General features: G+C 36.1%; 4 protein-coding genes across 13 annotated transcripts in view; 2 read left to right on the forward strand and 2 right to left on the reverse strand.

The window, feature by feature from the left end:
• Nucleotides 1-1931: 1931 nt before the first annotated feature.
• On the reverse strand, nucleotides 1932-21405 carry LOC148308605 (facilitated trehalose transporter Tret1-like). The gene is given in 11 exon segments (XM_088261464.1): nucleotides 1932-2196; nucleotides 2885-2971; nucleotides 4557-4769; nucleotides 6583-6800; nucleotides 7916-8036; nucleotides 8613-8661; nucleotides 8663-8777; nucleotides 11063-11210; nucleotides 17206-17321; nucleotides 17777-17887; nucleotides 21368-21405. Coding segments are annotated over 10 exon segments (1293 nt in total). The 5' UTR covers nucleotides 17871-17887; nucleotides 21368-21405; the 3' UTR covers nucleotides 1932-2064.
• A 1294-nt stretch (nucleotides 21406-22699) lies between these two features.
• On the forward strand, nucleotides 22700-41594 carry LOC148308606 (facilitated trehalose transporter Tret1-like). Of its 2 annotated transcripts, none has more exons than XM_088261446.1 (11): nucleotides 22700-22729; nucleotides 24796-24982; nucleotides 27350-27460; nucleotides 28446-28561; nucleotides 31350-31497; nucleotides 34414-34589; nucleotides 36579-36699; nucleotides 37966-38183; nucleotides 38324-38536; nucleotides 40074-40160; nucleotides 41319-41594. In XM_088261446.1, the coding sequence occupies exons 2-11, from the start codon at nucleotides 24883-24885 to the stop codon at nucleotides 41457-41459; spliced, it is 1431 nt and encodes a 476-aa protein (XP_088117572.1). In that variant the 5' UTR covers nucleotides 22700-22729; nucleotides 24796-24882; the 3' UTR covers nucleotides 41460-41594. The 2 variants fall into 2 exon arrangements, with proteins under 2 accessions (XP_088117572.1, XP_088117571.1); XM_088261445.1 differs by lacking the exon at nucleotides 22700-22729 and adding an exon at nucleotides 22736-22871.
• Nucleotides 41595-50847: 9253 nt separating this feature from the next.
• LOC148308607 (oxysterol-binding protein-related protein 6-like) lies at nucleotides 50848-116575 on the reverse strand. Of its 9 annotated transcripts, none has more exons than XM_088261455.1 (24): nucleotides 116273-116556; nucleotides 102357-102451; nucleotides 93505-93664; nucleotides 92584-92722; nucleotides 91831-92051; nucleotides 90535-90632; nucleotides 85242-85340; nucleotides 83481-83599; nucleotides 82430-82585; nucleotides 82128-82218; nucleotides 77371-77490; nucleotides 75616-75786; nucleotides 72366-72445; nucleotides 70255-70386; nucleotides 67636-67744; nucleotides 66132-66301; nucleotides 64027-64239; nucleotides 62908-63078; nucleotides 61702-61809; nucleotides 59940-60084; nucleotides 58400-58514; nucleotides 55925-56059; nucleotides 54406-54533; nucleotides 50848-52290 (listed from the first exon to the last, which is right to left on the reverse strand). In XM_088261455.1, the coding sequence occupies exons 2-23, from the start codon at nucleotides 102406-102408 to the stop codon at nucleotides 54425-54427; spliced, it is 2913 nt and encodes a 970-aa protein (XP_088117581.1). In that variant the 5' UTR covers nucleotides 102409-102451; nucleotides 116273-116556; the 3' UTR covers nucleotides 50848-52290; nucleotides 54406-54424. The 9 variants fall into 9 exon arrangements, with proteins under 9 accessions (XP_088117581.1, XP_088117578.1, XP_088117579.1 ...); XM_088261452.1 differs by having other exon boundaries at nucleotides 51480-52290; nucleotides 72366-72469; nucleotides 92584-92710; nucleotides 102357-102448; nucleotides 116273-116575; XM_088261453.1 differs by having other exon boundaries at nucleotides 51480-52290; nucleotides 72366-72469; nucleotides 92584-92710; nucleotides 116273-116561.
• A 2287-nt stretch (nucleotides 116576-118862) lies between these two features.
• MED25 (Mediator complex subunit 25) overlaps nucleotides 118863-143546 on the forward strand; it is a 42743-nt gene continuing 18059 nt past the window's right edge. The window contains exons 1-19 of the mRNA XM_088261458.1: nucleotides 118863-118912; nucleotides 122119-122444; nucleotides 124224-124366; nucleotides 124933-125094; nucleotides 125371-125602; nucleotides 126307-126452; nucleotides 127517-127631; nucleotides 128777-129107; nucleotides 130124-130233; nucleotides 133535-133703; nucleotides 134508-134816; nucleotides 135414-135606; nucleotides 136333-136495; nucleotides 137697-137879; nucleotides 138660-138728; nucleotides 139340-139687; nucleotides 141112-141231; nucleotides 141830-141976; nucleotides 143204-143546. The exon at nucleotides 143204-143546 is cut by the window's right edge and continues 9 nt beyond it. Of these exons, the coding sequence (XP_088117584.1) occupies nucleotides 124248-124366; nucleotides 124933-125094; nucleotides 125371-125602; nucleotides 126307-126452; nucleotides 127517-127631; nucleotides 128777-129107; nucleotides 130124-130233; nucleotides 133535-133703; nucleotides 134508-134816; nucleotides 135414-135606; nucleotides 136333-136495; nucleotides 137697-137879; nucleotides 138660-138728; nucleotides 139340-139687; nucleotides 141112-141231; nucleotides 141830-141976; nucleotides 143204-143546 (3259 nt within the window). The 5' untranslated portion in view covers nucleotides 118863-118912; nucleotides 122119-122444; nucleotides 124224-124247. The remainder of the gene's footprint in view (nucleotides 118913-122118; nucleotides 122445-124223; nucleotides 124367-124932; nucleotides 125095-125370; nucleotides 125603-126306; nucleotides 126453-127516; nucleotides 127632-128776; nucleotides 129108-130123; nucleotides 130234-133534; nucleotides 133704-134507; nucleotides 134817-135413; nucleotides 135607-136332; nucleotides 136496-137696; nucleotides 137880-138659; nucleotides 138729-139339; nucleotides 139688-141111; nucleotides 141232-141829; nucleotides 141977-143203) is intronic.

Here is a 143546-nt window from a genome sequence, read left to right on the forward strand (position 1 = left end):
ACTCAAAATAGGTGTGCAAGAACATATGAAATAAAAAAAATTAAAATTTTAGATATGTTATGTCGATATGATGATTTGATTTAAATTTGAAAGTACATCTGTCGTTTAACATAATTTTCAATAAAAAAAACCATTAAAAAGTGCTTCAGGTTGAGAACAAAAGGACGTTTGTTTACTTATCGTAAAAATGTGATACAATTTGTAAAATGTGCAAATTCGATTCAAGTTTGAACAAGACAGAGTGTTGCCTAGTTAAAGATAATTGAAGCGTAGCATCTCTTGACTTACAAAGATTATAGATTATATATATATATATATATATATATATATATATATATATATATATATATATATATATATATATATATATATATATATATATATATATATATATATATATATATATATATATATATATATATATATATATATATATATATATATATATATATATATATATATATATATATATATATATATATATATATATATATATATATATATATATATATATATATATTTATATATATATATATATATATATATATATATATATATATATATATATATATATATATATATATATATATATATATATATATATATATATATATATATATATATATGTATATATATATATATATATATATATATATATATATACAGAGTGTCCCATAATCTTATGTATTTATTTTAAGGGGTGTTAGGCCAGCTTATTACTTACCAAAAAATTAAAGTATGACCTCAGTAAAAGTGCCTTAGTTTTCCAGATATTTCCACTTTTATGTATTTTCCTAAAATCTACGCCTTAGATCAGTTTTTTGAATACCACTTTTTCAATTTTTCATATTTAAAACTTATAATTTTTGTTTCATAATACTAAACAGGTATTCTAATGATCACAGTCCAAAATATTACCAATACTGGCTTGCCTTGGTGGAAAAAAATATAAATGCCCCGTCAAAAATTTTAAAATAAATCTTTATGTGACTTTAACTCTTCACCCTTAAAATGGCTTTGGGATGGGCTGTGTTAGGTTGATTATGAAATGCCCTAAAATGCCCAAATATTCTCATCCATCTGAAGAGGAAAACCACATGTGTGCCCCCAGTCCACATATGGATTCGAGACATTTACCCTAACAAAATGAATCATATGTAAACTTAAGGTAACACAAAAAACAACGGAGAGAAGGATGCTAAACGGTTATGTTTAGCATCTAAGGGTTATCTTAGGGATCGAAAAACGAATTGGGGAAAAGCCCAAGGTAATAGACGTGCCTCAAAGAATCGCGGAACAAATGTGGAACTGGGCGGGTCATGTGGCACGTATGTCTGAGGATAGATGGGTGAAAAATTGCTTGACTGGAAGACTAAAAGCGTGGGTAGGCCCCAGACAAGATGGTCCGATGACATTAAGAAAGTGGCGGGCCTGCACTGGAAGAGAGCCGCGTCCAACAGACAACTGTGGAAGTCCAAGAGGGAGGCCTTTGTTCAATACTGGACACAAGAAGAAGGCTGAAGTAAGGATGTAAGAAATAAGCGGAATTACAAAAAATCATTACAATATTTATTTATTTAATTCCGTGTTAATGTTTATAGTTTTACAGGGAGTTACTTCATATAAAGCAAGTGTCAGACGCAAAAAATACGATCCTTAAGTTGAGATATCACTCATTCCTTTCAACAACGTCGTGTATCAAAAAACTTGATTTTTCAGGAGATCGTTTCTAAAGTTTAAAAATATAATGAAATGTATTAAAAATAAATATCAACTCACTTATTGAACTTTTTACTGTGCAACAGATTTTTTTAGGTAAAATTTGAATGTTTTGTTTTCCATTTGAAAAATATTTAGTATATTTAAAAAAAAAATAATTAAACAATACCTTTTCCTCAAAATGCAAAAACAACAATTTATGCCCTGTAGCGGGTACATATTAAGTTAAAAATATGCTTCTTTTGCTGGAATATAGTACATTTTCTGGGCGTTCCGAAAACAACTGAAAGTTGACGATTTTTGATATATGTTGTTGTTGTAAGGAGTGGGCGTTATGTGAGGTTATCATTTTCTCAAAATGGCGCCAATTTCTTCGACGCTTTTCCCGCGAGTTTCGGGAACGAAAATGCATATGAACATCAATCCAAAGATACACACGGCCGAGAAAAAGAAGAATACTGTGTGATCTCCAAGTGCCTGAAAATAAAATAAATTAATATTTTATTATATATATTAACAGACACGAATATTTATTTGGGTAGATATAGTGAATTGAGGCGTTTGCAGGGCCTACGTTAATTTATAGGGCTGCTTTATGCGTAGTACAACATTCTAGCTCTACCCACAATTGAACATATCGTAGTCATACATGAGAAAGTGACCAAGTGCATTTTTTACAAAAACGTGATCATTGACTATTAGATGTCTAACTAGCTTAATATTGCCCTGAAAAAATCCCAAAATGATTTTAACTTGGAAGTATAATATATTGACTTATTAAAAATACTGAATGCATTGATGTTTATTTTCTTTCCAAGCAAAAGTGACTTAAATGGCCCTCCTGAACATTTTACGTTTTGTTAGTTGGTCACTTTCTCCTGTACGACTACGATATTAAAAATCTTTGTAGTTATTTACTGTTTTGTTTTGTTTTTACGATTAAAAATAGAAACATTTAATTAGGAAAAAAACAATATAATCGATTTTTTTAGTGAATAATTGAACAATTATCACATTGCACTGTAGACAACTCCCGGGCAGACCACCAAAGAGATGGATTGACAGCTGATATCGACATCGCAGGATACTAATCCTCTTAAAAACAGGTCACAAGGTCTACACCAAAAAGAAGAAGAAGAAAAAAGGTATTAATAGTTATAATTACCTCTACAGCGATTCCAAAAAACTGTAGCAAAATGAAAGCTGTGCTCCAAATTGTTATAGCACATAATGCTCCACCAACACCACGTGTCTAAAAATAGAAGAAGAAGAAAAAACACTTTTAAAATAAATTTTAAACCATTCTATCATCACGTCACTTCCCCGCAGAGGCAGGGCGTTTGTCCACTACACGGGATTTCACCGTCCGGCAGTCCGGTTTTGAAAAATTAAAACGACTACGACAGTTTAGCGTGATCGAATTTACGCGCAACGTGTTCACGCACCGATCAAGAGCTCCGATCCGAAGAAGGATGGACAAAAGCACAAGCCAATCCAAGCCAATCGCCGTTTTAAAGCGCTAACTGACGTGCCGGACGGTAAAATTACACGTAATTACACGGAATTTCAGGTAGTGGACAAGCGCCCGTAGGGTTAGTATACACAAACCATTACAGATAATGAAAAGTGATGCATGGAGTTGCCAAAAGAAAAAGGGAAGTAGACTGATTGCAGTCAAAATGCGATCTCTCAGTGCGGAAAAACCATGCAAAATATAATAATTCTTCTTTTAACCTTTATTCGCACCCAATGGTGCATAGGGCACTGCATCGTATTGGCGAAGTGTTATCTTGATCGTTACTTACATGAAGGCTAGGTGATCACTCCTGCACTTCAGGGAGTGGTCCAGAGTAATATTAAATAAATATTAGATTGTAAAACCACTAAGATTTATTTTCACCCCCCTGGGAATCGAAACCGGGACTTCCAGAACGGTAGCTAAATACGCTAGCCATTATACCACGGAGGCGGACAATATAATATAATAGAAATTTCAATGGAGATAAAAGGAAATAACACAAAGCTGAGATAAGAATTATCGATAAAATTGAAGAAGGTATGTTGAATTGGTTTGGATACGTGGAACGAATGAGTGAGAATAGAACAGTTCATCAAATTCGCGAGAATAATGTACTTGGAATTAGGAGTAAAGGAAGACCGAAAAAAGCTTGGCATGATCAAATATTTAAAATACTTGGACGTGCTCAGGCTGGAATCGGAATAATCGGCGGGTATGTATGTATGTGGAAGAGGCTAAGAATGTTTGCGAAGACAGAGTGTATGGCATTCTATTCTCTCTGCCTACCCTTGCGGGAAAGAGGCTAGTTAGTTAAGTTAGTTTTTATAACGTGAACAAGGATTTGGACACACTCAAAATGATATATTTAATCAACAACATTTTGAGTGTGTTTATTGTAACTGCAGACAGTTGGTAGAATTCCATATTGAATTGTTGGGTAATATATCCAAAATTAAACAAGGCTTTTGTTGGATTGAATTCTACATTTAATTATGTATATCTTAATACGTGACGCGTTTAGTCTTCTTAGGACACTATCAAACACCGTGTTTGATAATGTCCTGTTCCTGACAAAAACCTTGTTTATTTTGGATATGTTACCCAACAATTTTGAGTGTGTCCAAATACTTGTTCACAAAATCTTGATTATCTCCAGTTACAGGAGTTATTTAAATAACTACTCTAATTGGAGATAATCTATATTTAAAAAAAATTAAATAAATGCTCAGACTTCCATATTCTTCGTCATCTTTGATGAGATGTCAAAAAATCATTGTGTTTAATCATTATTTCTCACGAGAATTTCGCAACTGCTTACCTCGTCTGTGAAGAACTCCATTATGGTGACGTATATGACTGACCCGAGTCCAATGTAGAAGAAGAAGACGCCAGTGCAAAGAGCAAGGGCTGGTATCAGACCAATGATGGATCCTGGCTCAGAGAAGTCCATACCCAGGGTCTGAAGATATTGAAATGTTCCCAAGATTGCCAAGGCAACTCCCAAAACTCCACAGGACGAGCATAGAAGCACCTAGAAGAAGAGAAAATTGTTGAAATAATGAGTTAGAAACAAAAATCCACTAAAAGATCTAAAAATTTTGACAGAAAATGTGCCATTCTATTCTCTCTGCCTAGCCCTGTGGGGAGACGGTGTGATGGCTAATTAGTTAAGTTAGTATTTTATAACGTGAACAAGGATTTGGACACACTTAAAATTATATATTTAATACATTGTTTTATGTGTAATGTATTAATAGTGCGGTCATAAAACATAAAAAAAATATGGAAAAAAACGTGTAACCTCAAGTAAAATCATTTAAAAAAATGTTTAAGCAAAATCACAAGTATGGCATTTGTTACTGCTAACGGTACTGGAACATTTGTGACGAGGAAGACGGAAATGCGCAAATGAAGACAATCTTTTATTTATTAAAAATTACAATGTTATAAATGTGAAAATAACAAAATTACACCAATATATCGAAAATTACAAAACACAGGGGGCGAGAAGAACAAAGCGACACCAATATAAAAACAGAGCGAGCGCGTATACGCGTTTTGAATATTATTTAATCTGAGCACACAGAAATTAGTCCGCCACCCCTTATATATGATTTTGAAGGAGTTACATGTGGTGGAGACAATATTATCAACAAAATAAAAGTCGATGAACTTCGTCTCTTTGTTCTTCTCGCGTACATTTATGAATATTATTTTAATACTTCTGAAAAATACACAGATTTTGGCCGAAACACTCCCCACAAATTTTGGCCGAAACAGCATTTATCACTCAATTTTGGGTGCTATGCCAATAAATAAATAAAAAATAAAAATTTAAAAACCTTGTAATAATTAGTATGGTAAATAATAAATGCAACTCCCATCTAAAAACAAATTCTGAGTGACGAAACCCAGATTTGAGAATAAGGATTTATTTCAAGACCGCCCAAGAAACACCGATATCCGGACCATGTGTAAGACGGAGGATATCGTGAGGTGGGGACGACAAGGAAGGCGATACTGGAATGAGCATGTTAACAGAATGTCAGAAGACAGACTTCCACGTATCGCCCTCCAAGGTAACCCTGAAGGACACAGATCCCCAGGCAGACCTCCGAAAAGATGGAAAGACAGCTGGGAGTCAACATCCCAAGAGCGACATGCGGAGGCACAAACAGATCCTTCAGATCTATCAAAAGAAGAAGAAGAAGAAGAAGAAAGTTGTCCCAACGCATGCCCAGATCTGATACAGAAGCATCTAGGCTTCCTGACAGATCTGCTCTTGCAAAGCATTTTTTTTAACTAAGTTACGAAATTTATTGAAAATGTGAAACAATATAAAATTGTATCCCGATTTTGCGGTGAATTTACATTTAAAAGCTTTCAATATACCTGTCATTGCCAATCTATCAAGTTAGGATTTTTACGGAGTGTGTGGAAGTTTTCGGTGAGAGTATTTTAATATTTTTAATGTTTTTGAATGATGATTGAAAATAAACCCTGATGATGACAAGGTTCTTGTTTAAACCGGTTGGTTAAATTGTATTAATAAAAAAGAGTGGTGAAAACAAAGTTAATTTATTTTATAAAATTTATAAAATGTGCCATCTGCGGAAAACATTCAAGAAATATAAGTTTGTAAATCTGTCACCAAATTTTCTTAAAAAAAGTACCCCGGTGCAGGTAATGAACGGGATTAGTATTTAGTTCAATTAGTCAGCTATATCCGATTCCGACCCGACGTTGGCCGGCACACAGACGTCCACATCCCCGACCAGCACAGCAGAAGAAGAATAAAAGAAGATTTATTAGTACACACCGAAAATGTTGTCAGTAAAATTTACCTTTCTTCCCATTCTATCAGCAATTAATGGGGGAGCCATTCCACCAGCTACCATCATACTCCCATAGAGCAGTGTTCCAGTGGTCGGTGATAGTCCCCCACCAGTCCTGGCAAATATGACTCCAGCATAAGCGTGGATGGCGAAGACCCCACACAACGATTGGACCATCAGCATGACCATAGCGTAGAACATTCCTTTCCTTGCTGCGGGGTTCTGGACTAGAATGATAAAAAAAGTTGTCTATTTTTGTTGATATTGAAGATTTTTCATGTGACATTTTCATGTGACATGTGACATTTTTTGACATCTCATCAAAGATTGCCTTGTTATGATTTTAACATTTAATATATAAATTAAAAGGGAGTTCTACAAATCTCGCAATGTATAAATATTACAACATTTTGAGTGTGTCCAAATACTTGTTCACAACATCTGGATTATCTCCAATTACAGGAGTTATTTTCATATTATTTTTGGACACCTCATCAAAGATGAAGAAGAATATGGAAGTCTGGGCATTTGCGGGGCTGACGACCGTCACAGGCTGGTTTAAGTCATCACTTTACACACGTGTAACATTCATCAATTCTACCCATTATAGACAACCACACTACTCAAATTCTTGAAAGTTCTATATATATGAACCAATTTTGAAATATTGTTCTTAAATTGCTAGAACTTCACTAGAGACATCTATTGGTGAGTTGCAAAGAAGCTTTTATTGAGCAGAAACTCTTTTTATTAGTATGTAAGGTCCAAATCCTGGATTATAATCACATACATGAGAAACGCTAGAAAATATCATTTTCATTTTTATTATTTAAACTTATAATTCGATCAGATAATTTATTTACAACATTTTGTGAACAAGTATTTGGACACACTCAAAGTGGTAAATTTTGTTTTTGTTTAAGATTTTCGTGTCAATGAATGAAAGGTTCCATGACAATTTTTTTTTTTAATATTTTTTATGCTCTTTTACAAGGCATCAGGTTCGCGCCGCCCAGGACGACCGCTGCTGACAATTCGTCGGCAGTTCTCGTCAGAACTTCGGGACGAGGATCTGACTTGGGAGGATGCAAGGAAGCTGGCACCCGACAGAAAAGCCTGGAGACAGTTTGTGGACTCCATATGCTCTACCTAGGGAGCGGATATGGTTTAATTGATATTTTTTATACTTAAAATTGTTCATTAAATTGAAAAGTCTTTTCTTCCAAACCCTAGAATTCGGCGCCCTGCAAGACCGTTGACGACCAGCGGACTTCGGGACACTGGACTAACCTGGGAGGAAGCCAAGAGATGGCGCATGACAAGGTGACATGTTCAAACCTACAAAACTCTTTGACGGACGCAGCTTTGACGGCTCCCGCTTGTTCCATCTTGAGTCGTTCGAAAGCTTTTTGAGCGTTTCCATCTTCGTTTCCTAGAAGCCACTTTAGAACTGTGAAAGCTTCCTGAAAGTTTAAATTGTTTCATTATCAGACTCAATCAGCTTCAAATTATTAAATATATCATTTACTTACTAGCTAACTCATATACATATTTATTTTTATTTTATGTATATAACAATTTACGTCAAATATTAGATAAAATATATATATATATATATATATATATATATATATATATATATATATATATATATATATATATATATATATATATATATATATTATAAGTTGTTACTTACACGGATACACGCATACACATACATACACACTTATGTATACATACATGCCTGTGTATGGACAGGTAGATAAAATTATAATATCCACCACGCTTCTTCCCCGCAGGGGTAAACAGAAAGAACAATCTGCCGTTGCAAACACTCTTTATCTCTTCCACACACTCATCTTGCGACTCCTACATACCCACCGATTATTCCGATTATTCTGATTATCTGTATCATAAAACCTGTACTTTAGCTTCGACCCTGTAAATAACCTGGACAGAATTCTTTGGACAGACTCAAAATGTGTTATGTTGAGTTAAAAAATATCTGAAAATGCTGAAGCTCTTCACAAACCAACCTTGTCTCTTCCATTTAAAACCAGATAGGCAGGAGACTCCGGCATAAAGCAGGAATGCGACAGAGATGCACAGGTATATGAGAGTGACACCAGTGAATGACATCCAAGCTCCCAGCATATAGGCGCACAAGATGCCAGCTGCGTACAGCATGGCCATCATTCCTCCTGAAACGGACCAGAAAATCACTTTCAAAATCTTCTTCTTCTCCATCTTTCTATAGACCTGGAGATCTGTGTGTGTTCTTCTTGGGATATCGACTGCTAGCTATCTCTTCACCTTTTTGGAAGTCTGCCTAGAGGTCTACGTCCTTTGAAGCTTCATTGAAGGACGATAAGGCGAAGTCTGTCTTCTGGCAAGGAGTTTTACGTGGTTTCTTCCGAACAAATGAACAAATGTTTAGAAGTTCCTGATTGGTCCATACTAGATTATCCCTCCTTTTCCCAACACAGATTAATATATATATATATATATATATATATATATATATATATATATATATATATATTATATATATATATATATATATATATATATATATATATATATATATATATATATATATATATATATATATATATATATATATATATATATATGTATATATATATATATATATATATATATATATATATATATATATATATATATATATATATATATATATATATATATATTAAGCCCTTATCCGCACCCCAGTGGTGCATAGGGCACTGCTTCATATTAACGCAGTGTTATCTTGATCACACACGAAGGAAAGGTGAACAGCCCTCCGCTTCAGGTACCAATCCAGGGTAAAATTGAATAAATATTACAGTGAAAAAACCACTTATATTTATTTGATCCCCCTGGGAATCGAACCCGGGACCTCCAGAACGGTAGCCGAGCGTGCTGATTATTACACTACGGAGGCGGAGGATTAAAATAAAACATATTTTTTTTAGCTAGATGAAACTAAAATATAATTAATGTTCTATAAACCTTGTACATAATAAGCAAGGTACATAAATTCAACCCCCATCTAGAAAAAAGAGTCGCCTTTTCTTGGTGACAAATATTTAGTTTTTTCCCATTTAGCTCTTAATTTTTTTCCCTCTACCTCTTTCCCCAAACTTCCTTTTTCCTTTGCCTGCCTCATTATCATCAATTTGTAATTTTCATACATATTTAATACAATATAAAGAAGTTTCTTCATTAACTACTACTACTACTACTACCATCACGCCGTTTCCCCGCAGGGGTAGGCAGAGTGGATGGAACGCCACACTCTTCTATCCTCACATACACTCCTCGCCTCCTTCACATCCATACATCTAGTCATACATGCCCTCCGATTACGCAGACTTTTGACACCGCCAGATTTTAGGTTCTGATTGATCTTTTTCGGTCGTCCACGTTCTGTTTTCCCTCTCACATTCGCCACATATATTTTCTTGGTCATTCTCTCGTTATCCATTCGCTCCACATGTCCATACCACCGCAAAGAACTCTTCCTAATCTTTTCAATTATTCCTCGTTCAGCCTTACATTCCTTTCTTATATCGTCGTTTTTAATTCTGTCATACAATGATTTTTCACACATTCGTCTGCGGGAGCGCATTTCAACAGCGTTCACTCTGCTTTCATACTTCCTTTGCCAGTTCCATGTTTCACTTCCATACATTAGTGTCGGTACTAGCACGCCGTTGTGAACGGCTAGCTTGACTTCCATGGACACATTCTTATTCCCAATCACACCATTTATTATATTCCCTGCATTCACTCTTCTCTCAATATCCTTATCCACTTATTCTTAATTAATACTGCTGTAATTTGTAAGATATGTTTTTTTTTTTAATGTTCAAGCACTATCTACCCTCTGATTGCAAACAGCTATACCTATAAGGTGTCAAACGTATTGACCAATATCAGTAGTTTTTGTTTAGTTGAAATATATTGCTTTTTAGCAATAAGTACATAAATGAACATATCGCTCACTCCTTTCAAAAACGTCATTTATCAAAAAACTTAATATTTCAGGAGATCGTTTTTAAAGTTTAAAAATATAATGAAATGTATTAAAAATAAATATATAAAGCCACTTATTGAACTTTTTACTGTGCAACACATCTTTTTAGGTAAAACCTGAATGTTTTTTCTCCATTTGAAAAATATTTAGTATATTTAAAAAAATATATCAATACCTTTTCTTGAAAATGCAAAAACAACACTTTCTGCCCTGTATCGGGTAAATATTAAGTTAAAAATATGCCGCTTTTGCTGGGATATAGTACATTTTCTGGGCATTTCGAAAACATGCAAACTGAAAATTGACGATTTTTGATATATGACATTGTTGAAAGGAGTCAGCGATATGTATGATTCCTGTACATGAAGTTTAAGAAAATAAATAAAATTTGTGACCATAGTTCAAAAATGATTAAATAATAAAGAAAATGTGGATTTTGTTAACCTAGTGTAGACTTCAGTCGTGGTTCCGCCACTTCGTTATTGTAAATGGATACAACCGTTATGGATCCAGCAGCTCCAATCCCAGCAATGAACCTCCCAACCAAAACGGACCAAAAACTTCGGGCAGAGTAGATGAATGCCCAATTTATCTGTGACCAAAAATAATATTTCTCAACATTTTGAGTGTGTCCAAATACTTGTTCACAAAATCTGGATTATCTTCGATTACAGGAGTTATTTTCATATTATTTTTTGACATCTCATCAAAGATGAAGAAGAATATGGAAGTCTGGGCATGACGACCGTCATCGGCTGGTTTAAGTGATCACTTTACACACGTGTAACATTCACCAATTCTACCCATTATTGACAACCACACTACTCAAATTCTCGGAAGTTCTAGTGTGGTTGTCAATAATGGGTAGAATTGGTGAATGTTACACGTGTGTAAAGTGATCACTTAAACCAGCCGATGACGGTCGTCAGCCCCGTAAATGCCCAGACTTCCATATTCTTCTTCATCTTTGATGAGATGTCAAAAAATAATATGAATATTTCTCAATATGAAAAAGAAAAAAAGAAAGATGCAACAGGATTTAAGGTCGACGTACATGACGAATGTCTGTAACAAGTGCAAAAATTGTCGGGTTGTGGTCCCGTGATTAGAGTCGCAGACTCTTGAGTCAGAGTTACTCGGTTCGAACCCACTCTACCATGATTTGAAATCTATTTGTAATAATGAGCTGCTTAGGCTTACAGAAATAGTATGAAATTTAAGTATTTTTGTAAATAATACAAAATACAAATACATCTCTTGAAATATACTTTGTCCGCCTCCGTAGTGTAATGGTCAGCATGCTCGCCTACCGTTCTGGAGGTCCCGGGTTCGATTCCCAGGGGGGTTTAATAAATATAAGTGATTTTTTCACTCTATTATTTATTCAATATTACACTGGACTGGTACCTGAAGTGGAGGGCTGGTCACCTTTCCTTCACATGTAATCGATCGAGATAACACTGCGTTTATATGAAGCAGTGCCCTATGCACCATTGGGGTGCGGTAAGGGATTTATTATTTATTAAATATTCTTCGATTTCATACTATTTCTGTGAGCCTAAGGAGTGAGCGATATATATATATATATATATATATATATATATATATATATATATATATATATATATATATATATATATATATATATATATATATATATATATATATATATATATATATATATATATATATATATATATATATATATATATATATATATATATATATATATATATATATATATATATATATATATATATATATATACATATATATATACATATATATATATATATATATATATATATATATATATATATATATATATATATATATATATATATATATATATATATATATATATATATATATATATATAAAAATTTATATATATATATATATATATATATATATATATATATATATATATATATATATATATATATATATATACAGTGGGTGGCCATATTATTAGGGACACTTCGAGTTTCCTGTAATTTTCATTATTAAATGAATTTAATGAGCAAATAAATCATTTTTTTGAATATTTTTTTATTGATTGGGGTGCTTTAATTAGAATTAAGAAACTGTATTATCATGGATTTAATAATACCAATTTATTTTTATCATAAAAAGTGATTATTCTACAATTTCAAAAAAATCTTAATTTTTAGTAATAACACCCTTTGCTGCGATTACAACCTCCAAACGTCAGGGCATACTTTTTAATGCAGATTTTTGCATTGTGCCAAAGATTAGGGTTATTATGCCATACTCTGATAAGAGTTTCTATCATTTGCCGCTTGGTGGTGATGACTTCTTTAGCAATCTCACGTTTCGTTAGTTCCTAAAGGTTTTCAATGGGGTTCATATCCAGCTAATTCCCCGGGTAAGGCAAAACACAGAGATTTTTTTCAGCCAGGAATGTAATAACACTCCTGACTTTATGACACGATACCAAATCATGCATTAACACATACTCTTCATCGCCAGGGGACCATTCTTGAGCCTCGGCTGGAGTCGACTTTTTAGTACTCGCTGGTACTGGTCTTGCCTTATGGTCCCTTCCATGATAAAGAGGCATCCCATACCCTTAAATGAGATCACGGACCACAACATTATGTTAACAGGGTGTTTTTAACCCTCTCCACAAGGCAGTCTGGGTGGAATTTTTCTCCTGGGCCACGTCGGACAAATGAAGTTTTTCCCACCAAAATTTTAAATGTTGACTCGTCCAAGAAGCTGACCTATAATGTATTACCATAATTGTAAAAATACATATATTTTTATCTTCTTAATTTTTTATATGAATACAAGTCATAAATACTCGATTCCAGTCCAAAACAGTCATATTCCGGTGTTCTTTGGCCCATAGGAGTAGTTTTTTCTTCATGCCTCAGTCAGGCGTAGTTTTTTGGTTGGACGTCGACCCATTAGATTTACTTCAACTAACCGTCTCTCAACTATCCTTTTGGATAGGTTGATTCCTTCATCGTTTATCAACAAAAATCAACAACAATTAGACAATCAACAGACTTTTTACGATTTTGGAAATAGATGTCCCTGATTTTATGGGCACAACGCGGAATTGTGATGCTTTTTCTGCCTTTTTTTCTGACGCGGGCTAATTCTAGACTCAGGTTTTTATCAATTTTTATTTGTACCCGATGGACTCCTGACTTCAAAACATCTGCAAGTGCTGTTATTTCTCTCTGGAAATATGTGGAATGAAGTAGTAAGGTTATAACTTTCCTACATTTTCTTGGAGATATGTTTGAAGACTTGCCCATACTTAAATTGAGAATATTATGGTTCAGTTCAAACTAAATTGAATTTTATTTAAAAATTAATTGAAATTAACTTATTGAATTAGCAAAACTAATAAATTATTAAACAACACTTACGTTTTTATGGTCTTGAACTCAAAAAACTTACACAAAAATGGTTTAAAAAAATATTAACTGAGCTCACACTAATATCATTTTTCACTAATCAACATTCAAATGAAAAAAAACTTACTTATTTGATATTTCACAGTATTGATACATCTTCTTAACAATAATTATGATACAAGCAACAAAGATACAAAAGAAAAAATAATTGTAATTAATTAATTTGACCAAAAAATTCATTTAAACTTGAAAATTACAAAAAAGTACAAGTGTCCCTAATAATTTGGCCACCCACTGTATATATATATATATATATATATATATACAAATATTAAATTCATTTATTTTCAGGCGCTTGGAAATCACACAGTATTCTTCTTTTTCTCAGCTGTGTGCATCTTCGGATTGATGTTCATATGCCATTTCGTTCCTGAAAAGCGCGGGAAGAGCGTCGAAGAAATCAGCGCCATTTTGAGAAAATGATAAATTGAAACCTCACATATAGCTCACTCCTTTCAACAACGTCATATAAAAAAATCTTGATTTTTCAGGAGATCGTTTTTAAAGTTTAAGAATATAATGAAATGTATTAAAAATAATGACTTGTGTACGTAATATGTTTTGAACAATAAACGAATACAAATGACTTAATTCTGAGGGGTTCCTCAGGCTTAAACCAAGCATGGATCTTTCCATGGATGGCTGCGTGCATTTGGGCTTCTCTGCGATTCTTTTTGTGAGAGCCATATTGCATTAATTTTGTGGTAATGAACTTTTATAAGATTATTTTAGTTTCGTAATAGGCATGTGTTTGATCTACATACATACACACATATCGCTCACTCCTTTCAAGAACGTCATAAATCAAAAAAACTTGATTTTTCAGGAGAGCGTTTTTAAGTTTTAAAATATAATACAATGTATTAAAAATAAATGTCAAGCCACTTATTGAACTTTTTACTGTGCAGCAGATCTTTTTAAGTAAAACCTGAAAGTTTTTTCTCCATTTGAAAAATATTAAGTTTATTTAAAAAAAATAATTAAACAATACTTTTTCTTCAAAATGCAAAAACAACACTTTCTGCCCTGTAGCGGGTAAATATTAAGTTAAAAATATGCCGCTTTTGCTGGGATATAGTACATTTCTGGGCATTACGAAAACACGCACAACTGAAAATTGACGGTTTTTTATTTATGACGTTCTTGAAAGGAGTGAGCGATATGTTACTCGACGATTAAGATATAATACAATTGTTCATCATTATTCCTGCTTACATCAACGATGTCTGTCTACTTGACACATTGACGGTTTGTGTAAATACTGCCAATCTACCATCTGGTTTAACACTGTTTGCTTTGTCCACACATGTTTCTAAGCATACTAACACGCGTCATTAAGCAAATAAACTAAAATAATTTAAAAATAATACAGATGAAAATTTGCAATATGCGAAGACAATTTCCTTGATATGTATTTAAATAATTTATCGATTTTTAATTTTAGTTTTACTTGGTAAATACCACTGTTCTTGAAATCTATTGTGACACGTATTTCGATGCATTCCGCATCATTTTCAAAAACCGTAAAATAAATATGTGGGAACTTGTTTAAACACATACTTCTTCATATGGGAGTTCTCGGTACCATCTATAGTTGAGATAAGAAAGCTTTTTATTTCATGGAGACCTTTATGAAATGTGCGCCTCCGTAGTGTAATGGTCAGCACGCTCGGCTACCGTTCTGGAGGTTCTGGAGGTCCCGGATTCGATTCCCAGGGGGGGGGTCAAATAAATATAAGTGATTTTTTCACTGCAATTTTAATTCAATATTACCCTGGACTGCTACCTGAAGCGGAGGGCTGATCACCTTTCCTTCATGTGTAAACGATCAAGATAACACTGCGTTTATATGAAGCAGTACCCTATGCACCATTGGGGTGCGGATAAGGGTTTTATCATTATTTATTATGAAATGTATGTAAGATTATTACCGAATTATTTTACGTACCGTAGAACAGGGCTATTTGAACTTTTATGTGTTACTTGAGCCCAGTACATTTTTTTTTATTTAAATCTGTATTTGGTCTACAATAGTGAACGCGTCGTAGCAAAAAGTGTCACCTGTCAGGAAAACAATGAATCATATCGATACGTTTATTATTGTAGACCAAATACAGATATAAATATTTTTTTGTACTGGGCTCAAGTAACACATCAAAGTTCAAGTAACCCCGTTCTACGGTACTAGGAGGCGCCTCAAAAAATATGCTTCAGTTTTATTTAACCTATAATTTTATCAGTTATTTTATTTAAATATTTTTGATTTTAGGTTTTGAACATAACTTAAAATTATACGTTTTTTTTTATTTCAATAGCATTATTGATAAAATTGATAGTGGTTATTGAGATGGTTTGGGCGCGTGAATCGAATGAATGAAGAAAAAACAGTTTTAAAAATTGACAAATTTGGTTGGAATAGGAACAGAGAAAGACCGAGGAAAAAGTGGCATTATTAAGTATTTTAAATACTTGCATGATATGGTTAGAAATTGAAATAATCGGCGAGTATGTTAGAGGAGAAGAATGTTTGTCGAAGAGCCGAAGATTATGTGCAAATACAGATTGATGTTGCGTTATATTGTCTCTGCCTATCCCTGTGGGGAAGCGTTATGATGGTTGGTACGTAGTATAAAGATACTAACAATAAGTGTCACCTGTCAGGGAAACAATGAATCATGTTGATACGTTTATTATTGTAGACCAAATACAGATCTAAATATTTTTTTTGTACTGGGCTCAAGTAACACATCTAAGTCTCTGTCTACCCTTGCGGGGCAGCGGTATGATGGTTAGTACGTAGCAGTGGCGGTACTTCCATAGAAGCCCATAAACCTGGCTTGCCTAACAACTCCGAATAAAAATTACCAAATCTGCATCAAAGGATGAAAAATACATAATTGCGTATGGTTGTTTTTTAAATTATCGAGAGCTTGTTCGTAGTACTGGAATCATCTAGCCGAGAAAAGCCGAGATCACAATACATTGTTTTTCTTTATAATGTTTTTTTGGGGGCTTACTCTACTGGGAATGGTAAGCAATGAAGAAATTATATGTATGTCATGTATTCACGAAAATGACAAAAATAAGGGCTTTCCTTACTGGTAAACTCTAGGTATGTAGTATAAAGATACTTACAAGGAAAGATGCTGCAACGACATAAGCGCCAAATTTGCGTCCTCTCATATCTGCCAAAAGTCCATGGAACGGTGAGGAAAATAATGCACCCAGACAAAGCGCTCCACCAACCCATCCTAGAAGCGAGTCATTCTACTATTGCAGGATCAATTTGCCTAATATAAAATATTTTCAAAAATTCTTAACAATTTTTTGGACAGCCCTGATCTTCTAAATCAAATAAAGGTTAGCGTGCGTCGAAGAGGTACTAGGCAAAAATCCATATTCGCAGTATTTATACATAATGCAAACTATGCCATGTTCTCTCCAATGCTTTTGAAAGTATGGATATATTTAATATATTGTTATCCACCTTGAAGTCTGTAATTTCTTAGCATTTCTTCTTTATGTTATATTGGATAAATTTAAACGTTGTGTTTCACTCTCTCTCGCTGCTCGCTGATAGTGTGTGAAGAAGACGCATATTTACCAGTGCTTACTGTTTGTTATTTTTTATTTACTTACTATTTGTTATTTGTTATTTAAATTAGATGAACAGTTCAAACTGCGGTTAAAAGAAATGCTGGTAAACCTGAGTCGGCCTGAGACACTCCACCTTCGGGCAGGACTCCTTCCAGGAGTTGTGGAACTGCTGAGGAACTCCATCCAATGGTGTGTCCGTACATAAATGCCAAAATACTACCTGCATAACGCAAATCAAAATTGTCAGTTTAGAGCAGGGCTATCAAAAATAGATATGATCAAAAACTAAATACGTTGGAAGGCCGCAGAAACCAATATGGAGGTCCTCACCAAAAAGTTACATTTAGACAAAAAAAAATCCTTTGAATGCAAATCTGTTCTGTTTACTGTATTCTATCGAAATCTTAATTAAAGTTGCGACAAAACGTGACCAATCCTGTGTTAAGTCAATATGAAATCATTAAATCACACCAAAACGTAACAATTTTACAAGCTAGAACTCCTGATTACTTAAAATCATTTATTATAGAAATGTTACGTTTTGGTGAGGACCTCCAAAAATACTTTTACTTTTTTAAGAGAAATATATACCACCCATGAATTTCCATGAAAAAACTAACTAACCATCTAACTAACCATCACGCCACTTCCCCACAAGGGTGAGCAGAGATAATTGTACGAGGAGATGCATGAATGTGGACGTGGCGAGGAATGCTTTCAAAGACAGGTTGGTGTGGCGTTCTTTTCTCTCTACCTACCCCTGCGGGGAAGCGGTGTAACAGTTAGTTAGTTAGTTAGGTTAGGTTATAAGTATATGCAGATATTTTTACGGAGGAAGAAAAAAAAAACTTTCCAAGATTACTTTCAACGTTATATTACTTTTAATAACAGGAAATGGAATCTGAGTGGTACATAGGGTACTGAACCAGAACTAAACGACTGTTTTTTTTATTTATTTATTATATGATGACAGATTTGTTTTAAATGTAGGACTAGAAGATTTTTGATCGTATGAAAAGATGACTTAAAAGTAATGTTTTAAGTGAGAGACATTAGTTTATACTGGAAAGGAAATGGAGGAGAAATAGCAGGCGAGAAAATTTAAATAGAATCTTGAATGTTTTTCGCAGATACTTTGTGGCACATTTTATAAACTTTATAAAATAAAACAACTTTGTCTTAACCACATTTTATTGGTAGACTTTATCCAACCGGTTGGATAAAGTGTACCAATAAAAAGTGGTCAAAACAAAGTTGTTTTATTTTATAAAGTGTAAATATAATCAATAACTAGGCACTCAGGGTTGCATACTTAATAGGAATACTCACATGTGATTGCAGCTACATATTGATGGAAAACATTTCCGCTTTTTTTTACGTGGATTACTTGATCAGAACTTTCAGAATCGGTCATATTTTTTACAATAGATAAATTGGAAAAAATTACGTTAAAAATTTGTAGATTAAGATTAAAAATTGGGCTGAGAAGCATTCAATTTTAATAGTGTTATAAACCACTGTATTTTTTATGCTTTCAAACAAAATTTCATAGCATTTTTTTTCAATCTATGATATTTTTGTCAACAATATTGTATCTAGCAAAGAGGGCAGTCAACTAAGGCTGTACATGATCGCTAAAACGATAAATTATACTGTTACTAGCGTCTGTGGACGTTATCTTCTCAGCAAATGTTTACGCAACAAAAATCTTTCCAAATAATAGACGAAGATAGTGTTTTTAGCAGATGTTGTCAAACAAGAACAAATAAATAAAAAAGAAACTAAAAATATATGTCCGCCTCCGTAGTGTTATAGTAATCACGCTCGGCTACCGTTCTGGAGGTTCCCAGAGGGGGGTGATTTTTTCACTCTAATATTTATTCAATATTACCCTGGACTGGTGCCTGACGCAAAGGGCTGATCACCTTTCCGTATGTATGAATCGATCTATATAAAACTACGTTTATATGATGCAGTGCCCTATACACCATGTTCGTAGTAGCCTAGATGACTTCATTTGCCCTGTATAGGCCTTCCTGGCAATTTTTTTCATGAATGTGAAAATCCAAACTGCTGAAATTGAGTGAAAACCGGGTTTTGATTTGCCTGCCACGAAAATTTATCACTTTGATATACGGCCATATAATCCGATAAGTAAATTAACAACCGTTTTCGCTTTCGTACGAGTATTTGCACAGCAATCATAATTTGACATATACAAATGTATCTGAATTGGAGATAACAGAAGGTCATATTGTCTCTTTGATGAAATCGAAACAAAGACTTTAAAGAATTAGACCGAGATAAAGAAACCCTTTTCTTCTTTTCATTGTGTCAATCCAGTGACAATTCGGTGAAGTTTGGCAATAAACATTATATAAACATATGACACAGTGCCCTATGCACCATTTGGGTGCGGATAAGGGTTTTATATAAATAAATATATATATATATATATATATATATATATATATATATATATATATATATATATATATATATATATATATATATATATATATATATATATATATATATATATATATATATATATATGTATAAATATATAAATATATATATATATATATATATATATATATATATATATATATATATATATATATATATATATATATATATATATATATATATATATATATATATATATATATATATATATATATATATATATATATATATATATATATATATATATATATATATATATATATATATATATATATATATATATCGGTAGTGTAAAGGCAAAGGGGTATATCTGTCTCTGACCAAATTTTACAGGAGATCAAAAACACACTTTGTGAAATTAAATACTTTGTTCGAATGGCATATGTACATATCTTAAAAAAAACTAAATAAGTATTGTAACTACAGCTATATCCTTTTGCTAGATTATGGAATACACTATTTTAGACATTTTGTGGAACAAACTTAAAAACGAACAATTTAACAGATATACCCGTTTGCCATTACACTACCGATATATACATATATCCATATATATATATATATATATATATATATATATATATATATATATATATATATATATATATATATATATATATATATATATATATATATATATATATATATATATATATATATATATATATATATATATATATATATATATATATATATATATATATATATATATATATATATATATATGTATATATATATATATATATATATATATATATATCGCTCACTCCTCAAAATATAACAAAATGTTCTAAAAATAAATATCAAGCCACTTATTGAACTTTTTACTGTACAACATAACTTTTTAGGTAAAACCTGAAGGTTTTTTCTCCATTTCAAAAATATTTATTTTATTTAAAAAAATAATTAAACAATACGTTTTCTTCAAAATGCGAAAATAACACTTTCTGCCCTGTAGCGGGTGAATATTAAGTTTTAAATATGCCGCTTTTGCTGGGATATAGTACATTTTCTGGGCATTCCGTAAACATGCACGTTGACGTTGTTGAAAGGAGTGAGCAAAGTGTTTGGACACTCTCAAAATGTTGTACAAAAAAATTCAACTGCGAAGTTCACATTTGTACATATGGATCTGCGTCAGTCGTTAATATTTTTAAATGTCAGTACGAGGAGAATCAATTGTCTTACGACCTTCTTTAATTGTGACTAATAAACAGTGGAAATATATTACTGGGATTCAAATTGTACAATATTGACGCAAACAGTATTAAGGAGGACACTCACTCGCCGGACGAGACACTAACTAACTGGCTAACCATCACACCGCTCCCCCGCAGTGGGGTAGGCAGAGAGGAAGAACGCCACACCAATCGGTGTTTGCAAACAATCTTGCACCTCTTCTTCCCTCATATCGCTCACTCTTTTCAAGAACGTCATCAATAAAAAAACTTGATTTTTCAGGATAACATTTTTTTAAGTTTAAAAATAAAATACAATGTATTAAAAATAAATATGAAGCCACTTACTGAACTTTTTACTATGCAACAGATCTTTTTAGGTAAAACCTGACCGTTTTTTCTCTATTTGAAAAATATTAAGACATTTTGTGGAACAAACTTAAAAACGAACAATTTGATAGATATACCCGTTTGCCATTACACTACCCATATATAAACATGTATATCGCTCACTCCTTTCAACAAAGTCACATTTCAAAAAACTTGATTTTTCAGGAGATGGTTTTTAATATTTAAAAATATAATAAAATTTTCTAAAAATAAATATCAAGCCACTTATTGAACTTTCTACTGTACAACAGAACTTTTTAGGTAAAACCTGAAGGTTTTTTCTCCATTTCAAAAATATTTATTTTATTTAGAAAAATAATTAAACAATACGTTTTCTTCAAAATGCGAAAATAACACTTTTTGCCCTGTAGTGGGTAAATATTAAGTTTAAAATATGCCGCTTTTGCTGGGATACAGTACATTTTCTGGGCATTCTGAAAACATGCAAAACTGAAATTTACGATTTTTGATTTATGACGTTCTTGAAAGGAACGAGCGATATTTGTATAACACAAATGGTAGTGTAGTGGTATACAAACAATCCATACTACTACTATTACAGCTCTATAAATCATAGACAATAAACCATATGACATCATAAAACGTGTGATGACGGAAATTCGATGACGTATGCGAACGCACGTTTTTCGTTTTATTAAAATATCTAAAGTTTAAACTGTAATATCTCCCTTAGTTCTCTACAGATTTCAATAAGAATGTTATCGATCGTCTTGTGATTTTTCATATTAATTTATTTGCCAATAATCCAACATCGTGACAAAAGCCTATTGTCTTTTCTAACTTGTCGCGTGGATAGGGCCCTTTTTTCAGTACAAGCACTGTTTTCTTGAAATCAATCCTACGTCACAATACTATGTGCTTCCTCGTATCTTTTATCTCTATCATCATTGTTACTTTGTGAGATGGAAACTAGTGTCAAAATATCTTTGCAAATACACACTCAGTCAAATTGGTCCATTTACTTATAAAATATCAGTAAAGAAAGATAGTGACTAGATTTTTTGGTAGTGAAAATATCAAAACACCTCGCAATATTAGTTATTGGTTCATTCGCTTATAAAGTATCGGTAAAGAAAGATAGTGACTAGTTTTTTTGGAAGTAAAAATATCAAAACATCTCGCAATAGTGGTTCATTCACTCACAATGTACGTGTATTAGCAGATAAAGATAGTGATTGGTTTTTTGGTAGTGAAAATTTCAAAACATCTCGCAATAGTAGTTATTGGTTCATTCGCTTATAAAGTATCGGTAAAGAAAGATAGTGACTTTTTTTTTTTGGTAGTAAAAATATCAAAACATCTCGCAAAAGTAGTTCATTCACTCACAATGTACGTGTATTAGCAAATAAAGATAGTGATTGGTTTATTGGTAGTGAAAATTTCAAAACGCCTCGCAATAGTAGTTATTAGTTCATTCGCTTTTAAAGTATCGGTAAAGAAAGATAGTGACTAGTTTTTTCGGTAGTGAAAGTTTCAAAACATCTCGCAATAGTAGTTATTGGTTCATTCGCTTATAAAGTATCGGTAAAGAAAGATAGTGACTAGTTTTTTCGGTAGTGAAAGTTTCAAAACATCTCGCAATAGTAGTTATTGGTTCATTCGCTTATAAAGTATCGGTAAAGAAAGATAGTGACTAGTTTTTTTGATAGTGAAAATTTCAAAAAACCTCGCAATAGTGGTTCTTGGTTCATTCGCTTATAAAGTATCGGTAAAGAAAGATAGTGATTGGTTTTTTGGTAGTAAAAATTTCAAAACATCTCGCAAAAGTGGTTCATTCACTCACAATGTACGTGTATTAGCAAATAAAGATAGTGATTGTTTTTTTAGTAGTGAAAATTTCAAAACATCTCGCAATAGTAGTTCAAAATGAAGGTTTAAAAACGTTGTTCATGAGCGTTTTTATTTATTCACGACATTTTTGGGTTTTTCTAGAGTAATTTTTACTTTTTGACTTCTTAACATAGGAACTTCTTAACATATGGAAGTCTAGGCATAAGATATAGGCTGGTCAAAGTGATCTTTTGTTACATTCACCATTCTACCCATGATTGACAACCACACTTCTAAAATTTTTGGAACTCTTAGATATCGCTCACTCCTTTCAACAACGTCATATATCAAAAGTCGTCAAATTCCAGTTATGCATGTTTTCGGAATGTCCAGGAAAAGTACTATATCCCAGCAAAAGCGGCATATTTTTAACTTAATATTTACCCGCTACAGGGCAGAAAGTGTTGTTTTTGCACTTTGAAGAAAAGGTGTTGTTTAATTATTTAAAAAAAAAAATACTAAATATTTTTCAAATGGAGGAAAACCATTCCGGTCTTACCTAAAAAGATCTGTTGCACGATAAAAAGTTCAATAAGTGGCTTGATATTTATTTTAAATACATTTGATTATATTTTTAAACTTTTAACGATCTCCCGAAAAATCAAGTTTTTTGATATTTGACGTTGTTGAAAGGAATGAGCGATATGTGATCAATCTCATGACAAAATAGAATCTCTGTTTGGATAATCCTTGTTAATTAAAGCTTTTACCCTGAATAAAATACCAGCTATTAAACTTAAAGTTAAATTTACTTTTAGAAGTCAATTTATGGAGTCAAAATGCGATCTCTCAGAAGAATGTGCAACAAAACAATGTATGATAGATGTGCGAATAGTGAAATAAGGAAGGAATGCAAAGCTGACATAAGCATTATCGAAAAAATTAAGAAAGGTGTGTTGAGATGGTTTGAACATGTAGAACGAATGAGTGAGGAAAGAACGGTTAAACAAATGAGGCGAATGTGAGTGGAAAAAAGAGCAGAGGAAGACCGAGAAAAACATGGCGCGATCAGGTATGCCAAATACTTGAAAGTGGTCAGGTTAGGAGCGTAACGATCGGCGGGTATGTATGAGGAGATGCATGAACGTGGAAGAGGCGAAGAATGTTTGCAAGGACAGAGTGGTGTGGCGTTCTATTCTCTCTGCCTAACCCTGCGGAGAAGCGGCGTGATGGTTAGTTAGTTATTATTTAGAATTATGAGTAATTAAGATAAGTTTTTGAATATTTTGAATGTTTGCAGTTTTTCTGGACTTCATTACTTAGGACCACTTGGGAGGTATTGATATCAAGGTTTTCATCGATAACTCAACATAGATGAAGAAATCTAATGGCAGAATGTGACGTAGTGATGTCTAAAGAGAGTGAAGATGACATCCCTGACAAGGGAAAATCTAACATATTTAACCAATATTTGGCGGCCTTCATATGTAAGTTCTTCATATGTGTCTGCCTCCGTAGTGTAATGGTCAGCACGCTCGGCTACCGTTCTGTAGGTCCCGGGTTCGATTCCAAGGGGGGTTTAAATAAATATAAGTGATTTTCCACTGTAATATTTATTCAATACTCCCCTGGACTAGTACCTGAAGCGGAGGGCTGATCACCTTTCCTTCATGTGTAAAAACGATCAAGAGCGTTATATGACCCAGTGCCCTATGCACCATTTGGGTGCGGATAAGGGTTTTATTTTATTTTTATTTATATGTAAGTACTAGGCTTTAATTTGATAGTAATTTAGTATAAGTTATAAGTCTGAGTATTTCAGTCTAATATTTATTTTAATTTTTTGACATCTCATCAAAGATGAAAAAGAATATGGAAGTCTGGGCATTTACCAATAGATGTCTCTAGTGAAGTTCTAGTGATTCAAGAGCAATGTTTCAAAATTGGTTCATAAATATAGAACTTCCAAGAATTTGAGTAGTGTGGTTGTCAGTAATGGGTAGAATTGGTGAATGTTACACGTGTGTAAAGTGATCACTTTAACCAGCCTATGATGGTCGTCAGTCCCGTACCCAGACTTACATATACTTCTTCATCTTTGATGAGATGTCAACAAAATAATATGAAAATAACTCCTGTAATTGGAGATAATCCAGATTTTGTGAACAAGTATTTGGACACACTCAAAATGATGTAATATTTATTTTTTATACATTGGGAGATTTGCAGAACTCCGTTTCAATTTATATATTAAATGTCAAAACTATAACAAGGCGAAACAACTGTCACAAATTTATTTTTGTGTTTTTCAACAATGAAACACATTTTAGTAGACTTTATTTTAACATTTCTTCTACTAAATCTTATCCGCACCCAATGGTGCATAGGGCACTGCATCTTTTATAAACAGTGTTATCTTGATCGTTAAATAAACGAAGGAAAGGTGATCAGCCTTCTGCTCGAGATACCAGTCCAGGGTCAAATTAAATAAATATTTGACTGAAAAATGACTATTATTTATTTTGACGCTCTTGGTAATTGAACCCGGGACCTCCAGCATGGTAGCCTAGCGAGTTAACCGCTTCACTATGGAGGTGGACATTTAGTATAAATTAGTATAATTTAGTATAAAGTGATCACTTAAATAAGTCGTAAACCCATTTTGAGTTATTATTTTTGAAGATTTTAAACCATTTTTCAGGTAGTATTTTATATGTGTCGCCTACTTTAAAAATCCGCCAGATCCATGTAAGTCGATTTTACGTTAAATGCAAAATTCTCCATGTAACATTTATGTTTCAAAGATTTGTCTATTTTGAGATAAAATATTATGAAATTTTCAAATAATTTTCGCATTTTTTGCATTTTTTTTCAGTATTTAAAAAAAACACGAGACACAAACCGTTGATGACGTTATCTTAATTTTTGACCTATCCCCGCTCTCTGATTGGCCGATATGGGTCAGAATGCACGATCCATGAATAAAGCGGAATTTGAAATAAAAGGCTGTTTTTATGTATTGTTTAGCAAGGTTTTCAAGTATTTAAATATTTTAAACAATAAAACCAATTAAACAATAAACTTGGCATTCAGATAGAATGTTTATTTTAAAATCTTATATAATTGGATTTGGCGGATTTTGAGAGTAGGCGACACATTTAATGTTATATCAATATTACCGTTATTGTACGGAAAAAAATTATATGTGGTTATGAAAAGAAAACGGTTATTGAAAGTGATTGAGCTAAAATATCGTATTCTTAAAAAATCTAATTCCAATATATCTGTGGTGAAACATAAGATGGGTACAAGTCTTTACCATATCGCTCACTCCTTTCAAGAACGTCATATATCAAAATTCGTCAATTTTCATTTGTGTATGTTTGCGAAATGCCCAGAAAATGTACTATATCTCAGCTAAAGCGATATATTTTTTAACTTAATATTTACCCGCCACAGGGCAGAAAGTGTTGTTTTTGCATTTTGAAGAAAAGGTATTTTTTGATTATTTTTTTTAAATATACTAAATATTTTTCAAATGGAGAAAAAACATTCAGGTTTTACCTAAAAAGATCTGTTGCACAGTAAACAGTTCAATTAGTGGCTTGATATTTATTTTTTATACATTGTTTCATATTTTCAAACTTTAAAAACGATTTCCTGAAAAATCAAGCTTTTTGATTGATGACGTTGTTGAAAGGAGTGAGCGATATACCGCAGACTTGCGCCCCTCTTCTGTATCACCACATTCATTCTTTTTTTAAAAATATAAGTGACAGTACGTGTGGTTTCTCGCGCAGCTGGTCGCGTAGTGAATTGTATATTTGAGAGTACACCCTTAAACCGTTTTTCAGGCAGTTTGTTGGCCTTTTTATATGGAAACACAGCTGGTTGGACTTCTTCTGCTGTTCCTCAACTCCTGGAAGGGATTCTGCCATCAGGTCCTGTTTCTCAAGAAGATATAGGTTGGAAAATGATCATGTTATTAGATACATAGTTAGTCAATGTTCGCTCTCTAGGTGGAGCATATGGCCACTACAACTTTTCTACAAGGCCCCCTATCACTAGCCATGTCCTTGGCTTCCTCCCAGGTCAGTCGAGCATTCTGCTAGACTTTAGAACTAACAGAGGTGTTTGAGATGTGGATGATTTGACCAGTTATTTTTCTACAATATTTTTAGTATCTCTAAATACTTACAACATTTTGAGTGTGTCCAAATACTTGTTCACAAAATCTGGATTATCTCCAATTACAGGAGTTATTTTCATATTATTTTTGACATCTCATCAAAGATGAAGAAGAATATGGAAGTCTAACCAGCCTATGACGGTCGTAAGCCCCGTAAATGCCCAGACTTCCATATTCTTCTTCATCTTTGATGAGATGTCAAAAAATAATACTCTAAATACTTGTTCACAGATTTCAAATGACGTCTGACAACATGTGTCAGACGTCATTTTGACATTTTAACATGTTTTCTCATCTCAACATGTTTTCAGGGGTTATTTTGTCACCACAATATATTTTAAGGCGTCATTTTACCATCTTAACACGTTTTCAGGTGTGTATTTGACCTAACAACATGTTTTCAGGTGTCATTTTGTCATCTCAACATGTTTTCAATGGTCATTTTGACATCTTTACATGTTTTCAGGCGTCATTTTACTCCTCAACTTATTTTCAGGCGTAATTTTGACCTTTCAGGATGTTTTCAGGCGTTATTTTGTCACCAAAACATATTTTCATGCGTCATTTTGCACATCTCAACACGTTTTCTGGCGTGATTTTGACCTTACAACATGTTTTTATGCGTCATTTTGACATTGCAACATGTTTTCAGGCGCCTTTTTGACTCATTAATACTCAATCGATTTTTTTAAGCTAAAGTACTCAAGCAAAATCAGTAGATCAGTAAATCTGTTCTCATATCGCGATCTTGACTGTTTTAGGATGGGTCGGTGGTGCTTACTGCATAGGTGCCCTGGTGAGCTCTGCATTCCACGGCCTTCTAGCTGATGCCAAGGGTCGCAAGGCTGCTGCGTACGGAGTGGGAACGGCTTTCCTTGTAAGTAAGCCATCTTTCTGCTTCTAGTTCTGGAAAGCTCAGACTTGGTACAAAAACATCTCCAAGACTTCAATCTTCCCTCCGTACAAAAACAACGCTAGGACATAAGCTCTAGAATACCTCAGTATTCTAGAAGTCTCACTTCAATCTTCCCTTTGTATAAGAAAAATAGATTCATCTCAGTTACAACACCTTTTATTTATTTATTTATTTTCAAAACATATTACATACATAAATCATTTATACATATAATATTCCCGATGAGTAATTTCTATTTCTCATTTTGGGACATGGGATTAAGGTTAACAAGACTGGAACACAAATAACAAGTAACAAAAAAAAAAAATTTTATAACCAAAACTAATACTAACTAACTAACTAACCATCACGCCGCTTCCCCGCAGGGGTAGGCAGAGAGAATAGAGCGCCACACCACTCTGTCCTTGCAAACATTCTTCGCCTCTTCCACGTTCATGCATCTCCTCATACATACCCGCCGATTGTTACGACTCCTAACCTGACCACTTTCAAGTATTTGGCATACCTGATCGTGCCATGTTTTTCTCGGTCTTCCTCTGCTTCTTTTCCCGCTAACATTCGCCTCATAAATTTGTTTTACCGTTCTTTCCTCACTCATTCGTTCTACATGTCCAAACCATCTCAACACACCTTTCTTAATTTTATCGATAATGCTTATCTCAGCTTTGCATTCCTTCCTTATTTCACTATTCGCACATCTATCATACATCGTTTTGTTACACATTCTTCTGAGAGATCGCATTTCGACTGCATTCAGTCTACTTTCATCCTTCTTTTGCCAACTCCATGTTTCACTTCCATACATTAGAGTTGGAACCAGGACTCCGTTGTAAAACTAATACAATAATTTAAAATATAAAAACAATAAATAGGTATAATAAATAGGCATAAGAAGCATATTCAAAAGAAATAAATGAGAAAACATAAGGCAAGAAGCATATTTAAAACAAACAAATGAGAAAAAAACACAAGTTAAAAACAAAATAAGAAAATAGGACTTATCACTACATATATCGCCCGCTCCTTTCAAGAACGTCATAAATCAAAAAACTTGATTTTTCAGGACAACGTTTTTAAAGTTCAAAAATATAATGCAATGTATTAAAAATAAATATCAAGACACTTATTGAACTTTTTACTGTGCAACAGATCTTTTTAAGTATAACCTGAAGGTTTTCCTCCATTTTAAAAATATTTAGTATATTTAAAAAAATAACTAAACTATACATTTTCTTCAAAATGCAAAAACAACACTTTCTTCCCTTTAGCGGGTAAATATTAAGTTAAAAATATGCCTCTTTTGCTGGGATATAGTACATTTTCTGGGCATTCCGAAAACATGCACAACTGAAAATTGACCAATTTTGATTTATGACGTTCTTGAAAGGAGTGAGCGATATATTTCAATAAAGTACCTTCTCAGATCATTTATTTTGGATCGCCGAATGGGTTTTATTTTATTTATGTCAGGCAGCTGGTTAATTTTGGTATTGGCAGTATAATTTGAGGACCTTACTCCAAATTTTGTAGTGTCTATCGGCTCCACATGTATTTTGTTATGTCCTCGTTATCAAGATAAACTTTATCCAGCTTATTCTGATATCTTTACATAAATGGAGAAGACTGTGGAAGTCTGGCCTTTTACAAAGCTTACAACCTGCTGTAGGCTGATTTATGTGATCACTGTACAATAAATTAAATTTAATTTTAATCTAATCGCTCTTAATAAACTTTTGCCAGATATGCTTCTTATATATATATATAAAACCCTTATCCGCACCCCAATGGTGCATAGGGCACTGCGTCATATAAACGGAGTGTTATCTTGATCGCTTACACATGAAGGAAAGGTGATCAGCCCTCCGCTTCAGGTACCAGTCCAGGGTAATATTGAATAAATATGACAGTGAAAAAATCACTAATATTTATTTTACCCCCCTTGGGAAATGAACCCGGGACCTCCAGAACGGTAGCCGAGCGTGCTGACCATTATGATATGCTTCTTAGAGTCTTATTATTCTTTCTTGAAAAAGAAAAATTTAATAGACCTGTAAAACAAATTTATGAGGCGAATGTAATTGGAAAACGGAGCAAAGGAAGACCGAGAAAACTTGGCACAATCAGGTATGCCAAATACTTGAAAGCGGTCAGGTTAGGAGTCGAAACAATCGGCAGGTGTGTATGAGGAGATGCATGAACGTGGAAGAGGCGAAGAATGTTTGCAAAGACAGAGTGGTGTGACATTCTATTCTCTCTGCCTACTCCTGCGGGGAAGCGGCATGATAGTTAGTTAGTAATGAGCATGATAGCAATTTCAGAAAAACTTCAAATATTTGTCAATTAAACACTTCAATAAACTTCCTAAAGAAATTAATAAAATAGATGATATAAAAATACTTAAGAAAAAAATTAAAGCTAAATTAAATTTTGTAAAAATATACAAAAAAAGACTATTATACCATTTATTATATAACATTAAACCACGAGTGTAAGTCTCTCTCCAAGCGCAAGAGCTCAGTCTCTTTTTTGGAGAGAAATATAAAAGTTTTCTAACTAACTAACTAACTAACCATCACGCCGCTTCTCCGCAGGGGTAGGCAGAGAGAATCGAACGCCACACCACTCTGTCCTTGCAAACATTCTTTGCCTCTGTTTTCCATATGTTTAAATGTTTCAAATGTATTATTTTATAAATAAAAATATATTAAATTAAAAAATTTAAAATAAAATAAAATTGAGTTCTTCACAGATTAGCTGGGTCCTGATTATTTCGGCTAAAAATTTCTGCTACATACTTGCTGGGAGATTTTTTGCTGGGATAGGTGCTGCCGGATCTATTACAGTTGTGGCCATATACAATAACGAATTAGCTGAACCACGTCTCAAAGCTTCATTAGGTAAATATTCTTCTTCTTCATCGTTTGTTAGGATTGTGACAGGCGTGTATCAAGAAAAAAATATATGTGTGTATATGTCCGCCTCCGTGGTGTAATGGTCAGCGTGTTAAGCTACCGTGCTGGAGGTCCCGGGTTCGATTCCCAGAGGGGGGTGAAAATAAATATTAGTGATTTTACACTGTATTATTTATTTAATATTACCCTGGATTGGTTCCTGAAGCACAAGAGTGATCACCTTGCCTTCATGTAAGTAATGATCAAGATAACACTGCGTCAATTCGATGCAGTGCCCTATGCACTATTGGGTGCGGATAAGGGTTATAAGTAAAGTAAGTAAGTATGTGTGTATATGTATATACAGTGAAACCTCTATCTATCGTTTTTAAAGGGACCTATTGAATTAACTATGAATCCGGGAAAACAATGAAAGCGGGATTAAGAAGTTTATACACAAGGAGATGCTATCGAGTGAAGATACCGTCCTCCCAATCTGAATAACCATTGGTGGGTTCAAATTTTAAGAGGAATACAACGTTTAGATGTAAATTAAACCTTTATCCGCAACCCAATGGTGCATAGGGCACTGCGTCATATAAACGCGGCATTATCTTGATCGTTTACACATGAAGGAAAGGTGATCAGCCCTCCGCTTCAGGTACCAGTCTAGGGTAATAATATTGAATAAATATTACAGTGAAAAAATCACTTATATTTATTTTACCCCCCTTGGGAATCGAACCCGGGACCTCCAGAACGGTAGCCGAGCGTGCTGACCATTACACTACGGAGGCGGACAAAGATGTAAATAAACGTATTTATTTTTTTTTAAATACAAAGTTGAACAGAACCAAGAAATATTAAAGTTTATTGATCATTTTAAATAATCTGTGATCGACATTTGTTTTTTTTACTGTTTTATTTCCGTAAGTCAACAGTATATTTTCATCTTTGCAAATATTTTTATTTTGCCATTGAATGTGCATAGAAGAAAGTTTTCAAACTTTCAAGGAGTGTGCATGCTTCTGAAAATAAAGCTACAGGCAGCAGCTCCTCTTCATCAATATTGACCTCTCCTGCTGTATCACCAGGATACAGGATCAGGATACAGGATCACCAGGATACCTCCTGCTGTACAGCAGGATAGCTTTCGATAGTTTCTATCCCACACGTTGGCATATTGTTATTGAATGTAACAACATTGAGGAGAATGTCAAAAAAAACAGCCAAAATATGTCAAATAAACAGCGTAATTCTAACGATGAATGCGGTAAAATGGTGATAGAGAAACGATCAATGCGATCTATTTTTGGATGAAATACATTGCATTGGGGTAGAAGAAATAAACGACACATCCGGGAAAACGATTATTTGAGGAACGATAGATAGAGGTTTCACTGTACATATATATATATATATATATATATATATATATATATATATATATATATATATATATATATATATATATATATATATATATACATATATGTGTATCGTTACTTGTGAAAGGGATCAGAATTAGTGTCGATGAATAATGGTTGAGTGGAAATGTGATGACTGACCACTCTCTGTAAATGTCTTTGCACTGTTCCGTATCTGCCTGCTGTGCTGGTCGGGGTTGTGGGCGTCTGTGTACCGGCCAACGTCGAGTCGGAATCGGATCTAGCTGACTAATTGAACTAAACACTAATCCCTTTACTGCCTACACTGGGGTACTTCTAGAAAATTTGGTGATGGACAATTTAGTATTTATTTAGATTGGCAGTGACAGGTATATTGAAAGCTTTTAAATGTAAATTCACAGTAAAATCGGGATACAATTTTATATTGTTTCTCATTTTCAATAAATTTCGCAAATTAGTTAAAAAAAAAATTGCTTAGCAAAAGCAGATCTGTCAGGAAGCCTAGATGCTTCTGTATCAGATCTGGACATGCAGTGGGACAGCTTTCAATTCTCTATCTTATTTCTCATTACTGAGGGTTGTGACCCTTGTGGAAGCAATGACTCTTCTCCAGTTATCCCCTGGCTGCGTTGCATGCAGCGCTCCAACCACCGAGGTGCCTGCTGCTGCCTTAACTTGATTGGTCCATCGTGTGGGGATCATCATCTCCCTTCCTTTCCCTCTGGGCTACCAATCACAAATAAACACATGCGTTGAAATGCGATCTCTCAGTGTGGCAAAACTATGTTTCATAGATGTTTGAATGGTGATATAAAGAAAGAATGCAAGGCTGAGATAAGCATTATCGATAAAATTAAAAAAGGTGTGTTGAGATGGTTTGGGCATGTGAATCGAATGTAAAAAAATAATAGTAAAGCAAATTTATGAGGCGAATATGGTTGAATGAAGAGGAAGAAGAAGGCCGGAGAAATCTTAATATAATCAAGTATTTAAAATTTGGTCTTGATCATGTATGTATGATAATTTGAGTTGTGAGGTTATCAATCATGGGTAGAATGTCGTAAGTCGTAAGCCCTGTAAACACCCAGACTTACATATTCTTCATCATCTATGTTTAGATGTCAAAATGTTAAACTAACTCCAAGCGGAGAAACCTATATTTGTGAACAAGGATTTCAACACACCCAAAATATTGTTATATGAAGTAAAATGCAATGCTGTGAATTGCATTCACTATATTTTGTATGTATATTAAGAGCGTTGTTAACTTTGTGGTATGCTAATATAACACTCTCCTTATCATTCAACGTTCACTTTGTTTTTAAAGTGGTGTTACACAAAGTGAACTGTGAATGATAAGGAGAGTGTTATTTCAGTCACTATCCACCTCTGTTCACGGCCCTCAGCAATGAGTACAACAACACAGAAGAAGAAGAAGAAAAACTTTATCCTTTGATTGTATTTTACAATTTTTGATTTGGCTTCATTTGAAGGTTACCGTTTTCATTTTTAGCTGGCCTTATGGTGATGACAAACGCCGTTGGCATCTTGGTCTCATATGTCATCGGAGCCTGGCTGACGTTCACCAACGTGGTGATCACCTATCTCTGCATTTCCGTTCTCTTCTTCCCGCTGTTTTGGTTCATGCCGGAAACGCCGGGATACCTTGTTCTGCGTGGGAATGACCAGGTAATGAATCTTCCTATTTGATCAGCTTTTTTTTCACCTGACCACAGGGTTTTATTTATTCATTTATTTAAAAACATATTATCTACATACATATTAAAGGGCATGTGTAAGACGGAAGATATCGTGAGGAGGGGACGACAACGAAGGCGATACTAGAAGGAACATATAAACAGAATGTCAAAAGACAGACTTCCACGTATCGCCCTCCAAGGCAACCTAAAGGACGAAGATCCCCAGGCAGACTTCCGAAAAGATGGAAAGACAGCTGGGAGTCAACATCCCAAGAGCGACATGCGGAGGCACAAACAGATCTCTAGGATCTACGAAAAGAAGAAGAAGAAGAAGAATAAAAGGGCAAGAATCTGCTGAGAAGAATATGACTGAGTTGGGCAGCTTTTGGCAAACTCAAACAGATTGTGCAAAATAAGGAGATTCCGACCTGTCTAAAAAAAAGTGTTCAAATCCTGCATACTGCCAGTGAACACATATGCACTGGAGACTATGGCTCTGACAAAGAGAATGTAGAGAAGATCAAGTACACACAGCGATCCATGGAAAGATCCATGCTTAGTTAAAGCCTGATGGATAAAATTAAAAGTGAAGATACCAGGAAGAGAACCAAAGCAGAGGTGTCCGAACACCCAAAAGAGATGGTCCGATGACATAGTCGCTGTGAGAGTAGAAATTGGCTGCAAGCAGCAACCGACCGGAGGAAATAGATAGAAGGGAAGAGGCCTATATCCAGCAGTGAAGGACAGAGGACTCATGAAGAAGAAGAAGATTTTTTTATGAAAAAGAGAAATATTTGTGTTTTTATTATTTACACAAATATTTCAATTTCATAATATTTCTGTGAGCCTAAGCGGCTCATTATTCGAAACAGGTATCAAATTGTGGTAGAGTAGGTTCGAACCGAGAAACTCTGACTTAAGAGTCTGCGACACTAACGACGGGACACTAACCACGGGACCACAAGCCGACACTACATACGAGTCACATATAAGTAATAAGTAATAAGCACTACATATGCCGATGAGTAATTTCCATTACTCATTTTGGGACATGGGATTAAGGTTAACAAGACTGAAAAAGTTTTAAAAAATGACAGAAAATTAAATGCAACTAACACAGAGCAAAATAAAAAAAATAATAAACGACTACAGTAAATAGGGATATTAAAAAATTGGGTAAGCAGCATGTTTAAAGGAGACTACTACTACTGCTATCATTACGCTGTTTCCCCGCAGGGGTAGACAGAAAAGATGGAATGCCACACTCTTCTGTCCTGACATACACTCGCCTCCTTTACATCTATACATCTAATCATACATGCCCTCCGATTACGCAGACTTTTGACACCGCCAGATTTTAGGTTCTGATTGATCTGATTGTGCCAAGTCTTTTTCGGTCATCCTCGTCCTGTTTCCCTGCTTACATTTGCTACATATCGCTCACTCCTTTCAAGAACGTCATAAATCAAATATTGTCAATTTTGTGTTGTCCATGTTTTCGGAATGCCCAGAAAATGTACTATATATCCCAGCAAAAGCGGCATATTTTTAACTTAATATTTACCCACTAATGGGCAGAAAGTGTTGTTTTTGCATTTTGAAGAAAAGGTATTGTTTAATTATTTTTTTAAATGTACTAAATATTTCTCAAATGGAGAAAAAAACGTTCAGGTTTCACCTAAAAAGATCTGTTCCACAGCAAAAAGTTCAATAAATGGCTTCATATTTATTTTTAATACATTGTATTATATTTTTAAATTTTAAAAACGTTCTGCTAAAAAATCAAGTTTTTTGATTTATGACGTTCTTGAAAGGAGTAAGTGATATATTTTCTTAGTCGTTCTCTCGTTATCCATTCGCTCCACATGTCCATCCACTGTAAATAACTCTTCCTTATCTTTTCAATTATTCCTTGTCCAGCCTGTTGTTAAAGAAAACAAATGGGAAATATAACTAATCAATTATCCTGGAATTCCAGGAAGCATTTAGAGTCCTGAAGTGGCTACTGGGGACCAAAGGACAGTTTGCACAGGAAGGATTAGAACGACTGAAGAAGGACCAAGCGGGAGCTGTGGAGCCAGCTTCGTTGAAGCAATTCTGTAAGACTTTTCAATTTCAACATCTCAACATAGATGAAGAAGAATATGGAATATGGCTCAAATTTTGGAAGTCAAAGATATATCGCTCACTTCTTTCAACGTCATATATCAAAAAACTTTATTTTTCAGGAGTTCGTTTTTAAAGTTTAAAAATATAATCAAATGCATTAAAAATAAATATCAAGCCACTTATTGCACTTTTTATTATGCAACAGATCTTTTTAGGTAAAACCTGAATGTTTTTTCTCCATTTGAAAAATATTTAGTATATTTAAAAAAATAATTAAACAATACCTTTTCTTCAAAATGCAAAAACAACACTTTCCGCCCTGTAGCGGGTAAATATTAAGTTGAAAATATGCCGCTTTTGTTGGAATATAGTACATTTTCTGGGCATTCTGAAACTGAACTGAAAATTGTCAATTTTTGAGATATGACGTTGTTGAAAGGAGTGAGCGATATGTATTATTCTAACCCTTATGTATTGGAAGCGAAGCATGGAGTTAGCAAAAGAAGGATGGCAGCAGACTGAATGCAGTAGAAATACGATCCCTCAGACGAATGTGCCGCAAAACGATGTGTATGATAGATGTTTGAATGGTGAAATAAGGAAAGAATGCAAGGCTGAGATAAGCATTTTCGATAAAATTAAGAAAGGTGTGTTGAGACGGTTAGGACATGTGGTACGTATAAGCGAGGAAAGAACGGTTAAACAAATTTATGAGAAAAATGCAGTTGGTAATAGCAGCAGAGGAAGACCGAGGAAAACTTGGAACAATCAAGTAATTCAAGTACTTGAAATTAGTCAGGTCTGGAGTCAGGAGTAGCATGAATGTGAATTGGGTGAAGAATGTTTGCAAAGAAAGGGCGGTATGGCGTTCTATTCTCTCTGCCTACCTCTGCCGGAGAAGCGTCGTGAAGCTTAGTTAGTTAGTTAGTTAGACATATCCTAGTCATATAGGAGAAAGTGACCAAGTACATTGTTTTACAAAAACGTGATCATTGACTATTTGATATCTTACTAGCTTAATATTGTTCTGAAAAAAAATCCCAAAGGATTTTAAACTTAGACGTATAATATATTGACTTGTTAAAAATGACTAACTGCATTGATGTTTATTTTCTTGCCAATCAAAAGTGACTTAAATGGCCCTCCTGAACATTTTACGTTTTGGTAGTTGGTCACTTTCTCCTGTACGACTACGATATGATCCATCTCAGGACGTTCTGTGATTGAGTTCACAACAGTCATCTATGATTTTTCAGTCTGCGATCCAGCCGCAAGAAAGGCATTCTTTCTGGCGGTGGTGATGATGTCGGTGCAGACATTCTGCGGAGTGTTCGCTGTCCTTTCATACGCCAACACCGTCATCAGTAGGTCTGGTGGAGGAATTTCCACAACTACGGGGTCCATCATTTATGGGAGCGTCATGGTGGTTGGGAGCATGCTGCCTCCCATCATCGCTGACAGTATGCCGAGAAAGGTGAGTGGAAATTTGGAATAATTGCATCCAGACTTTCTTCACGATCAAAACCGAGAAAGTTACATGAAAATCGGTAAACCCTACGGCTTTCAATACCCGTAACTTAGTCATGATTCACGGCAAATATGCCATGATTTCAGGCACTACTTGGAATATCCTGCTCCGTTTTGGCAGTCAGCATGGCTACGTTAGGGACTCTCCAGTTGCTCCAGTCCCGAGGATTGGACATATCAGATCCTGGATCCATACTGAGCTACCTACCAATAGTGGTCCTCTGCATCACGGTCTTCGCTCATTTCGGCGGACTGGGATCTGTCAACTACATGTCGATCATGGAGCTCTTTTCTGACCAAGTAAGTCTGTCAACTTTGCATTTTGACATCTCAGGATAGATGAAGAAGAATATGGAGGTCTGGGTGTTCACAAGGCTGACCTATCTTTTTTTTTTTAAGAAATATTTGTGCTTTTTATTATTCGCACAAATATTTTAATTTCATACTATTTCTGTGAGCCTAAGCGGCTCATTATTAGAAATAGGTATCAAATTGTGGTAGAGTGGGTTCGAACCGAGAAACTCTGACTTGAGAGTCCGCCACACTAACCACGGGACCACAGCCCGACACATTTTTTTCTTCTTCATGTCCTCCACTGCTGGATATATGCCTCTTCCCCTTCTTTCCATTTCATTCATTTCCAAATTTTCCGACAAGATGAATTTAAAGTTAACGAGTTTAAGTATTGTATTATAATAATATTTGTCCGCCTCCGTAGTGTAATGGTCAGCACGCTTGGCTACCGTTCTGGAGGGCCCAGGTTCGATTCCCAAGGGGGGTAAAATAAATATAAGTGATTTTTTCACTGTCATATTTATTCAATATTACCCTGGACTGGTACCTGAAGCGGAGGGCTGATCACCTTTCCTTCATGTGTAAACGATCAAGATAACACTGCGTTTATATGACGCAGTGCCCTATGCACCATTGGGGTGCGGATAAGGGTTTTATTATTATTATATATATTATTATAATAATAACTACAAATAAGTTATGGTAAATGTTTAGGCATGATTACATATAATTTTATGTTAGAAATGGATTTTGCATGTGAATAAATAAATCTGGAAACAATGATTAAAGAAAACACTTCCTTTTTTACCACTTGAGTTTTATTATAGACTACATGTTTCAGAAGTTAAACTTCCATCATTCAGGTCTGTATAATAACTGAATGATGGAAGTTTAACTTCTGAAACATGTAGTCTATAATAAAACTCAAGTGGTAAAAAACGAAGTGTTATCTTTAATCATTGTAACATGCCTTACCACAAAGTTAATGCCGAAACAATAAATAAAAAATCTGGGTTGAGGACTTCTTTACTGCTCATTAGTATGGGGAAGTCCTGTAATCTCTGAAACGCATCTATTTTTTGTGTCTTAATGGGTATAGTAATATTTACTTTACACATTCACTATCATTTTTAGGATATATAAACTATGATGCTATAATTTTCTTAGGTAACTAATAAATATATATAACGTGGTAATATTTTTCTTTGTAAATTGGGTGTAAATAATATGTAAAGTGGGTGTATAATAATAAAATAAACAATGTGTTGCTTTGTAATTAAAGAAACGACAGTAAAAGTTTATTCTTAATTAATCTTTACAATAATTTTCTCTCTATCTGATTCTGACAGTTAACAATATTATATTTTTTCTATCGGATGTCTTTTGTTTTATTCTGTGCGACGCATGCGACATCTGGTGGTAGAATTGTTTTATGTAGGTACTATTTGTAAGTAATTAATAAAATGTATAGGTAGGTACCTGGGTATTTTATTACATATATTTTTTTTAAATATCTCCATGTAAATATGTTCCCTCATTTTAGACCCGAGGTGTAGCCGGGGCATTGTTGGCAGTGGTCATCTGGAGTACAGGTTTCATTTTGCTGCAATTTTTTGGAGTCGCTGTGGAGGTAAGAAGCAATTATCTGTGCTCTCTTACTTTTGATGTTTTGAATAAAAAATATGATATAAAAACAGTCAAACAACTATACGCTAAAACATATTATATATGGGCAACCACCTGCTACTTGAAGTCCACGATGACCAAACGAAGGCCATAATTGGTACCGATGCATTTGAAACCACCTAAAACAAATTATTTTTTGACATCTTATCAAAGATGAAGAAGAATATGGAAGTCTAGGCATTAACGGGGCTAACGACTATCATATGCTGCTCAAAGTGATCACTTTACACATCGCTCACTCCTTTCAAGAACGTCATAAATCAAAATACTTGATTTTTCAGGAGAGCGTTTTTAATGTTAAATATTATAATACAATATATTCAAAATAAATATGAAGCCACTTTTTGAACATTTTACTGTGCAACAGATCTTTTTAGGTAAAACCTGAAGGTTTTTTCTCCATTTGAAAAATATTAAGTATATTTAAAAAAATAATTAAACAATACCTTTTCTTCAAAATGCAAAAACAAAACTTTCTGCCCTGTAGCGGGTAAATATTAAGTTAAAAATATGCCGCTTTTGCTGGGATATAGTACATTTTCTGGGCATTCCGAAAACATGCGCAACTGAAAATTGTCGATTTTTGATTTATGACGTTCTTGAAAGGAGTGAGCGACATGTGTAACATACGCCAATTCTACCCATTATTGAGTTTCTGCTCAATAAAAAGATTCTTTTCATCTCACCAATAGATGTCTCTAGTGAAGTTCTAGTGATTCAAGGACAATGTTTCGAGATAATCCAGATTTGTGAACAAGTATTTGGACACACTCAAAATATTGTATACAATTTATGTTAATAAAAAAAAATAATAAAAAAATAGGGGGGTTTACATACACATGTATGATCAATCTCATGATGTTCCATGATTGAGTTAACAACAGCCATCCATGATTGGATTTTGAAAGCTTTTTTATTTAGCCGAGATGTCAAAAATGTAAAAAAACTCCTATGTGGAAAAACCCAAACTTGTGAACAAGTATTTGGACACACTCAATATGCTGTGAATGGCATTTGAGTGTGTCCAAATACTTTTGTTTTAGGACACACTCAAATACAAATACTGTTGTTTAATTTTGTTTTTATTTATTTTAATTTTCAGAATTATGGCGATCACTCCGTGTTCTACTTCTTCTCGGCATATAGTGCCTTTGGACTTCTCTTCAACTTTTTCCTGTTCCCAGAAACGCGCGGGAAAACTCCCAGCGAGATAGCCGCCATATTGACAAAGCGAGGGAAATGACGTGACCTTGGATGACAAATATAGTATTATTACTAGCACTATAATTGTATGAGAGAATGACTAAGAAAATATATGTGGCAAATGTGAGAGGGAAAACAGAACGAGGACGACCGAAAAAGACTTGGCACGATCAGATCAATCAGAACCTAAAATCTGGCGGTGTCAAAAGTCTGCGTAATCGGAGGGCATGTATGACTAGATGTATGGATGTGAAGGAGGCGAGGAGTGTATGTCAGGACAGAAGAGTGTGGCGTTCCATCCTCTCTGCCTACCCCTGCGGGGAAACGGCGTGATGGTAGTAGTAGTAAAATTGTATTCATTAATTTAAATACACTTGGGTCTGTTTTTGTGCTGATCTTTTTTATGCGATTTTGAAGTTATGTGATTTTCAAATGTAATGGAACCTAGCCCTTATTTTTGTATGTGGTTCAAGTCTTTTATTATGCGAATTCGCATAGAAAAATCTAAAATTTAGACTAGTGCAGGTTACAACCGTTAAAGTGTGACTGTGTCACTGGCACAACGTTAAGCTTTTAAGCTTATCTTACATCGTATTCAAGAGATACATAATTGGAAAAAAAAGAAAAAGCACTTGTAATTTGGACTGAAGATGTATCTCAGTTAATTTAGCTTTTCCCTCAATTACATTTAATTAAGGGAAAAGCTCTTCTGTTTTTATTTTTATGATTTTTTTATAAACTTTTTTAAAAAAAGGGACCCAAGTGTAACTACGAATTAATATTGAAATAATTTGGTTCACTATATCAGATAATAATAAGTGTTTGTGTGTGTGTGTCATATCGCTCACTCCTTTCAAGAACGTCATAAATAAAAAATTGACAATTTTCAGTTGTGCATGCTTTCGGAATGCCCAGAAAATGTACTATATCCCAGCAAAAGCGGCATATTTTTAACTTAATATTTACCCGCTACAGGGTAGAAAGTGTTGTTTTTGCATTTGGAAGAAAAGGTATTGTTTAATTATTTTTTTAAATAAACTAAATATTTTTCAAATGGAGAAAAAATCTTCAGGTTTTACCTAAAAAGATTTGTTGCACAGTAAAAAGTTCAAAAAGTGGCATGATTTTATTTTTAATACATTGTATTATATTTTTAAACTTTAAAAACGTTCTCCTGAAAAATCAAGTTTTTTGATTTATGACGTTCTTGAAAGGAGTGAGCGATATATGTTGTAAGATGAACTGTAATTAGTGGGATTACATTTTATGTAATTATTATCCATGTATAGCGAGGAGCATATCTGGAAAGAGTCTACGAGATAGAATAAGGAACACCAGGATAAGGGTAATATGCGAGATGGAAGATGTCGTTAGGTGGGGAAGGCAACGAAGGAGACAATGGTATGCGCATGTGAGGAGAATGGAACCATCCAGACTCTCCCACATTGCATTGCACGGCCAATTTCAAGGTAGATAACTCCCGGGCAGACCACCAAAGTGAAGGATCGACAGCTGGAAATCGACATCGCAGGAGGCTTATCCCTCTTAAAAATAGGCCACAAGGCCTTCACCAAACAGAAGATTCTTCTTCTTCTTCTAACCCTAGTCTGCACCCCAATGGTGCATAGGGCACTGCATCGTATAGAAGCAGTATAATCTTGATCGTTAAATACACGAAGGAAAGGTGATCAGCCTTCCGCTTCAGGTACCAGTCCAGGGTCATATTAAATAAATATTATACTGAAAAAATCACTAATATTTATTTTGACCCTCTTGGGAATCGAACCCAGGACCTCCAGCATGGTAGCCTAGCGCGCTAACCACTACACTATGGAGGCGGACAGAAGAATATCCAGAACAGAAGATTATCCACATTATATTAGGGCGGTGCTTTGGACAGCCCTGATTTAAAAAATAGATAAAATTAGTGATTTTTGTTTATTATAATCTGTGTAGGAAAGAGGAGGGATAATCTAGTGTTGGCCAATCAGGAACTTGTCAGCATTTGCTCATTATTGGGAGGAAACCACGTTGCACTCTGCTGACTGTCATCAGCAGACCTTCCGTTCCACTAGAAGAGGGTTGGGGATTTTGTGTACTGGCTTGGTTAATGGTAGCAATGTCCTTGGCTAGTTTTATCATGTATGATACCACTTCTCGTGAGAGTTGGTTGTGAACTATCAGGGATCCGATGTTCGATAGTTCCTCACGCAGGCTCTTGCAACGTGTCTCCAGCTTTTGTCTTTGATTCAGAAGGTTATGTTAAGTGGTCTGGACATATTGAGCGAATGGCAATATATATAGTGTCAGCTGTACCATGTAGGTACTGATAAAGCTTCATTTTATTTCTTTTTCTTTTTATGGTTCCATTGAAGAAAAAGTTTGGGCCACAGAGAAGGATGAGGTATAAAAATAAAACATTCATTTAACAGAACATATATTTTCTGAATAATATAATATATACAAGAACCAGCAAACTATATTACATATCATTGCTTCTTAGTTGACATTTTTATCACTATACAATATTATAATATAAGGTTTCATCACAACCAAGCTATCCTTTATAAGTAAATGTCAAATCTACATGATTTTAAATTAAATTTATGTATTTTATACACTTTAAACAGAATAGGGCCCTTAGGGTGTTTGTCCACTACACGGAATTACACAGAATTTTACCGTCCGGCACGTCAGTTAGCGTTTTAAAACAATGATTGGCTTGTGTTTTTGTACATCTTTCTTCGGATCGGAGCTCTTGATCGGTGCGTGAACACGTTGCGTGTGAATTCGATCACGCTAAACTGTCGTACTCGCTTTCATTTTTCAAAACCGGACTGCCGGACGGTAAAATTCCGGCAGTGGACAAAACTTCCACGCGCTCCGGTGAAATTTTGTACACCATATGAAAATGTGGTTTATAAACGGAAAAAATGTCAATATTCCTATATGTTGCCGTTACTGACCATAGTTGAAGTAAAATGTAACAATTTTATAATGTTAATAATAATAATAAAACCCTTATCCGCACCCCAATGGTGCATAGGGCACTGCTTCATATAAATGCAGTGTTATCTGGATCGTTTACACATGAAGGAAAGGTGATCAGCCCTCCGCTTCAGGTACCAGTCCAGTGTAATATTGAATAAATATTAGAGTGAAAAAATCACTTATATTTATTAAACCCCTGGGAATCGAACCCGGGACCTCCAGAACGGTAGCCGAGCGTGCTGACCGTGCTGAGTGTGCACTACGGAGGCGGGCGGAATTAAATTAAACAAAACATAATTTTTACCCTAAGAACGCTCTGGTTTTAAACTAATAAATGTTTTTAAATGAAACTGGACATTAAATTCAATTTTAAACAAAATTAGTACCTAACTGATTATAATTGTATTAAAAATTTATTTTTAGATATTTCAAATAACTAGGCATTATTTTAGATTGTACATAATATTCAGTTTATAACTGTATATTGTAAAAGGTTACCATACTATATATATTATACTAGATGTTACCTTGCAATACTGTGTATATTATACTAGGTGTTACCTTGTTTAACTATACAATACTGAGTATCATACAGCAAAACATTGTTTATGTTATACTAAATGTAACCTTATATAATATAATACTGTGTATATTATACAAGATGTATCTGCAAAATACTGTCAATATTGTATCTTATACAACTATACAATACTGTGTTCATTATATTAGATGTAAATTTATATAACTACACAATATTAATTATGTTTATAGTAGGTGTAATCTTGTATAACTATACACTGTATACATGATACTAGATGTAACCTCATATAACTACACAATACAGTTATAGTTTATACGAAGTGTGACCGTATATAACTATACATTGTGTATATTATACTAGATTTAACCTCATATAACTACACCATACAGTTATAGTTTATACGAAGTGTGACCGTATATAACTATACACTGTGTATATTACATATACTAGATGTAACCTCATATAACTACACAATACAGTCATAGTTTATACGAAGTGTGACCATATATAACTATACACTGTGTATATTATACTAGATGTAACCTGATATAACTACACAATACAGTTATAGTTTATACGAAGTGTGACCGTATATAACTATACACTGTGTATATTATACGAGATGTAATATCAATTAAATAAACAATACTGTTTATATTTATACTAGGTGAAACCTTATATAACCTTACAATACAGCGCGTATATATTTCAATATATTGTATACAATAATTTAACATTCTTATTGTACAAATGGTGTTTCAGTTTATCAAGAAATTAGATACAATTTACATACAATTTTTTTTACTATTTCAAAAAATGCATACATAGTTACTTCATGAAAAAATCATAAAATTTTTTTTTTTGAAATTATTAATAATTATTTTCATATCATGCTTGCCATCAACGCAAAAAATTAGAATTTCAACAAATTAGTTGTAAACAAATTAGAATTTCGTTGTTTTTTTTTGGAACTTTAAAATGAGAACACTACAAATTGATAATTGAATATAGTATAACTGTCCATAAATTATATGAAAAATTAAAGCAGTTCTACATCTTGGAAATGGAGAAATTTAGACACATATCGCTCACTCCTTTCAAGAACGTCATAAATCAAAAATCGTCAATTTTCAGTTGTGCATGTTTTCGGAATGCCCAGAAAATGTACTATATCCCAGCAAAAAAGGCATATTTTTAACTTAATATTTACCCGCTACAGGGCAGAAAGTGTTCTTTTTGCATTTTGAAGAAAAGGTATTGTTTAATTCTTTTTTTAAACATACTAAATATTTTTCAAATGGAGAAAAAACCTTCAGGTTTTACATAAAAAGATCTGTTGCACGGTGAAAAGTTCAATAAGTGGCTTGATATTTATTTTTAATACATTATATTATATTTTTAAACTTTAAAAACGTTCTCCTGAAAAATCAAGTTTTTTTATTTATGACGTTCTTAAAAGGAGTGAGCGATATTTATGGATACTTATATACAGTATCAAACAGATTAATTGAAAAATACTTTTTTTGTTGTATTTTCGTAAACAGGTTAGTTCGTAGCATTAGGGTAAGTAGCTCATTTTCATCCTTGTTTGATATAAAAGAAACTCTAAACAGGGATGTGTAATGTCACTGTGGCTGTTCAATCTAAACATGGATATATATGTAATTTTGTAAAGTCAAAATCCTTCGTTTTTATTTATATCTTTGGTGAGTTTAGATTTAAATTTAAAAGTAGGTTCAGGGAATATATATGTTTTTTTTCTGTATAAGCAAGATATTTTTGGGCGACAATATTTTTGAGCAAGCGAAAACCGCTGAAGTTCAATTGGAACAGTCAAAGTCAAGTGGAAACAGCCAAAATCAAGTGGAAACAGCCAAAGTCAAACGGAAACAGCCAAATTCAAGTAGAAACAGCCGGAGTCAAACGGAAACAGCCAAAGTCAAGTGTAGAAACAGCCAAATTCAAGTGGAAACAGCCGGAGCCAAATGGAAACAGCCAAAGTCAAGTAGAAAAAGCCATAGTCAAGCGGAAACAACTAAAGTCGTATAAACAAACCGAAAAATGAATTTATATATTTAGTGACTAACTCAACTGACTAAGTTTATGTTTTTATTTCATTAATTTTTTTTAAATTACAAATAGAAAGCAATCGTCTATGTCAGGAATTTGGTAAAAATTAAATAAATAAAATAAATTTAACAAGTGTATATTTTTTTCAGAGTGTAAAACAATGTTTAATCAACATACTAAATTATTTTCTAAACCTTGTTTTGAAAATTAAATAACTGGGGTTCTATGAATTTTAATTTCATTGCTTCACAAGACAGATTCTTCAGTTCTTTGGACATGTTTTGCGTGGCAATGGGGATAGCCTTGAACGGCTGGTTGTGATGGGTAGCCTGGAGGGGAAGAGAGGGAGAGGAAGATCCCCACACGATGGACCGATCAAGTTAAGCCAGCAGCTGGCACCTCGGTGGTTGTAGCGCTACGTGCAGCGCTCCAAGGGATAACTGGAGAAGAGTCTTTGCCTCCACAGGGGCCACAACCCTCAGTAATGAGGAATAAGACGGAGAAGAAGCTTCACAAGCATTTTGAAGTTAAACATTAAAATGTGTGCTTTTTACTCGCTTTCTTTTCCATTTGACCAAGCCAAAGGAAGCACTTACTATAATACTATGATAATACCAACTTAACAAAAACACAAACATTGGTCAAGTCAAAATTTAAAAAAAAATTCGAGGATATTATGTATTGATTTGGCATTAACTTTGTAGGATAAGATGATGATTTAAATATAAAAATAAAACACTTGAAAAAGACCACTTATAATTTAATTTTTAAAAAATTATTGAAAAGAGAAATATTTGTGTTTTTATTATTTACAAAAATACTTCAATTTCACACTTTTTCTGTGAGCCTAAGAGGCTCACTATTAGAAATAGGTATCAAATTGTGATAGAGTGGATTTGAGCCCAGAAACTCTGACTCAAGATTCCGCGACATTGACCACGGGACCACAACACGACACAAACAGTTTGTATTTTTACCTGTCAATGAGAACATCTGTAGTTCTCAAAACTAGTCGTGTTTACATTAACAAACTCTAAAGTGGTCCGCCTCCGTAGTGTAATGGTCAGCACGCTCGGCTACCGTTCTGGAGGTCCCGGGTTCGATTCCCAAGGGGGGTAAAATAAATATAAGTGATTTTTTCACAGTCATATTTATTCAATATTACCCTGGACTGGTACCTGAAGCGGAGGGCTGATCACCTTTCCTTCGTGTGTAAACCATCAAGATAACACTGCGTTTATATGACGCAGTGCCCTATGCACCATTGGGGTGCGGATAAGGGTTTTATTATTATTATTAAAGTGGTCTTATACAAGTGTTATATATATAATACAGTGGAACCTCTCATAACAAACATAATTTGTTCCAGAATCTTATTTGTTAAGCGAAACATTCGTTAACAGAAAATAAAATTGTTTTGATTGGCGCGTCCCGGCTCACAAGAGAATGTCCTTAAAAAAGGACTTGCCTTTTCTCTGTAACTCGTTGTACGAATTTTCACTCGTTAAAGGAGTAACTTTAAAAAAATTCTTCTCATTAGCGAATTACTAATTATGAGAGGTTCCACAGTACTGAAATACAGGGATTCGAAAAGAACAAACACAATACCTATTGAATAAAAATACCGTAAAAATTATATGTTACAATTTATTATCATCTGACAAACATTTGTGACAGTATAAAGCCATATCGCTCACTCCATTCAAGAAAGTCATAAATAAAAAATCATCAATTTTCAGTTGTGCATGTTTTCGGATTACCCAGAAAATGTACTATATCCCAGCAAAAGCGGCATATTTTTAACTTAATATTTACCCGCTACAGGGCAGAAAGTGTTGTTTTTGCATTTTGAAGAAAAGGTATTGTTTAAACTATTTTTTTAAATATACTAAATATTTTTCAAATGGAGAAAAAACATTCAGGTTTTAGCTAAAAAGATCTGTTGCACAGTAAAAAGTTCAATAAGTGGCTTGATAGTTATTTTTAATACATTGTATTATATTTTAAAACTCTAAAAACGTTCTCCTGAAAAATTAAGATTTTTGATTTATGACGTTCTTGAAAGAAGTGAGCGATATGTAACACAAATAAAATGTGAGTTTACGAATCTTTCGTAAAATTCATATTTATTTTATAGCCTTCCGTACAAATACGTGTCAATAACACATATCTTAATAACTCAGTTAATAACAAATTTTATACACTATTTATTAATGTCTTAATTTAAAAACATGGATTTCAAATTTATTAGTCAAAACGGGAATATACTGTAAACCCCCCTGTAACGTTGATGTAAGTACCGCGTTATCGGAGGGAACGTAATAGGGGGTAAATGTTTTTCAATTGTATTTTAATTTAATTATGACTTATTTCAGTTATTTCCGCTGGTTAAAATGAAAAATACAATTAAAAACGTTATTTTCCAAAAAAAAAAATCCAAAATATTTGTAACATTTTGAGTGTGTTCAAATACTTGTTCACATAATCTGGATTATCTCCAATTACAGGAGTTATTTTCATATTACTTTTTTTGACATCTCATCAAAGATGATGAAGAATATAGTTTCATCACCTTCAATGAGATAATATAATAATATAAATATTTGCGTTTTTTATTCTTTACACAAATATTTCAATTCCATACTATTTCTGTGAGCCTATGCAGCTCATTATTAGAAATAGGTATGAAATTGCGGTAGAGTGGATTCGAACCGAGAAACTCTGACTCAAGAGTCCGCGACACTAACCACAGGACTACAAACCGTTACTAGTTCCTTCCGATAACGCAGTACCTCTCTTTATAGGGGAGATTACATTTCACATATTTATACATATATGTGTATATATATATATATATATATATATATATATATATATATATATATATATATATATATATATATATAATAATAATAATAATAATAAAATAATAAAACCCTTATCCGCACCCCAATGGTGCATAGGGCACTGCGTCATATAAACGCAGTGTTATTTTGATGGTTTACACATGAAGGAAAGGTGATCAGCCCTCCGCTTCAGGTACCAGTCCAGGGTAATATTGAATAAATATGACAGTGAAAAAATCACTTATATTTATTTTACCCCTCTTGGGAATCGAACCCGGGACCTCCAGAACGGTAGCCGAGCGTGCTGACCATTACACTACGGAGGCGGATATATATATATATATATATATACATATATAATTAAAACGTTAAAATTAGGTTACATTGTCGTATAATCCTATTATAAGCTTGAAGCCATCAACATATCACAATATTCTTATTTCTAGTAATACATCTCTTCAAACAATTATCAACTAGTCTTTACACACTATCCACTGTCTTTCTTATTGGGACACTAATCATCTAGTCATAACAATGTATTAAGGCAGAATTTATTTAGTTGACGAAGCGCTCTCAGAGGCCTAGCTACAAATTTATAGATTTGTTAGAAATATTAATGCTAGGTGCTTTTTTTTTGTCCAAAATAAGTAAAACAAAATACTACAAAGTAAAGAAAAGTTACAAAATGAAGCGATAATTTCTCGGGAGTTTGAATGTAAAGTAGGCAGGCTTATTACAAAATAAAACACTAATTTCTTGGGAGTTTAAATATAAAGTAGGTAGGCTTATCACAAAATGAAACATTTATTTTGTTGGGAGTTTAAATGTAAAGTAGGTAGGCTTATCACAAAATGAAACATTTATTTTTTGGGAGTTTAAATGTAAAGTAGGTAGGCTTATCACAAAATAAAACACTAATTTCTTGGGAGTTTAAATATAAAGTAGGTAGGCTTGTCATAAAATGAAACATTTATTTTTTGGGAGTTCAAATGTAAAGTAGGTAGGCTTATCACAAAATGAAACATTTATTTTTTGGGAGTTTAAATGTAAAGTAGGTAGGCCTATCACAAAATGAAGCATTTATTTCTTGGGAGTTTGAATGTAAAGTAGGCAGGTTTATCATAAAAAATGTAAGTTTTAATTCATATTTAAAAATTAGTATAAAAAAATAAAGCAATAATTTCTTGGGAGTTTAAATAATAAGAGCGCGTGTGCACTACACGGAATTTACTGTCTGGCAGTCTGGTTAGCATGATAATCGGATGATTGGCTTGTGCTTTTGTCAGTCTTTCTTCTGATCAGTGCGCTCGATCGGTGCATGATCACGGCGTGTGTGAACTCGATCACACTCAACTGTCGTAGTCGCTTTTGTTTGAAAAAAACGGAATGGCGGACAGTAAAATCCCATGTAGTGCACAAGCGCCCTAAGTTGGCAGGCTTGTCATAAAACAGTGATAGTTTTTTTTTGGTAGTTTAAATATGAAGTAGGGAGGCTTATCATAAAAAAATGGAAGTTTTAATATGAAGTAGACAGGCTTATCATAAGAAAAAGCAAAAAATTCTTGGGAGTTTAAACAATAAGTAGGTAGGGCAGACTCATCATACAATAAAGTGTTTTTTTTAGGCTTTAATATAAAGTAGGAAGGCTTATCACAAAATAAATCTTGGAAGTTTTAAAATTAAGTCGGCAGGCTTATCACAAAATGAAGCCATAATTTCTTAAAAGTTAAAATGATGCGATGGTTTTTTTTAATGAAATATTAATATGAAGTAGGGAGGTTTAACACAAAATTAAGCGATTTTTTTAACTTGAGTTTATATATAAAATAAATATAAAAATAAACAAGCTCATCAAAAAATAAAACTTGGGTGGCTTAAATATGAAGTGGGCTTAAATATATTCACATAATACAGTAATAATTTATTGGGAGTTTAAATAAAAAGTAGGCAGGCTTATCACAAAATAAAGCTATCATTTTTTTTTTGGGAGTTTTAGAAATATAAAGTGGGAAGGCTTATCACAAGATAAAGCGATAAATTCTTGGGAGTTTAAATATAAAGTAGGCAGGCTTACTAGAAGATGAAGCAACAAATTCTTGGGAGTTACAATATAAAGTAAACAGGCTTATCACAAAATGAAGCAATCATTTTTTTTAGTTGAAATATGAAGCAGGCAGGCTAACATATTGACAAATTGAGTATCTAGGGCGCGGTAACACATATCTGTCAAGCGTTATAATATTTATAATTGTTTGCTAATATAAACGTGTAGTATTTTGAATACATAAGTTGACTCGTATATATCTAGGATAATAACATCTAGCCGTTCTACTATTACGAGGGTGGTACCACTGTACGGAAGCGTCCCGAGTAATCCGCGGACAAATTGACAAGAAGGTATATATAGGCGTTGCATTCCACACCTGAAAAATAAAAATAAATATTAAAAATAATCATACAAGGCAATCATGACATATCGCTCACTCCTTTCAAGAACATCATAAATAAAAAATTGTCAATTTTCAGTTATGCATGCTTTCGGAATGCCCAGAAAATGTACTATATCTCAGCAAAAGAGACATATTTTTAACTTAATATTTACCCGCTACAGGGCAGAAAGTGTTGTTTTTGCATTATGAAGAAAAAATATTGTTTAATTATTTTTTAAATAAACTAAATATTTTTCAAGTGGAGAAAAAAACCTTCAGGTTTTACCTAAAAAGATCTGTTGCACAGTAAAAAGTTCAATAAGTGGCTTAGTATTTATTTTTCATACATTGTATTATATTTTTAAACTTTAAAAACGTTGTCCTGAAAAATCAAGTTTTTTTATTTATGACGTTCTTGAAAGGAGTGAGCGATATGGGATCGAATGCAGAGCGGACACTGCAGTAACAAAAAACGCAATAAGAGTGTCAGAAATGAAGACTCTAAGGAGCATATGTGGCAAGAGTCTATGAGATAGAATAAGGAACACCAGGATAAGAGAAATATGCCAGATCGGAGATGTTGTTAGTTGGGAAGACAACGAAGACAATGGTATGTGCGTGTGAGGAGAATAGAATCATCCAGACTCCCCCACACTGCACTGTAGACCACTCCGGGGCAGACCACCAAAGAGATGGATTGACAGCTGGGAATCGACATCGCAGGAGGTAAATTACTCTTAAAAACAGACCACAAGGCCAATACCAAGCAGAAGAGGAAAAAGATAAAATAGAGGGTCGAAGAGGTTTGGGCAGTAGGCAGATCTCCTGGCTCCGAAATATATGAGATTGGATGGGGATCAGGACCGTCGAGGTGCTGTTTAGAGCTGCCCGAGCCAAGGACAATTACTGTTTAGGAAAACCTACCGCGTACTATACCCACCTCCAAAACCAAAGGTTAGTTACATACTATGTTTGGTCAGTGCGTTTATACAGATTTGAATCATGGACCCTCAAGATCAGCATTATGAACCAGTTAGAGGCATTCGAAATATGGCTACATCGTAGAATGCTACGCATTTCATGGACCGATATGGTCAGCAACGCAAATGTACTCCAAACAGCAAGAGCAGGGAGACAGTTGCAGACTGATATCAAGGTGCGGAAGGTGTCCTATCTGGGGCATGTGCTGAGAGGAGACAAGTACGAGCTATTGCACCTAATGGAGGGTCCACGAGGTGTGGGCAGAAGGCAGATCTCCTGGCTCCGGAATATTTGAGATTGGACTCATATATTCCGGATATATGATCTTGGGGATCAGGACCGTCTTCAGGAGATGCCAAGAAACATTGCACAGATGGGAATTGGGTGTTGCGATTACTTGCGATTAGTATACTGAGAGTCGGGCGGCAGACCTTCAGAGTATAATTATGGTCAGGATTGATGAACAAAACCGCCCGACAACAATGTGTTAGTATCAATGCTAGTAATGTGTTAGTATCAATAGTATCAAATTATCCGGAACATTGGTCTGTATGTTCCCGATAGTTACCTAAGACAGCGTTTCACATTCCTATACACAGGACCAACCTGCCGATGGTTATGCCTGTAGGAAGAGCTACCGCTATGCTGAACAATATCTCATTGGATATTGATCTGTTCCATGTGTCTGAAGGAGTTTTCCGAAGCGGGATTCTTCTACACCTTTAGCAATAGTTCTTGCATATATTTTATTTTAATGTATACAATTTAAATTTTTTATAGTTTGCAATGTATCATATAAAAATAAAAAAATATAAAACTTACTAACCATCACGCCGCTTCCCCGCAGGGGTGGGCAGAGAGAATTGAACGCCTCACCACTCTGTCTTTGCAAACATTCTTTGCCTCTTCTACATTCATGCATCTCCTCATACATACCCGACGACTATTACGACTCCTGACCCGGCCGCTTTCAAGTATTTGACATACCTGATTGTGCCTGTTTTCCTCGGTCTTCCTCTGCTTCTTTTTCCAACTACATTCGCCTCATAAATTTGTTTAATCATTCTTTCTATATATAATATTAATTTAAATAAATAAATTGAATCGAATTTAATCAATGGTGCTTACCTTGCCAGGAAGCAGGTGGTCACCACAACTTCTCCATGGGGATATTGGCAAATCCGGGATTGCGTCTCGTCTCCCAGTACCGGCCGGTGTACTGCCAGTACTCCTCACCGTTCGGAGCGACACTCTTGCTGGAAAAAGCAAACCCGGATAGATCACAAATTCTTCCAACAGACCATCAGTATGACTCCCATACTTTAGGCAGCAGTCCACGGTGATATCCAACCTGTTAACCGGGCAATCCGCTGTCCAATTACGCAACTTGTAACGGGCGCGAATACTGATTCACTCCGTGTCTTAAATTCATGTGGAGACATGTATGGATGACTAATACCTTTGTTGTTCCATAAATTTACGTCCATATATATAATATAATAAACATATATTTCAAGGACGTATTCATATGTCTTTCCCGTACCCGATATTGTTTCCGTTGGACGTATTTATGCGTCCCGCCCGGTTAACAGGTTAATGAATATTAGAACATTTTGAGAGTGTCCAAATACTGGTTCACAAAATCTGGATTATCTCCAATTACAGGAGTTATTTTCATATTATTTTTTGACATCTCATCAAAGATGAAGAAGAATATGGAAGTCTGGGCATTTACGGGCATTTTTATAAAAAGCTTCTTTACATCTCACCAATAGATGTCTCTAGTGAAGTTCTAGTGATTCAAGAACAAGGTTTCTAAATTGGTTCATATATATATAGAATTTCCAAGAATTTGAGTAGTGTGGTTGTCAATGATGGGTAGAATTGGTGAATGTTACACGTGTGTAAAGTGATCACTTAAACCAGCCTATGACGGTCGTCAGCCCCGTAAATGCCCAGACTTCCATATTCTTCTTCATCTTTGATGAGATGTCAAAAATAATAATAAATATTAGAATGAAAAATCAGTAAAATGTGTTTTAGACGTCCCTGGGAATCAAATCCGAGACAGCCAGTATACCAGCCAAACGCACGGTATCAGAGAGCGCATAAACAGCTATTACACATAACTAATTGTAAGATATAAATGATCATATGATCGTAAATATCGATGTATAACTTATTGAAGAAAAAAACACCAAATATAAGTTGAAAAATTTTGCACAATCATAAAGGAATCCCTTATAAACTGTCCAAAATGTATGTAATACTTTTATAAAGCACGACGTCAGATCCAACAGATCCGGTATTTTGCCAGCCAAAGCTCGAGTATTTGAACTGCGTATGTAATTCATTCAAACCCTTATCCGCACCCCGATGGTGCATAGGGCACTGCATCATATAAATGCAGTGTTATCTTGATCATTAACATGAAGGAAAGGTGATCAGCCCTCCGCTTCAGATACCAGTCCAGGGTAATATTGAATAAATATTAGAGTGAAAAAATCACTTATATTTATTTGACCCTCCCTGGGAATCGAACCCGGGACCTCCAGTACGGTAGCCGAGCGTGCTGGCCATTACACTACGGAGGCGGACAAAGGTATTCAAAATTATGTAATTGCGTATGTAAGGTATTCAAAATTACCTGAACCACTTGGGGACGTGCTGACGGCCGTCATCTTCCGAGGCCTTCCTTCTATCTCTCTGCGCTTGCTCCAGCTCCAACTTGAGGGTCTCCGCAGCATCCACATCTCCCTCCTCCAAGGCGCGCTGGTCGGGCCTGCAACGAGGTCGACAATAATCGTAACATCAACACAATGGCCACTTTGATCGTTATCAAACTGAGGTTTTTCCATATAATTTATATTTGAAGCACTAACTTTGTGATTTTCCATTTTATAATTAAAAGGTTACTTTGTTTTAAAATCACTATAAAATTTATAGTGATTTTAAAACAAAGTTTAATTATGATTATGAGATTTTTCCTTCTTCTTCTTCTAACCCTTGTCCGCACCCCATTGGTGCATAGGGCACTGCATCGTATAGAAGCAGTGTTATCTTGATCGTTGAACACACGAAGGAAAGGTGATCAGCCTTCCGCTTCAGCTACCAGTCCAGGGTCATATTAAATAAATATTATACTGAAAAATCACTAATATTTATTTTGGCCGTCCTGGGAATCGAACCCGGGACCTCCAGCATGGTAGCGTAGCGCGCTAATTACTACACTATGGAGGCGGACAAAATTTTTTCCTTATATGTACGCTTAAATTGCTGACGGCTTTTTTGTAAAAATGGTCCTTTTCATCAGGTGTGTACAAAATAAACAATATTTTTCTCAAATACTGACCGATTCTAGTATTTCTTTCTGGTATTGGTGGAGAACAAAAACTATTTTTTTTATTTTTTTATTTATTTCTTAAGTTAGCTTATATTAAAACTAATATAAACTATTATATACATTTACATCATCTTTATATATTTACATTTCCTTACAGTAACTTAGACATTTATTTTTAAATTCTTTCAGACACTTTTCATTCTTCATACATTCAGGCATCTCATCATACATTTTTAAACCCTTATACATCAAGCAATTTTGCGACTCAGCTCTTTTCAATAATGGTAGTCTTATTTTATCCTTTTGTCTAGTAGCATATTCGTGACAATTTTTGTTTAAGACAACTTTATCCTTAAAATATTTTGGTAATTTATCGTGAAAAAATTTATGTATAAATATCAACATATTAAATTTAAGTCTTCTTCTTACAGATAACCATTTTAGTTCATCTCTCATTTTTTTTACATTGCTATATTTATTTTTCTTAAGAACTATTCTCATCGCTTTATTTTGTATAATTTCTAGTTTATTTAAATTTCCTTCGTTTGCTAAAAATAATATTGTTGAGCAGTAATCTATGTGTGGAAGAATGATTGTTTTGTAAATTAGTTCTGCAGTATCTTTATTTACTTTATAAGGAAAAATATTTTTGATATTTTTTTATTAACGTGTTCAAAATTTGCATTTAATGTCAAACTATTTGAATAAAGCAGCATTTTATAATAAACATACTTATATATGTTAAAAATAGGCACTCAAGATAACACTGCATTTGAATGATGCACCATCAGAGTGTTTAAATGATGCACCATCAGATTATGGTTTTTGAAAGAGAAGAATGCAGATCTGAATGTGAAATATTGGTAAACGGAGAGATTTTGGAACAGGTAGATGATTTCGTGTATTTGGGTAGTATGTATTCTAGGGATGGAAAGATTGATAAAGACATAGAAAGGAGAGTGAATGCTGGGAACAAAGTGAATGGTGCACCGAAATCAGTTATAGCAAATAAAAACCTATCAGCGGAAGCTAAACTGGCAGTGCACAACGGAGTCCTGGTTCCAACTCTAATGTATGGAAGTGAAACATGGAGTTGGCAAAAGAAGGATGAAAGTAGACTGAATGCAGTCGAAATGCGATCTCTCAGAAGAATGTGCGACAAAACGATGTATGATAGATGTGCGAATAGTGAAATAAGGATGGAATGCAAAGCTGAGATAAGCATTATCGATAAAATTAAGAAAGGTGTGTTGAGATGGTTTGGACATGTGGAACGAATGAGTGACGAAAGAACGGTAAAACAAATTAATGAGGCGAATGTTAGTGGGAAAAGAAGCAGAGGAAGACCGAGAAAAATATGGCACAATCAGGTAAGCCAAATACTTGAAAGTGGTCAGGTTAGGAGTCGTAACAATCGGCGGGTATGTATGAGGAGATGCATGAACGTGGAAGAGGCGAAGAATGTTTGCAAGGTCAGAGTGGTGTGGCGCTCTATTCTCTCTGCCTACCCCTGCGGTGAAGCGGCGTGATGGTTAGTTAGTTAGTTAGTTAGTTAGTTAGTTTACCATCAGTGTGAATGAGGGTTCGAAGAAGAAGAAAAATCCAGTTGTTTTGGATGGGTCAAATGCCAATCTGTTATCAGTCATCCATCCCCTATTCAATGCATTTACTAATAGAGTCAAAAAGTTCATCTATCTTCCCCGGTTTACAATAGAAGTTAATCACCGCATCATCCGCATAACGGCGAGACCACGATAAATGTGATTTGATCAAACATACCTGAAGCGTGTGTCGGTACACGGCAACACTTTTATGAGGTCGGGATCAAGCTCGTTCAGCTCCATGGCGAAACTGGTGAAGCCGTAGTACATTTCAAAGTCCTCGGGCATCGTCCCTAAGGATAATAATTGATATTCCGGTTAGATTATATTACTGGCAGAGGCGTGCATTCTATATAGGCAAAAAAGCAGTGCCTACTCTGGATTACCCATATAGAAACACGACCGGTGCCTACTATATTTTATCCTTACCCAACCCTACTGTCCACTCTGATATCCTACCTTACAACTCATTACTGGGCCAGTTTTAATACCATAAGACAGCCCAAAGAAAGTGCAACACTGCAAGGAAGAGACTAGGGCATATGGAGTAAGATGACTCGACTGCAATCAGAGTTAAACGCTGCAGCGATACTGATTTTTGGAACTTCTAAATTCAGTCATATAGCTCCAATGCTTTACCAACTGCACTGGTTACATTTTCCCGAAAGGGTTGAGTATAAACTGTGTCTGCTCATGTATGAATCAATACATAATACGGCTCCAGAGTATTTAAAAGAGCTTTGAATTCCAAACGAATTGGTTGTTAGACATCTTTTTATTAAATAATATTTATTAGTTGCCTGAGAAAATTCTCCTTGCCTATTTCATTTACAAGGATTTAAAGCGTATTCAGTTTATATATCGCCCACTCCTTTCAAGAACGTCATAAATCAAAAATCGTCAATTTTCACTTGTACATGTTTTCGGAATGCTCAGAAAAAGTACTATATCCCAGCAAAAGAGGCATATTTTTGACTTAGTATTTACCCGCTACGGGCAGAAACTGTTGTTTTTGCATTTTAAAGAAAAGGTATTGTTTAATTATTTTTTTAAATATACTAAATATTTTTCAAATGGAAAAAAACCTTCAGGTTTTACCTAAAAAGATCAGTTGCACAGTAAAAAGTTCAGTAAGTGGCTTGATATTTATTTTTAATGGATTGTATTATATTTTTAAAGTTTAAAAACGTTCTCCTGAAAAATCAAGTTTTTTGATTTACGACGTTCTTGAAAAATTTCATGTAATTCATGAGTGAAAATTCTAGGCAAAAACACTCGCTTGTAAAATCTTCTTCTTCCTTTTATAGATCCTAAGGATCTGTCTGTGGCTCCGCCTGTTGCTCTTGGGATGTTGACTGCCAGTTATGTCTCTACTTTTTGTAGGTCTGCCTCCTTCAGGGTTTCCTTGAAGGGCGATACGCGGAAGTCTGTCTTCTGAATTCTGTTTACATGTTCATTCCAGTATCGCCTTCCTTGTCGTCCCCACCTCACGATATCTTCCGTCTTACACGCGATCCGGATATCAGTGTTTCTTACACGGTCTCACAATGTGTTTCCGGTTATTTAAACTAGTTCTTTAAAACATGATAAAAGAGTTAAACGAGAAAGAACTGGAACTTGTTCGTTATAATATGATAAAAGAACTAGTACTAAACTAAGAAAAGGAACTAGAACTTATTCTTCGTCACATAATACCGAGTAAAGGGAATGATCCATACCTGGTCTCCAGATGCACTTGGCCGCGGGGGGCTGCCCGCAGAAGAGGGCTTCCGACCACTTCCCGAAGAGCTTCCTCAGGACCTTCCCCTCGTTGGTGGTGATGGTGCCGTGGATCTCGTGGCGTTTGGCCGACCAGTAGCTTGCCTACACACAAACCATTCATTCATACACTCAGGCAAACGTCAATGACCTCCTCCTGCAGACTGTCAAGTAATAAATCGATAAGGAATCAATAATTTCGTCAGGTTGCCAAGTCCCAATCTACAAGAAGTGATTACTGACATGAGCATAGAGCATCATTTTTATCAATTGTTGTGTGGTATTATCAATAATCCTGAAATTATCCGGAGCATTGGTCTGTATGTTCCCGATAGTTAGCTAAGACAGCGTCGGCTTAGATTGTTTTACATTCCTATATACAGGACCAACCTGCCGATGGTTATGCCTGTGGGAAGAGCTACCGCTATGTTGAATAATATCACGCCGGATATTGATCTGTTCCATATGTCTGAGGGGGTATTACGAAGCGGGATTCTTCTCCATCTTTAACAAGAGTGTTCCTTCTTACTTTACAATTTTTGTGTTAATATATCGCTCACTCCTTTCAAGAATGTCATAAATAAAAAATCATGAATTTTCAGTTGTACATGTTTTCGGAATGTCCAGAAAATGTACTATATCCCAGCAAAAGTGGCATATTTTTAACTTAATTTTTACCCGCTACAGGGCAGAAAATGTTGTTTTTGCATTTTGAAGAAAAGGTATTGTTTAATTATTTTTTTAAATATCCTAAATATTTTTCAAATGAAGAAAAAACATTCAGGTTTGCTTAAAAAGATCTGTTGCACAGTAAAAAGTTAAATAAGTGGCTTGATATTTGTTTTTAACACATTGTATTATATTTTTAAACTTTAAAAACGTTCTCCTGAAAAATCAAGTTTTTTTTTATTTATGACGTTCTTGAAAGGAGTGAGCCATATATGCTTTAAATTTTAGTTTGTAATGTATATGTAAATTTTTAGTGAGTAAATTTAATTTAATTTAATTGAAATGGAGTAAGTAAACTTATCATAGACATTGAAGTCTTGTACGAGGATGCATTAGGGTAAATTGTTCATTTTTATCCTGGTTTAGCCTCTCTAAAGGTGCTAAACAGGGACGTGTAATATCACCGTGGCTGTTTGATCTATACAAGGATAATTGCATGAAAGAACTGAAAGGTTTAAATTATGGGTGGCCAACATTTACTGTAGCCGGGCTAGATTTTAGAAATGAGATATTCTACCGGGCCGTAAAACAAAATTTATTTTATTATTCAACGCAAACAAGATCAACGAAAATCATTGCATATCAGGCATTTTGACTTTGTTTTAAATTCCACGAAAAAATAGTTTATGGTCCATCTGTCTTATAAACTTCTCAGTTCTTCTGTTACTCTTCTCTTCTTTAGTCCAACGTCTTTACTACTTGACGCCATTATGAGTCTTGAAATTGTCAGGATAGTTAAACACTCCCATATATGGGATATGATACGAACTACGCATGACGGAATGTTCTTTTGGTGGTTTTGTGTACACTAAAGGAAAAAAATGTGTGATTTGTTCCTAGAATGAACAATTTGACTGTGTGTTGCCTTTTCTATGCTGACGATGGTGTGTTTCTTGCCGATAGTAAAGAAGACCTGCAGGAGCTGGTGTCATAGGTGTGTTGGTTTGTTAGTTAGTTATTTTAAATGTAGTTTTTATGCTAGCAGTAGCTGACCTTGACAAAAGTGAGCTTGCAGATGAGATTGTCACTTGTAATCTTCAGTTCTCCGTACTGGTCGACCCAGCGCTGTCCACCAAACAGGTTATGTACGCATGTCGTGACCTGGAAACAACACAATTACCGTAAAGTACTAACTATAAGACGCAATTAATTCTTCAAATAATCGGCTCCAAGGTTATACTTTGTTTTTGACCACTTTTTTAATTGGAATTCTTCTCCAACCGGTTTCGACTAGAACCTTGTCATCTTCAGGGATAAACACGTCTTCTTCTTCTTCTTTTTGTAGATCCTAGGGATCTGTTTGTGCCTCCGCTTGTCGCTCTTGGGATTTTGACTCCCAGCTGTCTCTCCATCTTTTCAGAGGTCTGCCTGGGGGTCTGCGTCCTTCAGGGTTACCTTGAAGGACGATACGTGGAAGTTTGTCTTCTGACATTCTGTATATATGTTCTCCTTCTTCTTCTTTCCATGTTCGCTCCCTAGGTGGAGCATATGGCCAACACGAGACGTCTCCAAGTCACTCTGTCACGCGCCATCTCTTTGGCTTCCTCCCAGGTCAGTCCGGCGTCTCGAAGTTCCGCTGAGTATAGTCGGTGAATGGTGGTAGCGGCTTTCCGGGGCGCCGGACTCCTCGGGGTCGGAAGAAGAGACGTGAGGGGTCGATGCACTCAGGCGGCATTCTAAGGCATCTTATATGTTCATTCCAGTGATAAACACGTACTAAATCTAATACTTAAAACCTAAATCTTCATAGTTAGGTGAGTAGGCGGAAGACGTCGTATCAACCAATTTATCTGGAATACACGGGTCTTTTTATTCCTCGTCTGTTTCCTTTCCTGTGTGCCAGAAATCTTATATTTAATTTGACAACTTCTTCAAACCCTTATCCGCACCCCAATGGTGCATAGGGCATTGCATCATATAAACGCAGTGTTATCTTGATCGTTTACACATGAAGTAAAAGTGATCAGCCCTCCGCTTCAGGTACCATTCCATGGTAATATTGAATAAATAATACAGTGAAAAAATCAATTATTTTTATTTTACCCCCCTTGAGAATCGAACCCAGGACCTCCAGAATGGTAGCCGAGCGTGCTGACCATTACACTACGGAGGCGGACAATTTGACAACAATTTGGTCAAAAAAGATGAAAGAAATCTATATCACTGGTTATGGTTCAGACTTGGCGTTGCATTGCATACCTTGTTCCACATGTAGTGATCCCCCGTCTTGGGCAGCGTGAGGTGCACCGTGCTGGCCGGCTGGAACTCCATGGACTTGCCCCAGAACTTGGTGCGGATGCGGGCCTCCTGCCAGAAGATGAAGCTCTTGGACTCCGCGTAGCACGCACTGACGGGCGGGTGGTGCGAGACCTGCCAAATGCGGACATTCCAATACAGTACAGAACTAACTTGTGAGCAAACATAACCTAATTTCAGTTGTTTGCTGGTGTTTGAGTGAAAGCAACGTAGTCAATATTCTAATTAGAATATTGACTGTATGTCATAGGGCACTGCATTGTATTGATGCAGTATTATCTTTTATACATGAAGGAAAGGTGATCAGCCCTCCGCTTCAGGTACCAGTCCAGGGTATTATTAAATTACAGTCAATACATATTAGCTTCAGAGCGAAATTCTTACTGTTACTAAGTAAATAACCATCATACCACTTCTCCATGGGGGTAGACAGAGAGAATAGAATGCCACACCACTCTGATTTTGCAAACATTCCTTGCATCTTCTACATCCATGCAGCCTCATACATACCCGCCGATTATTCCGATTACTGACTTGACTGCTTTCAATTTTTTGACATATTCGATTATGCCTAGTTTTCCTCAGTCTTACTCTGCTTCTATTTCCAAGATTTTATTAATTGTTTCGGCAGTTACCTTGTGGTAATATCTAACCATTTTTAAATCTAAATTTGAATACCACTTTTTCTTCTAATCTATTGTGATACGTGTTTCGATACATTCTGCATAATTTTCAAACACAGATGTTTTTTTACTAAGTAAAACGTCAATTAAAAACTTAAAGATGATATTAATCTCTTTGTGAAATGTGAAAAATATGTAAAAAAAAAAACTTATACATACTTGGTAATCAGTTCATAAAAAAACATCTTTTGTTTCCTTAAAAGCCCTTAAAAGGTTCTCCATCTTCTGATGGACATGTTTGGGACACGTCCTGAGAATGCCAAATGAGATCATTAAATCCTCATGTCTCTTCTTCCAGCCCTGAGGATTCCAGCATCCCGGAAGACCGCTGATGACCATTCACCGACTGTACTTAACCAGAAGATATAAGTTCAAGTACCTGTTCAGCCAGGAAGCGGAAGCCCCGGTCTTCCCGGACGCACTCGTAGGTCTCTCCGAGCAGCGGGTTGAAGGGCTTGCTGGCGGGGCGGTGCCGCGCGGACCCGTACGCCGACACAGCGAAGGCGGCCACCAGCGTCATCCTCTCCACGGCCTCTGCCGTGCCGGCGGCCAGGTCCAGCAGCTCGCTGTACTCCAACTCCTCGCAGAGACGCTAGAAGCAGAGGAAACTCCAACATTGCATTGACTCAACACCATATGACATATTGAAAAAAGTTTTAAAAAAATTCTTTCCAAATGCTGAATTTGTTCCACTTGGGAGTAAGTTATTACTGGTACCCTCAACAAGAATGAAGAAGCTAGACTTCTTCATCCAGCAGCTCGCTGTACTCCGATTCCTCGCAGAGATGCTGGAAGCGGAGGAAACCGACATTGCAATGAGTCAACACCATATGACATGTTACAAATGAACACAGTTTTCATTTTATTCTTCACAAATCGGCTGTCCAAATTTAAAACACAGTACGGCTGTCCAAACTCAAAACACAGTAAGGGACATTTTTTTGTAGTACGTTTTTTTTGCATTTTTGGACTAAGTAGATTCTACTAAAAAAACATACTACAAAAAAATGTCCCTTACTGTGTTTTAAGTTTGGACAGCCGTACTGTGTTTTAAATTTGGACAGCCGAAATGCTGGGCTTGTTCCACTTGGGAGTACTTTATTACTGGTACCCATAATTATACTGGTACTCATTAGCCAACAAGAATGAAGAAGCTAGACTTCTTGTGTTGAAAATTGCCACTATATTACATAAAGTTTAATAGTTTCAAGTGTTTTTTACTGCAATGATATTTTTTTCATGAAACTATAATAATAAATTTCACAAATGAAAGTTTGAGTAAGCGTATGTTCTTGAATCGCCATTGTCTATTGTACACCGTTGTTATATTTTATTGCAGTTATTTGTTCCCCAGCAGGCTAAGGAATTCTAGTTCATGTGAACTACACTATGTAGTATGTATTACACTATATTGACAAGGTCGTAGGGGTGCATTTAACACATGTTTTTTTTAGAGTCCGCCTCCGTAGTGTAATGGTCAGCATGCTCGGCTACCGTTCTGGAGGTCCCGGGTTCGATTCCCAGGGGGGTTTAATAAATACAAGTGATTTTTTCACTCTAATATTTATTCAATATTACACTGGACTGGTACCTGAAGTGGAGGGCTGATCACCTTTCCTTCATGTGTAATCGATCGAGATAACACTGCGTTTATATGAAGCAGTGCCCTATGCACCATTGGGGTGCAGTAAGGGATTTATTATTATAAGTTCCGAGAAATTACCATATCATGCAACAAGCTAACTAAAGTTGCATTACTGTATTGCATTATAGATGCATTTGTCTCAAATAACAGCTAAACTTTAGGACTTTTTTCTCTTTAAACTATTTCATTTTATCACCAATCACAGTATTTCTGTATATGTTAAAAAATTACAGGCTTTGAATGCAAATATCCGGGGGAATCTATTTAAAATTATGGCGAAAGTTCCAGCAGCAGCTATCGCATATTACAAGTGGACTGTATAGTCCAGGGAATAGCAAGATACCCAAGAAATCAGTGACTTTTCACAGACCTGCTTCTATATGGACTGTATGGTGGGAACGGCAGGATATCCAACAAATCAGTGACTTATCACAGACCTGCTTATCCATATCCACAAACCCATATATATTACGAGTGGACTGTATATGTAGTGGGAATAGCAGCATACCCAACAAATTGGCGAATAATCACAGACCTGCTTATCCTTATGTTATGAGTCCTTATATATTGCGAGTGGACTATATATGGGAAAGGCCTATATCAAACAATTCATTGACTTATCACAAATTTGCTTATCCATATATATTATGAGCAGACTGTAAAGTGGGAACAGTAGGACATCCAATACATTGCTGACTAATCACAGGCCTGCTTCTACATGTTACAAGTGTACAATGCGGTGGGAATGGCAGGATACCCAACTGCGGGAAAGGGGGATAAGAAGGAGTCAGGCTGGAGGTCCGGGAAGCTCCGGGCACAGCCGTGGCAGGGCTTCAGACCTGCAGCATGTTGAGCGGCTCGTTGATGGTGACGGGCATGGACACCTGGCTGAGGTCCTTGCCGATGTTCTTGCAGAGCAGGTTCCACAGGCTGACCCCCTCCGTGTTGGGGCGCGGCGCCGGCAGCCGCGTGCGCCGCCCCGTCAGCCCTGGGGCCCCCGCACTCGGCACTGAAACAATATTGCATATTTTATTCAGAATTACCAGACAAAAAAAGAGAAACATTTTATTATTAAACATGCTTTTAAGAACAGTGTCCGTCTATGGTTGCTCCTCGTTGGTAGGGACAAGGTGGACGGACTTAATTAGAGTCCTTCTTCTTCTTCCTCTTTTTGTAGATCCTAGGGATCTGTTTGTGCCTCCGCATGTCGCTTTTGGGATGTTGACTCCCAGCTGTCTCTTCATCTTTTCGGAGGTCTGCCTGGGGGTCTGCGTCCTTCAGGGTTGCCTCGAAGGGCGATACGTGTGAATTAGAATCCACTTGTGATTATTCTATTGTGCAACCTTTTTATCGTATTATATCTTGTAATGTATTAAATCTGGTAATAAAAAAAACCTATATTGTATTAACATGGAAGTATTTCATGAGATGCAGGTCTTGAGAGTGAGCTATGAGACAGAGAGAGGTCACAATAGACCTAATATTGTCGCAGTGACATAGGGTCTGGAGAATCCGTCGGGTAATATATGTACCCGACGGATTCTCCAGTTCTTTGGACACGTTGCGCGTGGCAACGAGGATAGCCTTGAACGACTAGTTGTGATCGGCAGCCTGGAGGGAAAGAGAGGGAGAGGAAGATCCCCTACACGATGGACCGATCAAATTAAGGCAGCAGCAGGCACCTCAGTGGTTGGAGCGCTACGTGCAGCGCAGTCAAGGGATAACTGGAGAAGAGTCATTGCATCCACAAGGGTCACAACCCTCAGCAATGAGGAATAAGACGGAGAAGAAGACATAGGAATGCAAGATCCCTTGACCTCATATTTATGGTATTTTTTTTTTATCAAGCTTAAAATTAAATTCACGTTCAGAGAGAAGAACTATTAATGACTTTATAATCATATACAAAATAATTCATTGTAAATATGACTCTACTGACCTTTTAAAATTAATACAATTTAAAGTACCCCCAAAACATGTAGAAAAATACTATTTATGTCATTTTTGTATTGTAGATCATACTTTCTTGTTATTTTATGTATCTGAATGATCTTGTCTTATACGTAAAACAACTCTATATTTTTTTGTGACTTGAATTTTTACTTGTAAAAGCTTTTTGGGGCGATTGTGTGAATAAATAAATAAAAAATGAGGAAGTGCATGAACGTGAAAGAGGCGGAGAATGTTTGCAAAGACAGCATGGTGTGGCATTCTATTCTCTCTGTCTACCACTGCAGAAAAATGACGCAACAGTTAGTTATGTAGTTAGTAACAGTAAGAATGTTACTCTGAAGCCAACATTGACTATTCGTTTTTCTCTCAAATTAGGTTATGTTCACTCACAAGTAAGGTCGGTTGGCGGCTCTGAATTCTCCGAGCTAACGGATCCTTCTTCGCTGGACAAGCTTCCGGCCTCCGAAGAAGTGTCTCCCTCCAGTTCGATGACTCCTCCCTGATAAATTGATTAAAAAATTAACTATACCATAAAAATATGAACAATTTAATTACATATTTCAGCATACACATATCGCTCACTCCTTTCAAGAACGTCATAAATCAAAAAACTTGATTTTTCAGGAGAGCGTTTTTAAAGTTTAAAAATATAACACAATGTTTTAAAAATAAATATCAAGCCACTTATTGAACTTTTTACTGTGCAACAGATCTTTTTAGGTAACACCTGAAGGTTTTTTCTCCATTTGAAAAATGTTTAGTTTATTAAAAAAAATAATTAAACAATACATTTTCTTCAAAATGTAAAAACAACACTTTCTGCCCTGTAGCGGGTAAATATTATGTTAAATATATGCCTCTTTTGCTGGGATATAGTACATTTTCTGGGCATTCCGAAAACACGCACAACTGAAAATGGACAATTTTTGTATATGACGTTCTTGAAAGGAGTGAGCGATATATTATTTATTGATTCGGCATTAAATTTGTGGAATGACTTGTTGTTTATTTTTTTTATAATTAATCGCTTGTATAACCACTTTATGAGTTTTGTTTCATTACACACTGTTTTTGATCTTCCAATTCTATATACATATGTTACCATGAAGTGTTTTAATTGTGATATGTGCTTTCTTGTATTGTGTGAGAGTAATTCTTAAATGCTTATCGCTCACTCCTTTCAACAACGTCATATATCAAAAATCGTCAATTTCCAGTTGTGCATGTTTTCCGAATGCTCAGAAAATGTACTATATCCCAGCAAATGCGGCATACTTTTAACTTAATATTTACCCGCTACAGGGCAGAAAGTGTTGTTTTTTGCATTTTGAAGAAAAGGTATTCTTTAATTATTTTTTTAAGTATACTAAATATTTTTCAAATGGAGAAAAAACATTCAGGTTTTACCTAAAAAGATCTGTTGCACAGTAAAAAGTTCAATAAGTGGCTTGATATTTATTTTTAATACATTTTATTATTTTTAAACTTTAGAAACGATCTCCTGAAAAATCAAGTTTTTTGATATATGACGTTGTTGAAAGGAGTAAGGGATATGTAAAGATTGTTTTAGCGTAAAGTTGTTTGACTGTATTTCATCTGTGAGAGTCCGTCTCGGAATTTCAACTCGGAACGGAGTATTATTGTAATTATATATTTTTGGGCAACGATTACACTTTTTAGTTATTGAATTTTGGCAGTGTTGTTGTTGCTCTAGCTAGGTGCAGTCTACGAGTAGGACGGCATTATTTGCCAAATTCAAGTGCTAGAAATATGACTTGATTATCATGACCGATAAAAATTATTTACATCCGGTGACACTTGAATCTGAGCATGTATTTTATTTATTGATTTGGCATTAACTTTGTGGAATGACATGATTATTTTTTTAAAATTAAAAACTTAAATATACTATACCACTTTAATGGGTTTTATTTATATATATGACTAGATATATTTTATCTAGTCATATATATAAATAAAACCCTAGTCATTTATAGATATATTTTATCTAGTCATTTATATAAATAAAACCCTAGTCATATATATAAATAAAAGACTAGATATATTATATATAGAAATATTTTATTTATATATATGAATATACCACTTTAATGGGTCTTATTTATATATATGACTAGTTTCGAAAACGACAGATGTTTTCATCTTCTGGTACAAATTAACACATATAAATAAAACTCATTAAAGTGGTACATTCAAGTATTTAATTTTAACACGTTGTCGGCGGGACACGGCATTTGCCGTTTTTTTGTGGACTGTCGGTTATCGGCGGGAAACGGCAATATACGGGTTTGTTATCAGCGTGAAATAAAACGCGTTGAAGGGTGATCTGCTACCTGGGTGCTAGGCGACAGTCTGTTGACGTTATTTGAGATGCCTTGTCCGGATTGGCTAGTGTGTCGCTTGTAAAGGCATTGCCAGAAATCCAGAGTTTTTATGCGATCTCAATCTCCAGTTTAATTTGAGTCATTTCACGTATTGGACTATTTTTCATACCGCTCGCACTGTTTTGTTTACTGTTTGGTATTTTATTATTTGAATATATTAGCATTGTATAGGGAATGATACCTCGGAGGGGAAGACTATTTTTTAGAGTTTACAATGCTTCTAAAACTGTGAAATACGGAATACTTAATTAAAAATTATCATTTTAATTTATTTTTGATGATCAAATGTCATATATCATTTCTTTGAAAATTTCAATCGAAAATATTATTTGGTTTGGATATTGTGTAAATTTTAAGAAAGCGATATATTTTTGCGCTAATTGCGAAAAACGTCCGCTATAGGCTAGAGTCTATTGTTCGAAGCGCCCGACTACAATGTGTTAATAAACTAAGCATGTATCATATTAACGGGACATTTTAATTTTTTTTTTACTCTTTGCCGGATTTTTTGCCCGTTGTATCCAAAGTTCGTTAAAAAGAGGTTCGTTATATCAAGGTTTCAGTGTATTATTTTCATTATTCAGTTTGTTTTTTATATTTTTACCCCGACAGCATTGGGAAGATCCGCATTCTCCGCCTGCCCATCGAGAGAGATGAGATCCTCAGCATCGAAGAACTCCGACGCAGACACGCACGAAGAGCTGTAACTGTGTGACGTGTGGAACGGTCGGATGGCCTGAAACACGACAATCTAGTAAAATCCATTTCTAATCTTTTATATTTATTTATTTTTCATTTGTATACCTCGGCAGTCCAAATTTAAAACACAGTAAGGGACATTTTTTTTGTAGTAGGTTTTTTTTGCATTTTTGGACTAAGTAGAGTCTACTTAGTCCATAAATGCAAAAAAAACCTACTACAAAAAAAATGTCCCTTACTGTGTTTTAAATTTGGACAGCCGACCTGTTTATTATTTTTTTTTTATTTACACAAATTGTATACATTTATTTAAATCACAATTTGAAACTTTTTTTTTTTAAATTGCCGAGACCCACCAAGCCACCTTGTGTGTCTTGTCGGTGGAGTTTTTTTTAATACATATATAACTTACAAAATGTTTGGGTTTTTTCACAAAAATACAAATAAATGTATAAGTTATTTTATTTTGTTGTTGTTGCTATTTTTTGATATCCAGTTCAAAAAAAAACAGAAGCAATAAAAAATGTTTGAAAAAACTTGACTAGGCATGATCAATTAATATCAGACTGATGTAATTTTATTGATTTTCTAGATATTTCTTTACAACCTGTAGTTACGCTGTTCTCTCCAATAAAGAGACTAAGCTCTTGTGCTTGGAGAGGGACTTACGCTTATTATTTATTGTTTATGTACAGATGTAAAACAACAGCAGCGTTAAACCATTATACGTACATAGGTAAAAAAAACTTTAATAAACTTCCGGAAAACTTAAAATCTATAAAAAATTATCAAACTTTTAAAAGTAAAATTAAAAAATATTTAAGACTCACCCCTTCCTAGACTCCATACAAAAGAATGTTTATTTTTAATTTTTAATTTACCTTGTTAATTTTTTATTTTTAATTTTAATTTACTTTCTTTTAATTTACTTAGTTTATAAAAAAAATAAAAATAAATGTGAAACGAACTCCCTCTCTAAACACAAGTATCTACTTTATTAGAGAGGTAGAAACGTTATATATAAGATGTTCTGTATATTTACCTATTTTGTATTTCAAAAATGTATTTTTGTAAAAAAATAAAAAATAAAAAATGTTTGGGAGCGATCATTTATATTAATTTTACTATCATTACAACTTATTTTTACTATCATTTATATTAATTTTTTGTGTTTTTTTTTTATTTTTAACATTTCTGTATTGGTAATTATATCCCCGATTTTTTCTCAAATTATTTATTTCCATCGCTGCAAATTAATAACTTTCTTCTTCTCTGTCTTATTCCTCATTGCTGAGGGTTGTGACCCTTGCAGAAGCAATGACTCTTCTCCAGTTATCCCTTGACTGCGCTGCACGTAGCGCTCCAACCACCGAGGTGCCTGCTGCTGCCTTAACTCCATCAGTCCATCGTGTGGGGATCTTCCTCTCCCTCTCTTTCCCTCCAGGCTACCGATCACAACTAGTCGTTCCAGGCTATCCTCGTTGCCACGCGCAACGTGTCCAAAGAACTAGAGAATCCGTCGGGTACAGATATTGGCCAGCGTCAAGCCATCCAATCGTAGTTCCTGGCGAATGGACTCATTGGTGCGTCTAGCTGTCCAATAACTTTATATAATAATAATTTTATGTAATACGTAGTTATATTACGGAGAAATGCCAAAATTGTCAGCTCGTATCTATTATATTTTATGTTGATATACCGTAGAACGGGGCTACTTGAACTTTGATGTGTTACTGGAGCCCAGTACAAAAAAACAATTTAAATCTGTACATATTTGGTCTACAATAATGAAAGTATCGACATGATTCATTGTTTCCCTGACAGGTGACACTTATTGTCACAATACTTCGATCAATACCACAATCTAAATTTTTTTTTGTACTGGGCTCAGGTAACACATATAAGTTCAAGTAGCCCCGTTCTACGGTACTCGTTTTAAAAGTAAAGTTGTAGTAAATACATATCACCGGGAGAGGAAGGTTTAATAAATAAATATATTACTGTGAGTGTACTCACGATCTCGGAGGCAGGCCCGACGGAGGAGACCTCTGCCAGGTCCGAAGCGTCGTGTATCCGGGCGAGGCGGCCCCTCAACTCTGCAAGATCCCCCGGGGGGGAGGCTGGTCAGTGGGAAACACAACACGATCAAGCTACGCTCTACACCATGCAGGGACAACACCGCATCAAGCCGTCACACTTAGTCATGCCAATATTACACTAGGTATGCTAAATAATCCAAATACTTGTTCACAAATCTGGATTATCTCCAATTATATTTAATATATATTTTTCATATTATTTTTTTGATATATCGCTCACTCGTTTCAACAATGTCATATATCAAAAAACTTGATTTTTCAGGATATCGTTTTTAAAGTTTAAAATTATAATAAAATGTATTAAAAATTAATACTAAGCCACTTATTGAACTTTTTACTGTGCAACAGATCTTTTTTAGGTAAAACCTGAAGGTTTTGTCTCCTTTTGAAAAATATTTAGTATATTTAAAAAAATAATTAAACAATACCTTTTCTTCAAAATGCAAAAACAACACTTTATGCCCTGTAGCGGGTAAATGTTAAGTTAAAAATATGCCGCTTTTGCTGGGATATGGTATATTTTCTGGACATTCCGAAAACATGCACAACTGAAAATTGACGATTTTTGATATATGACATTGTTGAAAGGAGTGAGCGATATGTCAAAAAATCATAATATATAAAAAAATAATTTCAACACAAATGATTTATCTCTGTTGAGGGGTAAAAAAATAATTTAAAAAAATTACTCCAATAATTGCGGATAATCCAGATTTGTGAACAAGTATTTGGGCACACTCAAAATGTTGTTAATAAATAATCTGGTTAAATTAATTAATAGTTATTTTACTGCGCGTTACAGTAATGCCACCCCTATTTACGCTTTTTCGGTATAACACTGTTTCAAACAGGTGAGAAATTTATTCTATTATAATTAAACACTTGAATATACCACTTTAACCTTTTAACCGCGTTAACTTTGTTCCTAAGAGACGCCCGTGCGCGGCAGTATTTCGCCGTTTTTTAAATGATTACTTTTATCATGTATTTAGTTAAGAAACAATTTATTTTCCTAAACAAAAACGTTCAATGGGATTCATTGAGCCTTTTTGGTACTCTATAATACACGTGTGTCACATTATTCTTGAAATATATCGTAATATAAACAAATTAGATCGTAACATAAATAAATCAAAGCACGCATCGTGTGTCACTCTTACCCACTGGCGATGCGTAGCGTCGAGAGTGAGACAGATATAGGCCATGATTATGGCGCGGACTAATTACCGACCGCAAGAAAAATCAGGGATCTGTTGTTTTATTTATCCTTGTGATGTTACAAATTATTAGTCAGATATTTCAACAGATGTCATAAGGCCGAGGATTGACGTATTATTTTATCCAAAGTTCCACACCATGAAAAAATCCCTCCAAGTTGAACTGAGGTTCGAAACTTGGAGCAATGTAAAAACACAAACGGTTATGTCAGCCGCGTATGGGGCATGTTTTGTTGAAACACATACGGTTATGCGAGCCGCGTGGATCCGGTTAATGAGTTTTATTTATATAAACGAGTAGTTTCGAAAACGACAGATGTGTTCATCTTCTGGTATAAATTAAAAACAAGTTTTTAATTTGTACCAAAAGATGAAAACATCTGTCGTTTTCGAAACTAGTCGTATATATATGAATAAAACTCATTAACCGGATCCACGCGGCTCGCATAACCGTATGTGTTTCAACAAAACATGCCCCATACGCGGGTATGTTCAAGTGTTTAATTTTAATAAAATAATCATGTCATTCCAAAAAGTCAATGCCGAATCAATGAATAATAAAAATTTATTCTGTAATGACAGCCTAGATCTGAAAATGAGACCTTCGGCAAAGAGGGGTTAGATGTTATGTCAGTACTTCTATACGGAGTTGAATCCTGGACCCTCAAGATCAGCACTACGAACCGGTTAGAGGTATTTCAAATGTGGTTACATCATACAATGCTACACATCCCATGGACCGATATGGTCAGCAATGCAAATTTACTCCAAAGAACAAGAGCAGGGAGACAGTTGCTGACTGGTATCAAGGTCCGGAAGGTGTCCTATCTGGGGCATGTGCTGAGAGGAGACAAGTACGAGCTATTGCACCTAGTGGAGGGTCCACGAGGTGTGGGCAGAAGGCAGATCTCCTGGCTCCGGAATATACCAAATTGAACAGGGTCAGCTCTAGTGCCCTCGACGACTCGTGTTTATACTGGCTTGTCTCAAAGTCAGTATAAAAATGAGCCGCACGTGAATGCTACACACAACGAAAACAGTGAGTACTAGTATCTACAAAAAACATAATACAATGGAACTAATCATAACGAGTAATTCGCATAGCGAGAAAAAAAATGTGAAAAAGTTCCCTTAACGAGGGATATTTCACATAACGAGTAACAGAGAAAGGGCAAGACCTTTTTTTACGATATTCATTTGTGAGCCAAGACTTTCGCGCTGGTAAAAACAAAAAAATGTTTCGTTTAACGAGTAAGATTCTGGAACGAATTATGCTCGTTATGAGAGGTTCCACTGTATTTCATATTTTCAATAGTTAAAGCGTTTTAAAAAAAATTGTTTTGTCAGCATCTCGCGATTGATTGGTGATATATTGAACGCAGTAAATGTGTTATACTCGCTTGTTCTAAATCAAGTATAAACACAAGCCGTACGTGAATGCTACACACAAAGAGAATAGTATGCACTAGCATAAATTTCATATTATTATCATACTTCTAGCGTATTGAAAATTCCTTTTTTGTTAGCATATCATGATTGCTGATGATATATTGAACACATAGAATGTGTTATACTTGTTCGACTCAAAGTGAGTATAAATGTTACGCGCGCGTAAATGCTACACACAAAGAGAACAGTGTGCACTAGCATAAATTTCACATTATGAATAAATTGAAGTTTACGTATTAAAAAATTACTACTTTGTTAGAATCTCGTGATTGCTGATGATATAACGCAATGAATGTGTTATACTCACTTGTTTCAAAGCAAGTATAAACATGTGAATGATACACACAAAGAGAATAATGTGTACTTGTCTCTATAAAAAGAAATTTCTCATTTTCAATATAGTTTTAGCGTTTTAAAAATTGCTATTTTGCCAGCATCTCGCGATTGCTAGCGCTATACCGAGCGCAGTGAAGGTGTCAAGCAGCATGTGGCGGTCGCTACCTGAGTTCTGCTGCAGCGCAGAGTTGAGGTTGGAGCGCAGGCTGGCGACCATGGCCGTGTTCGCGGCAGATGCAGTCGGCGCGCTGCCCTGCGGCTCCATCTCGACGACCACCTTCAGGCGGTCGCGCTCCGTGGCCAGAGTGCTCAGGATGCCCTTCAGGCTCGTCAGGACTAGAAGGGAAAGAGAAGGCATGTCAGGAAGCCTGGATGGTACTGCATCAGATCAGGGAATACGGTGGGATAAAAAAAAACTAACTAACTAACTAACCATCACGCCGCTTCCCCGCAGGGGTAGGCAGAGAGAATAGAACGCCACACCACTCTGTCTTTGCAAACATTCTTCGCCTCTTCCACGATCCATCTCCTCATACATACCCGCCGATTGTTACGACTCCTAGCCTGACCACTTTCAAGTATTTGGCATACCTGATCGTGCCATGTTTTTCTCGGTCTTCCTCTGCTCCTTTTTCCAATTACATTCGCCTCATAAATTTGTTTTACCGTTGTTTCCTCACTCATTCGTTCTACATATCCAAACCATCTCAACTCGCCTTTCTTAATTTTATTGATAATGCTTATCTCAGCTTTGCATTCCTTCCTTATTTCACTATTCGAACATCTATCATACATCGTTTTGTCGCACATTCTTCTGAGAGATTGCATTTCGACTGCATTCAGTCTACTTCCATCCTTCTTTTGCTAACTCCATGCTTCACTTCCATACATTATGTGGGTGGGAATCAGGACTCCGTTGTGTACTGCCAGTTTAGCTTTCGCTGATAGAATTTATGAACAATGCGGTGGGATAACTTTCAATATAGACTCAAAATTAGCAGAGAGATCTAAGAAAGACGAGCACACTCTCCTTATCATTCATACCACTTTAAGTGGTATTACACAAAGTGGACGATGAATGATAACAAGAGTGTCATATTACCATAACACAAAGTTAACAGTGCTTTTAATATACAAAATATATGTTTACATTCTGCTTAAATTTATTATTTGGACTGATTTCGCGAAATTGCGGCATCGCAGAACAAACTAAATTTTCTTCTTCTTCAAACCATTATCCACACCCGATGGTGCATAGGGCCCTGCATCATATAAACGCAGTGTTATCTTAATTTTTAACACATGAAGGAAAGGTGATCAGCCCTCCGCTTCAGGTACCAGTCCAGGGTAATATTGAATAAATTGATTCTTACACCATAATATCTTATATAATACATATCTACATACATAAATTATAAGCATAATAAAAAAAACATATTTTATGTTGTATACACATTATTGTAAACAGAAATTGAAAGCGTATACATTAACAAAAAACAGAAAATAATCAAGAATACCCTTGTTAAAGATGTAGAAGAATCCCGCTAGAAGAAGACACATGGAACACATCAATATCCAGCGTGATATTGTTCAGCATAGCGGTAGCTCTTCCTACAGGCATAACCATCGGCAGGTTGGTCCTGTATATAGGAATGTGAAACAATCTATGCCGACGCTGTCTTAGGTAGTTACCTTAGTTAGTTGTCTTAGGTAGTATGTTCCCGATAGTTATCGGGAACATACAGACCAATGCTCCGAATAATTTCAGGATTATCCATCATACCGCGCAACAATCAATAGAAATGCCTCATCAAATACACATTCCTTCTAGTTCATGCACATCCATCCTGCTGTGGCGCCAATGGTCTAAAGGTACACAGATAACATTTATATCAGTTTCTTGGGGGAATGAATACTCACTGTCTTTGGCCAAGATGGTGAAGTCTTCCCTGGCGTGCTGGTCGGGCGTGGACCCCAGCGGGCCCGACAGGGGCCCCGAGAGGTGCTCCGCCCCCGGCAGGGACTGCGGTCTGGCGGCGGCTGCACAAGGACAAACAAATTACTCAGTGCACAACAAAATCGCTTACTGCTATAACATAGTTTGGGTAGCGTCCATATTACAGAGTAGCGCTAACATTCTACGTTACGTTTATTAAAAACAACATTTTGAGTGTGTCCAAATACTTGTTCACAAAATCTGGATTATCTCCAATTACAGGAGTTATTTTCATATTATTTTTTAACATCTCATCAAAGATGAAGAAGAATATGGAAGTCTGGGCATTTACGGGGCTGACGACCGTCATCGGCTGGTTTAAGTGATCACTTTACACACGTGTAACATTCACCAATTCTAAGGTTTCTAAATTGGTTCATATATATAGAACTTCCAAGAATTTGAGTAGTGTGGTTGTCAATAATGGGTAGAATTGGTGAATGTTACACGTGTGTAAAGTGATCACTTAAACCAGCCGATGACGGTCGTCAGCCCCGTAAATGCCCTGACTTCCATATTCTTCTTCATCTTTGATGAGATGTTAAAAAATAATACGTTTATTAAACACTTTTTGAAAGAGTAGTGTTTGAGGATGTTGTGTATTTATATATTTATATTTTATATATATATATATATATATATATATATATATATATATATATATATATATATATATATATATATATATATATATATATATATATATATATATATATATATATATATATATATATATATATATATATATATATATATATATATATATATATATATATATATATATATATATATATATATATATATATATATATATATATATATATATATATATATATATATATATATATATATATATATATATATATATATATATATATATATATATATATATATATATATATATATATATATATATATATATATATATATATATATATATATATATATATATATATATACATATATATATTTATATATATATATATATATATTTATATATATATATATATATATATATATATATATATATATATATATATATATATATATATATATATATATATATATATATATATATATATATATATATATATATATATATATATATATATATATATATATATATATAAAGGGTCCGCCAAATAACTTTTTTTTTTCAAAAACAGGGCGCAAAACATCGAGTGTAGCTTCGGCTGTGTGGCACGTAGCGCCGTCCTGTTGAAACCAAATGTTGCCAATATCCTCCTCTTCAATTTTTGTGAACAAAAATCCGTTCAACATGGCCCGATAACGATCGCCATTGACTGTAACGGCCACTCCTTGCTCATTTTCAAAGAAAAATGGCCCAATTATGCCTCTGGACCAAAATCCGCACCAAACAGTGACTCGTTTTGGGTGTACCGGCTTTTCAATGTATGCGTGCGGGTTTTCTGTGCCCCAAATACGACAATTTTGCTTGTTTACATACCCGCCAAGATCAAAATGAGCTTCATCCGAAAAGATGATTTTTTTGGCAAAATCGGCATCTTCTGTAAGTCGATCGCAGGCCCACTCAGCGAAGCGAAAACGCATTGGATGGTCAGTTGGCTTCAACTCCTGAACCAATTGGACTTTGTATGGCGTCATACCAAGGTCTTTATGCAAAATTCGTCTCAATGATGTCTCCGAAATGTTCAATTGTTGAGAACGACGGTGAATTGATGTTGATGGCGCTTCACGCACACTTTCTGCCACAACATCGATATTCTCGGGTGTACGCACTGTTTTTGGCTTTTCACGCTTTGGTTTATCGATGAGGATGCCAGTTTCTTTCACTTTTTTCACAAGATAACGAACATACGGAGCTGACGGTGCTTCTCTTCTTCCAAAAACCGTACGCAATTTTCGCACACATTCTGCAACATTACCATGATTTTCAAAGTAATGTCGCAATATTTCCCAGCGTTGTTCAAGCGTATACACAACCATATTCGCTCAGCGGAAGGATAAAACTAATTATCTGTCAAATCAGACATGAGCTAAGTGTTACCATTCACGAAATAAGCACTAGTTGAAAAAAAAAACTTTAGATGGCGGACCCTATATATATATATATATATATATATATATATATATATATATATATATATATAAGGTATTTCTACCCGTTCATGCTTAAGGACGGGAGGGGTATTTCTACCTCCTGCGCCGGCCTCGTTTCAAAAGCAGAAAAGAAAAATTATTTCATCAATTGATTCGGCAGTCACTTTGAGGTAAAATTCTTGTGTGGACTCTTACGCATACATAAGCACCCTTGAGGTAGTATTTTACGAAAATGGCACTATATAAAATATCCAAATTTATTGTTGTTATTTTTATGCATTTTGTTTTTATTTTACAATTGTTTCTGTTATATATTTAAAATGTAATCAAAATACTTGGGCTGAAGTGGTGGAACAAATGAATGGGGAAGGAACAACAGAAAAAATCTATGAGGCGAATGCAGAAGACTTGGTATGGTCAAGTATATCCAACAATACTATCAACAAATATATATGAATATGGATCTTTACAAAGACAAGAGTAGTTTGGCAGTCTATCCACTCCGCGTACCCTTGCCGTGAACCAGGATGACGGGCAGATCTAGTTCTCTTATATTGCTGTTAAACATGGCACCTTACAAGGGCCCAGAGCAGCCGTGTACTGAGCTTTGAGAATAGGTGTCTGCGGAGAATCTTAGGCGTGCGGTGGTTTGACTTTGTGAGGAATGAAGAGATAAGGCGTAGGACGCAGCAAATCTCGGTCACAACTGTCGTCAAGAAAAGGCGATTCAGTTGGCTTGGCCATGTACTCCGCATGCCTCCTGAGAGCCACCATCAAGCTTGCCCCTTTTCCAAGGTATCAGGTTCGCGCCGCCCAGGACGACCACTGCTGACAATTTGTCTGCAGTTCTCGTCAGAACTTTGTGACGCGGATCTGACTTGGGAGGATGCAAAGGAGCTGGCAGCCGACAGAAAAGCTTAGAGACAGTTTGTGGACCTTATGTGCCATACATAGGGAGCGTACATGGTTTTAAAAATTCAAAAAAATAGGTATCTCAGCTAGAATTTAATATACAGCTTGTCGTTTGAAGTGAACCAAAATGAACGGTTTCTAACTAATCTGAATGTTGAAGGGGATATGCAAAATATAACACAGTTCCTTACGGAGAAGGGTGGTTGCCAAATAAGAAGATAGAAAAACTAGAAAAGAGAAGAAAAATAAAAAAGAAATTAAAAAATTAGCAATAAAAAATTCAACAAAATATTAGTAAAGTTGTAGTGATTGTCCTGACGAAGAGACGGGTGCGTCTAGAACCGGCAGACTAAAATCTCGGTAATTGGTTAAATACTGACATTACTAACATTTTGGAAAAATTACAAAATAAATGCTTTAAGTATTATGAAAATAAAAATAAATAATAAAACCTTTATCCGCACCCCAATGGTGCATAGGGCACTGCGTCATATAAACGCAGAGTTATCTTGATCGTTTACACGTGAAGGAAAGGTGATCAGCCCTCCGCTTCAGGTACCAGTCCAGGGTAATATTGAATAAATATTACAGTGAAAAAATCACTTATATTTATTTGACCCCCCCTGGGAATTGAACCCGGGACCTCCAGAACGGTAGCCGAGCGTGCTGACCATTACACTACGGAGGCGGAGGCGGAAGTATTATGAAATTAAACAAAATTTGGGGAGATTATTTTGAGTGTTTTAAATACATTGCCCATTGATACTCAATTTAATCCTTTCAGGAGTTATTTATATAATATTTTATTGATACCTCAACATAGACGAAGAAGTCTATTAAGTTTATCATTTTACTGCGTAACATTCACTATTCTACCCGTGATTGATAATAATCGCATTGAAATTTCCAAAAGTTTATATATGCTTTAATTGCCTGCACAATTTTACCATCAGAAATACCTCGAAAGTGACATCTATGGTAGAAATAAATAAGTTATTTGGAGTGACCACCGTTGTCAATATTTATTTAACCTTTACCTTCTGGTACTAAAATAAAAATGTGCGTCTCGATGTAGGGTAGTCACTGCACAATAAAAAAATTAGCGATTTTAAATTGGAAAAATACAGACATTCATAGCTAATCCCCTTAATTAATGATAAATGGAGTAAAAATTGTAATAATTCAGATTTATTTGTTAAAAACATTAAAAAACCATCTGGCAACGCTCACGGAACAAGCATAGGTCCACTCTTGTCGGAAGCCCAAGAGCTACTGCCGCAAGCCAGAGAACATTGAGCTTTGAGCTCCTGACGCTTGCACATTGCAAGTGTGCAAGAGTGAGATGCGATAGATTCCCTGGAGGGGGGCAAATAAATATAAAAGATTTTTTCACTCTAATATTTATTCAACATTACCCTGGACTGGTACCTGAAGCGGAAGGCTGATCACCTTTCCTTCATGCATTAATGATCAAGATAATACTGCATTTATATGATGCAGTGCCCTATGCACCGTTGAGGTGTGGATAAGGGTGTAAAGATGACGAAGAAACTCAACCATAGATAAATATACAAATTCCAAAATTTGAGTAGTGTGGTTGTCAATCAATCATGGGTAGAAGGGTGGATGTGTCACGGCGCATAAAGTGATCACTTGCATTAGGTTACTATAAGGAAAATTGACTTACTGAGTGGCAGGGACGATGTGGGGGCTGCTAAGGAGTGGGCTGACGCAGACAAGGCGGATTGCGGCGACGGCGGTGCTCCAAGAGATAGGGACTGGAAAACAAACAAATCACTTAGTCTTTCTCTCCCTTTCTTCCCCTCCAGGCTATCCTCATTGCCACGCCTATGTGTCCAAAGAACTGAAGAATCCGTCGTGTACAGACACGGCCAGAGTCAAGCCATCCATGTGTAACTCCTGACGAATGGACTCGTTGGTGCATACCAAGTACGTAGTGATAATATCAAGATGAAGTGATATACTCACGGTAAGGCTGAGCGCCCCCTGGGGCTCCGTGTCGACCCTCAGGGCTGTCCCGCTCAGGTCCACGGAGCCCCCTTTCGAAGAGCCCGACTTCTTCTTCCGGAGACCAAACTTCTTCCTGTCTTTCTTTACGTTGGGAGAAGACCCGTCTAGATTCATCTGGAAATGGTGAGAGTTATTTATTTATTTATACGACCTGACTACATTTAAATATTGGAAATACTTGATCATACCGTGTTTTCCTCGGTCGTCCTCTGTTTCTATTATCGCTCCCATTAGTCTAAATTAAAGTGTGTCTTATATTTTGTAAAATACGATAGTTTTCTTCTTTTTTTTAGATGGGAATTGCATTTATTAATTACCTTGCTTATTATGTACAAGGTTTATAGATCATTAAGTGGATTTTTGTTTCTACTAGCTAATTCAATATGTTTTTATTTGAATCTGTGTTGGGAACAGGTGGGATAATCTAGTGTGGGCCAATCAAGAACTTCTCAGCATTTGCTCATTGCTGGGAGGAAACCACGTTGCACTCCTCAGGAGAAGCCGGACTGCTGACTGTCATAAAATACGATAGTTTGCAGATAAAACATATTTCAGATGTTTCCACAGACTCCATGTTGGTGAAGTTAGGTGATGCTGATCTTGGTTAGGTCAGGTTAGGTTTCGTATCGGGTTGTGGTCCCGTGGTTAGTGTCGCAGACTTTTGCGTCAGAATTTCTCGTTTCGAACCTATTCTGCCACAATTCGATACCTGTTTTTAATAATGAGCCGCTAAGGCTCACAGAAATAGTATGAAATTGAAGTTTTTTGTTAATATAAAAACACAAATATTTCTCATTGAAAAAAAAAAAAGTAAAACTGACCACACATAGCACTTGATCATTCTTTGTCTGAGCTTCAGATTATCTACACTACTATAAAATTTGTCCGCCTCCGTAGTGTAATGGTCAGCACGCTTGGCTACTGTACTGGAGGTCCGGGGTTCGAACACACAAATATTTCTCTATAAAGGTTAGATTTGGTTAGGTTAGAATTTAAGTTAGCTACTTACATCACCGTCCTGCGATCCACCCGCAGCTTCTAAGACAGTGAGTAGCTGGGCAAGCTGTTGTAGAGTGATCTGCGCTTGTCCAATCTCCTTGGCCGCCCCCTCTAACGACGTCCCAGACTCTAAAACAAACAAATAAACATTCACACTTTATTTATAATGGACTTTTTTCCGCGGAACACCAACTAATCGCCACGGTACACCAGTGTGCCGCGGCACACGCGCGGCAGAACACTGCCTTTACTGCCCTACACATACGAACGTACGTGATACACGTGGTTTTTCTTCACCATTCCGCGCTAACCCGTATGACCCTACGCGCACGAGAATATATACCTGTTCCAAAAATATTTAATGCGTACCGGATACACTGACAAATTTTTGTCAGGTTTCATACCTGACAATATTTTGTCAGGTTTCATACCTGAGAATATTTTGTGACAACAAACGTTATGATTTTTTTACCTGTATTTAAAAATATGCCTGAAAATAACCCGAGAATAGGGTGGTTAAAAGACCACTGGGTGACGTAAGGTTAAATATAGTTGGAACAGATAATACAGGGTGGGGCGTGGTCACTTCCTTATTTAAAAAAATCATTACACAAAAAGTATTATCAGTATGGATATAATTATTTTTTCTATATACAGGGGCACATTTTAAATCTTTCCACTCTGACCATTTTTTCTCATAACTGATCAGCTACTCTGATAAAAAAAGCAACGTTTTTTTACCATTGGAATAAAAAATTTGGGACACTCTGTCTGGCAATTCGTATGACCATGTTAATTAAGATTAACTGTATTTACCTGAAATATTTTGTGGTAGAATATACTCGGGTGATAGAGAAATCAGTGATTAAAGTTATACCTGCGCCGGGCTACACATTGTGGCCCACGGAGCTGCCTACTAGAATCACACGGGCCAGAATGTCTGGCCTACAGATTAGTAAGAGTTAAGTCTAATTTAGTTTTAAAAACGACATCTCAAAGGCTGCTACTGTTCTCGTCACTGCGCTAAGATAGGCGTATTTTGATATTTCTGTTTTTCCAGCATATCTGTGCTTATGTGGCATTAGCAGCAAAAATATTGTCCTTCAGCTAACTAAGAGTCCTTGGACGATTAGAATAATGAAAAAAAATAATAATAATAATAATAATATGAAAATAACTCCTGTAATTGGAGATAATCCAGATTTAGTGAACAGAGAGAGAGTACGGCTATTATCCTCGGCTCTATCGGACCCAGTTTCTCCAGGGTATGCTTGGCTACAATAGTTTAGAGACTAGAAGGATGTGTATTTGATTACGCATTTTTTTAGATTGTTGCGCGGTATTATCGATAATCCTGAAATTATCCGGAGCATTGGTCTGTATGTTCCCGATAGTTACCTAAGACAGCGTCGGCATAGATTGTTTCACATTCCTATACACAAGACCAACCTGCCAATGGTTATGCCTGTAGGAAGAGCTACCGCTATGTTGAACAATATCACATTGGATATAGATCTGTTCCATGTGTCCGAAGGAGCTTCCGAAGCGGGATTCTTCCACACATTTAACAAGAGTCTTCTTACTTACTTTTTAATTTGTTTTTTTAATGTGTACGCCTTAAATGTTAGTTTGTTATGTATATATTACTTATTGAATAAATTGAAAATTGAAAAACAATTCTTGTACGGGTTATTGTGAAATGGTGCTGAAAAAACGCCGGTAGGGCGGTATGTACCAGAAAATAATGTCAACATTATCAAGACGGACTAACCTATGATCCATGATGCCAGCCGACTGCCCGGAGTGCCAGCCACAAGGGACCCCCGATGTCTGGGCATCGAAGAGCTATCCCTCTCCTGATTGGTCAATCCTGGAAGAAGTTTAAAGCACAAATTGTAGGCGGGAAAAGGAGTAAGGCAGGAATGACCTGGGACTAATACTTGCTCTTCTAACCTAGACAATGTCAATTTGCGTGATTTTTTTATTTCTTTTTTTACATCTCAACATAGATGAAAAAGAATATGGAAGTCTGGGCATTTACAGAGTTTACGACACAGGCTGGTTTAAATTATCACGTTACACATCGCTCACTCCTTTCAAGAACGTCATAAATCAAAAATCATCAATTTTCAGTTGTGCATGTTTTCGGAATGCCCAGAAAATGTACTATATCCCAGCAAAAGCGGCATATTTGAAAATAATATTTATCCGCTACAGGGGAGAAAATGTTGTTTTTGCATTTTGAAGAAAAAGTATTGTTTAATTATTTTTTTAAATGTATTAAATATTTTTCAAATGGAGAAAAAACCTTCTGGTTTTACCTAAAAAGATCTGTTGCACAGTAAAAAGTTCAATAAGTGGCTTGATATTTATTTTTAATACATTGCATTATATTTTTAAACTTTAAAAACGTTCTCCTGAAAAATCAAGTTTTTTGATTTATGACGTTCTTGAAAGGAGTGAGCGACATGTAAAACATTCACGAATTCTACCCATGATTGACAACCACACTCTTCAAATCTTTGAACTTCTAGATATATTGAATTATCTCGATACATAGTTGTTGAACTCGATGGACTTCACGAGAGACATCTATGACGGGACGAGGTAAGCTTTTTTTTACTAAGCAGAAACTCTTTCATTTGTATGTGAAGTCCGAATCCTGGATTATACGCAAATACTTGAGAAACGCCAGAGAATACCATTGTCATTTTTTATTTGAGCTTATAATTTATTGACCAGTTAATTTATTTACAACGTTTCGATTGTGTCCAAATACTTGTTCACAAATCAGAGTTTTCTCCAGTTAAGAGTTATTTTTCAGAAAGATTTATTTTATTTTTTATATTTTAGTTCATTGTCTAGACCAGGGGTTCCCAAAGTGTGCGCCGCGTCGCCCTGGTGCGCCGTCGAAAGTAAAGAGGGGCGCCGTGAGTCGATCCTCTTATCATTATCCGAAACCATAAATATTCACGGGTACCTTATAAAGCAACAATTTCTATTTTGAGAGCTAGCATCTTTCTACCCAACTTCTATTATTGTAGGTACCTATTTCTTTCGACTATAATATGTATACATATGTATATAGTCCAAAGAAGGATCAAAGGAGGATTGTCTGCCTCCGTAGTGTAATGGTCAGCACGCTCGGCTACCGTTCTGTAGGTCCCGGGTTCGATTCCCAAGGGGGGTAAAATAAATATAAGTGATTTTTTCACTGTTACATTTATTCAATATTACCCTGGACTGGTACCTGAAGTGGAGGGCCGATCACCTTTCCTTCATCCGTAAACGATCAAGATAACACTGCGTTTATATGACGCAGTGCCCTATGCACCATTGGGGTGCGGAAAAGGGTTTATTATTATTTATTATGTATATAGTCCAAAGAAGGATCAAAGGAGGATTGTCCGCCTCCGTAGTGTAATGGTCAGCACGCTCGGCTACCGTTCTGGAGGTCCCAGGTTCGATTCCCAAGGGGGGTAAAAATAAAAATTTAAGTGATTTTTTCACTGTAATATTTATTCAATATTACCATGGACTGGTACTTGAAGCGGAGGGCTGATCACCTTTCCTTCATGTGTAAAACGATCATGATAACAGTGCGTTTATATGACGCAGTGCCCTATGCACCATTGGGGTGCGGAGAAGGGTTTGAAAATAATATATATATATATATATATATATATATATATATATATATATATATATATATATATATATATATATATATATATATATATATATATATATATATATATATATATATATATATATATATATATATATATATATATATATATATATATATATATATATATATATATATATATATATATATATATATATATATATATATATATATATATATATATATATATATATATATATATATATATATATATATATATATATATATATATATATATATATACATATGTATATAGTCACATTATCTATTCCAAATAGCTTACTAAAGTAGGGCGCCGTGACAAAATACTAAACTTGGAAGTGCGCCGTGGGCTGGAAAAGATTGGGAACCCCTGGTATAGATATTTCTTCTTTACAATCTTAAAATCATCATCAATCACACAGTTCTCTCCAATAAAGACTAAGCTCTTGTGCTTGGAGAGAGAATCCCATGGAGAATTTCACCATTTCTGTGCTGAAATTATTCCATTTATCCATACTAAAATTCCTGAACATTTTTTTGCGAAAATGGTCCTTTTCATTAGGTGCGTACAATATCAACGATATTTTTCTAAAAAATTTAAAGGATTCTAGTATTTCTTTCAGGTATTGGCGGAGAGCATATATTTTGTACTAAACATACTTATAATAATAATAATACCCTTATCCGCACCCCAATGGTGCATAGGGCACTGCTTCACATAAACGCAGTGTCATCTCGATCGTTTACACATTAAGGAAAGGTGATCAGCCTTCCGCTTCAGGTACCAGTCCAGGGTAATATTGAATAAATATTACAGTGAAAAAATCACTTACATTTATTTGACCCCCCCTGGGAATCGAACCCGGGACCTCCAGAACGGTAACCGAGCGTGCTGACCATTACACTGCGGAGGCGGACTACATACTTATGCATGTTTAAAAATAAATGCAAAAAAAAACGGGAAAATTTTATTCACAAGGAGATTCTCAGCACTCTAAGGTTATGCTGTAGCAGTTCATACTGTGGCAACCCACAACAATCGAACGAACGAGCATAACCGAACACCCAAACCGAGCTCGCACCGAACGGGAACCAGAACGTTACATTTCGTCACCGCCCGTCCACTGATCGACACGTCCTCCAACTGTTCTCACATTAGAATCACGCGATTATTCTTAAATATTTCCTGATTGTAATTTTCTAGAACTGAATAAATGTGTGTTAAAAGTAATCCGCTTTCATCTTGCTTCCCTTCTGTTAACCTTTTAAACGCGTTAACTTTGTTCCTAAGAGACGCTCGTGCGCGTCTGTATTTCGCCGTTTTTTAAATGATTACTTTTATCATGTATTTAGTTAAGAAACGATTTATTTTCCTAAACAAAAACGTTCAATGGGATTCATTGTGCCTTTTTGGTACTCTATAATACACGTGTGTCACATTATTCTTGAAATATATCGTAATATAAACAAATTAGATCGTAACATAAATAAATCAAAGCACGCATCGTGTGTCACTCTTACCCACTGGCGATGCGTAGCGTCGAGAGTGAGACAGATATAGGGCATGATTATGGCGCGGACTAATTACCGACCGCAAGTAAAATCAGGGATCTGTTGTTTTATTTATCCTTGTGATGTTACAAATTATTAGTCAGATATTTCAACAGATGTCATAAGGCCGAGGATTGACGTATTATTTTATCCAAAGTTCCACACCATGAAAAAATCCCTCCAAGTTGAACTGAGGTTCGAAACTTGGAGCAAAGTGAAAACACAAACGCTTATGTCAGCCGCGTATGGGGCATGTCTTGTTAAAACACATACGCTTATGCGAGCCGCGTGGATCCGGTTAAATTAAGTTGGTGTTCAACTAGAACCCATAATACCAATATTCTAGGCTAATTTTCATCTAAATGTGCTCTATACATCATTTTGAATAGTTATTTTTGCATGCAGTGCACAACTTTTGATCTAAATATAAAATAAAAAAACTGTAAAAGACCACTTTTGAGTTTATTAATGTAAACACAACCAACATTCTGAGTGTGTCCAAATACCTGTTCACAAATCTGAATTATCTCCAATGATAGGAGTTATTTTTCATATTACTTTTTGACATCTCATCAAAAATGAAGAAGAATAGGGAAGTCTGGGCATTTACAGGGCTGACGACCGTCATAGGCTGATCGAGAATTTGAGTGGTGTGGTTGTCAATCAAGGGTAGAATTGTTGAATGTTACACCTGTGTAAAGTGATCACTGAAACCATCAGCCTATGACGGTCGTCAGTCCCGTATATGCCCAGACTTCCATATTCTTTTACATCTGTGACGAGATGTCAAAAAATAATATAAACACAACCAGTTTTGAGAACTGCCGTAGTCCTGGAAACTAGTTGTTAGACAGAAGGTGGGTTAGTTTTGGACATGCTACAAATGTCATCTAGTTTTCTATATTCTAAGCCAACCTTAGTGAGCTATTAAATGGGTGAAATTCCTGGGCTGCGATTTCATACGGAACATAACATTTTAACAAAGTATCAACTTTAATTTATACCGTAGGGTAGGCAGAGTGAATAGAACCAATCGGTCTTTGCAAAACATCTTTACCTCATCCACATTCACGCATCTCCTCATACATACCTCGCGATTATTCTCCTAACATGAACACTTTCAAGTACTTGAAATACTCAATCACGCCAAGCTTTCAACGGTCTTCCTTCACTTCTATTACCAAGTATATTCACCTCATAAATTTATTTTCTTCTTCTTCTTCTAACCCTTATTCGCACCCAATGGTACATAGGGCACTGCATAAAAACTATGAAAAAAAAATCTGATTTCTTTAATATAATACTTTTATGTAAAAATCGGTAGATGTCCAGTTTTGAGGACAAAAATAAATGGTCAGTTTATGCATAAGACACTGCATCATAAAAACGCAGTGTTATCTTGTGATTGGTGAATGTTACACGTGTGTAAAGTGATCACTTAAACTAGCCTATGACGGTCGTAAGCCCCGTAAATGCCCAGACTTCCATATTCTTCTTCATCTTTGATGAGATGTCAAAAAATAATATGAAAATAACTCCTGTAATTGGAGATAATCCAGATTTTGTGAACAAGTATTTGGACACACTCAAAATGGGGTAAATGCTTATCTCAATGAAATAATGCAACCTTGCATTATTTTCTTTCATCTTCATTGAAACATCTATCATACATGGTTTTGCCGCACTTAGAGATCACATTCCGACTGCATTCAATCTACTTTCATCCTTCTTCTGCCAACTCCATACTTGCGAATATTAGGGTTAGACCAGGACTCCACTATTCCCTAAAACTTAAAAATAACAGTGCTTAAAAATAAAAAGAAAGTCTACAATTGTACTCAACCATTATAAAACAAACTTTGTCTGCGTCCGTCCTCTTCGTGATTGCAGCTGGTCGGCGCTTCCCGCGTGCCGAACGTAAGGAAATGTTGGCGGTATAGTCTGAAAGGAGATACAAAAGTCAACCGACAGGTCTATAACAAATAATCTGTTAACTAAAATAACATGACATATCGCTCACTCCTTCAAAGAACGTCATAAATCAAAAAACTTGACTTTTCAGGCGTTTTCAAAGTTTAAAAATATAACACAATGTATTAAAAATAAATATCAAGCCACCTTTTGAACTTCTTACTGTGCAACAGATCTCTTTAGGTAAAACCTGAAGGTTCTTTCTCCATTTGAAAAATATTTAGTATAATTAAAAAAATAATTAAACAATACCTTTTCTTCAAAATGCAAAAACAACATTTTCTGCCCTGTAGCGGGTAAATATTAAGTTAAAAAGATGCCTCTTTTGCTGGGATATAGAACATTTTCTGGGCATTGTGAAAACATGTACAACTGAAAATTGACTATTTTTGATTTATAATGTTCTTAAAGGAGTGAGCGATATGTAAGGGAGATGGGAAGGTTTAAACTTTAGATATTTTAATGAAACGAAAAACAGACACCACTATGTGTCATCAAATTTTACGTCATCGGGTGTGTTATGGGGCGTATCCCTTTATGTATCTGCTTTATAGAGCTGTAATAGTAGTAGTGTGGATTCGTTTCTGTGACTGGATTCATTACCAACTAACGAAAACAACGTTTTTACGAAGGCGAATTTTGCAAAAGAAAATGATGAATGAAAATATTGATTATATCGGCTGTTATAAAACCAACCATCAAGCAGAAAAAGCTGATGTACTTCGGACACGTCATGAGAAATGAAAAATATCATCTTCTCCACCTAATCATACAAGGAAAGATTGAGGGGCGAAGAACTCAAGGACCCCGAAGGACATCATGGCTGAAAAACCTAGGACAATGGTTTGGCAGAAGCACCAAATCTCTGTTCTGAGCTGCAGCATCAAAAGTGAAGATAGCCATGATGAGCGCCGATCTTCGTTAGAAGTGGCACAGAAAGAAGAAGAAGATAAACCCAAAACGAGTCTTACACAATCCTTTATAGATTGAGTATGTTAAATAAGATCTTCCTCCCGAGTGATAATACCCTATAAGTAGATTTTTGTTTCTTCTAGCTAAAATCATGTTTTATATTAATATGTGTGTATGTGGAGGGATACGGAAGAGGCCTATATCCAGCAGTGAAGGATAGAAGGCTGAAGAAGAAGAAGAGGATAGTAGTGATCACCTGTGGGCTTTCAGCATCGTCACCCAGGCCTGGAAGCATTCTTGGGTCTTGGCCCGGAGGTGGTAGATGAACTCTTCGGCGTCTATGTCAATCCTTCGTCGGTTGGCCTTGGCCGATATGACCGAGAGACCGATGTCGACCGACCCGTGCAGGCGGCCTCTGGAGATGTCGCTCGGTCCCCGCGAGTACACCAGGATCCCGGCGTCCACCACAAAGTATCGCTAGAACCACAATACCAAATAATTACACCCGACTCTCTGGGCAACCCAAGGTATATGGCCACAAGGCAGATCCGCACAAGGCAGATGCGCACAAGGGAGTAAAAGGCTGATGGGAACAAGGCAGATAAGCCCAATTCAAATCCGCACAAGGCAGATGAGAACAAGGCAGATAAGCCCAATTCAGATCCGCACAAGGCAGATGCGAACAAGGTATATAGGCCCAATTCAGATCCCCACAAGGCAGATGCGAACAAGGCATATAGGCCCAATTCAGATCCTCACAAGGCAGATGGGGACAATACAGATCCACACAAGGCAGATGCGAATAAGGCATATAGGCCCAATTCAGATCCTCACAAGCCAGATGGGGACAATTCAGATCTACATAAGGCAGATGAGCAAAAGGTAAATCCGCATAAGGCAGATGCGAACAAGGCAGATGCACGCATGGTTCCACCCTCTCTGCCTAACCTGCTGAAAAACGGTGTGATGGTAGCAGTATTTGTAGGTGAATAAAACTATAAAAAATTACCTTGTGCCATCCTTTGAGAGGCCATTTTCTCTTTTTGTGGAGGAATCCATTGAACAATTCGGGCTTCCTATCGAACCTCTGCCCATCCTTGAGGCCTTCCAGCACCTCCCATTCTGACCCGCGCCGCCTGAAAGATAGTCTACAATGCATTAATTCACAGCCTGAATATAAGATGACTTTTTTATTGAAAAAATCACTGTAGGCAAGGGCCTTCTGAGACTCTCATGCCGGTGAACACATAAGTCGGCAAGGGCGTTCCGGGACTCTCATGCCGGTGAACACATAAGTCGGCAAGGGCCTTCTGGGACTCTCATCCCAGTAGCAACGATTGTCGGCAAGGGCCTTCTGGGACTCATGCTAGTGAACGCATATGTCAGCAAGGGCGTCGTAATACTTTACTCAGTCGTCTTCAATACATCATCTTAATAGACAGAGCAGTCGGCAAGGGCCTTCCGAGACTGCCATATCAGTGAACACATATGTCGGCAAGGGTACTCCGGGACTCTCATGCCAGTGAACACATATGTCGGCAAGGACGATACGGGACTCTCGTGCCAGTGAACAAACTAGTCGGAAAGTCTTGTAGTAATCTAGTCGGCGAGGGCCTTTTGGGACTCTCATGCCGGTGAACACATAAGTCGGCAAGGGCGTTCCGGGACTCACGTGCCGGTGACACATAAGTCGGCAAGGGCCTTCTGGGACTCTCATGCCGGTGAACACATAATTCGGCAAGGGCGCTCCAGGACTCTCGTGGCAGTGTACACACATGTCGACAAGGGCGTTCCGGGACTGTCGTCCCAGTTAACACACATGTCGGCAAGGGCACTCAGGGGCTCTCATGCCGGTCAACACACAAGTCGGCAAGGGCTTTTTGGGACTCTCGTGCTAGATAACAGAGCTGTCGGCCGGGGGCCCCCGTACCTGTTGTTCCTGTGCTTGCGGAGGTGCGGCGCGGGCGGCGGGGGCGGCGCGGGCCGCAGCTCGCCGCTCTCGGCGGACAGGCTGTTGGTGTCGGCGGAGCCCTCCGAGTCGGAGCCGCCCTTGATGCGCACGCCGCGGGACTTCTTGTGCCCAGAGTCCCCTGCAAAAGAGAATAATTCATTAATATAACAGAGAAACGGCACGGAATAAAATGGTTGATTTGATTGAAAATAAAACTGATATCTCAACGAAGGGAAATATATGGAAGTCTAAGTATTCACAGGGTCTACGACCTAGCATACGTATATATCGCTCGCTCCTTTCAAGAATGTCATATATCAAAAATCGTGAATTTTCAGTTGTACATGTTTTCGGAATGCCCAGAAAATGTACTATATCCCAGCAAAAGAGGCACATTTTTAAGTTAATATTTACCCGCTACAGGGCAGAAAGTGTTGTTTTTTGCATTTTGAAGAAAGGGCATTGTTTAATTATTTTTTTTTAATACACTAAATATTTTTCAAATGGAGAAAAAACCTTCAGGTTTTACCTAAAAAGATCTGTTGCACAGTAAAAAGTTCAATAAGTGGCTTGATATTTATTTTTTATACATTGTATTATATTTTTAAACTTTAAAAACGTTCTCCTGAAAAATCAAGTTTTTTTATTTATGACGTTCTTGAAAGGAGTGAGCGATATGTGAGTGTGTGCGTGCGTGTGTGTGTGTGCGTGTGTGTGCTTGAGTTTGTACTCGTATAAATTATATGCCAAATGAACTACTAATGTTCTCTTCAACAAGTGATTAAAAAAACAAACAAATATATAATTTGTATTATCATCTGTTGATGAAAACATATGTAGGAAGTTCTCGAAACTAGTCGTATTTACATTAATAAACTCATCGCCTGTTCTCATCAAAGGGTGAAAATACAAACTAAATAAACAATATACAGTATTATTATTTTTCGTTTGACATCTCATCAAAGATGAAGATGAATATGGAAGTCGACCGTCATAGGCTGGTTTAAGTGATCGCTTTACACACGTGTAACATTAACCAATTCTATCCATTATTGACAAATACTCAATTCCTTGGAAGAATATGAAAAATAACTCCTATAATTGGAGATAATCCTGATTTGTGAACAAGTATTTGGACACACTCAATATGTTGTAAATATATAGTACGAATTTTCACTTGATGACGAAAACATCCGCAGTTTTCGAAACTAGTCGTGTTTACATGAATAAACTCAAAAGTGGTCTTATACAAGTCGCTCACTTCTTTCAAGAACGTCATAAATAAAAAATCGTAAATTTTCAGTTGTGCATGTTTTCGGAATGTCTAGAATATGTACTATATCCCAACAAAAGCAGCATATTTTAACTTAATATTTACCCGCCACAGGGCAGAAAAGGTTGTTTTTGCATTTTGAAGAAAAGGTATTGTGTAATTATTTTTTTAAATATACTAAATATTTTTCAAATGGAGAAAAAACATTCAGATTTTACCTAAAAGGATCACAGTAAAGAGTTCAATAAGTGGCTTGATATTTATTTTGAATTCATTGTGTTATATTTTTAAACATCAAAAATGTTCAATCTTAAAAATCAAGTTTTTTGATTTATGACGTTCTTGAAAGGAGTGAGCGAAGTGTAAAAAATATTACGTTAGGCTCGAACGCTTACTAGATTTTCGGCACAGCTCTCTAGCTACAAGGCGCCCATACTTTTCAAGCTACCGGGCGCCCAAAATAGACGAGTAAGGTAAGATTAGCCGCTTATGTTTTCATACATTTATTTACATAATTATTAATCTCCCGTGACGTCACGGGTGACGCTCCCCCAGACGCCCGCGTCACGACGGTAGGGAGACAATACAAAGTTGTTGATACAAATCATTTTTGACATCTCATCAAAGATGAAGAAGAATATGGAAGTCTGGGCATTTACGGGGCTGACGACCGTCATAGGCTGGTTTAAGTGATCACTTTACACACGTGTAACATTCACCAATTCTACCCATTATTGACAACCACACTACTCAAATTCTCGGAAGTTCTGTATATATGAACCAATTTAGAAACCTTGTTCTTGAATCACTAGATCTTCACTAGAGACATCTATTGGTGAGATGTAAAGAAGCTTTTTTACTAAGCAGAAACTCTTATATTAGTATGTGAGGTCCAAACCCTGGATTATAATCACACACATGAGAAACGCCAGAAAATACCATTTTCATTTTCCCAGACTTCCATATTCTTCTTCATCTTTGATGAGTTATCTTGATCGTTTACACATGAAGGAAAGGTGATCAGCCCTCCGCTTCAGGTACCAGTCCAGGGTAATATTGAATAAATATGACAGTGAAAAAATCACTTATATTTATTTTACCCCCCTTGGGAGTCGAACCCGGGACCTCCAGAGCGGTAGCCGAGCGTGCTGACCATTACACTACGGAGGCGGACAAACAGCATAAACCGATCATAATAATGGATACGCACCGAGGTTTTTATTAAAGTGAAACATCTAAGGCGGCGGTCGATAGTCGATAATAGGCATTTGCCAAGATGTTGGATTATTGGCTAATAAATTAATATGAAAAATCACAAGACTATCGGTAACATTCTTATTAAAATCTGTAGGGAACTAAGGGAGATATTACAGGTTAAACTTTAGATATTTGAATAAAACGAAAAACGTTCGCATACGTCATCAAATTTCCGTCATCGAACGAAAAAAAAACTAACTAACTAACTAACTAACCATCACGCCTCTTCCCCGCAGGGGTAGGCAGAGAGAATCGAACGCCACACCACTCTGTCTTTGCAAACATTCTTTGCCTCTTCTACATTCATGCATCTCCTCATACATAACCGACGATTATTACGACTCCTGACCCGGCCGCTTTCAAGTATTTGACATACCTGATTGTGCCAAGTTTTCCTCGGTCGTCCTCTGCTTCTTTTTCCAACTACATTCGCCTCATAAATTTGTTTAACCGTTCTCTTTCTTCACTCATACGCTCCACGTGTCCAAACCATCTCAACACACCTTTCTTAATTTTATCGATAATGCTTATCTCAGCCTTACATTCTTTCCTTATTTCATCATTCGAACATCTATCAAACATCGTTTTGCCACACATTCGTCTGAGGGATCGCATTTCGAAAAAAATATAAATAATAAATATATAAAATATAAACGAAAAAAATATATAAAGAAAACAAATATATAAATGAAAAAAATATATATAATAATAATGAAAAATTTATTACGGACGTCATACTTAATATGTCATAAGTTTATAAAAATACAAAGATTTTTCTCAATTTTTAGACCTACGCCAGCTTAACACATTGTAGTCGGGCGCTTCGAACAATAGACTCTAGCCTATAGCGGGTGTTTTTCCCGATTAGCGCAAAAATATATCGCTTTCTTAAAATTGACACAATTTCTAAACCAAATAATATTTTGATTGAAATTTTCAAAGAAATCATAATTGACATTTGATCATCAAAAATAAATTATAATCATAATTTTTAATTAAGTATTCCGTATTTCACAATTTTAGAAGCATTGTAAACTATAAAAAATAGTCTTCCCCTCCGAGGTATCATTCCCTATACAATACTAATATATTCAAATAATAACATACCAAACAGTAAACAAAACAGTGCGAGCGGTATGAAAAATAGTCCAATACGTGAAATGGCTCAAACTAAACATGAGATTGAGATCGCATAAAAACTCTAGATTTCTGGGGATGCCTTTACAAGCGGCACACTAGCCAATCTAGACAAGACATCTCAAATAACGTCAACAGACTATCGCCTAACACCTAGGTAGCAGATTACCCTTCAACGCGTTTTATTTCACGCTGATAACAAACCCGTATATTGCCGCTTCCCGCCGATAACCGACAGTCGACAAAAACGGCATTTGCCGTGTCCCGCAGTTGACCGACAGTCCGCGTAAAACGGCAAATGCCGTGTCCCGCCGACAACGTGTTAAAAACAACCCTAGACCGCTAGCAATTTTTTTCTTTTTAATACACAGAGAGAGAAAGTTGGCAAAGACCCAGAAAAGTAAAATAATGAGCTTTCGGTATTATTTTCCAAGTTATTTGGCGCATAATTCCACTTCTCGGGCCGCTGTGACTCTATGAAGCAGTACGGAAAGAGGTATTGATCCTTAGAGAGATATTTGCTTAGAAAGTGCGGCGATATCGCATTGCGTTGACCAGCGCGTGCCAACTAAATAATACAGTAAATCCTCGATATAATCGACTGATTGCGGGTAGGAGGTGTGCGCCAAGAAAAAGCCAAAAATCCCTTTTAAAAAATAGATAAAAAATAAATGAAAAATAATGCAGTAAAGCCTCGATATAAAGGACCAACTGGGGGGAGGAGATGTCCGTTAAAGTCTAAAGTCCGTTTTAAAAAATATGTATAAAATAAATTATTTTTTTACATCTCGTCAAAGATGAAGAAGAATATGGAAGTCTGGGCATTTACGGGGCTGACGACCGTCATAGGCTGGTTTAAGTGATCACTTTACACACGTGTATTTAGACACACTCAAAATGTTGTAAATAAATTATCTGGTCAAATTATAAGCTTAAATAATAAAAATGAAAATGGTATTTTCTGGCGTTTCTCGTGTGTGATTATAATCCAGGATTCGGACCTCACATACTAATATAAGAGTTTCTGCTTAGTAAAAAGCTTCTTTACATCTCACCAATAGATGTCTCTAGTGAAGTTCTAGTGATTCGTTCTGGAAATAATCCAGATTTGTGAAGTATTTGGGACGCATTTAAAATATTGTTATATAAATTTTATTAATTAATACTTATTTTTATACAACGGACTTTCGCTTTTAACGGACACTTCATTACTCCGATTAGTCCTTTATATCGAGGTTTTACTGTATCGCACTATCGGCAACATATTGAGTATGTCGAAATTATTGTTCAAATCAATCAAAGACACTGCCACGAACTCGCACATGAAGCGATGTGTGAATTATACGATGTTCCACGTGCCCAAACCATCTCAACACACATTTCATAATTTGATAGATAATGCTTATCTCAGCCTTGCATTCTTTCCTTATATCAATATTCAAAACATTTATCATACGTCGTTTTGCCATATCGCTCACACCTTTCAAGAACGTCATAAATCAAATTCTTGATTTTTCAAGAGAACGTTTTTAAAGTTTAAAAATATAATACAATGTATTAAAAATAAATATCAAGCCACTTATCGAACTTTTTACTGTGCAACGGATCTTTTTAGGTAAAATCTGAAGGTTTTTTCTCCATTTGAAAAATATTTAGTAAATTAAAAAGAATTATTATTAAACAGTATCTTTTCTTCAAAATGAAAAAAAAAACACATTTTCTGCCCTGTAGCGGGTAAATATTAAGTTAAAAATATTCTTCTTTTTCTGGGATATAGAACATTTTTTGGGCATTCCGAAAACATGCACAACTGAAAATTGACAACAACGTCATATATCAAAAATCGTCAATTTTCAGTTGTGCATGTTTTCAGAATGCCCAGAAAATGTACTATATCCCAGAAAAAGAAGCATATTTTTAACTTAATATTTACCCGCTACAGGGCAGAAAGTGTTTTTTTGCATTTTGAATAAAAGGTATTATTTAATTTTTTTTTCATATACAAAAATTTTTCAAATGGAGAAAAAACATTAAAAACCACAGTAAAAAGTTCAATAAGTGGCTTGATATTTATTATTAATACATTTGATTTTATTTTTACACTTTAAAAACGATCTCCTGAAAAATCAATTTTTTTTATAAATGACGTTGTTGAAAGGAGTGAGCGATTTGTGAACGAGTATCTGTACATACTTAAAATGTTGCAAATGAAATATTAATACATTATATTTTACTAGTTATACATCACAGGGAAGAAAGGGTTAAGGTTATTCCCCCTTTGCGCGTACTCTTAAAAACGGCACTAGAATTATCGATCTCAGGCAATATTAATGTGGTGGTTTTTGAAGAATACCGTAGACGGTGGGAACCACGGCACGAGCCCACAATTTCACATAAACTATTCCACTATCCTGCACGCCATGTTCCCGGTAAATGGAAAATGTTATAAATTAATATCTTATTCTATCCATAGTATACGGGTATAATAAAAATAATCGAATTCTTCACAGATTAGCTGGGGGCCGAATTTTACTAAAAATTTATACTACATACTTGCTAGAAGAAACAGATGATGACACCCTTACATGTTTTTTGGGATTTTTCGTTACAATGTAAAATTTCACAATGGATCTATGTCAGACGGGAGGAATATCTAGTTTAACATACCTAACCTATAAAGGATTGTATTAGACTCGTGAAGTGTTTATAACAGCCGATATAATCAATATTTTCATTCGTCATTTTCTTGTGGAAAATTCGCCTTCATAAATACGTTATTTTCGTAAGTTGGTAATGAATGACGTCACAGAAACGATGGATTTTTTTTGATATTGGTAAAATTGCAAAATTATTGGCGGCTCTATTTGTTGATATCTATGGTCCAACCACTAGTAATACTAACGATAGTCAAGTATTTTGTATTTTATATTGACACTTTTATTCTACTTCAACTTCTTATAATATCTATTGTGTTCTTGCCAGTGCCCTTTACTATGACCTAAATTATATTGTATACCCACACACAGGCCATGCCTTTGTGGGATCTTTTTTTGTATTTATATTTTATTCATATTTTTTGTATTTGAATTTATGTCATGTTTGTATAACACAATTTTTTTTAAAATAAAGAAACAAAATTATACATGCTTAAATTCAAGTGTCGCCGTATTGAAAAGCGGCCATGATAATCACGTCATACGTCTAGCACTAGAATTTGAGACATGATGCCGTCTTGTTTGTAGACTGCACCTAGCCGTAGCAACAACGACACTGCCAAGAATATAGTTATCAGTGGTAAGATAACATCTCGACGATCTAATAACATATATTGTCAAATCGTCAGATAAAGTTCAAATATCGCTCACTCATAAATCAAAAATCAACAAAATTCAACAACGTCATAAATCAAAAATCGCCAATTTTCAGTGTGCATGTTTTCGAAATGCCCAGAAAATGTACTATATCCCAGCAAAAGCGGCATATTTTTAACTTAAGATTTACCCGCTACAGGGCATAAAGTGTTATTTTTGCATTTCGAAGAAAAGGTATTGTTTAATTATTTTTTTAAATATACTAAATATTTTTTAAATGGATAACCAACCTTTTGAGGTTTTACCTAAAAAGATCAGTTGCACAGTAAAAAGTTCAGTAAGTGGCTTGATATTTATTTTTAATACATTGTATTTTATTTTTAAACTTTAAAAACGTTCTAATGAAAAATCAAGTTTTTTGATTTATGACGGTGAGCGATATGTTATACGCATTTTCCTAATTTTAGAGAGTTGATTGTAAAAAAGATAGCAAACTTCAAAAGTCAGGCAAAATTTGATTCCTTTTCCATAGCAGGATTAAGAATTTAAAAAAAAAAAGTTTCTCGTGTGTTGGGTAATTCCAAAAATTCCTTGAATTATAATTAAAAGCGTTTTTTCTTTCATTTCCGTAATGCATCTCATTGCTGGGAGTTCATATAAGTGCTCATTCTAACCTTGTTTGGAAAATGCACACGTCAGTGTTATTCATACGTTTTTTTTACAACTAGCCGCACCCGGCCACGCGTTGCTGAGGCTCAGTCTGATTAAATGGAAAAGGAAGAATATGAAAAGCACACGAGAAGAACGAAGAGGCTGAGATAACGCTCACTCCTTTTAACAACGTCGTAAATCAAAAAACTTGATTTTTCAGGAGATGGTTTTTCAAGATAAAAACATAATACAATGTATTAAAAATAAATATCAAGCCACTTATTGAACTTTTTACTGTGCAACAGATCTTTCAAGGTAAAACCTGATTTTTTTTATCCATTTGAAAAATATTTAGTATATTTAAAAAAAATAATTTAACAATACCTTTTCTTCAAAATGCAAAAACAACTCTTTCTGCCCTGTAGCGGGTAAATATTAAGTTTAAAATATGCCGGTTTTGCTGGGATATAGTCCATTTTTTGGGCATTTCGAAAACATGCACAACTGAAAATTGGCGATTTTTGATTTATGACGTTGTTGAAAGGAGTGAGCGATAAGCACTATCGATAAAATTTGTATTTATTTAGATTGGCAGTGACAGGTATATTGAAAGCTTTTAAATGTAAATTCACAGTAAAATCGGGATACAATTTTATGTTGTTTCACATTTTCAATAAATTTCACAACTTAGTTAAAACAAATTGCTTAGCAAGAGCAGATCTGTCAGGAAGCGTAGATGCTTCTGTATCAGATCTGGGCATGCGGTGGGACAGCTTTCGATATATTATCGATAAAATTAAGAAAGTCGTGTTGAGATGGTTTGGACATGTCGAATAAACGAGTGAAGACAGGATTCATTCATTCATTCAAACCCTCAACTGCACCCGATGATGCATAGGGCACTGCATCATATAAAGGCAGTGTTATCTTGATCGTTGACACATGAAGAAAGGTGATCAGCCCTCAGCTTCAGGTACCAGTCCAGGGTCATATCAAATAAATATTAGACTGAAAAATCACTAATATTTATTTCGACCCTGTTGGGAATCGAAACCGGGACTTCCAGCACGGTAGCCTAGTGCTCTAACCACTACACTATGGAGGCGGAATGTTATTTACCGAGTAAAATTAAGCGGTATTTACCAAGTAAAATATAGCGGTAATTACCGAGTAAATTTTAAATTAAAAATAAGTAAAATTACCTTTGATCGAAAGGAAGCCGGGTTCGGTTGAGATGTGTCGGATGCCAGACATTATCTATCACTCGCAGGTCCTCATGTAGTTACGCCATTTTCTGCTAGAAAAAAACACACAAACACACTATTAATATGAGGCCATGTGAAACTAAATTAGCATATAAGTATGTGCTATCGGTTAAATTAATTTAAAGTATTCGGAATATTTTTGGCAGAGCGATGCGAGATACATGTTCGAACGCTGAAATAAGGAAGGGACTCAAGGCTGAGATGAGCATTATTCATCAAACTAAGGAAGGTGTCTTGAGATGGTTTGGACATGTGTACGAATGAGTGAGGAAAGAACGGTGAAACTTATTTATGAGGCGGACGTAGTTGGTCATAGTAGCAGAGGAAGAGCAATGAAAATTTGGCATGATCAAGTGTTTCATCGCTCTTTTTTTTGGTTATGAATTGGGATGGTAATCGTTACTTTTTTTGGTAACAGATAGGGCTAGTAATCGTTACTTTTTAGATTACAGATAGGGCTAGTAATCGTTACTTTTTAGATTACATATAGGGCTACTAATCGTTACTTTTTAGATTACAGATGGGGCTAGTAATCGTTACTTTTTAGATTACAGATAGGGCTACTAATCGTTACTTTTTAGATTACAGATAGGGCTAGTAAATGTAACTTTTTAGATTACAGATAGGGCTAGTAATCGTTACTTTTTAGATTACAGATAGGGCTAGTAAACGTAACTTTTTAGATTACGGATAGGGCTAGTAATCGTTACTTTTTAGATTACATATAGGGTTACTAATCGTTACTTTTTAGATTACAGATGGGGCTAGTAATCGTTACTTTTTAGATTACAGATAGGGTTAGTAATCGTTACTTCCCAGCAAAAGAGGCATATTTTTTATTTAATATTTGCCCGCTACAGGGCAGAAAGTGTTGTTTTTGCATTTTGAAGAAAAGGTATTGTTTAATTTTTTTTATATAATAAATATTCTTCAAACGGAGAAAAAACCTTCGGGTTTTACCTAAAAAGATCTGTTGCACAGTAAAAAATTCAGTAAGTGGCTTGATATTCATTTTTAATACATGGTATTATATTTTTAAACTTTAAAAACGTTCTCCCGAAAAATCAAGTTTTTTTGATTTACGACGTTCTTGAAAGGAGTGAGCGATATCAGGAGACACAAAATACGCAAAAGGCGACCAAATTTGTGCACAGATTAGCTTGATCATACCGATTCGAGTCATGACATCACGGGATTCGATCACCGATCACCGGTTTCGAAAAACGCCCGAATCGCTGGCGGTAACATGTGGCCATACCTATTTCTGGAGTAAATCCGTTGGCCGTGTTAACTTTCTGAATAATATTTACATGCAGGAAAGAGAATACATCAGCAATGAGTCACTTCACCTGGGCCCAGGTAACACTCGATATACACCACAATGGGTGACGTAACGCCAAATACAGGGGTCACAATAACTTCAACACAAAATTACCCATACAAATTTATTTTTGAGTAACTTTTTTACTAAATAAAAAATATTATTTCGAGTAATCTCCATTACATTTTTTTCTGTTAAGTGGAAAAGATGAAATCCGCCAGTATCGATACACATTTGTGCCCGTTTTATCAATATTTTTGTATACTGCAGCTGTCTACTTCACAAGTGTCAAATATGACTGACGTGAGACGCCATTTGCAAAAATTATAACATCTTACGATAGATTAATAAAATAAATAAAAAAATAATAATAATAAGTTTCTGCTTAGTAAAAAGCTTCTTTACATCTCACCAATAGATGTCTCTAGTGAAGTTCTATTGATTCAAGAACAAGGTTTCTAAATTGGTTCATATATACAGAACTTCCAAGAATTCGAGTAGTGTGGTTGTCAATAATGGGTAGAATTGGTGAACGTTACACGTGTGTAAAGTGATCACTTAAACCAGCCTACGACGGTCGTCACCCCCGTAAATGCCCAGACTTCCATATTCTTCTTCATCTTTGATGAGAAGTCAAAAATAATATATTACGATAGGGTGAATAATTTTGCGCCACCCTGTATAAATATCGAGGGCAAGCGAAATTATGACGCAAAAGGAATATTTTAATTAAAATTTATATCACAAAGACATGATATGTAGTAACATTTTAACAATTGAATGTGGCCATACCTATTTCTGGAGTAAATCCGTTGGCCGTGTTAACTTTCTGAATAATATTTACATGCAGGAAAGAGATTGCATCAGCAATGCGTCACATCACCTGGGCCCAGGTAACACTCGATATACACCACAATGGGTGACGTAACGCCAAATACAGGGGTCACAATAACTCCTGGGCATTTAAAAGTGAGGATTTGAATCATAAAGTTCTGGAGCGAGTGCTTTTGCCTAGAATTTTCATTCATGAATTACATGAAATTATAGTAACTTTTAACATAAAGAGTAAATCCACTCACAAGTAGGCATAGGCTATGAAACTTATAAAGTTGAAGCCTGAGTAGGGACATGATAAACGCTGTTGCATAAGCCGTAGCTAGATATCTGAGTCACTTGGACGTTAGGTAATTGAAAAAAAAAATAAAATAAAATAAAATTCTGGATTATATACCAGATCAGGGTTGGCGAACTTTTTCCCAAGTGGGTCAAATTTCATATTATTTTTTGATATCTCATCAAAGATGAAGAAGAATATGGAAGTCTGGGCATTTACGGGGATTACGACCGTCATAGGCTGGTTTAAGTGATCACTTTACACACGTGTAACATTCACCAATTCTACCCATTATTGACAACCACACTACTCAAATTCTTGGAAGTTCTATATATATGAACCAATTTAGAAACCTTGTTCATGAATCACTATAACTTCACTAGAGACATCTATTGGTGAGATGTAAAGAAGCTTTTTACTAAGCAGAAACTCTTATATTAGTATGTGAGATCCGAATCCTGGATTATAATCACACACATGAGAAACGCCAGAAAATACCATTTTCATTTTTATTATTAAGCTTATAATTTGATTATCTGGGTCAAATTTGTTTATTTTTTTTCAATTGAAAATTCGTGTCGCGGGTCAAATAAGTTGTTTAATTAAAACAAACACGTCAACTTTGAAATTTACGAGAAAATTTTCAATGAACTCTTTATTAACAAAAATAAATTTAAAATATTCTGAATATTATATATTTAAAGCATTTACTCTGTGGTTAGTAATTTTTACTTATTTATTTTTTTACAAAAAAGTTAATAATACTAATATATAAACACTAACCGACATTTTTGTGTCATGCATGCAAACAATACTACCCTTCACTACCATAGCACTATTCACACACTCAAAGTGCTATGTGTAAATAGTGCTATGGTAGTGAAGGGTGGTATTGTTTGCATGCTGTGGTAGTGATTGTCCTGACGAAGAGACGGGTACGTCTCGAAACCGGTAGACATAAAAATCTCGGTGAGTGGTTATATGCTATGTTATTAACATTTTTGTAAAAAAATATAAGTATAAATTTAAAATATTATATTATTCATATATATATATATATATATATATATATATATATATATATATATATATATATATATATATATATATATATATATATATATATATATATATATATATATATATATATATATATATATATATATATATATATATATATATATATATATATATATATATATATATATATATATATATATATATATATATATATATATATATATATATATATATATATATATATATATATATATATATATATATATATATATATATATATATATATATATATATATATATATATATATATATATATATATATATATATATATATATATATATATATATATATATATATATATATATATATATATATATATATATATATATATATATATATATATATATATATATATATATATATATATATATATATATATATATATATATATATATATATATATATATATATATATATATATATATATATATATATATATATATATATTATTATCACCCCCCGCCCCTGGGAATCGAACCCTGGACCCTCCAGCACGGTAGCTAAACACGCTAACCGTTCCACCACGGAGGCGGACATTATTATCATACGATAATAAAATTAATCATACAAAATGATAATAAAACTGTCAATGTGCGATTGTATAAGAAAATACATTTTCCTGCAGTGACTCAAGGGCCAAACTACCTGTTCAAAATGACGTCGCTATGAATGGTATTAAAACACGTTTGCACAAGATAAAGACCAGACCTTTATCACACATTGCAAAGGTCAGCCTTAGTGGGCTTGTGCACTATACGGGATTTTACCGTCCGGCAGTCCGGTTTTGAACAATAAAAGCGACTACGACAGTTTAGCGTGATCGAATTTACGCGCAACGTGTTCACGCACCGATGAAGAGCACCGGTCCGAAGAAAGATGGACAAAAGCACAAACCAATCAAAGCCAATCGTTCTTTTATCACGCTAACTGAAGTGCCGGACGGTAAAATTCCGTTTAGTGCACAAACGCCCTTACTCGTACTATTTATTGATTTATCTGTGGAATAACACAATGATTTGATAGCAGGTATAAAAATTCAATTTATTTATTGTGCGTTTAATTTGCAGAACTCCGTTTTAATATATCGCTCACGCCTTTCAGCAACGTCATTTATCAAAAATCGTCAATTTTCAATTGTGCATGTCTTCGGAATGCCCAGAAAATGTACTATATCCCAGTAAAAGCGGCATATTTTTAACTTTATATTTACCCGCTACAGGGCAGAAAGTGTTGTTTTTGCATTTTTAAGGAACGGTATTGTTTAATTTTTTTTTTAAATTAACTAAATATTTTCAAATAGAGAAAAAAACCTTCAGGTTTTACCTAAAATGATCTGTCGCACAGTCAAAAGTTCAATAAGAGGCTTGATATTTATTTTCAATACATTTCATTATATTTTAAACTTTAAAAACGATCTCCTGAAAAATCAAGTTTTTTTTAAATATGACGTTGTTGAAAGGAGTGAGCGGTGAGTATTCATTTTTGAATCAAACACAGATTTTTTGAGTCTACTAAGTTGCATTTTACTGTTAAAAACATTGGTTGACATTTTAACTAACTAACTAACTAACCATCACGCAGCTTCCCCGCAGGGGTAGGCAGAGAGAATAGAGCGCCACACCACTCTGTCCTTGCAAACATTCTTCGCCTCTTCCACGTTCATGCATCTCCTCATACATACCCGCCGATTGTCACGACTCCTAACCTGACCACTTTCAAGTATTTGGCATACCTGATCGTGCCATGTTTTTCTCGGTCTTCCTCTGCTTCTTTTCCCGCTAACATGCGCCTCATAAATTTGTTTTACCGTTCTTTCGTCACTCATTCGTTCTACATGTCCAAACCATCTCAACACACCTTTCTTAATTTTATCGATAATGCTTATCTCAGCTTTGCATTCCTTCCTTATTTCACTATTCGTACATCTATCATACATCGTTTTGTTGCACATTCTTCTGAGAGATCGCATTTCGTTGACATTTTGGTTTCTGATTATCTCCTCTCTGTTCAAGGTTATAACGAGCAACTTTTCGTCTATAACGAGCAAAAGGAGAGCGTGTTATTTTAAATGGTTTTAAAGTAAAAAAAAATATTTATTTAATAAAATTTTGGAAATAAAAATTACCGGTAATAAAAAATACTTGCATGCGAAAATCTGGTGGTATCAAAAGCCTACGTAATCGGAAGGCATGTATTACTAGATATATGGACGTGAAGGAAGCTAGGAGTGTATGTCAAGATAGAAGAGTGTGGCGTTCCATCCTCTCTGCCTACACCTTTAGAAATGGGTGATGGTTGTAATAGTAGCTACTTAATAATAATAAATAATAAATCCCTTACCGCACCCCAATGGTGCATAGGGCACTGCTTCATATAAACGCAGTGTTATCTCGATCGATTACACATGAAGGAAAGGTGATCAGCCCTCCACTTCAGGTACCAGTCCAGTGTAATATTGAATAAATATTAGAGTGAAAAAATCACTTATATTTATTAAACCCCCCTGGGAATCGAACCCGGGACCTCCAGAACGGTAGGCGAGCATGCTGACCATTACACTACGGAGGCGGAAATAGTAGCTACTTAGGATAGTTTATTCTTCTTCTTCATCAAACCCTTATCCGCACCCCAATGATGCGTATGGTAGGTACTGCATCATATAAACGCAGTGTTATCTTGATCATTAACACACGAAGGAAAGGTGATCAGCCCTCCGCTTCAGGTACCAGTCCAGGGTTATATTGGTTAAATATAGAGAGGATAGTTTCAAGTGACATGTAAATCATTGTTCCGTAAAGTGTGTGCCGGGGCACACTGGTGTACCGTGGTGATTAGTTTTATGTGCCGCGGAAAAAACGTCTAGTTTTGTGAAAATAATACCATTGCTCCAAATCTTGTTTGCCCGGGCTCAGTTAAGTAGGCTCACATTTCGCATTAAACACATCGCGCACTCCTTTCAAGAACGTCATAAATCAAAAATCGTCAATTTTCAGTTGTGCATGTTTTCGGAATGCCCAAAAAATGTACTTTATCCCAGCAAAAGCAACATATTTTTAACTTAATATTTACCCGCTACAGGGCAGAAAGTGTTGTTTTTGCATTTTGAAGAAAAGGTATTGTTTAATTCTTTTTTGTAACTATATTAAAATTTTTCAAATGGAGAAAGAACCTTCAGGTTTTACCTAAAAAGATAAAAGCACAGTAAAAAGTTCAATAAGTGGCTTGATATTTATTTTTTAATACATTGTATTATATTTTTAAACTTTAAAACGTTCTTCTGAACAATCAAGTTTTTTGATTTATGACGTTCTTGAAAGGAGTGAGCGACATGTTAAATATGTTACCATAATATGGTGAATATGCACCTCTGAAATTTCTTAATTTGGTAGGTGTACCATGAAATTTTTTTTTTGTATTACTTAACGTCCAAGTGACTCTGAAATCTAGCTACGGCTTATGCAACAGCGTTTATCATGTCCCTACTCAGGCTTCAACTTTATAAGTTTCATAGCCTATGCCTACTTGTGAGTGGATTTACTCTTTATGTTTAAAGTTACTATAATTTCATTCAAAATTCTAGGCAAAAACACTCGCACTTGAATAGAAAAAGTTTGCGGAACACTGATATACATCGTTCAATCGAACCGGTTCTAGTGAGTGGATCAATCAAGCGATCCGGATCTCCTGAATGATCGGATCTCACCCACCGCTAATTGATATCGTAAAAAATAATTATTCCATTTCTTAGAAGCATGTCGTCATGAAACCTTGAAGTCCTATTACGCCGACCAGTTAACACTTGGTTATTCCATCACATGAAAAGTAGATATAGAGAATTATTGCTATGGAAAAATCAGATCAAATCTCTAAAATAGTCAATTTGCAGACAATGGTGCATAAGGCACCGCATATAACTTACTTAACCTCATAACTTGATACGAAACTAAGCTGGTGAATACTTTTGAGAAATAACATAATGATTTCAATATAACAATGAAAAACTTGTATAAGACCACTTTTAAGTTTACTAAGGCCCATTTAGATGCATGCTGTGTTAGTGATTGTCCTGACGAAGAGACGGGTACGTCTCGAAACCGGTAGACGTAAAAATCTCGGTGAGTGGTTATATACTAATTTTATCAACATTTGTGTAAAAAATAAATAAGTTTTAATTTTATTTTTTTTTAAAATTCATTTTATATTTTTTTCTGATAGTCAAGTATTTTGTATTTTATATTAACACTATTATTCTAGTTTTACTTATAATACCTATTGTATTCTTGCCAGTGCCCTTTACTGTGACCTAAATTATATTGTATACCCACACACAGGCCATGCCTTTGTGGGATCTTTTTTTGTAGTTATATTTTATTCATATTTTTTTGTATTTTAATTTATGCCACGTTTGTATAATGCAAAAGAATTTAAAATAAAGAAAAAAATATATACGTTTTAAAATAAATAAAGTGTATAGTAATTAAATAAGTTGTCCATGAACAAAATAAGATATAAAATGCAATGTCAAACACATGTATAATATGTACATATATGGTGCATTAGTACATACCATTATAATTCATACAGATACATTCACATGTCGCTCACTCCTTTCAAGAACGTCATAAATAAAAAAAACTTGATTTTTCAGGAGAACGTTTTTAACGTTTAAAAATATAGTACAATGTATTAAAAATAAATATCAAGCCACTTTTTGAACTTTTTACTGTGCAGCAGATCATTTTAGGTAAACCTGAAGGTTTTTTCTCCATTTGAAAAATATTGGGCATATTTGAAAAATAATTAAACAATACCTTTTCTTCAAAATGCAAAAATAACACTTTATGTCCTGTAGCGGGTAAATATTAAGTTAAAAATATGCCGGTTTTGCTGGGATATAGTACATTTTCTGGACATTCCGAAAACATGCACAACTGAAAATTGACCATTTTTTATTTTTGACGTTCTTGAAAGGAGTGAGCGATGTGGTACATTTCATAACATCAATAATTGAATCCGTGTGTGCATTGCTTATCAGTATATGGCAAAAATATTGCTGTAATAGAAAAAAATGTAACTGCGATAAAAATATCGGTTTTTGTATCTTCCTTTGAGGCACATATACAGCGCATAAGCTGTGTACAAGTTTACGCTACGCAGTGGCCTATCCATGCTGAAGGTGGTATGGACATGTGGAGCGAATGGAAAACAAGAGAATGACTAAGAATATGAACAGGATAACAGAATAAACTTTGTGAAATAACACGATGATTTCAATATAAAAATTAAACTTATGTATTAAATGTTGAATCAAACACAGATTTTTTGAGTATTCTAATTTGTATTTTATCGTTAAAACACATAAAAATCAATATTGTGCCAATTGTTTTAAGCTATGGCATTTTCAAACGAAATTAACATGCGTTTGAAAATGCCAAAACTAGGCGAAATAATAATTCTTCTTCTTCTCCGTCTTATTCCTCATTGCTGAGGGTTGTGACCCTTGCAGAAGCAATGACTCTTCTCCAGTTATCTCTTGACTGCGCTGCACGTAGCGCTCCAACCACTGAGGTGCCTGCTGCTGCCTTAATTTGATCGGTCCATCGTGTGGGATCTTCCTCTCCCCCTCTTTCTTTCCAGGCTACCCTGCTGCCTTAATTTGATCGGTCCATCGTGTTGGGATCTTCCTCTCCCTCTCTTTCCCTCCAGGCTACCTATCACAACTAGTCATTCCAGGCTATCCTCGTTGCCACGCGCAACGTGTCCAAAGAACTGGAGAATCCGTCGGGTACAGATATTGGCCAGAGTCGAGCCATCCAAGCGTAGTTCCTGGCGAATGGACTCATTGATGTGTCTAGCACAAAACTGGACTTTTTTCCGCGGCACACACTTTGCGGAGCACTGATCTAAATTACTCCTACATCGAGCGTTTTACAGCGATTGTGTAAGGACAAAAGACGTATCTTCATCCGTGTATTTGTTCAAGTTCATCGTTTACAATAATTTATTCAGTTTTTTTCTTTCTTATGTTATTGTTCTAACGAGGAAATACTATATTAACATATATCAATACATACTTTAACGTTGGCTCATTATTTAATAGATTTAAGTACATTTATATATATATATATATATATATATATATATATATATATATATATATATATATATATATATATATATATATATATATATATATATATATATATATATATATATATATATATATATATATATATATATATATATATATATATATATATATATATATATATATATATATATATATATATATATATATATATATATATATATATATATATATATATATATATATATATATATATATATATATATATATATATATATATATATATATATATATATATATATATATATATATATATATATATATATATATATATATATATATATATATATATATATATATATATATATATATATATATATATATATATATATATATATATATATATATATATATATATATATATATATATATATATATATATATATATATATATATATATATATATATATATATATATATATATATATATATATATATATATATATATATATATATATATATATATATATATATATATATATATATAATAATTAAAGAAAACACTTCGTTTTTTACCACTTGAGTTTAATTATAGACTACATGTTTCAGAAGCTAAACTTCCATCATTCAGGTCTGTATAATAACTAAAATATAAAATATAAAATTGTTCTATAAATAAGGATAGGGGGAAAGTAAGGGGAAGGGGTTAGTCAAGGAACGGAGTTTGAAAACAAAGGAAAAATTGTAAGCAATGGCGAAGAATTTTGAAACAATATATTATTTAATAAATTATTATTAGAATTCAGGTTTTTTTGTATTTCTAAATTTTCAAGATAATTCATAATTTGGCCTTTATATGGAACAAGGTGTAATAATTTTAATTTATGGGAGTGAAATGAGTGATTAGTATCTATTATATGATTTGCAAATTCCGAAAAATAACATGTAACATGTCTTACCACAAAGTTAATGCCGAAACAATAAATAAATATATATATATATATATATATATATATATATATATATATATATATATATATATATATATATATATATATATATATATATATATATATATATATATATATATATATATATATATATATATATATATTTCAATCGGATTTAATCGGGTTCGATTCCCAGGGGTAGGGTTAAATAGATATACTTTTTCACTCTAATATTTATTCAATATTACCCTGGATTGGCACCTAAAGCGGAGGGCTGATCACCTTTTCTTCACGTGTTTACGATCAAGATAACACTGCGTTTATATGATGCAGTGCCCAATGCACCAATTTTAGATTGTGTCATGTACTTACGTTCCATTATATTACTGTACATTCATAATTATTTCCTTATACATATTCTATATCGCGCACTCCTTTCAAAAACGTCATATATCAAAAATCGTCAATTTTCAGTTGTGCGTGTGTTCGGACTTAACTTAATACTTACCCGCTAGAAGGCAGAAAGTGTTATATTTGCATTTCGAAGAAATGGTACTATTTAATAATTTTTTTTAAAATACTAAATATTTTTATTTAATGGAGAAAAAACCTCCAGGTTTAACCTAAAAAGATCTGTTGCACAGTAAAAAGTTCAGTAAGTGGCTTGATATATATTTTTAATACATCGTATTATATTTTTAAACTTTAAAAACGTTCTCCTGAAAATCAAGTTTTTTGATTTGTGACGTTCTTGAAAGGATTGGGCGATATGTAGAGGGCCTTACAGGCGTATGCACCGATAAATAATAATAATTAAAATTAAGAAATACGTTTCAGAAAGCTTTTTTTTTATCAACAAATACACATCGAACCAAATGGTACATATATATAACCACATCCGCTCCCTAGGTGGAGCATATGGAGTCCACAAACTGTCTCCAGGCTTTTCTGTTGAGGGGTCCTCGGACCTCAGGCCTCGGGAGCGCAGGGCCAATCACTCTGTCTCCCTAAATCTTTCGATTACGTTAAGTCCACGAATATGGTACATAAACGTATAATAAATTTTATTCACTTTTTTGAGACATACTGCAAGAAGATACATAATTTTCATATAAGCATTGAAATTATGAATAAAAAACTCGTAAAATTATTCAAATACAATATAAAATCGGTTCAAATGCTGTTCATACAAATTATGTATTGATTCTGCATAACTTTGTGGAATGATGATTTGAATATAAAAATAAAATTAACATTTGTATGAGACATATTTTTCAAAATTTATTAGCCCTAATTTACTCCGCCTCCGTAGTGTAATGGTCAGCACGCTCGGCTACCGTTCTGTAGGTCCCGGGTCCGATTCCCAGGGGGGGTCAAATAAATATAAGAGATTTTTTCACTGTATTATTTATTCAATATTACCTGAAGCGGAGGGCTGATCACCTTTCCTTTATGTGTAAACGATCAAAATAACACTGCGTTTATGTGAAGCAGTGCCCTATGCACCATTTGGGGTTCGGATAAGGGTTTTATATATATATAATTTACGATAAACCGCAAATTAATTTTCCCACGTAACATTTAACGTAATTCCATTTTTTGCTTAAAATACCGTTTTTGTATAGTAGAAATAATTTTTTCTTCAAAATAAATACATACATGTTTTTTTTTTTTAAATGAAACATTGAAAGGTAACGAGTTACAAGTGAAGTATACAGTGAAACCTCTATCTATCGTTTTTAAAGGGACCTATTGAAATAAACTATGAATGCGGGAAAACAATGAATGCGGGATAAAAAAGTCAATACACAAGGAGATACGATCGAGTAAAGATACCGTCCTCCCAATCTGCATCACCATTAGTAGGTGGGAATTTCAAGAATACAAGTTTTAGATGTTAATAAATGTATTTATTAAAAAAAAATACAAAGTTGAACAGAACTCAAAGATCTTCAGACCTCTTCTGCTGTATCCATCACACAAGCTTTCGATAGTCTGTATCCCACACGCTGAAATATTGTCGTCGAATGTAACAAAATTCAGAAAATTTAAAAAAAAAGTAAAAAAAACAGACAAATTATATCAAATATGTAGCATAATTCAAACGATGAATGCGGTAAAATGGTGGATAGAAACGATCGATGCGTTCTATTTTTGTAAGAAATGTATTCGGGGTAGAAGAAATAAACGACACATCCGGGAAAACGATTATTCGAGGAACGATAGAAAGAGCTTTCACTGTATATAAAATCAATATAAGTATTTCAATTTTAATGCATATTAATGTTTTTTTTTTTTAAATGTGGGTAGAGACACGTCTGGCCCCTTGCGCGGCCGTTCGCTTTCTGAATTAGATGTTTACGAGAACCCTTAATGTAAACAAGACTACAGATGTTCTCATCAACAGATGAATATACAAAAGGTTTGTATTTTTATCTGCTTATGAGAACAACTGTAGTTCTTGATACTAGTCGTATTTACTATCATAAATTCAAAAAAGTGGTCTTATTAGTGTGTTATTAATGTGTTATATTTGTAAGGTAAAAATTGCTCGATATTCGAAAAAGGTTGTTGCTAATTGTAAAAATGTAGTAAAACAATTATGAATGTGTAATATTTATAGTTTGAGAAATATGCGAAAAGGATTGTCATTTTACTTGATTTCATTCACTGATATTTTACTAGTTGTAAAAATATAGCAAAACGATTATGAAGGTATAATATTCGAATATTCGAAAAGGGTTGTCAATTTTACCTGTTTTCATTCACTGACATTTCGTTACTTGTAAAAATGTAGAAATACAATTATGCAGGTGTAAAATATTCATAATATGATAGATATTCGAAAAGGGTTGTCACTTTTACTCGTTTTCATTCACTAATATTTTGCTAGTTGTAAAAATGTAGCAAGCAAAACGATTATGAATGTGTTATATTCATATGATAAAAATATTCCAATTTCGAATATTCGAAAAGGGTTGTCAATTTTACCTGTTTTCATTCATTGACATTTTGCTAGTTGTAAAAAAGAAGCAAAACGGTTATACAGGTGATATATATATTCATAATATGATGTATTTACGAATTTGGAATATTCGCAAAGGGTTGTCACTGTCACCTGTTCGTCGATAGATTTTCATTCATTGACATTTCCCGCTCGCAAATAGGTCGGAGTAATTTCGGGCAGAGGGGCCGAGGTCGATTTAACCTCGCACAAGGTTGAGCGCCACAAATCTATCATAACCGCACCGCATTCCCAGCATAACAGCCAATCAATTACATAAAAATGCAACACTTACGTAACGTTGTAAAAAAGGTATCCATATATTTGTAAAAATTAAATCACCACACACTAGAAATTGCACTGACGAAACGACCAAATGACATTTCGCACGGAACTTTGGGTGGCACTTCACTACACTTTGATCGTTCGCAGCGTGAATCGGTTTAAAAATTAGGTAGAAAAAATAATGGAGTATCGGTTTTAATTGATAGTTCTTCGGGAAATGATATCACTCGCGAAACACTCCATTCACACTAGTAAAATCGCAAGCGACCGTCCGCGCGCGCACTGGTCAGCTCTAGTACGTCATCCGATTCTTGACGTTTCGTATAATTTGTACGCAAAGTCAAGTTTCCCCTCTAGCGAGGATTTTTCAAACTATCGCAATGCGAAAATTTACTTCGGCGCAGATACCGCACAGATGATTTTTATGTACGCATTTTCGCTCAAAATTTTCACTATTAGAGGGTAAATTGTGAATTGAATAATTTAGTTCAGTAAGAAAAATAGTAATTTTTGTATTTTTGACGAATTGAGAACAATGAGAAAAGAATATTTTTGATATATGATCAAGCTGGTTCTAAATTCCCCTTCCAAAAAATATATATGTACTGTTACCTATGAGGTGATTTTTTTTAATCTGATATCAATATGTCAAAAATATTATTCCATCGAGGTCAACGACTGACAACAAAAAACAAAAGAAGGAAAAATTCAATGAATTTTATTTATAAAAAAAAATTACCATATTGCAAAACCAATATAAGTGTTTTAGAAAAATGAACTGTTTTAAAAGAGCAGTTTTTAGTTTATTTTCTCTCCCTAATGTGTTGTAAGGCAAGGATGCTCCTTCCCGCCAGTGCTTTTCAACGCATACATACAGTGCGCAATGGATAGACTAAGAGAGCGAATGAATCACAGAAAAGGTGTGAGAGTCCAGGGAAAAAAGGTTGACATGATTAGGTTTGCTGACGACGTTGCTTTGATTGCCAATAGCGAAGAGGAACTCCAAGAAGCCCAAAAACCATGGAGGAGATCCTCATGAGCGAATTCGGCATGAAAATAAATAAAGAAAAAAATCAAAGTACCGGACGGAACAGCAAGCGAGAGTGTCTATGCCTGGAGTACTCCTAAAAAATATGAAAGAGTTTGTTAATCTCGGAAGCAGGATCTCTTGGGATGGCCGGTCAAAAGACGAGATTGAGCGTCGCATACACCAGGCAAGACTTGCGTTTAGCAGTAAATCAGTGATTTTCCAATCAAATAACATACATCTGAAACTACGCTAACATCTTGTCAAAACGTAGGCATGTATGGAGCATGCTACTGGATGGCTGCGAGACATGGTAAGAGATAATAATAGGCTGAATGCGTTCGAGATATGGACCTATGTATAGAAGAATGCTCGGAATATTCTAGAGAGACCACATCTCCAACGACGAGGTACTACGATTAATCGAAAAAAAAAAGAACCTACTCGCGATTATCTCCAAGAGACGCCCTAATGGATCGGTCACGTGTTGAGACAAGAGGGTTTTCTGCGCATAATAATAGAAAGGACAATCGAGGGAATAAACGCCAGAGTACGCCCACGCCGCGAATACCTAAGCGGCTTATAGGAGGACGTGGGATGCTCTACGTATGAGGAGCTGAAGATGGTTTTGGAAAATAGACTAGAATGGCGAAGGAGATGTCATTTGCTGCTGCAGACCAATCCGTAGGATTTGGACCAGAGAGAGAGAGAATGTGCTGTAGAAGTATTTACAGGTTGATGGACGTCTCACCCTTCGATTGGCTACATTAACTGCCATGAATAAATTGATTTTACCAAATCGCAATGAGCTCAACCAAATTTAGCGAGCGTGCCTTTGCTGTTGCGGCCAATGGCGTGAAATGTTCTTCCACCAGTACTTAGAAACAATGGAAGTGAGATGATCTTTCGAAAAAAAACGTATTTTTTGCTTAATCATTTCCACAATCTCTTTTCCCCACTAAACCATAGTGAACAGCCCTTGATTCAGTTTATTTTTTACGAAAATTGCGCTTTATAAATTATTAAAGTTATTGCTTTCTATGCTGTAATCTTAATCAAATTTCTATAAAAAATATTCTTAAAATAACCCTGAGCTGGAATAACAGCAATTGATCACATTACTTACATGTTATTCATTATCTAGATAAAACTATGTAAGTTTGATGCAGTGCCATATGCACCAATCGGCATGAATACGACACACGAAAATAGTTTAAAAGTAGGTACCAATAAAATATGACCTCTCTATGACAGTGATAGAAGATTCGGATATGCGATAGAACCAGTTCATTTATAATTAAATGAACTAAAATAAACATTGCGATTCGGACTCGTATACCAGATTTCGGTTTAAAATAAAGTCACTCATTTTCGTAAAACCCCAAAAAATCCATAAAAGTTTTGGCTGCGATAAGCTGGGAGAGCTTGTTAAGCTAACGAATTATGAAATAAAACTTTTGAAATAAAGCGAACAATGTAATCCTATTGGATAATTTTTGATACCCGGTTAATAAACTAGCTCGCTAAAGACTCGCCAAGGAACCGCTTCAGTCTATAGCAGTATATAGAGTTTATAGTCTATGGTTAAAGAAACGTCAAAAGATTGAAAAAAATATCGGCGTTGTTTGTTTGCAGGGGGGGTCGACTCGTAAACGTCAGATTGTTCAAAAAACGACCAGAAATGACGAGACACGCTAATACACTAACAAAAACACCGAAACGGGAACGAAAAATACGAGATACCAACAAGTTGTTTGAGAAACCAATACGAGATACCAACAAGTTGTTTTTAGAGAATTGTACAATTGTATCTGTAATATACTTGTTTGTAAATTGTTATATATTTTTTGTTTAAAAGGGCAGAAGGAACATAAATTGTGTGTTTTTCTGGAATTTTTGTCTGAAATATAGTCATTTGAAAATTCCCTTTTTTGTTTTTATTTAAAAGCATTGTATCGATTGCGATGTATCACACATTGCGAGTGTTTTTGCCTAGAATTTTCACTCATGAATTACATGAAATTATAGTAACTTTAAACATAAAGAGTAAATCCACTCACAAGTAGGCATAGGCTATGAAACTTTTAAGTTGAAGCCTGAGTAGGGACATGATAAACGGTGTTGCATAAGCCGTAGCTAGATTTCAGAGTCACTTGGACGTTAGGTAATTAAAAAAAACGATGTATCACACAAGTTTGAGTGTGTAATATTTAGTGAATATATAAAAAAATATGTATAAATGTATATATGTTTATATAAAATATTTATATATATATATATATATATATATATATATATATATATATATATATATATATATATATATATATATATATATATATATATATATATATATATATATATATATATATATATATATATATATATATATATATATATATATATATATATATATATATATATATATATATAAATATATATTATTTTACATTCAAAAAAGTTAATAAGTCTGATTATTTGAACAGAAGCCTCAATAAGAAAGACCGTAGAATAAAAAAAAAGAAAAATATTTTAGCAATTCGGCGAGTGACGAATAAGTAAAAAGGGTTCGAATGTAATTTATCATTCAGCGGCTGAGTTTAGAAACTACTAATTGCCTGAACTCTTTTCATAAATGTCGCGTTTTAGCCGTGACCTCTATATTTTTGTTTACAATGAAATAAATAAATGTTGGTTATAAAATTCCTTTTTTTAATATTGATATTATAATTATGTTAATATGTAATAAAACAAATTTTAATATAAATATCATTTGGCCTGAAAAATTAATGGTAAAAATTTCGCCGGGTGGATCCGGCCGCGCCCAGCCGGGAGCTAAGTACCTTCAGCCGGGAGCATCGATTACGGTTTTATTATGTTGCTTGCAATATTTTTTTATATTTTTACTGTTGCCATGATATTGTTAGGAAATCGATTTCGCTTTGAGATTTGCTCTATTCCTCTACATACATCTGCTTTGATTAATTTTTATTTTCTATTTTTATATGTTTTATACGTCTATTTTTATTTTCAATGCCTTAAACATCTTTATTAATCTTTTTCGGTCTGCCGGAATTCATTAGGATTTTTTAAAGATAAAATTATTGATCCGTGTCTGCATATGCTTTTATAAATTTTTAACACTACACTACACTTTTCTCTATGTATGTATTTACGTACCCACTACCTACTTACCTGTAAGTATTTATGCGATGGATTTCCTTCTACAAATAAAAATTATTGCGAAATACACAATAAAACACCTTTTTTAATTTTAAATAAAACATGTATTTAAATTTTTTTTTTCTTACTTAAAAAAATTAAAGAGATCCTTGAGCGTCATGAGATTGCGCCAATTTCGTTTTATTTGGTTAAAGTTTATCTCCTCTTCGGGTTATTTGTAATCAATTTCGCGTTTTTTTTTTAAATATATGCATTACTGCACTAAAACCCTTCTCTTCTAAATATGAAGATAGAAAGGCTATTATAGGTAATTTCAATTCTTCCCACAGAATTAGGTATTGATGACGAAAACGTACCCAAAAATCAATATAAACACATTGATTACATATTATTTTGGTTTATTTATTGACTTGGCGTTTAATTTGTAGAACTCCATTTTAATTTATGTATTAATTTTAAATCAAACACAGATTTTTTGAGTCTACTAAGTTGTATTTTATTAATAAAAAACACATAAAAAATTATACTGTGACAATTGTTTCGCCTTGTTAGGGCATTATCAAACGAATGACCATTCGTTATCCATGAATTATCATTCGTTTGATAATGCCCTAACAAGGCGAAACAATTGTCACAGTATAATTTTTTATGTGTTTTTTATTAATAAAATACAACTTAGTAGACTCAAAAAATCTGTGTTTGATTTAAAATTAATACATAAAATATTATTTTGGCTTCACAGTCATTTTGCAGATCAATAAATTACTCTTTTAAATTTGGACTAACACTTTCTACGTCTGATAAAAATGGATTGATTAACCAAGCTGATATCAAAAGTTCCTGTTAGTCTTTGAACCGTATTATCATATCTTCGATAAGGGCATTAATGTGGCTATGATACTATATGTCTTTTTTAATGGGCCCTTGTTTTATATGAAGAACTTGATAATATTGAGTATTATGCCAAAGTTAAAGTTAAATTTTGCGTATGAAAGTGTAGTTTTTCTTTATTGACACAACGTTCCCTTGAACCTCCCGCTCCCTTCTGCAGCACCCCCCAAATGCGAAAATTTTAAAAACGCCTAGCCAGACTTCCAAAACGTCCAGAAAGGGGCGCTGGCACCCCCGATAAGAAACATAACTTCAGGAAGTGGTGGACACTCCTTCTGTCCTTTTAAAATATTGTGTTTTCTGGAATTTTATATATTGTATATTATAGTAAGTCAAAAAAATTACCATTACCATTTACCGTTGTACGGCTGAGTTGAGTAACCATTATTAAACTGAACTTTTGAACTCAACTAAACGCCTAAACTCTTTTTATAAATGTCGCGTTTTAGCCGTGACCTTTCTATTTTTGTTTACACTGAAATAAATAAATTTAGATAGTGAAATATCTTCTTTGTAATATTAATATTATAATTTTGAAAATATGTAATACAACAAATTTCAATATCAATACCATTTAACCTGAAAAATTAATGATAAATATTTCGGCGGGTGGATTCGACATTCAGCCGCGGCGAAGTCACGCCCAGCCGGGAGCTTAGTACTAGTAGCCGTTTACGTCGCTTCCGGCCGCTGGCGAATATCACTTCCAGCCATAAAAAATCGAGGTAGTTGGCGGTCTTTATATAAATAGTTAGTCTGTGTTTGTTTGGCTCGAATCACTTTAGATAAAGCTGTTTTAGATAATTGATGACTGTCGAAATCATACAAATGTTCATCTGAATAATGAAAAAGCTCGCTCTATCTATAAATAATAAGTGTAGCAACACCCGCTCGATGTAACGGATAAACGAACGCAATAATCACTCGCCTGTAAACAAGCAAAGATCGAAGCGCTCATACTATTGTTGTAAATTAAATACAAGATATATGGAAACGTTTGTCTGAAATGTCCGTTAGTCGAAATTATGGAGCAATTTATGTTTTTCAACATTAGCGTGTTTGGATAATTCTAACTTTTATCGTAAGTATAAGGCTGTCATTTTAACAGTAGTCCAGATTGTACTGTATTTTTTAGTATTCAGTGGAATTGTGATTTTTTATTTATTTTTTAAATGCAGTTGTTTTCGAATTATGTACAGGGAAACCTCATCTTTCGCACATTCGATATCCGCACAATTCGTTTTTTCGCACATTTAAAAAAAAAAATTTTTTGGAATGCAAATATGTTTTGTTTCCGTGCAGTTGTTTCCCTGTCACACTATGAAACGCATTGAATGTATTAAATTTTATTAAACAAGTTTGGGAAACACTGTTCTAATTAACTAACCATCACCCTGCTCCCCGTAGGTGTAGGTAGAGATAATAGAACGCTGCATCACTCTGTCTTTGCAAACATTATTCGCCTCTTCCACATTTGTGCAACTCCTCATACATACCCGCCGATCATTCCGACTCCTGACCTGACCCCTTTAAATATTTGACATACTTGATCATGTTAACAACATTGTAGTCGGGCGCTTTGAACAATAGACTCTAGCCTATAGCGGATGTTTTTCGCGATTAGCGCAAAAATATATCGCTTTCTTAAAGTTGACACAATTTCTAAACCAAATAATATTTTCCATTGAAATTTTCAAAGAAATCATACATGACATTTGATCATCAAAAATAAATTATAATCATAATTTTTAATTGAATATTCCGTATTTCACAATTTTAGAAGCATTGTAAAGTCTAAAAAATAGTCTTCCCCTCCGAGGTATCATTCCCTATACAATGCTAATATATTCAAATAATAAATTACCAAACAGTGCAAGCGGTATGAAAAATAGTCCAATATGTGACTCAAACTAAACTAGAGATTTAGATCGCATAAAAACTCTAGATTTCTGGCGATGCCTTTACAAGCGACACACCAGCCAATCCGGACAAGGCATCTCAAATAACGTCGACAGACTGTCACCTAGCACCCAGGCAGCAGATCACCCTTCAACGCGTTTTATTTCACGCTGATAACAAACTCGTATATTGCCGTTTCCCGCCGAAACCCGACAGTCGACAAAAACAGCATTTTCGACAGTCCGCGGAAAAAACGGCAAATGCCATGTCCCATCGACAATGTGTTAAGGTGGGGACTGACCGTAGCATTTCATCGTATCATTCACAGCAAGCATCCCACTTTGGATGGAGCACTCGGCTCGCTGTACTGACTATACGAACGCTCGCATCGTAACGTGTTACGCTACGACCAAATGCTCCGATCAGTCCCCACCTTTAACTGAATACTGTTATATAGCACCACATTTCAAATGTGGTGTTTTGACCGTGTGGTGGGGTGGGTGTGAGTCCTATTTATAACATCCTTAAAATACTGGGAACAAATCGCTCACTCCTTTCAACAACGTCATACATCAAAAAACTTGATTTTTCAGGAGATCGTTTTTAAAGTTTAAAAATATAATTTAATGTATTAAAAATAAATATCAAGCCACTTTTTGAATTTTTTACTGTGCAACAGATCTTTTTAGGTGAAACCTGAAGGTTTTTTCTCCGTTTGAAAAATATTTAGTAAATTTAAAAAATACCTTTTCTTCGAAATGTAAAAACAACATTTTCTGCCCTGTAGCGGGTAAATATAAAGTTAAAAACATGCCGCTTTTGCTGGGATATAGTACATTTTCTGGGCATTCCGAAAACATGCGCAACTGAAAATTGTCAATTTTTGATATATGACGTTGTTGAAAGGAGTGAGCGAAATCATCATCCTAGAATTTGCGAATCTAATTATGTTTTGTTTTAGGATTGTTACCTGAGCGGCTTCAAGATGGTGGTGTCCATGCCTGAATCTACTCTATCCGAGGTCATATTTGTAATAGAAGGGACTGCCATCAACGGAGCCTACCTCAACGACTTGAAAACTAACTACATCATTCCTACTTTAGAGTAAGTTCGCATCAGTATTTTTTTTTATATATAAATTTTTTTAATTAAAAAGAGAAATATTTCTGTTTTTATTGTTTACAAAAATAAAAAGAAATATTATTGATGTCTATTTGACTAAGAAATGTAAGTTATACTTACATTTCTTAAGGGTTAGGAGTCATAGTAATAATCGAAGGGTATGTATGAGGAGATTCATGAATGTGGAAGAGGTGAAGAATGTTTGCAAAGACAGAGTGGTGTGACATTCTATTCTCTCTGCTTACCCCTGCGGTGAAGCGGCGTGATGGTTAGTTCGTTAGTTAGTTAGATTGATCAGTCTTTATAAGGTCATTTCTGGGTATGGATTCACTGGTCCTTTTTAGGCTCTTTGATAGAAGGCATGATGCATCGTGAGTTTCGCAGGTACGAGAGTCCTGTGGTGTGGCGTTCTATTCTCTCTGCCTACCACTGCGGAGAAGCGGCGTGGTCGTTAGTTAGTTAGTTTCTATATTCTTCTTCACCTATGTTGAGATACCATAATACAAAAATAACTCCTAAGTAATTGTTTGATTTGATTCTTCTTGCAGACACTTCAAGCAGGGGTCGGCCGAGGGGGAGTGCCCCGAGGGCGGAGCCGCCTTCGGGGCCGTGGTGTACCGCGCGTCGGACTGCCACCCGGCGCCCCCCGTCACCTCGCTGGGGCCCTACGCGGCCCCGCACCGCTTCCTGGCCGCCCTCGACAGACTGGAGTGAGCGACGCAACTTAACATAATAACTTAATTTATCGTTACTGCAGACAGTTGGTAGAATTTGAGGGGCCTCTGTATCGGACAGACTACGGACAGACACCGGCCTCTTTGAGGAACCTCTGTATCGGACAGACTATGCGCGGAACAGCACAGTATCACACCTAACGCACTCATCTTCATAAAATAAATCTTTTACAAAAAAAACATCACAAATGACTGCAAACCACACATAAAGGCGCCGCGGGTTAACGGGTTTATGATATTTTCTCTCCACAGGCTGATTGGGGGCCGCGGGGAGTCGCACGCGAGCGTGGCGGAGGGCCTGGCCGCCGCGCTGGTGTGCCTGGACGAGCTGGCCGCGGAGGCGCCCGAGGAGCCGGGCGCGGCGAGCGCGGTGGAGCGCCACGTGCTGCTGGTGGCCAGCTCGCCGCCCTACGCCATGCCCGCGCAGGAGGCGCCGCAGTACGCCGGCAACACGGCCGACCAGCTGGCCGTCATGCTGCACGAGGTGCCATCTCGTTGAACATTTTATCCGTCAACAATATTTTGATATATATTTTTTTTCGTCAAGAAAGGCGATTCAGTTGGCTTGGCCATGTACTCCGCATGCCCCCTGAGAGCCGCCATCAAACTTGCCTCTTTTACAAGGCATCAGGTTCGCGCCGCCGAGGACGACCACTGCTGACAATTCGTCGGCAGTTCTCGTCAGAACTTCGGGACGCGGATCTGACTTTGGAGGATGCAAGGGAGCTGGCAGCCGACAGAAAAGCCTGGAGACAGTTTGTGGACTCCATATGCTCCACCTAGGGAGCGGATATGGTTTAATTAATTAATTATATTTTGTTAAGAATATTTTATTAATATTTTGTGGAATATTGTGCATGAGTATCATCGTTGAACAACAAATTGGACAAAAATATCGAAATCCTTTAGTACACAACCATGATACACAATTTACCCACAAGGAAGGTTCGATAGTCCCAAGAATTAACAATAAATATGGGAGTCCAACACTGCAATATATCGTTCCAAACATTTTTAATTTGTTGCCGACGGAGGTCAGAGGTCAAAATAAAATATGGAACAAAGGCAAAATAAAGGAATGGGTAAATGATCAAGAGTTAATTTTATGAAAATTTTAAAATGTTTATTTTTGTACATTGCCTGCTCTTCTCATACACCTTACCTAACTCGTGTGTGTTTTCTTTACAGAGGGGAATCAGTTTATCTATTCTGTCTCCGCGGAAGATCCCGGCACTCTTCCGGCTGTTTGAAAAGGCCGGTGGAGACCTTTCAGCTTCGCAGACCAAGAACTACGCCAAAGACCCTCGCCACTTGGTCCTGTTGAAAGGATTCAGGTATTATAATTCCTCTTAACCCTTTCCGGTCCATAAAAAATTATTAAAAAATTCCATCAGGTCCACAATAGATTTACAGCATTACAGGGTAAAACAATACATCCAAGTTTTTTTTATTAAAACTGCACTTGTGTTAAAAATCTTGTCTCTTATTATGTATTGCATTTCATAGACATCTAATGTATGATATCAGTAAAAACAGTCACCGATGCAAAGGCCGGGCTTTCTCTCGCAAGTGACGCAAATGTATCGGGTTTCTTTCCTACCTCCAGGAATTTTTCGTTGAGCGTAACATGTGGAGTATTCGGCTGTCCAAACTTAAAACACAGTAAGGGACATTTTTTTGTACTACGTTTTTTTTGCATTTTTGGACTAAGTAGATTCTACTTAGTCTAAAAATGCAAAAAAAATGTACTGCAAAAAAATGTCCCTTACTGTGTTTTAAGTTTGGACAGCCGTATTGTGGATGGAATCGTCATCACTGCTGCTCACATGCGCACGGGTCGAGTGTAACTGATGCCGGAGTGACGGGTACCGAGCCAGCCCCCAAGCCACAAACCTATTGTATCATTCTCAGGTAGAAAATTACACGCGTTTAAAAAAATCATTGAATCCTCGTACCAGTATACTGCACACTAAATACGAGTGAGAAAAAAATATGTTAGCTTGTATTTTAACACTAAACTGATGAGGAAAAAAATGTCAAATAACATTCGACATAGGACTCACCGGAATAAAGTCAATGTCGAATGACATTCGACATTAATATTTATTTAATATTACCCTGTACTGGTTCCTGAAGCGCCAGAGTGATCACCTTGCCTTCATGCGAGTAATGATCAAGATAACACTGCGTCAATTTGATGCAGTGCCCTATGCACCACTAGGTGCGGATAAGGGTTAAAAGTATAAAAATTAAGTCTTTGAATTAAGAATGTCGTTAATCTATAAAGATGTAGTGCACTACCAAATTGAATGCGAATGCGCGAATCGCTTCCATACGTTAGGGTTGGTGCCAAGACTCTGTGGTGTGCTGAAACTAGTTATATTTTATTGCTTTTCAGCTTGAAGGAGAGGCCGCTGAGTCCCGTAGCGCCAATCCAAGGGGCTCCTAATGGGGTGAACCTCCCCTCGCCGCAGACGAGCCAGATGACGGAGACCCTGGCGCCTCAGCAGCAGGTAATAACTGACTAAATTATCTAACCATCACGCCGCTTCTCCGCAGGGGTAGGCAGAGAGTAGAGCGCCACACTAATCTGTCTCTGCAAACAATCTTTGCCCATTCCGTGTTCATGCATCTACTCATACATATCCGCCACTACAACAGTATGCAAACAACACTACATGTCATTACCATAGCACTATTCAAATGCACTAAGGATTGCAGAACAACAGGCACTAAAGGCCGAGGTTTAATATGCACTAAGTTTATATTTTGTCCGCCTCCATAGTGTAATGGTCAGCACGCTCGGCTACCGTTCTGGTGTCCCGGGTTCGATTCCCTGGTGGGGTAAAATAAATATAAGTGATTTTTTCACTGTAATATTTATTCAATACTACCCTGGACTGGTACCTGAAGCGGAAGGCTGATCACCTTTCCTTCATGTGTTAACGATCAAGATAACACTGCGTTTATATGACATAGTGCCCTATGCACCATTGGAGTGCGGATAAGGGTTTTATTATTATTATTTTAAGTTTATAAAGCGAGCATTTGAAATGTGGCTCCACCGCCGAATGCTCAGAGTTCCCTGGACAGACATGGTTACCAATACCGAAGTCCTGAGGCGAGCTAGAGTTGACAGGGAATTGTTATCAACTATCGAGGTTGGAAAGATCTCATATCTGGGTAATATACTGCGTGGGGAAAAGTACCACCTTCTCCAACTGATATTGGAGGGACGCTGCGAAATGTGAGGGAGTGGACCGACATCCCAAGTGTTGAGGAGCTGTTCCGAGCAGCGCAGGTCAGGGATAGGTTCGCCGAGGTGTGAGCCAACGTTGGGGGGACCGGACAGGGCACTTGAAAAAGAAGAAGAAGTTTATATGGGTTAATATGTTAATCAAAATAGGTCAGGATTATATAGGTTTTGTCAGATTGACCTGGAAGGAAGCCTGGGAGATGGCGCATGGCAGAGTGACTTGGAGACGTCTCGTGTCTAGAGTCTACAGTGGGTGATGACATATCTTGCCTCATTGAGATGACACTGAGTCGAGAAGATACTACATCTTCTCAACTCAGTGTCATCTTAATGAGGCAAGATTAGGCCCTATTCTGCATTAGTTTATGGGTGACCGGTTTATCAGTTCGTACTGCTTTGCAGATGACAAATCCAGGCCAGCTGGGACTCAGCCAGCCGGGACAGATGGCCCAGGCGCAGATGGGCCAGCCACAGATGGCACAGACCCAGATGGGCCAGGCGCAGATGGCGCAGACCCAGATGGGCCAGGCGCAGATGGGGCAGACGCAGATGGGCCAGGCGCAGATGGGGCAGACGCAGATGGGCCAGACGCAGATGGGCCAGATGAGCGGCGAGCAGGGCCAGATGGTGGTCGGGCCCGGGCAGATGGGCCAGATGGGGCAGATGGGCCCCGGGATGAATCTGCCCGTCCTGCCCAACCTGCAGCCGCGCCCGGGTCAATATGGGCGGGGAGGTATGGCTTCTTTTACTAGTTTCAGCTGGAAATGGAATATCCTGAAAGAAATATACTAAGCTCAGGCTAGGTTAGATTAGCATCACTATGTTGAAACTATCTAATACAGAATGCCATTAATATTTCCTAAATGAGTAATAGAATAAGTACCGTAGAACGGGGCTAAAAAAATATTTCGAACTGTATTTGGTCTACAATAATGAACGTATCGTGACAAAAAGTGTCACCTGTCAGGGAAACAATGAATCTTGTCGATATGTTCATTATTGTAGACCAAATACAGATAGAAATATTTTCTTTTACACTGGACTCAAGTAACACAAGTTCAAGTAGCCCCGTTCTACGGTGCCAGAACTGTTCCTGGGGGACTCCTGCCTTGATGTTTAGAAGCTGTCTTTGAATTACGGATGGTTTTAATCTACAAAGATGGAAAGCACTAGCAAATTGAAAATCCCATTGTAATTGCCCAAATGAGTAATAGAATAGGTCCCAGAACCGTTCCCTCCGGAACTCCTGTTTTGATTTTTTTGCAACTGTCTTAGAATTAAAAATGATTTTCATCAAGCTGAAAATATCTTTTACAAAATCCCATTATAATTTTCCAAATGAGTGAGATTCGACAACATTTTGAGTGTGTCCAAATCTTCACAAATTTTCATAAATCTTCTGCACTTATTTATTTTTACACTTTTTGACGTCTCAACATAGATGAAGAAGAATATGGAAGTCTGGGTATTTACAGGGTATTTAAATACCTAGTTAATAGCCTTTTAATACCCAAAATTCCATATTCTTCTTCACCTATTTAGGGCTTCTTTCTTCTGCATCTATGGCAGGCTATTTACTGGGTATTTTTAAGGCCTGTAAATACCCAGAATTCCATATTCTTCTTCGTCTATGCCGAGATGCCTAAAAAATGTAAGTAATAGAATGGGTCCTAGAACTGTTCCCTGGGGATCTCCCCTTTTGATCATTGTCCAATGAGTTCTGATTTCTGAGCACTTTTCGCATTGCAGGGATGGGCATGGTGATGGGAAGAGGTGGCATGTCCCCGCTGATGCCCGGAGGCCCGCAGAAGTTTGCACAGGGGCCCCCGCCAGGGTATCACCCGACTCAACAGCACCAAGTAAGCTAAAAATCAAGATTTATTAACCTTTTAACCGCGTTAACTTTGTTCCTGAGAGACGCCCGTGCGCGGCGGTATTTCGCCGTTTTTTAAATGATTACTTTTATCATGTATTTAGTTGAGAAACGATTTATTTTCCTAAACAAAAACGTTCAATGAGATTCATTTTGCCTGTTTGGTACTCTATAATACACTTGTGTCACATTATTCTTGAAATATATCGTAATATAAACAAATAAGATCGTAACATAAATAAATCAAAGCACGCATCGTGTGTCACTCTTACCCACTGGCGATGCGTAGCGTCGAGAGTGAGACAGATATAGGGCATGATTATGGCGCGGACTAATTACCAACTGCAAGAAAAATCAAGGATCTGTTCTTTTATTTATCCTTGTGATGTTACAAATTATTAGTAAGATATTTCAACAGATGTCATAAGGCCAAGGATTGGCGTATTATTTTATCTAAAGTTCCACACCATGAAAAAATCCCTCAAAGTTGAACTGAGGTTCGAAACTTGGAGCAAAGTAAAAACACATACGCTTATGTCAGCCGCGTATGGGGCATGTTTTGTGAAAACACATACAGTTATGCGAGCCGCGTGGTCCGTTTAAGGATTTAATTTTAATAAATAGTGGTATTTTCCAGTCAAAACTTCAATTAAAAATGGAAACATTTATTTCGTCACTAATAGTGGAATGTTAATTAAAATAATAATAGTCGAATGATCTCCAACATTGGGGCTACAGAAATTGGCAAAGAGCAAAGTCTTTAATGGAATCATTTTTTGCCACTAAAATATTTAATTTATTCAATAATTAACCTTTCCAGGAGTACAATAATTGATGTCCGCCTTTCTCTGGGGAGTGTTTTTTTTTTTTTTACATTAAATATGTATTTTTTTTTAAAAATAAAATCTTTGTATTATGAAGATAAAAATAATGTAAAAATAATTTTAATAAAAAATGAAACTCTCCATCTCTAGGTTTTATTTTATGACAAAGTAAATCCAAAATCATGGTTTTTGAAAGAGATGAATGTAGATCTGAGTGTGAAATATTGGTAAATGGGGAGATTTTGGAACAGGTAGATGATTTTATATATTTGGGTAGTATGTTTTCTAGGGATGGAAAGATTGATAAAGACATAGAAAGGAGAGTGAATGCTGGGAACAGACTGAATGGTGCACTAAAATCAGTTTTAGCAAATAAAAATCTATCAGCGGAAGCTAAACTGGCAGTACACAATGGAGTTCTGGTTCCAACCCTTATGTATGGAAGCGAAGTATGGAGTTGGCAAAAGAAGGATGAAAGCAGACTGAATGCAGTCGAAATGCGATCCCTCAGACGAATGTGTGGCAAAACGATGTTTGATAGATGTTCGAATGATGAAATAAGGAAAGAATGTAAGGCTGAGATAAGCATTATCGATAAAATTAAGAAAGGTGTGTTGAGATGGTTTGGACATGTGGAGTGTATGAGTGAAGAAAGAACGGTTAAACAAATTTATGGGGCGAATGTAGTTGGAAAAAGAAGCAGAGGACGACCGAGGAAAACTTGGCACAATCAGGTATGTCAAATACTTGAAAGCGGCCGGGTCAGGAGTCGTAATAATCGTCGGGTATGTATGAGGAGATGCATGAATGTAGAAGAGGCAAATAATGTTTGCAAAGACAGGGTGGTGTGGCGTTCGATTCTCTCTGCCTACCCCTGCGGGGAAGCGGCGTGATGGTTAGTTAGTTAGTTTGTCAAAGTTAAATGCAAATATCCACAGATGTAAAAAGTATATAATAAAAAAATAGTTGCATTAACACAAATAGTTACATTAATATAAAATGGTGGAAGAGGCGAAGAACGTTTGCAAAGACAGAGTGGTGTGGCGTTCGATTCTCTCTGCCTACCCCTGCGGAGGAGCGGCGTGATGGTTAGTTAGTTAGTTAGTCAAAGTTAAATGCAAATATCCACAGATGCCATTACTATACAAATTACATCACACCAATTGATAGATAGACTTCGACATTCATTATCGTTGATGAAAATTTGAGGAAAATTCGCACTGACGATCTTTTACGTCCATACTCCCGGAAAGGTTAATTTATCTTCTTCTTCATCTTCTTGCTCAATGCTGAGCGTCGTGGTCTTCTGGAATGTCAGGCACTTGGTGCACAAGTCCTCTCCATTCTTCCCGGTCCTGGGCCAACTTGATGGCAGCGTTTAGCGAGGATCCGGTTAATTCCTTTATTTGGTCTGTCCATCTTGTTGGAGACCGTCCTCTTGCCCGCTTGCCTTCAAAAATGATTTAAGGCGTATATATTTAAAAAAAAATATTAAAAGTAAGTAAAAAGACTTGTTAAAGTTGTAGAAGAATACTGCTTCGGAATACCCCCTCAGGCATATGGAACAGATCAAATATCCAGTGTGATGTCGTTCAGCATAGCGGTAGCTTTTCCTATAGGCATAACCATTGGCAGGTTGTTGCTGTATATAGGAATGTGAAATAATCTATGCCGACTTAGGTGACTATTGGGAACATACAGACCAATGCTTATTTCAGGATCATCCATCATACCGCGCAACAATTGATACCCGGGGTCGAAGTACGTAATCCTGTTTTTAAGAGAGATTACCTTCATGCAGTGTCGATTCCCAGCTGTCAATCCATCTCTTTGGTGGTCTGTCTGGTCTGTATGTCGTCTACTTTGGGATTGGCAGTACAATGCAATGTGAGAGAGTCTGGATGGTTCTGTGGGCAACCCACACATCTACTATGGCAACTCAAATTGAGTGAAATAACGAACACCCCACACCGAAGCTCGCAACGAACGGAAACGAGCCCGTCACACTTCGCCGCCGCCCGTCCTCAGATCGACACGTATTTCAAGTGTTCTCATATTAGAATCACGCGATTATTCTTAAGTATTTTCTTGATTGTAATTTTATAGAACTGAATAAATTTGTGTTAAAAGTAATCCGCTTTCATCTTGCTTCCCTTCTGATAAATTAAAGTGGTATTCAACTAGAAACCACAGTTCCATTCTCCTCACATGCAGATACCATTGTCTCCTTCGTTGCCTTCCCCACCTAACGCATCTTGGATCTCGCATATTTCCCTTATCCTGGTGTTCCTTATTCTATCTCGTAGACTCTTGCCAGATACGCTCCTTAGAATGTTCATTTCTGGCACTCTAACCGCATTTTTTGCTACTGCAACGACGCTCTGCATTCAATCCCATGTCATGATTTCCTTTTATGATGTGTACGACGATATTTATATATTAAGTGGCTGTCTGTGTTTGCAGGCCGGCGTCCGCAGCATGGGCTGGGCCCCGAGCCCTGGCATCGGGGGCGCCGGGCCGTACATGGGCGGGGCCGCGCCGGGCTACCCGCAGCCCAGCGCGCTGCTATCGCAGCTCAGCTCCCCGCCGCAGCCGCCCATGCAGCACCTCATGCACCAGCAGAGGATGGAAGGTACGTCTGCCACATATCCGGACACCTACGCAAAGAGGTCATGAGCATCAGTAGTAGCTTGTATGAGTACATTTACCTTAACAAGCTGCTCTCCGGCATTCAACTCAATTGAATTCAATTTATTCAATAATTAATTATACATTGCAAACTAACATTTAAGGCGTATACATTAAAAATACAATTCAAAAGTAAGCAAGAAGACTCTTGTTAAAGATGTAGAAGAATCCCGCTTCGGAATACCCCTTCAGACATATGGAACAGATCAATATCTAGTCTATTGTGTGTGACACGTGTTTCGATGCATGCTGCGTCATTTTCAAACGTCATATCACCACCGCTTCAATGTCTTTCGAAATGCATGAAAACACGTGTCATAATAGATTTTAAAAAATTACTGAAAAATAATGGATTTTTGTTTCTTCTAACTAATTCAATATGTTTTTATTTGAATCTGTGTTGGGAACAGGCGGGATAATCTAGTGTGGGCCAATCAGGAACTTGTCAGAATTTGCTCATTGCTGGGAGGAAACCACGTTGCACTCCTCAGGAGAAGCTGGACTGCTGACTGTCGTCAACAGGCCTTCCGTTCCACTAGAAGAGGGTTCAGCATTTTGTGTCCTAGCTTGGTTTATGGTACCAATGTCCTTCACTAGTTTTATCATGTGTGATACATACCACCTCTCGTGAGAGTTCCTTGTGAACTAACATGGATCCGATGTTGAATAGGCTCCTGCAACGCGGCTCCAACAGTTGTCTTTGTTCAGCAGTACCTTTTCTTATGTACCAATTATGTCTCTTTTCAAGGAATGGCTCCGCAGCAACACGCCCAGCTCAGGATGCAGCAGCTCCTCGGAGCGCAGCAACAACAGCAACAGCAGCAGCAGCAGCAACAGCAACAACAGCAGCAGCAGCAGCAACAACAACAACAACAGCAGCAACAGCAGCAGCAACAGCAGCAGCAACAGCAGCAGCAACAGCAGCAGCAGGGCCGACAGCAACAGCAGCAACAGCCGAGCCAGCAGCCGGGACAGCAGCCCGGGCAGCAGCCGGGGCAGCAGCAGGTCCCCGGACAGCAGCAGGTGCCCGGGCAGCAACAGCAACAGCAGCAACAAGGTTCTCGTCTTATTATCATTTATTGATTTTAAAAACTAACTAATTTACCATCGTGTTGGTACTCCGCAGGGGCAGGCATAGAGAATAAAACACCACACCGATCTGTGTTTACAAACAATCTTCGACTCTTCCACATTTGTGCATCTCCTCATACGCACCCCGCGATTATTTCGGCTCTTGACCTGACCACGGCCGAATATTCAAAATACTTGATTGTGCCAAGTTTTCGCCCTGCCTTCCTCTGCCTCTATTTTCAGCTTTATTCGCCTAATAATTTAGTTTTACTGTTCTTTCTTCATTCATCAATGGTTAGCGTGTTTAGCTACCATGCTGTAGGTCCCGGGTTCGATTCCCAGGGGGAGGTGAAAGTAAATATTGGTGGTCTTACACTCTAATGACTGGTCCCTGAAGTGCAGGAGTTATCACCTCGCCTACATGCAAGTAACGGTCAAGACAACACTGCGTCAATACCATGCAGTGCCCTATGCACCATTGGGTGCGGATAAGGGTTAGAGAAGAATTACCTCTTATAAACAGGCCACAAGGCCTGCACCAAGAAGAAGAAGATTGGTATATTTTGTTTTGTCTGGTGTGCAGGTGCGGTTGTGGGCGCGAGCGCGGGGCCCCCGGCGGGCGCGGCGCCGGGTGGGGGCAGCGCGCCGCGCGCCTTCATCTGGCAGGGCGTGCTGGAGTGGATCGAGAAGGGGAAGAGCCCCAGCGACCAGAGCAAGACCACCCGCCACGTGCCCTGCCAGGTGTCCGCCAGCTGCCGCGACGGGGAGCCCGAGCTGTGAGTTACAGAAATACTACTCGCTACCAGACAATGTTCTTGCAATACCAGTCATGCCCGGCCAATGTTCTCACAATATTAGTCTTTCTGTGTCAATGTTCTCACAATATTAGTCGTTCTATGCCTATGTTCTTGTGATACTAATCGTTCTGTACCAATGTTATTGCAATACTAGTAATTTTGTGCTGATGTTATCACACTACTAGTCATTTCATTACAATGTTCTCACAATACTAGTCATGACATGAAAATATTCTAACAAATCGTCAATGTTTTCAAAATACTAGTCAATTTGTGTTCATTTTCTCACAATACTAATTATTCTGTGTCAATTTTCTTTCAATACTAGTCATTCTGTGTCAATGTCCTTGTAATACAAGCCATTCTGTCTCAATTTTCTCGCAATATTTGTTTTTCTGTGTCAAATGTTGTCGCAATACTAGTTATTCTGTCCCAACGTTCTTGCAATACTAGTTATTATGTGTCAATGTTCTTACAATACTAGTCACATCCGTGTCAATCTTCTCACAATTCTACTCATTTTACGTTAATGTTTTCAAAATACTAGTGGTAAGTAATCAATATTCACAAAATACTAGTCGGTCCATGTCGATGTTCTCACAATACTAGTCGTTCCGTGTCAATGTAACCGAGAACTGTACGTGATTTGTCAAAGATATCATAGACGTGAAAAAGCGACCGTACTGAAGTGTAGCCCCATTTCAGCAAGGCGGACTCGTGGCCGCCCAAGCTGATCATGCAGCTGATGCCCAAGCCGCTGATTGGCAACATCGGCGGCTCCTACCTGAAGGACTCCAAGTCGGTGCTGTTCCACCCGCAGCAGAACGAGGCGCTCGAGTCCCTCACCAAGGTCATGGTCAACGGATACGTGAGTACCCAATCTGCGACTCGACGGAAATGCGGATCTATTGCGGACTTGCAATCAGTTGAGTTTAATCAAGAATCGAAATATGAGACTGAATTGGGCATGCTGTTATGAGGTCTTGTAGCTTCCCCCGGCACTAAGTGAGGGATTTCTTCCAACCTCGAGTGAGGGATTTCTTCCAACCTCGAGTGAGGGACTTCTTCCAACCCCGAGTGATGGACTTCTATCATCTCCGAGTTAGGTGGGGACTTCTTCCAACCCTTCACTCATGGAGGACTTCTTCCAAACCCGAGTGAGGGACTTCTTCTAACCCCAAGTGAGGTACCTCTTCCAACTTAGAATGAGGGACTCCTCATTCTTCTTCCTGCAATTTGCAACGTTTGGGTTTATCCACAAAGATAAAAAAGGTCTCCGCTAAAAGCTTTCTCAAATCAACCATTTTTCTTTTCCACCATACGGCAGTAGTATCTTTTTCTTGATGATTTGCGAGTGTGATTTGAAAGGGTTTTATAGAATAAAATAACAACTACCTATGTTATTTTTTTCCACATGAATTTTATTTGACCAGCATTCAATTTAAATTCATATTGTCAGAAAAATTATATGAAATCATATTTTTCGACTCCTGCCTTGTTGTGTATATAACATTTTGTCTAGCCTCATACCAGTCTGCTAATGTCGGTTACGTCGAAACCCGGTTGCTGATCAAAAAAATTAATGTGGAAAAATTCTTCTTCTTTTTGTAGATCCTAAGGATCTGTTTGTGCCTCCGCCTGTCGCTCTTGGGATGTGGACTCCCAGCTAACTCTCCACCGTTTTGGAGGTCTGCCTGGGGGTCTGCGTCCTTCAGGGTTTCCTTGGAGGGCGACACGTGGAAGTCTGTCTTCTGACATTCTGTTTTTTATATGTTCATTCCAGTATCGCCTTCTTTGTCGTCCCCAACTCACGATAATCTCTGTCTAACACATGCTCCGGATGTCGGTATTTCTTACTCGGTCTCGCAATGTGTTTCCGGTTATGGATCGGAGAGTCTTCATCTCGGAGGTTCGAAGTTGCGATTTTGTTCTAGAAGTATCTGCTCTTGCCTCAATCCCATAAGTGGCAATTTGTCGAAGACATGCTATTTTATTCTCCAAAATGCAGTTCCACCAAGAAATGTCAGTACAAAACTTGAATCTAATGAAAGGGTTTCGTTCTGTTCCAGGCTGGCTGCGTCCACTTCACTCCCGTGTCGCCGGCGTCTTGCGACATCAAGGTGCTGATCCTGCTGTACACGGCCGAAAAGAAGGCCTACCTCGGCTTCATACCCAACAACCAGGTCACCTTCGTGGACCGCCTCAAGAAGGTCATCCAGCAGCAGAAGCTGTCCCAGTTCACTAGCAAGCAGGTACCTATTTATTGTAACTGCAGACAGTTGGTAGAATTCCATGTTGAATTGTTGGGTAATATATCCAAAATAAAACAAGGTTTGTTGGATTGAATTCTACATTTATTTACGTATATGTTAATACGTGACGCGTTTTGATTCTTAGGACATTATCAAACTCTCAATATGTCCTAAGAAGACAAAACGCGTCACGTATTAACATATACATAAATAAATGTAGAATTCAATCCAACAAACCTTGTTTTATTTTGGATATATTACCCAACAAAGCAGGTACCTATTCTTCATCTTCTCCCCTCTTATAGATCCTCGGATATGTCTGTCCTGTTATCTGTCTCTTGTGACGTGGGCTGCCAGCTGTCATGCCATCGCTTTGGAGGTCTTCCAGGTGGTCTTCTTCCGTCTGGGTTCTCTTGAAGAGCAATTTGGGCCAGTCTATTTTCAAAGTATGAGTTGCATAGAAAAAATTGATAATTAGGTTTTCAGACATTTCTTGGTATGCAAAACAATCCGGGTTCAGATATCGCATACAAATAAAACAGTCTCCGCTAAATAAAATCTTTCTAAATCCAATCATAGATGACTGTGAGATGAATCGTATATGTATGACTTCCAAAATTGAGTAGTGTGTTGTCAATCGTGGGCAGAATGGTGAATGTCACACGTGTTTAAAGTGATCACTGAAACCAGCATATGACAGGCTTCTATATTCTTCATCATCTATTTGAGATATCAATATGATTTTTTGGGCTCAAATTAAGGTATTGTATTTTTGTGCAGATTACAATCGGTGCAGGCCCTGCTGCGCTCCAAGGAACTCCGACTTCCCAGCCGCAAACATCTCATCCAGTAAGTTGACACTCCAGTTTAATTTTGTATTTCCATATTCTCTTCTCTCCCTCAATCTCCCTCGATCTTTTTTGCATCCACCTTTTGCCATATATCTCTACACTCCGTCTTATTCCTCATTACTGAGGGTTGTGACCCTCGTGAAAGTAATGACTCTTCTCCAGTTATTCCTTGACTGCATGTAGCGCTCCAACCACCGAGGTGCCTGCTGCTGCCTTAACCTGATCGGTCCATGGTGTGGGGATGTTCCCCTCTCTCTCTTCCCCTCCAGGCTACCGATCACAACCAGTCGGTCCAGACTGCGCAATGTGTCCAAAGAACTGAAGAATCCGTCGTGTACAGACACTGGCCAGAGTCAAACCATAACTCCTGAATAATGGACTTAAACTTCACTTCAAAAAAATAAGAAACTCCTATTCCTCTTCATCCTTCAACGTCCCAAGGACTCTTCTCAAGGAAAATTTAGGGGGAACTTCCTCTCCCTCTTTTCCCCTACAGGCTTTGTATTTTAAAAGCATTGAAGTCTCTAAGCTTATACCAAGCATTGATCTCTCCACGATCGCTTGTCCATAGTGCCGATAGCAAAAAGCCAACTAGATTTCTAATTCCAGGGTGGCACGATGGGTATGGTCAACAACCAGATGGGCCAGATGAATCAAGCGGGCCAGATGACCCAGGCGGGCCAGATGCAGCCGGGTCAAGCCGGCCAGATGGGCCAGGTCGGCCAGATGGGGCAGGCGGGCCAGATGGGCCAAGCCGGCCAAATGGGTCAAGCTGGCCAGATGGGTCAAGGGGGTCAGATGGGCCAAGGGGGTCAAATGGGGCAAGCCGGCCAGATGGGGCAAGCCGGCCAGATGGGCCAAGCTGGCCAGATGGGCCAAGCTGGCCAGATGGGCCAGGCGGGGCAGATGGGACAAGGGCAGCAGCCTTCGCAAGGAAAGGGACCTCAACAGATGGCTGTAATTATATTGTTTCGTTTTACACATATCGCTCACTCCTTTCAACAACGTCATAAATCAAAAAACTTGATTTTTCAGGACATCGTTTTTAAAGTTTAAAAATATAAAACAATGTATTAAAAATAAATATCAAGCCACTTATCGAACTTTTTACTGTGCAACAGATCTTTTTAGGTAAGACCAGAATGTTCTTTCTCCATTTGAAAAATAGTTAGTATATTTAAAAAAATAATCAAACAATACCTTTTCTTCAAAATGCAAAAGCAATACTTTCTGCCCTGTAACGGGTAAATATCAAGTTAAAAATATGCCGCTTTTGCTGGGATATAGTATATTTTCTGGGCATTGTGAAAACATGCACAACTGAAAATTGACGATTTTTGATATATGACGTTGTTGAAAGGAGTGAGCGATATATAAGTTTACATTGTATTCTGGGTCATGATTCTAGAAAACCCGTCATCCTAACAGGTCATTTATTTTCAATATGGCACTTGTACTGCCATCTGTGGTTGCATTCAAATGCTAAAACTACACTTTAGATTATTTTACTTCATTACATACATTCTAACACTTACCCGCACCCAATGGTGCATAGGCCACTGCATCGTAGTGGCGCAGTGTTATCTTGATCGTTAATTGCATGAAGGCAAGGTGATCAGCCCTACGCTTCTTGTACCAGTCCAGGGTGATATTAAATAAATATGAGAGTGAAAATCGGCCATATTTATTTTGGCCCCCCTGGGAATCGAACCCGGGACCTCCAGCACGGTAGCCAAACGCGCTGACCACTGCGCCACTACGCACGACATTTTACTTAAAACAAAGTTTTTGTGACGTTGTCCTAATGACGCTGTCAAAGAAAATCCACAAAATAATACATGGATAATTTTTAATATCTTAATAATAATAATTTTTAATATATATATAATTATTTTTTGTCCGCCTCCGTAGTGTAATGGTCAGCATGCTCGCCTACCGTTCTGGAGGTCCCGGGTTCGATTCCCAGGGGGGTTTAATAAATATAAGTGATTTTTTCACTCTAATTTTTATTCAATATTACACTGGACTGGTACCTGAAGTGGAGGGCTGATCACCTTTCCTTCATGTTTAATTGATCAAGATAACACTGCGTTTATATGAAGCAGTGCCCTATGCACCATTGGGGTGCGGTAAGGGATTTATTATTTATTTTTAATTTTTAATATTAACTGGTGCAAATATTTTTTTGTTCAAGAAAATAAGTTGCCTATAGCATTGACTATGATAAAAAAATTATTTATTTATTTTTTAAAATAGAGAAAACTCCACAGATACAGTTTTGTCCGCAAAAACACCAATTATCACCGCACCCATGGTTGCCAGGTTGCAATTCTAAAAATACCAGCGAAGCTAAGAAATGTGACTGGTTGTTTGTTTGTCAGGGTATGCAGGCGGGGGGCGCGGGCAGGGGGGCGGTGGCGCCGGGGGCCCCCGGCCAGCAGAGGCCGCAGTACGACCACATTGAAGCGGCCAGGCAGCAGAACTTGGAGAAGATCATGGCCGTAAGTAGACATTGATCCTTTGCCCCATTTGCCTGTATTACATACGGAAAAAAAATCCGAAAAGGAACTATAGATACTGCCGTGAACTCGCACATGATGCGATGTATTAATCAAATGATGTATGAATATAAAGTGATCACTGAAATCAACCTATGAGTTTATTTATGAGTACCGAAAAAATTTTTTAGTGTGGTTGTCAATTATTGGTAGAATGTGACGTGTGTATAGAGTAATCACTTAAACCAGCCAATGTGAAGTCATAAGCCCTGTAAATACCCAGACTTCCTTCATCTATATATTGAGGTGTTGAAATATAAAATTACTGTAAAATAGCAGAGACCCTATAAATGTATGCCTACCGAATTATTTTACATTCTAGGAGATGCCTGAAAACAGATTGCAGATGCCAGACCAAGGATTAGTACGCACTTAAAATGTTGTGGATAAAACTTCATTTGTTGCCGTTTTTTGGCAAATTCATACTTCATTGCTAAATTAATAAGCTCTGTAAAAACCCAGACTTCCATATTCTTCTTCATCTATGTTGAGTTCTTAAATTTTTTTTAGTAAAGGTTGTGATGTTGTCCTGTGAATACAGCTCCAGCAGACCCTAGAGGCTGCCCAGCAGCAGGAGGCGCAGTACAAGAGCCAGATGGAGATCATGAACCAGATGAGCAGCGTCAGGCAGATACAGAACAGCCTCCACATGGCCCAGCAGCAGGAGCACCAGTTCAAGCAACTCGAAGTAAGTCTTCGGAGACAGAGTCTCTTCGTCAGCCCTTTGGCTCTTGCCAAACAAAAGTTATTTATCTCTAGGCGTAGCAATATGGCCATCACCTTGGTTTCCTCCCAGGTCGGCACGGCATCCCGAAGTTCCGCAGAGTATAGTCAATCGGTGAATGGTCAGCGGGCTTCCGGGGCGCCGGAATCCTCGGGGCTGGAAGAAGAGACAAGAGAGATTAATGTTCTCAGGTGGCATTCGAAGGACATGTCCCAACCATGTCCATTTTCTCCTTTTCAGGACTTCTAGTATGAGGGGCTGTTGGGTTCTTCTCCTCACATCCTCATTCCTGACCAATTATACCACTTTACATCCAGTATTTGCCTCAGGCACCTGTTTTTAAAACTTGCCAGTTTCTTGCTCTGAGCTTTGGTGAGGTGCCAGGACTCACAGCCATACAGCAGCACTGTTAGGATGCAGGCTTTAAAGAGGCGACACTTGGTTTTTATCGAGTAAAGCAGCGAGTGTCAGACATTACGCATTTTTTTAAAAGCAAAAGTTCACCAAGTCACAATCTACAAGAAGAAATCACTACCATACATCCGATGTACAATCCAATGCACGAATGAATTCCGTGATGTTGAGGAGTCTTTTGTCTTTGGAAGGATCAGTAGGCTGTAAGGCTTTCCGCATTTGCTTTTATAATAAGGAAACCACAGAAGATGCATGGAAGAAGGTAGATTATAAATATACTCCTGCAGGACTTCCATTTGAGGCATATTGGCATTGTGGTCCTTTAATGACCTTCACTATACAGATAATGTCCTGTCTTCTTCTTTTTCATGTACCATATCAGGTTCATCTGACATCGATTATTTATTGAGAGTAATTGTCCTTATCTCGGGCAGCTCTAAACAGTCCTGATCCCCGTCCAATCTCGTATATTCCGGAGCCAGGAGATCTGCCTTCTGCCTACACCTCGTGGACCCTCCGTCAGGTGCAATAGTTCATACTTGTCTCCTCTCAGCACATGCCCCAGTTAGGACACTTTCCGGACCTTGATATCAGTCAGCAACTGTCTCCCTTCTCTTGCTCTTTGGAGCACCTTTGTGTTGCTGACCATATCGATCCATGGAATGCGTAGTATTCTAAGATACAATCACATTGCCAATGCTTGAGACATCATCTGCCATCTGCCCACGCTTGCATGTCCTGTGAATCTTTCATAATCTTTCAATCTCTCCAATCCAGGAGCAGCAGAGGAAGCAGTTTGCGCAGCACCAGCAGATGGGCCGCGGCGGCGGCGCGCCGCAGGGCCAGCTGGGGCAGAGTCCTGGCCCCATGGGCCAGGTCGGCATGGGGCAGGGCCAGGTGGCCCTGGGCCAGGGGCAGGTCGGCATGGGGCAGGGCCAGGTCGGCATGGGGCAGGGCCAGGTCGGCATGGGGCAGGGCCAGGTCGGTATGGGCCAGGGGCAGGTCGGCATGGGGCAGGGCCAGATGGGCATGGGGCAGGGCGAGATGGGGCAGGGCGGGGGCGCCATGATGGGGCCCGGGCAGGGGCCCGGCCCGGCTCAGGGACCCCAGCAGCAACCGG

This window comes from Brachycentrus maculatus, unplaced genomic scaffold (assembly GCF_059751285.1).
Source record: "Brachycentrus maculatus isolate JH-2025_06_01 unplaced genomic scaffold, ASM5975128v1 h1tg000156l, whole genome shotgun sequence".
Classification (NCBI taxonomy): domain Eukaryota; kingdom Metazoa; phylum Arthropoda; class Insecta; order Trichoptera; family Brachycentridae; genus Brachycentrus; species Brachycentrus maculatus.

Coding starts and splice junctions, on each gene's coding strand:
- LOC148308607 (XM_088261448.1), bottom strand. CDS start 102,408: ATGTCTGGCATCCGACACATCTCAACCGAACCCGGCTTCCTTTCGATC. Junction 72,470..75,615: donor TGCGCTGCAGCAGAACTCAG/GTAGCGACCGCC, acceptor CCCACTGACCAG/CCTCCCCCCCGGGGGATCTT. Junction 58,515..59,939: donor CAAGTGCATCTGGAGACCAG/GTATGGATCATT, acceptor TATTATCCTTAG/GGACGATGCCCGAGGACTTT.
- LOC148308606 (XM_088261446.1), top strand. CDS start 24,883: ATGGCAGAATGTGACGTAGTGATGTCTAAAGAGAGTGAAGATGACATC. Junction 27,461..28,445: donor TGTTTCTCAAGAAGATATAG/GTTGGAAAATGA, acceptor TGACTGTTTTAG/GATGGGTCGGTGGTGCTTAC. Junction 34,590..36,578: donor TTCTGCGTGGGAATGACCAG/GTAATGAATCTT, acceptor CTGGAATTCCAG/GAAGCATTTAGAGTCCTGAA.